Below are 144,179 nucleotides of genomic sequence, written 5' to 3' on the forward strand. Positions count from 1 at the left end.
GCAGCATCACTGAGAGTTAACTGTCTAAATTCTTTCATCTTTAATAAAACGATCAGCATTGCTGCTTTACCAGGTGTAACAATTCAGTTTAACTTCCAGGCATCCATGAAAACAAAATTTATTACATTTAACGGAGTTAGAAGTTAGCAGGAAGCTAGCGGAAGTTAGCTCGCTAGTTTCGCTAGTTACCTAAGCATGATATAGCATGTTCTGACTGAGAGATTTCTGAAAAAATTCAAACGTACAGCTCTGCTATCACTTCCAACATAAATGAAGGCAGGAAACTAAACAGCAGTGACGTTTGTAGGGTTACTGAAGTTGGGCTAGCTGGTATATAATGATGTGCTACGTGATCGCTAGCGACACAGCTATGTTAGCATAACATAAACAGTGAAGCTGGAGGATGAACACTAAGGTTCCTCATGGTTAGAGACAAATGCAATCGCATGGCAGGATGCTGTAAACGGACCAAACGTCAGTCAGGAGAACAACTGAGATAATCCATCCACAATACAAGGCTAGTCATTAATATACTGCAACAACATGGGAATAATCAGAATCAGAATACTTTATTGATCCCTGGGGGAAATTATTTTTTGTTACAGTGCTCCATTTTAAACCAACATTAAGACAAGACAGAATAGAGCAGCTGCCAGAGAATTCAACATCAATGAATCAATGGTACAGAAGTGGAGGAAGCAAGAAGAATGAGTTTAATAAAGTTTGATTTATCTAACTGCTTTGTTTAGCTCAATGTGCCTTATGGTCCAAAAAATACGTACTGCACACTACAGTTTAATGTTGCAAAGCACCTCTTTTTAACTTCAGTGGATATTATATATGGTTATGCTCAGGATATGTCAGCCCATTTCTACTGGAAATGCCTTTTGGTTAAACTTTCAGCAAGGAATTTGCATTTGCACTGTTACATTTTTATAAAGCTTTAATGTACATAAAAACCAGCTTCTTGTTTAAGTGAAAATTAATGGAAGGTTGTCTTTTTGCGCTAGTAATGTTGTGGAGTATTTTGTCTCGCATCAATTATATCGTCAGTTATATCGTTATCGCAAATTTTCAAATGTATATCGTGATAAATATTTTTGGCCATATCGCCCTGCTCTAATTGAGACCATGGTCGGAAAGTGTGAAACATGTAACAAGTTTCAGAGCAGACAGGCAAGAGAACCCGTGATGATTCCTGAACTTCCTACAGCGCCTTGGAGGAAAGTCGGAACAGATTTATTTCATTTTAATGGGAAAGACTATCTGTTGGTGATAGATTATTACTCTAACTTTCCTGAGATTGCTCTGCTTACAACTGCTAATAATGTGATCACACATGTGAAGTCTATCTTTTCCAGGCATGGAATACCTGAAACTGTCATTAGTGACAATGGTCCTTGCTATAATTGCAAAGAATGGCAGAATTTCGCAAGCGAATACGGCTTTAAACATGTCACATCAAGTCCTCAACATCCACAGGCAAATGGCAAGGCTGAAAAAGGAGTGCATATCATCAAGCAGCTTCTGAAGAAGGCTACAGACAGTCGATCAGATCCTTATTTAGCTATGCTGAGCTACAGGACTGCTCCTCTTGACTGTGGTTTATCCCCTGCAGAATTGCTGATGAATCGTAAGCTACACACAACTTTGCCCTGCTATGCAGAAAGCAAGCAGAGTGAAGGAATTATAAAAAAACAAGAGCATCTGAAATGGAAACAAAAACTACAATACGACAAGGGGACAAGAGCACTTGAGTTGCTTGCAAAGGATGATGTAGTGAGAATCCAAGATCAGAATGCATGGAGCAGGAAAGCCGTTGTTCTTCAGGAAGCAGGTCCGAGATCATATGACGTAAGAACTGAAGAAGGTCATGTGTTCAGAAGGAACCGTCGCAACTTGCTGAAGACTAAAGAGACATTTCAGGAGGAAAAATATGGTGATGGAGATGAAAATGTTGATGTGTCACATGCAGAGACAGTGTCTGGTTTAAAACCACTGGATGGACATGGGCATGTGGAGAAGAGTGCAGTTGTTTCAGAACCTGTATTGAGGAGGTCAGAGCGTAAGGTCCAAAGACCAGTTAGGCTTAATCTGTAAAGCTATGACTGGATTTGTTTTTTTATCTTATATTCTGATGGTGTAACAAAAAAAAAAAAAAAAAAAAAAAAAAAAAAAGGAAGACATATTATTGTAATATAAATATGTGTATATGTTGATTCGTGGGACCTATGTTGTAAGAGAAAAGGGGATGTGGTGATGTGTGGGTGTTCATGTGCTAATGGGGTTTTGCCAGTAGGGGGCGCTGTATTTGAGAGGGCTCATGAATGCCTCTATAAAAGAAGACTGACTTGTGAATGAGATAATAAAAATGTTTGGAGCAGATGCTCGCAAAACACAAGTGGATACTGTGTAATTATTCAAAGCTATACGAAGACAACACAGTTCCTGACCAAACCATCATTCCTCCCTGTCCAGGATGTGTACATCCTCTTCATTGTAAGAGTGTCCACTGACCTGTAGGTGTAAATAAGACTGCGGAGTCCTGGTCTGACGGGGTAGCTCTTCTGTGCCGTGCCGTCCGTGAAGCCTCCTGGCATACACCATATTACTGTTGTTGTGAATGGGGACCTGATTCTTGGGGGTAACGCGTTTTGGGATTTGAAAGTCACGGAGACAGTGTTTTTAGAAAATGCATCTCTGCAATAATACTCCTAACACATAAGGTATCACTAAAGGTTTTCGCTTAAGCAACAGTTGCCCTCCGCTCCTGGATCCAGCTGGCATAACCACATTTACTCAAGGCCTTATTGAAATGATATTCTTCTGCTTCCTTCTGCTGTGCCCGTCTGGGATGGTGTTCATTCTGTGTTGTAGTGTCCGGATAACACCCACCTTTGACTCTTTCAAGATTCCAATTCTGTGTCTGATTCCATGAAGCCACATCCATTTAAGAGATCCACTGCCAATGTACTGGTTCTATACGTCATAATGTCCTCAGAAGTCCATGAAGTCCTGTTGGGATCAAAAGTGTTTTAGAGGACCTACATATTATTAAGCTGGTAGTATTTTGTTTTATTTTTTTTTTAGCTCCTACACCCTGGATGCTGTTGTACTTTGTAAACTCTTTCAGTCAATGTGCCATCCCAGTAAGCTACTTGGTAAAGATTAATGACCAAACTGGGTATTTGGTGCTTCCTTTCTGCTCTACTCGATTAGCTAGAACTGCAGATTCACTAACGTCATTATTTTAAGGCTCTAAGTGAACCTTTTAGTATTTACTTTAACCTCTGCCTCTGTACCACAGTGTGTTTTCTGTCCCATGTCCCCCCTCTCACCCCCAACGGGTCGCTGCAGATGGATTCCCGTCCCTGATCCTAGTTCTGCCAGAGGTTTCTTCCTGTCAAAAGAGTTTTTCCTTCCCAGTGCCACCAAGTGCTAGCTAATCTGGGGTTGTCTGATTGTTTGGCTTCTCTGTGTATTACTGTAGAATCTTTAGCTTACAATATAAAGTGCTTTGAGGTGACTGTTGTGATTGGTGCTATGTAAATAAAACTGAACGGAAGTTTTTCCAAATCTCACTCTGATAGATAAGAATACTTAATGTATTTTAAAATTCTTCCACGAGTCTGATTAAACTTGAAAATGTCAGCCAGTGGCTTTAAGGGCCAGTCTTCAGGGTGATTAATAGTTAGCTGTCAAAATGAACAAAAACCAAGTGTTTCTGATATCAGCAAACCCACTAAAGCCTTTTTTTAAATGACTAACTGGCTACAATACTGGCAAATGTTTACACCACTTGAAAAAACTCGTACTGCTGGTCTTGTTGTGAACATTTATCAGAGTGAATGGATTATTGCTGTAAGGCGGTACTTGTTTGACACCACACTACACAATCAGGGTCAATAGACTCTGTGTTTAGACCACCTTAAATTACAGCCTGTGTGTCTGACTACAGCGGAGCGACAAGTGCATGGTGAGAGTGATAAGAAGGTACTCACTCTCATGTTACACAGACAACAGCAAAATGACCAATATAAGCATGAAACCCATCTCAATGCAGTGAGTAACAGCTCAGCTTTTACTTAGTATGACATGTGTTTCTGTTACAGCGTCCTTACATCACGAGGAGGAGCGAGCCGGCTGCTCGCAGTCAGGAGGGCAGAGACAGAGTAGAAGTTTCCTAGCAACTGAGTCAAAGAGTTTACTTGGAAAGGACTCCACCAATGAAGAAGAGACAGATGGGTTGTCCAAACACTGTACTTACGAGTGTGTTTGTACAGAGGGCCTCGAATGGTTAGATTATCAACTGCTTGACCAACTATACAGTCTGAAATACATACAGAATACAGCATGTTGCTTTTACTTTTGTAGTGCACCCCAAGACAGGTTAACAACAGAAAAGTGTTTAACTGTTGGCAGAATCAGTCCTATAATCACATTAATACTAATCGGACACCACGTTTATTTCTTCCAGGAGAGTATGAGTCAACGCACATTTTATTTCAGACAGTGAAATTACAAAGAGAAGGAATACTTTCAGCTTATACCATTTTAAATTAAAAAAAATGTAAGCAGGCCATTTATTTTAACATGTACAGAAACAAAACATGCATGGCACTTGTCCATACCCATAATTTAGTACCCATGGTTGCACTGTTTAATGAATGTAAGGGCATCTGGACCTCTGAATTCGTTAAACAGAGTTTATAAAATTTGGAAAAATTTTACTGAGTTAAAGAATGTTCTAAACAAAAGAGAAGACAGATTGCAACTTTTGCTGGGTCTTTTGTTTTTATGAAAAAAAAAAAAAAGACTGATCTCAATGGGCCTTTTCTGGTAAAAATAAAAAGCAATCAACTAAACTAACCCCCACTGATCACTAATGTAGCTGAAAGCAGAAGCATGAGCTGTGTTTAGAATAAAGGTAAGCAGAGATGACACTGAATTGTGTGCTTCGGTGTATTAGCCATATTCTTACAGTTGTGGACCCACCTCTCAATTTATAATTGATACTTGTGAATTTACAAAACCAAAGATTCTCCTGATAGGCTCCCATTTTCTCCTTTGCCACCCCATTTAAGAAGGAGAAGAAGGAAAAAAAAAAGCTCAGGGGGTGGTGTAGCAACCTTGTCAGCCTCTCTGACCTGACTGCAAGTCTCCAGCTGCTGAGCTCAAGCCTGCCAAGAAAAATAACACCCAGCTCCCTCTGAAAATGCAAACATTTGACATTTCCCTTCGTGTGTGAAAAAGAAGCGCTGTGAGGAAGTCAGAGGTTGTGGCTGCGACTTCAGATCAAATGTCCTGGTGTGATCGGCGTCAATGCAGGACCTGAATTTGAAGCTTCTTTCTTTCCCATCCTGGGAGGTCTCCATCGTCTCTGAAAGAATGAACAGTTTTTGGTGAACCAAGATCCAAATTGGCATGAATAAACAACAGATTTGGATGCAGAAAACAAATTATAAGCCTCCTTCTCTGCAATGACAAACCATTTAGCTTTTGGTGATATTTGGTCAATGTTACCTAAACATTATCATCCTGAAGAGTTGGTTGGTTTAAGAGAGATTTATAAATATGATACTGTAATTTAAGCATTCCTGCTAAGTGACTGTACTTTGTAACTTTAGGCACCCAAATCACTTTGTCACCTAGTCACGTGGCAATAACTCACCATTTAAGCCACTGAACTTTAAGCTGATCATCAGTAGGGGAAGAAAGGTCATTTAACCCTTAAGCCCTCCTCAGACATTTTTTTTTCCAACTTTTTCCATTGATGAAAAAGATTTCCTGCAAAAAGAATCCATGACAGAAGCTTAACACAGCCAAAAATGATCGTCAAATCAAATTTTTTTAAATCAGTGTCTTTTACTCTTACATGTGGTCCATACTCTGGTGCATTTGCACTCTTTTGAAAGATAAAAAAAAAAAAAAAAAAAAAAGAAATATTCAAGGATTTTATGGCAGATTTTGCAATGTGAGGAGACAAGAGCAAAGTGACGTTGAATGTAACATGGTGGTAGTTTTTGGCGGTGCCAGACACTGTAAATCCAAGTAACATCGTGTGGGAAAATTCCAGCAGATCAGCAGTTTCTGAAATGCTATGAACAGAGAATGTGTTGAAAAAGAAAATGTTCAGTTCTCTGGGTGAAAACATCTTGTCGATGCCAGAGGAGACTGGCCAGACTGCTTTGAGCTGCTAGGAAGGCAGCAGGTATAACGGGAAACTGAGGTGACAATAGCTCGCCAAAATTAGCCAGACGATTAAACAAAAAAAAAACAAAAAAAAAAACAAAAAACAAAAACAAAAAAAAACAACCCAGAAACACCACAACATACCCCCCCGAAAAAAACAAGCATTGCCTGGTCTGAAGAGTCCCGATTTCTGCTGCGACCTTTGAAATTTGGGGTCAAAATTTGGCATAAACAGCATGACACCATGAATCCATACTGCCTTGTGTCAGTGATCATCATTTAAAACACCACAGCTTACCTGATTATTGCTGCTGACCACATCCATTCCTTAGCCACCAGAAGATGAGTACATTGTGGTTACAGACTCCAGCAGGATAAAGCTCTGTCATAAAGCTCAGATCATATCAAACCTTAAGACCTCTAATTACCTGATCTCAGTGCAACAGCGCACCTTTGGGATGTGGTGGAACAGGGTCACATCATGATGTGCACCGGATGAATCTGCAGTGGCGCAGATGCCATCATATCAACATGGAACAAAATGTCTGAGGAACAGTTCCAGCACCTTTTTGAATCTGTGCCATTCGGTTGAATCTAAAGGAGTTGCTGTAGCTTAGAAAGCAGAGCAGGTCATCTAATCGGAAAGTTGGTGGTTCGATCCCAAGCTGCTCCAGTCTACATGTCAAATCTTGTCCTTAAGATGCTTACCCTGATGCATCCATTGAAATGTAAATGTTAGAACACACAAAAGTAGTGTTTATACAACATGCCCCATTCATACAAAGCGAGTGGTTTGAGTGCTCAGGTAGAGTAGAAAAGCAAGATATAGGAACCAGTCTATTTACCACGTCATGAACAATTACACAGGTGAGTGTATGCAAGCTGTGACATTAAAAGAAACTCTTTCATGCACATTTAGTGAGACTGTTTCCATCTTGTGTTTACAGCCAAGAAATTCACTTCTACCTCTGCACCGTTTTTGTCAAAACAGCTTGGAGAATTTCTGCATGTTTATCTGCCCTTGCAACACAAATGAAAACATTAAAGTTTCCATTTATTCTCAAACTGTGCAAACATTGTACATTTTAAAGAATAAAGATAAAACTGAGTTCTTGCTCTTTGTTAGAGCAGACAGGAGGGAAGCTGAGACCGTTTACAACTCCGAGGCAATAATTATCCCCAAGTCTAAGGGACAGCAGGTAGATGACTTAACATGTGCATGTGGGATGAAACTGCTGTAGGTGACTCCAACTGGGGAGTGTTTCACATTTAACCCACTTTAGAAAAAGATATTGTTTGAGGAGTAAAAACGTAACAGACACTGTTAAGTAGGATCCAAATTCAGAGAATTTCAGAGCATCTGTGTTGTAAAGGAGCACCACTAACCTTAACCTATAACACTGGGAATATATAACCTAAATTCAGACTTGTTTACCTCAAACCTGCTACTCTAATTATAGTCCAAAAGCACCCTGTAGAGAACAAACATGTACTTCCAAGTCGTCACGAGAGGAGGGTAAACAGCAGTTAACCCAAGCAAAATAAACCTGAAACATGAGAGATGAATTAAGCTACAGACAGATCCAGCTGGAGCGGTGGAGGAGGGAAGGAAATATTCAATGTCAGCTCATATGAGGGTGTGACGTTAACAAAATAAGGTCTGTATGAAAACACAGAGACAGGAGGCTGGGTTGAAGCTCATTACATCCTAAACGACTCCACCCTCTTCTTTTGAATGCTGGGCTCATTTACCTCCTCCCTGCTGGCCCACTCCCCACTGGCCTTGATGCTGTCAGGCAAACAGAGCTCCATGTTTAAGTTCGGCTACAGAAAAACAGACTTAACATAACTGAGCTGCTGGAGAGTGCGTTCATTTCATGTCCGCAAACAGTGATGTTCATTCTCATTCCCGTCAGCTGCTCACGCTCACTGCTGCTGCGACGAATGTGAAGCACCATTTACACGCTTCCTGCCACACAAGCAGTCTCACAGCAAAAATGCCGATCTGCTTTTTTCTCTCTCAGCACAGCCAAATGTTTTTCATGGGCTGAAGGAGGAAGAACAACAAGCCGGAGAATGTATTTGCAATTAACTGACCTTTGGTCACTAAGAATTTCACTGATGCGTTGTGAGGCACAATTTAGAAAGAAAGGAAAAAAAAAAAGCTGTAATGGATTGATTCAGTCAAGGTTATTCAATTATTTACACAGGTACAAGCCATTGGACACCCTGGAATTGTTGTTAAAGTGTGGAAACCCCCCCTTCTGACATCCAGAGAGCTCTTTATTCATTATAAAGAATGGCCTGTCTACTTAATCCATTAGTTTTTTTAAACTGCCCATTATTTGATAATGTACCATTAACCTATCCCTATGATTTGTCTGCTTCTGGATTTATGTCCTGTGAACTAAGCACAACTGTCTCAATAGGCACCAGTTAGAGGGTAAAAATTTGTGTGTGTTTGCATGAGTTTGGGAATGCATTTTTGTTTCTGTGCGTGCCTGTTGCTTCTGTGGGTCGGGTCTTCAACTCAATCTCAGGCCCCCCACAACTGTGGAGGCCTGTCTCACCCCATCACACTTGCTGGTGCATTCGTCTGCTCTGGCAGAGCCTACCGGCTTGTCGCTGCAGCCCCCTGTGGCTTTTGCACGATGGCTGCTGGATGAACCTGGGTGACCGGTTGGGATCTCCTCAGCACTTTTCTTCTCAACTAGAGGAGAATGACCAGGAAGATGGAAATGGCCAAGGGACAATTTCAGCCTCAAACTGCTTCCTGGACAGTGTTACAGGGGAAGGACTCTTGTGGTTGCTGAACTACAGCAGCTTTCAAGATGAGGAAAAATAAACAGAAAGGGGATGTACGTGATGGTTCTCAGTCATCCAGGTCAGTGGTCCCCAACCTTTGTTGCGACACCGACCGGTTTATGTCTGACAATATTTTCACGGACTGGCCTTTAAGGTGTTACGGAAAAATACAACAAAATAAAACCAGTACCAAAAAAAGAATATTATTCATAACACACGAGGAAAAGGCCCTGGGAAACAGAGTTAACGAAAAACAATAAAAAAACAATAAAAAACTTAACATAAATGTCACACCTGAGCCTCAACTCTCGCGGCCTGGTACCAAAAGACTCACGGACCGGGGCTTAGGGACCGCTGATCGAGATCATTGTAGTTTGTCTGCCTGCAGACCGTGACACAAAACTCAGAGTGGAGAAAGAGAGAGGTGGACCCAGGAGCAGACACAGGTGAGGAGGCAGAACTACATTGACATGAGGGACACTGACAAAGAAACCTCAGACCCGATACTGACACAGAACCAAAACCTAGGAACAAACAAAGACATCAAGAAATCAAAGATTAACAATACAAAACAGAAAATGCTGCGTCACCGACCCAGGACTGTGACACTTTGAAAGAAAAGCATCTGTACTACTTTAAGTTTCTATCTCATCAGAGAAGCTTCTTCAGTTCTAAGAGCAATTGGTGGAGAGTCCCAGATTTGAAGAAGCTTCTCAGATAAGAGGAACACTCTCCAGTTGGTTCCTATAATTTGCTAGGTTTTTGATTCCCTTTTATACTCCCTAACCATCTCTTCAACCTAAGACGCAGACAAAGAAGACTTTGTCCCAAGAGTTTGCACCTTGTGTTCACGGTCAGGGAACACCAGAGAGCACAAAATCAACTTCTAAGTGAAAAGATACAGGTCTATTTCACTATACATGCACTCCAAAACAGGATTAATCAGACTCTACAGGAACTCAACACTTCTACCCTCCCCTATTTTCAAGTTTGTGGACAAGGCTTAGAGCCCAACATTCGAAAGGAAAAGACCGACAACACTGGAAATTCCATACTTTGCTAATAAAAACTCCCCAGTCAATACCGGCACAATACTTCACCCATTTTTCCTGACTGTCCTTGGTTGTGAGAACTTTTCAGACAAGAATCTCACTGAACCTGAAAAGAAAGTGCTAGCCAAACGACTCAATTTTGTAATTTCTCTCCCACTCAAGATGGCGGCGCGTGAACAACGCGAGGCTCAGTGTCTCTCCAGAATCTGCTATTTAGCGTTTTTTTTTTTTTTTTTTTTTTTTTATCTACTTTTAACCGGATTATTCATCCAGAATTGCTGTGCGTTGCTGACCTACAGCAGACAAGAGCTTCTGGACATCTGGACTCATAACTCCAACAGTTTTATCGCCGATCTCCGACTCATCCCAGAGATCTCCAGAACACCGGAGGCTGCTCACTCTCCCCGGCCAGGCGGAAGTGCACGCAGACGGCGCCGAGATCGTAAACAAAGGCGAGGTAGGCGCGGAGGGCTACGGGCTAAGCTAAAGCTAACACCACACCGGCTGCCTTTACCCAGTATTTTCCTCGCCAATGTACGTTCTCTGGCAAACAAAATGGATGAGATACGGCTCTCCATCACTAACAACAGACGGATTATGGACTTAAATGTCATGGTTTTCACCGAAACATGGTTGAACAACAGCTGTCCTGCTAACAGAGTGTGTGGCGTGCATGTGTGGCGTCCTGCTAACTCTGTTAGCAGGACCACACACACACACACACACACACACACACACACACACACACACACACACACACACACACACACACACACACACACACACACACACACACACGACTCCGGCAAGACCAGAGGTGGAGGTTTGTGCATTTATATTAACAATGCTTGGTGCATGAACTCCACTACTACTGAGAGTCACTGCTCACCTAATGCGGAGTTTTTAAATGGTCAAATGCAGACCTTATTACCTCCCCAGAGAACTCACTTCTATCATACTCACTGCCGTGTATATACCCCCCGACGCTAATGCTAGGTTGGCCATGAAAGAACTTTCTGCAGCCATTAACAAACACCAGAATAAACACCCCGAGGCTGCTTTTATTATTGCTGGCGACTTCAACCACACCAATTTAAAGACTGTCCTCCCCAGATTCCACCAACATGTCTCCTGCCACACCAGAGACAAGACTTTAGACCATGTGTATTCCAACCTGGTTGGAGCCTACAAAGCAACACCCCTCCCCCACATTGGACAATCGGACCATCTCTCCCTGTTCCTCACACCTCGGTATTCACCACTCATCCAACGTGTGAAACCTGCTGTGAGGACAATTAAAGTGTGGCCAGAGGGGACAGACGCAGTGCTCCAGGACAGATTTAAAAACACAGACTGGAATATGTTCACCCACACAGACCTGGACCAGTACGCCTCATCTGTACTGGATTACATCTCCGAAACCACAGACAGTGTCACCACCCAGAAATGGATCACCATGTACCCCAACCAGAAGCCTTGGATGAACCGGGATATTCGTCTCCTCCTGAAGGCCCGCAACACCGCCTGGAGCTCAGGAGATGCACACGCCTACAGTACAGCCAGGGCTAATCTAAAGAAGGGCATCAAAAAAGCCAAACACCATTACAAAAAGAAGGTAGAAGAACACTTCTCCAACTCCAACCCCCGACGCATGGGGCAAGGACTCCAGACCATTACAGACTACAGGACCACCAAACCCTCCCCCGCATCCTCTGATGTCTCCTTCCTCAACGAGCTCAACAACTTTTATGCTCGTTTTGAGCGAGGGAACCCCACAACCACAACCAAAGCAGACGTGATGCCAGACCACCAACCTCTGACTCTCTCCCCTACCGATGTAGGAGCGGTGCTGAGCAGCATCAATGTCCACAAGGCTGCAGGTCCTGATGGCATCCCCGGGCGTGTTCAAAGAGCGTGTTCTGGGGAGCTTGCAGGAGTGCTCACAGACATATTCAATCTGTCCTTGGCCCACACTGTGGTACCGGCCTGCTTCAAATCCACCTCCATCGTCCCGATACCCAAAAACTCCAACCCATCTTGCCTCAATGACTACCGCCCAGTAGCACTCACCCCCATCATCACTAAGTGCTTAGAGCAGCTGGTCCTAGCACACTTCAAATCCTGTCTCCCCCCCACCCTGGACCCCCACCAATTCGCATACCGCCAGAACAGGAGCACAGAGGATGCAGTCTCCATTGCACTGCACTCTGTCCTCTCACACCTGGACAACAACACCTACGCCAGAATGCTGTTTATAGACTTCAGTTCAGCATTCAATACAATCCACCCCTCACAACTCATCAGGAAACTGACAGACCTGGGCATCAGTTCCCTCATCTGCAAATGGTTACTGGACTTCCTGACCAACCGCCCCCAACATGTCCGGCTGGATAACCACTGTTCATCTACAATCACGATGAACACCGGTGTACCACAAGGCTGTGTGATGAGCCCTTTCCTCTACTCCCTCTTCACCCACGACTGCAGACCTGCTGATGGTTCCAACACCATCAAGTTTGCAGATGACACCACGGTGATTGGCCTCATCAGTGACAACGATGAGGCCGCCTACAGGGAGGAGGTGGATCGTCTGGCTGAGTGGTGCGACAGAAACAACCTGCTGCTTAACACCGAGAAGACCAAGGAGCTCATCGTGGACTACAGGAGGAATGCTGACCCACATCCACCCATCCACATTAAGGGGACGGCTGTGGAGCGTGTGAGCAGCTTCAAGTTCCTGGGAGTCCACATCTCCGAGGATCTCACCTGGACGACCAACTGCTCCAAGCTGGTCAAGAAGGCTCACCAGCGCCTCTTCTTCTTGAGGACTCTGAGGAAGAACCACCTGTCCTCAGACATCCTGGTGAACTTCTATCGTTGCACCATCGAGAGCATGACAGCTGTTCCCACTGTTCCTTCAGTGGGCTGGTTTCAGTCATTATGCAAATGTACTGTTTATAAGATCTGGGAAAACCTGCAGTCAGCTGATACTGAAGAAGTCACTTGGATGAGTGACGAAAAGTTTCTCCCACAAAACGCTGCGTCAGAATCAACTTTTGGAGATAAAATAGGAAATCGAAAAAAAAAAGAAACAAAAAAACCACACAAAAAAACAAAAACAAAAAAACAACCCCTATCAAATTCTTAGAAGCCTACGTGTCTGACCAAGATCAGGAAATACTGAACAAAATACACAAAACCAAACTAGAATTAAATGGAATTATTAATAAAAATAAAAAAAATAAAAAAACCCAAACAAACAAACCCTCAATTCCTACTACAAAAGCGTCGCTTGCCTTCTTCCTTCTTCATCATCATCATGGTTGGAGTTTACATCCCTCCTTAGGCCAATGCGAGCAATGCACTGTGGGAGCTGGCTGACCAGATTGCTAAGCCCTTATTGGACTAGATGCACAAATAAAGGCGGTGAGGTCTACCCCTCCCTAGCTCACATAAAAGACTGTTATAAAGCCTCAGCTGCAACCGGCGAGGACAAGGGGAGGTATGCTTCGCAGCCCGACCCCATCCATGCAGTAAATACCTATCCCGTGGTCGAGGTCGAACCGCCATTATGGCATTGAAGGTGACCAAAGCCGTGTTATTTGTGTTTACAAGTCATGGACTGAGTCTGGATGTGCAGAGGCATGTAAAGGCTTAGGGGACCCATTGACCAATGTTGATGCATTTATCACTCGACACAAACAGCTCTGCTCCTCGTATCACTTAAACGGTCAGGAAACAGAAGCCACCTTTAGGAGGTGTCGGACACCTCGGGTGAGAGGCACCTACACGGGGAGGGATGGCAACACCATCCTGCCCAATGGGCATGAAAACTTAATAGGTCAAGTTGACGGGGTCTATGAACGCCTTAGAAACACTTTTAAAGCCTCTGGGTGATTTTGTTGTTTGGTGCAGAGACAACAACCTCCTGCTAAATGTTAGTAAGACCAAGGAGATTATTGTCAACTTCCAGAGAGGCCACACCTGTCACCCCCCATTGACCATCGACGGCGCTGCGGTGGAGAGGGTGAGCAGCACCAAGTTCCTGGGGGTGCACATCAGTGAGGACCTCTCCTGGACCACCAACACAGCATCACTGGCCAAGAAAGCACAACAGCGCCTCTACTTCCTGCGCAAACTCAAGCAGGCAAGTGCTCCACCACCCATCCTGACCACATTCTACAGAGGAACTATTGAAAGTATCCTCTCCAGCTGCATCACTGTGTGGGGCGGTAGCTGCACTGACTATAACAGGAAAGCTCTACAACGCATTGTGAGAACAGCTGAGAGGATAGTTGGTGTACCACTCTCCTCCCTGCAAGACATTTACACCACTCGCCTCACCCACAAAGCCATCACAATTGTCAACGATGCAACCCACCCCGCGCACTGTCTGTTTAGCCTCCTGCCCTCTGGAAAGAGATACAGAAGTCTCCGCTCCCGCACTACCAGGCTCACCAACAGCTTCATCCACCAGGCTGTGAGACTGCTGAACTCTCTTCCCTCCCGGCTCCCAGCCAGCAGAATCACCAGATTGGCAGAAGTATAGGAAGACAGACTGGACTCTACCCCTCCCACACCCCATCCAGGCACACTCTCCAACAAGGAAACACTCTCTGAACCAAGAACTGGAAAACATTCCTGACTGGAAACAACTACCTCTGCATTGCAATTGCACACACACCTGCTGCTATATATTTTTAGTATTTCTTTTAGCACTATTTATATTATTATATTACTACTGCTATAGTCTTATGCTGCATTAAAACAAAAACCCCTACCAACCACAACCTGGGACTACCTCAAGTAGACTAGTATACTATTTTCCAGGGAACACTGTTGGAACACTTTATTTTATTTATTTTTAGGTCTTGTCTATCCTGTTACCTATTTAATATTACCTTATTGTTAGGGCTGTTTTTGTTGTGCACCTGCACTTTATTGTTGTCAATGTCTACGCATGGGACAGTGTGAAACGTAATTTCAATTCCTTTGTATGGCAAGTACACTTGAAGAAATTGACAAATAAAGTTTTCTATTCTATTCTATTCAACAATGTGTGCAGAAAGAGGGGGATGTCCATGAGTTCAGGGCAAGATTAGAGGAAGTTTTCAAAGAATACAGAGAATATAGCCTATAGCAGCAGCAGCAGTTAAAAACATGCTCTGATGAACAGCTTTCATCCACCCATTGCTGATTTCATTAGGAAATCAATTGTTAATCATAACACTGACAGGTCCATTGAATGCATGAACTGGGCCCGCCCTGCACAGGAAGTAATCAAAAATACAAGTCAAAGCTTTGCCGCCGCCTTGGCAGATATAGGGACAGGTTAGAAAGGGGAAAAAATAGAGGCGGAGGCAAGAGAGGCAGAGGGAATTTGGGTTCTAAAAAGGGGAACGGGACAAGAAATTCGATAGGTGTTATGGGTGTGGAGGAAAGGGCCGCTATATTAAGGATTGCCCCGAGCCCCAGCCTGAAGAATATAGACGTCCCAAACCCAAAAACCCATCAATAACTGACTAGCACCTGTCGCCACTGCCAACACCCACACATGTACAGATGACTGTTTAGGTTGCCAGAATCAACAGCCTGTGCTCCAGACCATACATTTAACTGAAGTATTGTTAAACTTCGCTTGCCTTCTTCCTTCTTCATCATGGTTGGAGTTTACATCCCAAAACCATTCAATTTGTGTGTGAATCAGGGGCAGATAAAACAGTCTTGAAAGATCATGTGTCAGGAGTTGACCCTTCAAGTGGCACAATTTATGTAAAGTCTGCAAGTGGTCAACTAAATCAACATAGAATCTCTAAACCAGTGTGGATTAGAGATCCTACCACGCAAGAGGCAGCCCAGGGTTCAGTTATGTGTCTAACGTGTCCAGTGAACCTTTTAGGAAGATATATGATAAAACTTGGAATTTCAATAATTCCAACAGCCACTGGAATGACAGCTGCAGGAAAAGGAGAAAACTGCTGTAACAATGGTTCATCAGGACAGTGGGGATTTGCATTATTACTGGACACTTGACCTGTCAGCCTCCAGACCAGAGCAAATAAACTGCAAGCTGCAGCTGAGGAACACAGACACCAGAAGATTTGTTACGCTGATATTTTAAGACTACGCCTGGGCCTGATGAGGCCTACACAGACAGAGTGATGAAATTAGGGCCACAGAATCACCATAAAAGCAATATACACTGATGGAGAAATAATGGCTGGATGCAGTATGATCCTTTCTGAAACAGCACAACTCTTTAAAGGAAAAATGCCACGTTTCACTGACAAAGTAAAGCACGGCTGAGTGGACAGATTTAGAGTCTTTAGTGATGCAAGGTGACCACAGAGCGTGGCAGCAAGCTGGAGAGGGGTGGGAGACAGACATGCAACGCAGCATCTTTCGTAAAAAGCTGGGATGGGTGACACAACACCACAAACACATTTAGAAGGGGGTGAGAATGACACATAAGAATGATATCTTGTAGATGTCACAGAACACCCGGAGCTTAAACAGGTCCCAGAGAAGCTCTGGTCTACGGGGAAGACTGATGTAGTGTTAATGACAACAGCAAGTCCGATGGTAATAAAGCCCAAAACCTCATATAGGCCAAGAGTGAAGCAATATCTGTTAAAGCCTGACGCAGAGGAAGGCATTAAACCAGTAATAGAGGACATGATTAAAGCAGGGATATTAGTTGAAGCACCACATGCAGTATCTAACACCTATTTTCCCAGTCAGAAAGGCTGATTCACAGTCGTGGCGCATGATTTAAGACTTAAGAGCTGTAAATCAGGCTGTGGAGAGCATCGCTCCATGCATCAACACCCCAGAGTGAGTGCCTGACTCGTGATTTTAGTGATGTTTTTGAGTACAGCATATCGGATTTCAATTTAGTTCACATACCCACCACACCAGAGTGTATCAGAAATACCCACGAGTCACACAGATTTTGAAGAAAGCTGCATAACAGACTCAAATATCACAGGCATACGACACATACTTAAATGTTGCAGGCTTGCCGCCTGCTGAACAGAGTCACTGCTTCAGTAGTTGATAAATTATGTTTGATTGAAGCTAAACTCAATTATCATCAACAAGCAGCACAGGGACACTTGCAAGAAATAGCCGGTGCTCCAACTAGGATCACAGAGGTAATAAACAAAACCTCCAGCGTATTAGATGTCATCTGCACCAGAATTTTAAATTCCTGACTTAAAATCCACATCATGGACCCTCCTAATAAATTATTTAAACACAATAACGGTACCTCCACTCCTGCTAGATGGTTTGACTTAGAGGCTTTTAACCAGTGGTCTGAACAAATAATAAACAAATGTGATATTCTGCATACAAGACCTCATAGGGCTCGTGCGACAACATCTGATGCACATCCTTGTATGTCTGTTCCTACTGCTGCTGGGGCTGTTGTTAATGGTCATTGTATAGCTGCTGCTGATCTTGCGTCCGATGCACATCCTTGTCTGTCGGCACAGCTACTGGGGCTGTTTTTACTAATGCTTCTGTCACACCTGCTCAGGGGTGTGCACCTGGCACACAAAGGTGTCTGGGTGCTGCTGCTGCTACTGATGCACCACCACAAATGATCAGTATTTCTCCTCCACACAACACCTCAAGAAATTTGCAGTCCTTCACAATGTTTGTGTTAAACAGGTGCTGCAGTAGTCGAGCCCGTTGTTCAGTCTGGGTCTGGTAGACACAGTCAACCCTAGCATTAGAGATACCCAATTTTAATGCCCAAGAATTGCGTGAGCACCTTGATTTTAGGGACATAAGTCTTGATGATCCAGAACAAGGGCCGGCAAGGGTGAGAGACTGCTTAGCCTGCGTGATAGGGCAGTGGTTGGATCTCAGCAGAGTTGTGTTCTAAATGTAGTTCTGCGAGGACCGTCGCTGGCTTCTGATGTTCAAGCTGTTTTAAATGCTGATGATTAGTACGATCCAGATCTTTTTCTCGATCAAATAGATTCATCATTACTCTGCATAACTTGAGCTATCAGTGACGATGAATTAGTTTGTCACAGTTGAGCAGAACAGTAGCAGTGGTGCTCGCCTAAGACTGGTTCACATCCCATATGATGAGATTCTCTCAAAGAAAGGTAAACATCTGCACACACCAAACGCACAACAATTTGTGCTTCTTCCTTTGCATAGCGCATTGATTAAACTCATTATCCCCTGATAATGATAAAATTGCTATGGCTAAACAGATGCATGCTGAAGTAGGCCTATGTGACACACAGCAAGTATCATTCTCTGATGTCAGCAAATTTGAGAACACTTAAAACATCAAGATTGTAATCTATTATCATGCTGCAGGGTGTAAACATCTTAGTTTTTTCACACATGATGAGCCAAACCCAAACACTGTCATGATGTACCTGCACAATTAACACCATCACCTGATTGAAAAGCCAAAAACATAAAAACATAACTCAACCTGACCTGCCCAAATGAGAAACAGCTCCAGTTATATAGCAAATGAATAAACCATTATATACACCAAAGGTAAAACTAAAGAGATAACAGCTAACCATCATTCAAGAAGAACCCCATTCCCCCTGCATGATCACAATAGATGGTCCAGTCCACTTTATTGGCTTCTGCATTTTAACCAGCTCCACCCTCAGCCTCCTCTTTCAGTCAAACCAGGAAGGACTGGAGCGGAGGGCAGGTAACTCAGAAAGAGCAGAAATATAATCAATATAACATACCTATATAAAATAACAATGCAAAGCAAAGTCTATGCCCCCATTTGGGCTATAGCTTAGTGCTGTCATGCATTACAGGTAAACTCAAAATATCAAATTAGTTAACTTATGATCACAGAAGCTTTAGAGCATAACATAAACATAAGACAAAAGACCAAATGAATATTACCCAAGTATCTCAGTTGTGTGGTTGCATGCATCCATCACACCACCTCACAAAACCCCTTTGATTTTCAGGCTGAACTCAGGCACTACTGTGTTCATAATGTTGATGTCTTGTGTAAAGCATGCAGTATATATCGTGACACTCTACTGGGTTGTACACACATTGATCCATTCATGTATACTACCTTAGCTGCATTCAGCATGTGTGTGTATAAAACACTGTTTCTGCCTAGAGACACGCTTGCTCTCACGTATGATGGTGCATTCGTCGAGCAGAATAAGACGTTTTCTAACATCTCTATTGAATGGCTTCAATACGTGGCCCATACTACCAACACAGTGGTAAAACATGCTCTCAGAGGCGGCGAACAGCGGATTGGTCCATATTTTGAGCCCACAAGTAATACGGCATATGAATTTGCTGGATGTTTTCACCACAGTTGTGTTAAATGCTACCCCGGGAGTGAAGTTAACCATGTCAGCAGAGCATCCATTGGACTGCTGCATTGCATATTTTGTGATAAAGTGGATGCATTGAGATAACTCAGTATGAGCATGGTTGTGATGTGGGAGTGTGAATGGGCTGCCTTGAAGCAGACAGACCCCACAGTTGTGGCTTTCATGCACACATACAGAAAGCCAGAACGCCTGAATCCATGAGATGCCCTCTTCGGTGGGCGCACAAACGCTCTAAAGCTGTACCACCAGACTACATGTGATGGAAAAAATATTACTACGACTTCAGTCTATCCCACAGTGCAGTCTTTTTTTAAAAAAAAAAAAACAAAAAACAAAAAACAAAAAACCAAAAAAACAAACATCCTTTAGGACACCTGCAAATCATTTACAACAACCTTGACAGGCTAGAAAATTATTTCGGCTTTGTACACAGCACTGATATATAGAGAAAGTCTGAACGATAGAGAGATCTGTTTATTCAAGAAAAATCCAGTAGAACTATTTCCTTGAACACTAACTACCCTAATATTGTTTAATAATCCATGAGATAAATATCAGGTCATCCTTTCACAGCGAAGAGGTGAAAGGATGTCATCACACATGCGGAGGAATCTGTCTCTGTTTGAGTTGATATACAAAGCTCGCCCTACTGTACAGAGTTATTATTAGTAATGCAAACTTAGATTTCATCAATGCGTTGTGTGAGAGCCTTTAACGTATTGCAAGGCAACATTCCGCTGACCAATCAGCAGTACAAACATCTAAAAATGAAAGGGGGGGTCCAATAACAGTCAATAATCAGACTGATTTGATCTTTTTTCTCAGCAATTTTGAAAAAGAGAGACAATCAAATAATCTGGTGGGTTTTGACTACCGTTATTAGGGGCTGCAATCCCTTTTATAACCAGTCTGATTGCAAACAGGTGAAAATGGAACATGTGTGTTGTGATATTTTGATACCATGGTAGCATTTACAGGATATTGTTTTATTGTGATATTATACAGAAAAGAGTTACTCAATAAGGCCCATTTAATAGTTGTTTTTCTCTTTCTCTCTGACCCAAGAATTGATGTGTAAGACTCACAGGCTGGTACCCCAAGGTCGAAAACACCACAGAGACGAGACCACTTCCTTACTCCCATCCTCCCTTTTTCTTTATCTCTTAGAAAAAGGCTCGTTAAAGGCCAGGTGGTTTGTTTCAGAATTCACTAATGAAAGAACTCTGTATTCTATGTCTAGGAGTGTATTTTGCTGGGATGATCATAAATTGTAGCTGAACTGATAAACTACACACAGGATACTTCTTTGCTCACAAGGCAGGAAGACGTTTCCTTATTTGGTCTGTACCGGAACTTGCTGACACACGAACCTTTTTTTCTCTATATAAGCTGTTGTATACTTAATAAACCTTTGAGTCGATTTGGGAAGGCAACCTGAAGCAGTCTGTGTTTCCTTGTTCTCCCAAGCTGCTCCCGACGTCGTAACTAACCCAGCTGAGCAGTATACCTGAGTGTTACTTTGAATAATTAGGAATCTTATAAGGAAAGGACAAAACTCTGCTTATCGCTCACGCCTTGGAGGAAACCGGGGACGGAAATTTCCTTCAATGTGCAAAAGATGCTTTTGGTGGCCCAACACTAGTTGGACTTATTAAAGCAACAGCAGCACACAGGCAGCATCAGACAACAGGCTAAGAATGAGTTGGACAATGAGATGCTTCAAGTGTTACAACAATCCGGGACAGATGTGTATGAGAAAGCTATTTAAAAAAAAAAAAAAAAAAAAAAAAAAGGAAAAAAAAGTTGATAGAGATAGATATATATCTATATCTCTATATCTCTATATATCTATATATTTTTTTTTTAAGATAAGATATTAAAAAATAATAATAATATTAATAATATATATGGTGATATTCTCCAAAGATACCTCACGCTTGTGAGACAAGGTGCCCATGAAAAGAATGCATTGTCTTTATCCCTACCCGAACAACTTAACAGGGATGCTACACACATCTAAAAGGAGTAGGAGGAATGCAGAGCTTATTTCATCAGCGCTGAACCGTTCGCCAGACTTAATTTCTTACAACGATAAAGGCGAAATTGTTGATAAACACACCATTAAATGTAAAGGTGTGACACTCAACGCTCTAAACTCAAGTTGCCACCTACGACTCCTTGAAAGGATTAGTTTGTGCGTTTGTAGCCAGACATGCACCTAACAGCTGTGCCTGATACTATCAGATGCAATAAAAAGAACTGATATTTGAAGAATGAAACTGTTGTGAAGAAGGTCAAAGCGGCCTACAAGTGCCATGTGTTTCCAGACTATACAACGCAGATTAAATTAGAGCAAGGGTTTAATGGCAGACTGCATCTCCCTTGTAGCATGGTCGTCAGTGGCCCCAGTAACTGCAGAAAGACTTTGTCAAAAATATTGTTGAAAAGGCTTCCAGGATTATTCCACACCGTATTGATAACATTGCACACACCTCAAGCTGATGATACCCTCCTACCTACAGACAAGAACAAATTTGCTAATTATAGATGATTTAGTGAATGATGCCGCTAATAATATAGAAGGGTTAACCCTAACCCTCACAAATAACAGGTAATTGTAAACAATAACAATAACTGTTTGATTTAATTCTTAGACATCTCCGAGTTGGAGGATTACCTATTCCCTCTGAGTCAGATTCCCAGGCTACCTTCACAAGTACAGCTAGATTCCCATGAAAAATATTTGCTTCTCGGACACTGAGAGACAAGACTTGTTAACAGAGCTAGGCCGTCTGGCCGCTCGTTCCCAGAGCTCCATGCTCGCTCAAGCAACCGCTGAGACCCAGGCCCACTCTCGGCAACGCAACACGCCAAAGCCCCGGCGCGTGAGCTGCTTATACTGAGCGAGACAATGTGAGTTTCTGTAGGTTCTTGTAAATTTTGAGCTTACCTCGGGGCAATCAAGACTGAGCACCAGGACCAAGAGGAGGACCAGAGCAAGGCGTAAACAGAAAGCTGCTAGTCTCTCTCGCTCTTCGTGCAGTATGTCTCATCTTCAATGCCCTGTACCAACACCGGTCGATTATCTTGTTAATAATTTCACCTCCTCACTACATACGACTCTGGATACTGTAGCTCCAGTGAAAACGGTCTCTGATTAGAAGTACCTGACTCCGTGGTATAATTCTCAAACATGTAGCCTAAAGCAGATGACTCGTAATCTGGAGAGGAAATGGCGTGTCACAAATTTAGAGGATCATCATTTAGCCTGGAGAAATAGTTTGCTGCTTTATAAGAAAGCCCTCCGCAAAGCCAGAACATCTTACTATTCATCACTGATTGAAGAAAAGAATCCCAGGTTTCTCTTCAGCACTGTAGCCAGGCTGACAAAAAGTCAGAGCTCTGTTGAGCCAACCATCCCTTTAACGTTAACTAGTAATGACTTCATGAACTTCTTCACAAATAAAATTTTTATCATTAGAGAAAAAATTACCAATAATCATCCCACAGATGTAATATTATCTACAGCTACTCTTAGTACCATTGATGTTAAGTTAGACTCTTTTTCTCCAATTGATCTTTCTGAGTTAACTTCAATAATTACTTCCTCCAAACCATCAACGTGTCTTTTAGACCCCATTCCTACAAAACTGCTCAAAGAAGTCCTGCCATTAATTCTTTGATCTTAAATATGATCAACCTCTCTCTAATAATAGGCTATGTACCACAGGCCTTCAAGTTGGCTGTAGTTAAACCTTTACTCAAAAAGCCATCTCTAGACCCAGCAGTCTTAGCTAATTATAGGCCAATCTCCAGCCTTCCTTTCATATCAAAAATCCTTGAAAGAGTAAGTGGCCTGTATTTATATGGCACTTTACTAGTCCCTAACGACCCCAAAGCGCTTCACACACGCACACGCACACGCACACGCACGCACACACACACTTTATGGATGCTCTTAAGTGACAAATTCAGTGGTTCCCTGTTTTGAGGTTGTGTGGTTTTGTTTTATATCAAGCACATTAGAATTTAAGGCTTCGGTTAAGCATTTTAAGAGTATGACCGTGTATCTTGTAGAAAGATACGCATCACTATGCACCTTTCATACTGCTTCCATAAATTGAGGCTCTGAGTGCCACCTCAGTTTTCCACACATTACTGGCTGATGTCATATTTAAGATTAATCAGGCACTGCACCATCTCAGAGACTATGGACAGGTTTCCAAATGTCTAGAACTTTTGGGATTAGCTAAATGGGTGCAGTGTCAGTCACTGCAGGATTAGCATGTGCAGATCACATCAAGCTGTTATTAAAGTGCTGATATTTTGGCTGTTTTCCTGCCCTGAAGGTTTAGAGCCAAGCCCCAAATATTTGTCCAACTGGCATTTTGATTAAAACAGAAGAGCTGAACTTCCTTACAGAAGTAAGTCTCAGTCTGACTTAGCATATGGTTATTTAAGAGTCAATCAGCAGTTGCATTTATGCTTTTCGTCTTGAGAAACCAAAGTAGTTTATGTTTTGGATAAACATGCTGGAAAATGTCCTCTTCCTGTAGACTTGTGCCTGTGAGTGCCACAGCAACTCCAAAACCGTTTCAATGCAGAGCCTCACATTCAGAGAGCCAAGGTCAACAAACACTGCTCCCAGTAGGTTTCTATGGTACCTCACTCATCCATGTATGGATTCAAACACAGTCACATTTCTTCTTTGTTTGCGTGTTTGCAGGTGGGTGAATGACTCCTTGTGCAACCGGCTGGTGCTTGGCGGTGATGCCAACGCACAGTAGGGGAAACTGGGTCAGCACCTGGCAGGCCAAGGACATGAACCCACACATGCAGATCTAGACCTTTGAGAGTGCCTACTTCATTTACCCGAACGTTAACCTTAAACTAAAATGCCGCACCCTCAAAACCTTTTAGATAACAAAGGGGAGAGAGAAAGTCCAAAATGCCATTCTTATCAGTTTAGGGCTTATGTGCTTCATTCAGGAATATATGTGTACTAGTTTCAACACCAAGTACTACAATTATGAAGTTTACTGTAGTGCTAGTCTTCCTGCTGTCAAATAGCATAGCCCTTGATTGTACAATGAAATTGTGGATAAGTGAAACACCATGTGTCAGCACTAGCAACAGCATTGCTGTAGAAAATGGAACTGGGAGTGATGAGGCTGCTATTCCATTTTCCCCCTCCCCCTAGATGGTGACATGTCAGGAACCTCAGACATGGGTGTGTTGATGTTGGGTAGTCAGTGAGAAGCCAGAGGAAACAGTGCATCTTGATAGCGTCAGTGCCTGAAAGACTTCTCCTGCTGTTTCCCATGCCATGGAGGAACACAGCAAAGTTGATCCAGCGTCCAAGATCTAAAATCCAGCAGTTCTTATGACTTATTTGGCTTCAAGTGATTCAAGACTTGTTTATTAATATGAAACAAAACCCCAAACACACGCCCAACTTCAGAAATGTTTTTACCTTGTTCAAGACACTTGGCTTTTATGGAAAGTTTCCCCTCCTTTTATAAAGAGAAATCAAGTCTGGCATTTTTTAAAAGCCCATATTTTCATGACATAGCCAGATTTAAGCTGGGCTGGGTCGGTGCTTTAGTTTTGCTGGGAGGAAGTCTAGCATAGTCAGTTTAGCACCAGCCACCTTCACCTTGTCTAAGTGGCAGTTTCTGGCTCAAAAACCCCAAACAGTGGTAATTTGAGTAGAGCAAGGATCAGGCTTCCAAAAATAATTAAAAAAAACAAACAAAAAACACCACACCACATGGGCAACACTAAGGCTGCCAGGTTCACTTCTCATACATTTGTGAGTTCTGGGGAAAGGTAGGGCTTAGGGAATTTCCGCTAGGCAAGTGGGAGCTAGTTGGCTTAATACCTGGGAGTAACATGTTGATTAAGGAGGAGTTGAGCTGCTACATATTACAGAAAAACAGGATAGGGTTTCTTTTTTTGGGGGGGGGGTTATTAAAAACATTTCACATAAACCACCAGCTGCTCACCCAACCTTACACAACTGAGCAGCAGGGTGGAAGTGAAAGGTCTGCTGTATATATAGAGGTCTTGATTATGGAACTGGCTGCAGCTGGTTGACTAACACACCTGTGGCCACTCCTGCAGATGAGCAGACAACCGCTGCAGAGAGGAAAGAGGAAAAAAAATCTCTCATAAAGTGGCAACAGGTCAACTTGACCCAGAATTGGTCGCTAAGTGAGTCACGACACTTGATAGAAATCACAAAGTCTGCTCCTTTTATGTAACCAGACCCAGACTTTTCATTAATTCTGCACTGTGATGCCTCAGCATGACAAGGGAGCTCGCAAATGTAATGAAATTAACTGTTGCTGTGTGCTTGTCATCTCACAGACTGAAATAAAAGTGAGACGCAGGGGATATAAATTTAGTAAAAACTTCTTCTGCTTCAGGCAAACTTTATGCCCGAGTGTACTGCTTCTGAGAAAATTGATGTTTTAAGTAAATGAAAAATTTATAAGCCATGCTGTGAGAGGAGATTTCTTGCTTCTTTGAAATCCTTTAATTAAGCTGCAAATTGCATCAAATCATAACTTTCAGTTAAGTTGTTCAAGAGTGCTTTATCTATGAATAATATTCTAATGGTTCTAAAATAATTAAATATGGTTTTGAATAATTTTTAAGCAAAAAGGAGTTAAAATACAAATCATACAAACAAAATTACTTTTATTTTAAATTTTTTCTTTTACTTCTACAAAACAAATCAGTTCAGTAGCACAATGAACAGAAAGTCCATATTGTTCAAATAAATGTGACAAATCTTTCTTTTTTTTTAAAAAAAAAATGGAAATGTGAAGAGTAAAAAAAAAAAGAAAAGTAGTTTGACTTCATTTGGTCTCTTGAAGGTTAAATAAATTCACAACATGGTCAAATGTGACATATCACAGTCACAAACAGAAAGGAAGGGCAAAAAGGTTGATCAGCTTAAAATAACCAAAACAACAACAAAGGAATATTTATTTTGCAGACTGTTCTTCCTGACATTATTTATATTTCAGTGACGTGTTGCATCTCTTGCATGCCTCATAGGTAAAATAACACATGTGCGTCTGCAGTTACAGTACTGAAATGGAATCACATGGTGGAAATCTCTCCTTCATGTGATCTCAAACGGACTCACCGGCCTGTTCTCTTTTCTCTGTCAAATGTACCCTGCGTGGCAGCGTACCTCACTTGAAATTAATTAATATAACTGACATTTCCTTTGAAGAGCAGCCTCACTATATGTGCTCAAAACAGTACTTGTAATACTCAACAGCATATCCATGCAGTATGTACCTACATAATCAGATGCAGCGTGCAATGAAATGCGATGAAAACTACTTTTCTGTCCCGGTTCTTTGTTAGCTAAGGTTTAATTATCACTTCTCAAGAGTGATGGTGTAATGAGTAATTCAGCTGGCCGGCGCTCCTTTACCGTCAGCCTCATTCGTAACAGCAGCACCTCTGACGTAATATTTGGCTTTTCTATCTGTGTGTGTGTGTGTGTCGTTGTATCTACAATGGGTAAGTGAAGAATTCCTCATAGGGATGTGTCGGACCTCCGCCAGTGATGCAACTGTATGCTGTCTTGTGTGTTGGTTGAGGTGATGACTCTGCACAGGAATGTAAACTTCTCCTGTTGCCTCTTGCCTGGCTCAGGCCTCAGCTCGACACGGCGACTCATGTTTTTAATTAATTCACGAGTGCTTTCCGGATGTGTTACGCTTTCCTGGAAATACTCAGCTGTCCGTTTTCACTGAAATCAACTCAGTATTACTAAGCAGCAATTTATTGACTGAACCTGTGATTGTGTATATAATCTCAGGTCCAGTCGATTTTTAAAAAGCCTTTTCCCCCAGGGTCAATATTTCATCTCTACAATATTCTTTAACCCTCCTACTTGAGTTTAAAGATGAGAGCTTCTTGTTTATCTCCATCGGCAGTCAATGCTTTTTCCTGTTTCCAAAGTTTTGATTTGGTTTTGGCAATAAAACTGGGTGGAGATGAGAAGGTTATCACAGGCATTTGTTGCCTGTTTCGTTTAAGGTTTGTAGTTAAGTGGCTTCAAACTTACCTTTTTTTTAAAGCAAGTTAGGACTCTGTATAAAATGTAATTAACTTTATGCATTGTATTTCATTTAAAATAGCAGAAAGTTGACATAGAACAATTTTTTTAATTGTTTTTTAATTTTAATGTAATTGCTTATAACGTGTCCTCCATGCGGACATCTTTTTCAGGAAACATCTAATCTCAGCAAGAAAGAAAAATGCGTGCACCTTCTGCAGTTTTAACCCACTGAAATATAAAGTCGAGCAAAGTTGTTAAAGTGGCCTGTCACCCAGTGAAAACAGCTCTAGGATTATAAAACAACAACAACAACAAAAATACTCTTAAGAAAGCCTCAAACTGTTGAGTAGCTAAAATCATATGAGAAGGGATGGTATATTTTTTTTCCCCAAAAAACTATAGCAATATATCCTGAGGGTAATACAATACCCCAGTAAACTTCCTATGTCTTGACATCTTTTAAATGTGTTCAAAATGTGCACTGCAGATGTCCCAGATTCCATGTAATGTTTTATTTATATTAGATTCAGCTAAATTTAGAGTTTAAATGATTTGCAAATCAAACTCTGTCCTTTTTTTTTTTTTACACAACATGCCAGCTTCTATGGAAACTGGGCCTGAAGTTTGGAAAACACTACATTTAATTATTTCTAAGAACAGTGCCCCAGGGACTGGAGCCTCCATTTCTCAGAAGAGGGTGACTCATCAGGCAGTTAGCTCTCAGTGGGAGCACTGTGGCACACATCATCTCTGCACTCATTGCACAAACGTGGACAAAACAACTGTCTACCTAGTAGACTCACTCTTGCATTTCAGCTGACAATCTTTCGTTGAAATGTTACATCCCCAAAATTTTAGTTTATGATCATATTTTTGCAGCTAGCTGTTTTAAAGTCTTGGTCTTACATGTAATGTAAAGAGTGTGGCCTAGGTTAACGCTGCTGTTGGCCAATAGGGTGCCAATGAAAGCTATGGTACTGTTGGCTAAGAACAAAGGAAGATAAGAGGAGGGAAACATGAGAGCACAAGATAATTTATCTGAATTTCAGGAGCAGGACCACACCTCAAACACACCCCATCGATCCATTTCCTACACTGACACTATACTGTTTACACTAGACAGTATAAAGTTGGAATTCAATTAATAAACCCAAGCACCCTCAGCTTAAATTGAAATTCATATCTGCTACCTTGATGTAACCTAAATCTGACCATCAGCAGCACCGCAGTCACTGATGAGTCTAACTTTACTGTGAATTCACCACAGTACTGCAAACTAACCTGTTTATTCTGGAAAACCCAAACCATACTTTCATGCAACATTTGAATAACAAAGCTAGAATAGCTTAGTTTGTTTTGCAAGACGTTTCACAAAATGAAAATACCTAATTTATTAAAACCCAACATATACAAATCCAATATGTGATTAAAATTATTACATGTAAGCTTTAAATTTGCAGTTCATCAAGCGTCACTGAGCAGTCCTTACCTTTAAATATAACTTCTCTTCTTCCTGTAGTGTCCTGTCTTTCGTGTCTTTCTCCATCTCTGAGTGAAGTTAGCTCTTTCTTTTCTCTCCCTGTGAAATACAGCAGCTGGATCTTTAGCTAGCAGCAACTGTGCAACAATATGCACACAGGCTAAACCAAAAGTAACGAGTTCGTTTTGAAAATGTACGAGGTAGAAAGTAATAAAAGAAAAAATTACTGATGACTACAAGGACATTGTTTACAGAGATGTGCAGCATATGAACATGTTATCCTTCAATGTACAGGTAGTTGTCATTTGAGCAGTTCAAGTGATGCATTCAGATGGAACAAGAAAGTCAGAAGTTGCACGAATATGCATACAGGCACAGTTTAATGTAGCAACAGATTAAGTTGGTACGATTAACAATTCCAAGGTACTGAACGAGGACTTAACATGGAAACTTAAAAGTTCACTTGAGATGGCTGATGGCTTCTATTGCACTGTTGTGTCTGCACTGTCTTGTGTCTGTATTGTTCTGTTCTGCCTGGTGTTGCACTGTCTTTGTTTTGTTTGCAATCTTTGCGCATTGCACTTATGTAGTCCTGTGTTGATCGTCTGTTATATGTAGCCTCATGGTCTTGGTGGAGTGCTGTGTCGTTTCACTATGTACTGTACCACTGCACATGGTTGGAATGACAATAAAGCCACTTGACTTGACCAAATTCAAAGAGCTCTGTACAGTTTATTTCATTGATTAGGTTTAATATATCTTGCTCTGAATTTTTTTCTTTCTTTGATGGTTTGCACAAAAGTCATTGTAGTGATATTAAATGCTGTTTTAACATGCCTAAATAAAAAATAGAAAGTGGCACACAGAAGTACAACAATCATTTTAGTGACTCCCGTAACAGTTCACAATAAGCAGCTGTATGGCTGTCAGATACACAACAGGACATTACTGTGTTCTCATAAATAGATGCATGCACTTGGAAAAGTGGGTGTAAAATTCATGATACGTCAGTCTGCTGCCAACCTTTCCATATTGTCCTGTTTATTTTGTGCTCTGTGTAAATGAGCTTTCACCTGTGGGAAGGTTGGCAGCTCCTCCAGTCTGCACGCCAAGGTGTCCTTGAGCAAGGTACTAAATTGCCCCTGTCTGTAAAATGAATCAAAACAATTTAAAGTGCACAGTATGAATGCTTCCAAATGTGACTTTACCGTGGAAAAGTGCATCAGGTACTCAAGAGTAAAGCACTTCATAAATACCAATTTTACCTTTCTGCTTTTATTTGAAGAAAAATACATGCTGTAGTTTACCTGTTTTCCACATTAAAGGTATAGTGAACTTAATTAAACCAGATGTGCAAAAGTTTAAGTTAACTTAGATACAATAAACTAGTGTTAAAGACAAAATAAAATTAACTGAGACCATGTTGTGGACTTAAAAAACTAACAATATGTGTGAGACAGACTAACTGGATTGTTAAATGGAATTATTGTGCTAAATCTCACTCCGACATTATCACGAAAACAAGAAACTAAACAAACTGAAATGCAAAGCACAAATAGCTATTTAAAAACACATGTTCGCTTTTCAAAATGCTGAGCGAGAGTCTAAAAAATGTGTCAACGCTCATGCTGAGTTTATCTTGTGTGAGATATTTAGCTGCTTCAGTTTCTCTTGGCAGACAAAGAGCTATTGTGGCTGCAGACTGTCATGTAGATGACAGTTCTCACAAACACAACTATCCAATATCGCGTGCACACTTGGATGTACACGAGTCCTTGGGGAGTGAAACACAACACCCCGAGTGATCGCTGACTCCAGTAGCAATGAATACATGGCATGGGAACACCTAATTAACACATGGACCAGCTGACAAATGTCCTTTGCAGTGTGGCTCCTTTCTTTAAGCTGCCAGTGCATGAAAGGAGTACTGCAACAGAAACATTTGGACATGCCAAGGTTAATATTGATGAGTGTGCTTTCAAAGAAAAATTTGAAGGTGAACGGCTTGCGTGGCAGTAAAGCAACAAGGAGGCCAACACCATCTAAGAAATTCACCAAAGAGAAACCAGAAAGTTGGTGGGAGGCTGTGTTTATGGATGTGAGATCAAAATAGAAGTTTTTGCCTGAAATTGAGAAACACAGCATTTATAAGGGCTCATAAGGGCTACCATGAACTTCCAACAATCAACAATGGAACGATGAATAAAACATTGTTCCAGGAAATATAACTGGAAATTTATAGCTAACTAAAGCCTATAACTTGAGTGCATGGATGTGGATTTTTCATTACAATCTTCAGTCTCAGTCTTTGTGTTTTATCTTACACTGTGGTTGGTTATTACTGAGATTTAATGGGTTCGGAGCAGACACCTGACACAGTAACAGACATCACAGTCATAGAAATAAGCAACAAAGCCTGCTGAGACTGGTTGGGCTGACAGCTTTGACCACATTCAAAGACTAAAACTGAAGATTTTTCCCACATAATGTTTTTTTCAGTTAGATTTTTTTACAAACGCTAGTTTTTAAATGGTTGTTTTTTTTTTTTTTGCACCTTGAGCACCGGCAACTCTGCCAAAGATTTACTTTTAAACAGTGAAGGTCAGATACTGATACTAAATACTGTGGAAGGACCTCAAGCAGTTCATTTGAGGATGCCCAGCAATACCAGAGCTGGGGTAATTTTGTGAGAAGCAGGGCTGTGAATTTGAAGTTTTTCCTTAGGGCTGTGTTTGCTGTTCAAACTGTGCCTGGAACCAAAGTCAACAAAGGTTTTCCACCCAGATGGAGAAAGTTGCAAGAGGAGTCCTCAAAGCAGAAATCCTTCTATCTATGTGACCAAAACAAGTTCTGTATTTATGTTTATCATTACAACGCTGAAATTTCGTTGACATGTGTCGGTTTAGTAAATCTGACTCTGGCAGAGCTGTGTTATCTTAGTTGGCTGTGACTGACCCTTACATCAAGAAAATATGGAACAACTGCAGCAACTGGCCAGTAATCAAAATCACTGATTTATTTCTTGCCTTAGTAATGTGAACCTAAAGAAAGTATTTCCAAATATTTGGACTCTGAAACATTTGGCCTCATTTGCAAACACAGTGCACAAATGAGTGATTTATGAATATTTTGAGGGTCTGGCTGTCTTACAAACTTTATCTTATTTATTATTTTAAACTTGAGCTACACTGCCTCTATTATCAGCTTTCTTGATTTTTTTTTAAAACTAGTATTTATTAATTTTTTCAAATGGTCATGTCTTCTGTGCATTTTCTGGCTTCCACCTCAGACCTTACTATTTAGGTTTTTCCTGCAAAAATGCATGTCTCCTGCTTTTTTGCAGGCTTCTTTTAAATCACTGCTCTTTCCACATCACCTTGAGCTAAACGTTTGCATATAACAGACATTCTGCAAACAATGAGCTGAACCCTATTATCTGGGATGAGTCGGATCCATTAACACATGCATGTTAGTGAGCTGCAGAACTGACTGGCGCACATGGGTTTTTTGTTTGTTGCAGGTTAATAACGTTTTCACACTTGGTGATAGAGGTCCAGTGTCTTCAAATAAAGGTGACAGTGCCTTCACAGCACCACGGGGATGGTGGATAAATTCAGCAGTTATTATTTCTCCTTTTAGCAGTTTAACAACTGGTTTGTGCTTTGCATTATTGTCAGTTATCTTCCATGCAAAAATTTTTAAGCTACAAGATATTTGGTTTTTCTTGGAACAAACTATACCTACAAGAGGTTAGTAAGTTTTTCAAGTTTTCACTTTTACTGTGCTCTTCTAAGCAAGGTTGTACAAATAAATTTGCCTTTTGGCCTTTTTTTAAATCCACACCAAAGAGGTTATGTTATTGCTAGGGTGTGTGAATGTGTGTATGTGTTATTTTCTTTGTAAACGTGACGGCTCAAAGTTTTGAATAAATTCTGTTAAAAATTTGCAGGGGTGTAGAGCTGCCTGGTTAGAAACATCCATCTGGTCGGTCACTCGGGCTTGAGGAGGCTGGAGCCAATCCCAGCTGCCAGAGGGATATGCGTGAGTTTTGCCAGAGGTGGGAGCGACCCACCTTAGACTTTTAGGTTTGAAGTACCTGTTTACTGTTGCAACAGGGAGAAGAATTGGACATTCTGTGTCTAGCATCTTATCTAGTAATAGAAATATACATGAAAATGAAACAGGCAGAATTGGGAGCCAGCGTCTTGATGATCTCTGGATTCACATCTGGATCCAATTTCTGGAAGCACTATGTTCCACTGAGAGGAAGGGAAACATCTCAACTTTGGTTGTCACTGTCTCAAACACTTTAACCTGGATCTCTATTTCCTCCTGGGCTCTACACACGTGGATGTGGAGGGATTTTTCAGCCTTGGCAGGTGTGTGCATTCTCAGTCTGCACATAAGACTTGGTGTCCTAATTTGCTGTGTGTCTGGGAGTGTGTCTGTACCACAATCAAAAGCAGGTCTGCTGACATAACTTCATCCTGGCCAACAATACACAAAATCAGTGCAATATTTAAGAATGGAAAAAAGGACCAAGAAAATCTGACAAAAAGTTCAGACTCATACTGAAGAGTTTGAAAAACTGGTCAGTATGGTAAACCACATGGTACTTAACAGCACTATTTTACTCTAAAGCCTCATTCACAGTCCCACTTATTCTACTTCAAAATGATGAGCTTTTAATCAAAGAGAGTTGCTGCATTCAAGAAAGAATCTGCACACACTGTATATGGGCATATCTGACCTTGCTGTCAGCTTTAGTGCACAAAATATTCAGGATCAATGCTTTAAAAACACAGATTTACTCAGTACTTTTTTGATACGTGCAAGTTTAGCTTAAAGGAAAAGCTTTGCTTGTCCGCATGTGTGTTTATGGGTGAGTGAATAAATGCTGCTTCTAGCTGTCCTTATGCGCTGAAGGCCAGTCCAGGCCAGTGTGCCGGCTATGCCAGTATTTAGTCACGGCAGGTAACTGGGTCAAGAGCCCATAATCCCTCCTGTGTCCTCCTTCAATGCTCCTTCATTTATTCCCTTTTACTGGATCAGTAGGACAGGACGAGGGACAGAAACAGCACAGGGACAAATTATCCCTTCTCGTGTATCAGATGGCTTTCAGCATCTCTATTTTTTTTCTTTGAAGTCTTTGCTGGTATAATTTGAATTCAGAAACATTTTGCAGCATATTAACCGGAGGAGCAGCTGTGTGGATGTGCATGTCAGACTTTTCCTCTCCTGGCTGTAAAAAACTAAATGCAATCAACCTTTTTCAGTCTGTTAGAAGGTTGTTTATGTGATGAAGCTGCACCATCATCAGAGAGGAGACACAAATAAGCAACAGAGGCTTCAGGAAATCACTGAAAGGAATTTTTATCCTTTAATGTTGACGTTATTTGAACTTATTTGAACTTTTGATTTTCAACATTAAAAGGGGACTTAGGCATTTGCATGATTTCTCATAACAGTAATGAGGAGGTCTTAAGTCAGAGGTCACATAAACACCTAATGTGACTGTCTTGATGCCCTGAGGGTTAAGAGGGTTAACCTGACCAGGCTCTTTCCTAGCTCTTGGCTTGCTCTCTATCCTCACTTTCTTTCATCCTTTGCAGACACAAACACAGCTGAGATGCAGGCACACAATCAAAGTCTGTGTGTGTGTGTGTGTGTGTGTGTGTGTGTGTGTGTGTGTGTGTGTGTGTGTGTGTGTGTGTGTGTGTGTGTGTGTGTGTGTGGAAGCTCTGCCAATCCGAACCGTCTGACCTGCAGTTTTGTCGGGGCCTCAGCTCACCGCTCGCCCTGCAGATGGGCTGCACGTCAGCACTTACAGGAGGAACAATTATGAATGAGACCAGAACTGATCTGAATCAGCTGATCCAAAAAAAGTGTCTCATTTTACATCATCTGGGTCAAGATGAAAAGAATAACGGTCTCTGTCTCCCTCTCTCATGCAGACAAATGCTAGATTTCAAGCACACGATTACTGCATATCTATTAATGTAAACAAACTTCATGTAAAAGCTGTGGGTGATTGTTGATGCTTGATCCTGTTCATTATGACCTGCAGGCATTCGTAAATATTCTTTATTTGTGATGACATTCTGTCTCAGCGATCGTGTTTGCGTGCTGCTTTCAGTGCAGGTACTGAATTCATTCCAGGAAATCTGCTGACACGTGAGTCACACCAGCCCCGGGATCGTCTGCTGACTTAAATTTTGAGGGCAAAGTCGATTTGAAATTTAAGTTAATATGTTTAAGCAAACATAGCAGCCCATTTGGAATACACCACCCTGGAAAACAGTAAATAAATAATTGAATAAATGTGCCATTTCTTTTATGACGGGCACATTAAGACAAAAAATAGCACTTTTTTTTTCATTTATTGTTTATTTTGAGATTAAAGTTGAAATGTGGATCTCTGCCATGGCTCCTATAACCTCTCTGCATAATGCCTTGTGTAGATGGGTAAGTGAAATAACTTGACCAGCTGACTCATTGTGTCTGGCAATACAACATATCCCCTCTTTACTGCACAAGGGTGCAGCCATCAACATCCTGGCCAACTCTTATGAGTTTGTGTGGTTTTAACTTCTGACCAGATACAGCGTCTCTTCAATCGCATTGGAACGTAGACAGTTTAACAGCCGTGGAAGACTTGAAACTGAACATTTAATCTCCACATTTTGAATTTATTTTGAAGATAAACAATAACTACTCGAAAAAAACCTGATCCGGGTGTTACATGTGGATCAATCGTATTTTTGGCCCCCACATGCCTCCTGACAACGGGGGATGCTTTAGGTGAGACGGTAGATGGTGTCCTATGGATCTCCTCCCACACCTAGATCAATGACTTTAAGGTCTGTCGGGCTATTTGGCAGCATCGGATGCACTGATGTATACCGTTCCGGATGTTCTGCCAGTCAGCCGTCCAGTCGTGCTGATGGAGGCTGCAGGAGGCGTAAAGTTCTCTTCCTCATGTGTCACACGTACAGAGAATGGAGCTCACTGGTGGATCTGCTGGTTCCCTTGTTCTCTGGATAATGCCAGTCACGCTGCATGATGCTGGTCTGTGAGCACAGATCTCACTAAATGAAGTCAGGGCGTTATGCAACCCTAATAGTCTGCTAAAAGTTTGGACAGAAACATGCACAAAACTCTCCTGCTGGAGGTCACTTTATCCAGCTCTGGACGCACTCCTCCGGCTCTTCACACAAAGGAGCAGTCCTGCTGCAGGGGCTGATGCCCTTCTAGTGGTCCTGTCCTGCTCACGTTTTGCGGTAACCCATCTCCTGGTATCTCCTCCACAGTCTATGCTGGGAGAATTGGCAAACCTTCTTTCAACAGCACAGTGAAAAGAACACTAGCTGCAGTAAAAACAGAGAAATCAGGGATGAAAGATAAGGAGAGTGGCTCTGGCTTACACTACATTATTTTGCATCCGGTAAAACATACGCACAATCATTTCTGCATTTTAACTAAACACACAATGAGATTTCGGAGGTCTTTTTTTTATGACCAGGTGTTTTGTAATTCTGTAATTCAATTTGTAATCTCAGACTATCGGTTAAAAATTGGGTAACACTTTATAATACAGCCCACATCTGAGACGTTAATTCACTTGTACTTTAATGGAATTTCAGGAAAGGACTGTCTCCGTTCCTATAACATACCCGAAGTTATGCAATACTTTGAATTACTCACGCACTACCTAAAGTTACTTACACATTATTTAAATTTCCCGACAGTGTATTTATTTTTTGTTCTTGCGAAAACCCGATTATTACTCATTTATTCTATTCTTAGTCTAAGTATTTGCAACTCAATATAGTTACATTTTATTTTAAAATAAAATAATTGAAGTTCTATATTTAACACTGGAAATTATTTTATTTTAGGAAATAAAATTGTTTGCTAAGGGTTAATGGATGAATATGGATGGATGGTAGGAATTACAATTCCTGTAATCTTGACTTTAAAGACATGTATGCATCCTCTTGGCTTATGCAGATGAAACCTCTAAACATCCAGGCATCTTGTGTACATATATGTACGTGTGTGTGTGAGAGATCTGCAGAACAGCTCTTAAAGGTCAGGTATATACCTTTATATACCTGACCTTTAAGAGCTTCTTTTCAAGGTCCATTTAGCTCTTTCCAAAACAAAAGCCAGCAGTGTCCGATATTTTTAAAACACTCTGCGGTTCCTGTTTTTCTGACCCCTGGTTACAGGTCAGCGAGGCTGGGAGGAAGGAATATTTTTTATGTCGCTGTTCATCAGCTGTTATCCGACCGCTTTACTGAAAAGTAATGCAGTGAAGTTTCATCAATGGACCAGCCAGCACGTTTCAGCTGGACGATCAAACATTAAAAACAGTCAAAACTAAACAGTTAAAGGAGGCTGGCTGACAGTTTAATAAGACAACTGGCTGCATGAAGATAAAATCACATGTTTTTAATCATGAGCACGTACTTTACAAGAGAGAGCAGCCCAGGGTGACTCACAGTCAGCTGTCTGAATAAAATGTTTTAGCTGGTATAATTAGTTTTTCTTTTCAGACAACAATGAGGATTTTACAGAGTTGGTGTCTAACTCTGTGTTTCCTTTTTTTTAAAAATGTTTTTTGTTTCTTTTTAAAGAAACCAAACTAATGACAAACTCCTGATGTAAAACTTGAAGCCACTGACTGGATTACCTTCAGCAGAGCAGACGAGAATGAGGCACAAATACTTTCTTTTTTTGTTAGAAATCCAGGTGATGTCAGGAAGAAACAATCATCCATCATTAATGAAACGGACACCTGAGCCTGCTCCAACACACAGGTGTTAACCTAAGATCACACTCCACAGGTAGCTGCGACATCAGGTTGAATCGAATGTCAGAGAGTCAACATCTGATCCCTCACGGCCGCTCCTGGGCCTGAATATGAAATGGTCACAACGTGTTAGTGTTTAGGCATGGTTAAAGCTTGTGTACACGCCACAGGCGGCCTAAAAGATGGACACTGCCAATGTGATGTGACCTACTGGTAAGTGAAAACCTCAAGTTTATTAATTTTGTGATTGCAATTATTTGTGGAGAGTGAAGAGCGGACTTGTCAAACTGGGAAAACCTCCTTTATTCTCCTGTAAAATAGTGCTTGAGACAATAAATTCAACAGGAAAGTGTTTGCTGAGGTCCATGAGAAAAAGAGCTGAAAAGAGCTTTTCCCATTGACTCCTATTTGACCAGAACTCACTTTCTAACAACAAGGGTGCCCCCTGGTGGCCATTAAAAAGACCATCTTTTATACCGTTTATAGTTCTGGATCCTTTACATTTAGTGGATTATGTTGATCTGCTCTTTATGATCCTAAAGAGGCTGAATGAATCTATTGTGTTTTTTTGTTTTACTGGTTGTGGAAACCACATCACTGTTTCCTATTGGGTTTTTTTAAATGCAAATACCTGCTTTGTATGGTTTCCTCTTATATCTCTGCATGTGTAAAACAGTTATAATCAGTGTAGACTTCACTCTCACAACATTTTATAAATGTTTGTCCCCAGAATTGAACTACAACTAGGCTAAAAAAAGAAAGGAAAAAAACGAAATATGAGCTACGCTTGTCCTGAAATCTGTCTTTTTCCAGTGCTTACATGTACTGGATATACTGTTTATAATGGGGCCCTTAGATGTATTACAATCCTGAATAGTCCTGGTCAGCTTTCTGCTCTGTACCACTGGTAAACCTTTTTACAGGGCTATTCTCTCAGTCTGCTCCTATGTTAAGAAAAGTGTGAGAGGTTACGGACTTCACTCAGATATTCTTCATATATTCCTTATAATTGTTAAAATGCCTGCTGGCCTCTCAGTCGACCCAGGAAAAAAAGGACTGCTTCGCATCTCTGTAGTTTCTTCATGTGTGTTAAAACTAACAGATATTTTGTATTTCATGACTCATAAAACACTTTACTAGTCAATATTTCTCATATTATCAATAAATCAAATGACTGTAATGTGTGAGTTCCTCCCTTGGAGCCTGCTGAATTATAGACTAAACTCGTGGTGTATATTAATTTTAAACGCCTTTTATTGTCTTCAATGTGTGTGTGTGTGTGTGCGCGTGCGTATGAAGTCTTCTCACTTCCATCAGAGACTGGTACTTATAAACAAACTCTCCGAAAAACCCTCCATCATCCTGCTCAGCTCTACACATCGCTTCCCCCTTATGTCAGCCTCACAAACCTCAAAATCCAGAGTCTAAATCTTTCACCTACATGTGCAAAAGAACTAAATAACCCTCAGACCACACCTATTCCTTCAAATATTTGGAGCTGTTTCCAGGTGTCTGTAGCTCAGAAGTTAGAGCAGGTCATCTACTAACCTGGTTTGCTCCTGGGTTGCATGCCAAATATCTGTGGGCAAGATACTAACCCCAAGTTGCGCTCCGATGGAGTTTGAATGTTAGATAGAAAGCACTTGTATGAATAAGTGTGGGTATAAAGAGCTCTGGGAGAGTAGAAAGGTCCTGTATAAGAATCAGTCCGTTTGCAAACACTCTGTGCTTCGAAGGAGTGCTGATCATTTTTCAAACAGTCGTGATTTTAACAAAACGAGGAGACCTTTCCAGAGTTAAAATAAATTTATTGCCTTTTTTAAAAATAAACATCTGAAATCAGTCTTTACTCGACATTCATCAATCATTTCCCCCCAAATCAACTCTTTCTACAAGGTTACAAAAATATACACCCAGTTAGAAAAAAATAATCACCTCAAAGATGCTTCCTAGTCTGAAACATGTTTTACATGTTAGCTCATCAGTTTTAATTACTTTATTTTCCTCTAATGGTTTCTTCCATCTAGGCAGACACTGGCTTCTCTTTATGAAATGCATGAAGCCGGAGAGCTGCTGTACAGTGCATTACGATTCTCAGAGAAACTTTTCATTTATCTCAAATCAACAAAAGTCAGTCTGAGAGCTGAAGACAGTGTTGATATTTGGCTGAGGCTCTCTCTCCTTGAACCTGATAGGTCCAAAGATTTAACCCTGTAACACAGACTGTATCATATTTGATACATACATGAGATACATGAGATCTGTACATAATCAGTGTGACTGACAATCACACAAATCATTTAGAAACTGCTATTTAATTTTTTTAAAGCAATAGATTCAATAAACACACCAGTTTCAAAAAGGGTCAATTATTTCACGGCTCAGGCTTTACACCATGAACTCTCAGCAACTCTCACTCCATTGCTTGTAGTATTTTTAAAAAACTAAATCAGAACACAGGTTTAAGTGACTCTGCCAAAAATAAAAACATGGTGGAGGTGGCAGTGAATACAGTGCAGCTTTCAGTAACACTGAAATTACAAGTCGTCGTCAGTCTCGATGATACAAAAGCATCACAGTCCTCAGCTCACTCAAATTTAGATGGATCCTGTGCAGGTTTGTGGTAAGTCTTCATAATTTATAATCAATATCATTAATTTAAACTGTATTCCAATCATAAATAAATAAGAAAATCATTTTAAAGTGACAAAACTCCCTCATGTCTTATTTTTTTCCTTGAACACACAAGGACACAACATTAAAAAAAATATTATTCTGAGTCAGCTTCAAGGGATCAAAACAACCTAAAAGTTTCATTAACTAGCTGGACAAATGTGTTTTTAAAAAAATCTGGATCTGCATTAAAACACACACAGTAACAATTATGACGTGAATGAGCGCACCATTTTCTCTGAACTGAGATGTTCATGAACTTTGCTGTCAAACTTTTTGGAAATGTTGCAAAGTTGCTTTTCTTAATAACATAAAACAAAATAAAACACACAAACAGAAACCCAAAAACAAAAGAAAAACCCAGAAATGTTCCTTTCATGCAGCTTGATACAAAAACATGACAGATGACAGATGCAGATTCCTTTTGCAGACTTTCGCCGGCTGAACGTGGAAGTAAACTAAAGCCCAGAAAACTCGGCGTTCCTGGATCTGAAGATGATATTCTTAAACAAGAACACAGAATAAGAGAAGAAGCACTCAGATTAAAAGAATGAAAATTTCCTTTATGCTGAGCTTGTTCATCCTGTTCAGCGAAGGACCAAAATCAGTAATCCTGCTGGTCACTTTATCCTGGTTAAAAATATCAGAGCTGTAGGAGATCAGAGTTATGTTTGTGTGTCAGAGTTACAGTTTTAGTTTGTTAATGTGCATCGGCATCGGCGGGATGCCCAGTTTGATCGAGCTCTGTCTCATTCGGCTGCTCAGTGAAAAGTGAGCGCGTCACTCACACTCAAAATAAAATTGAGCTAAAACGGAGAAAAATCGTTCAGCCTCACAAAGCAGCAGCAGCACCTAATTCTGGTTTAGAGCCACACTTTAACTTTAACTGCAGCTGACACATGCTGCACGTTCAGTAAGTACCTGCACTGTAGCCCACATTAGCCTTCAACAGTGTATTCATCCAAAATCTGCTACCAAGAACACACTCGTCATCTCTCTCCCTGGTTTTCCACTGCATTCAAATTCAGCTAAATAAAAACAACGATCGTAGCATTAACAGCCTTAAAGATCCCTTTTGAAAACTCTTTCACCCTTAGAAAAATATTTACATCGTTATTGCAGTTATTAGCACCGACTTTTCCCTTTAAAACACAGTTATGTTTATCATCTATGATGTAGTTAGCGCTTTTTGCATCCAGTTGATGCAAAGAGCAGATGAAATCGGTATAATATACACTGTATATTCAGCAGTAGGGCTGCCACGATTTGTCGACTAGTCACGATTACGTCGACTATCAAAATCGTCGACGACTGATTTAATAGTCGACGCGTCGTTTGAAGCTTTGTAAGATCACAAAAGACGCAGGAATAAGTGGCAGGATTTAAGAGTGTAATAACGGACTGAAACAGAAGATGGCAGCATTGCATGTACAAGGATGTCAGCTACCGTTAAACCCCGAAGAAGAAGAAAGAAGCAGCTGTGTCCCAGAATTCATAGCGCGGCCCAGCGCAGTTTCCAACAATGGCGGCAGCTAGTTAGTTTTAATGTTACTCTTATTATTCTTTCTGGGTCACAAAATAAACGTTTAACATATTTTCAGGCGAGAATGTAGCTGTGTAAACCTCAAATATCGGCTCAGTTTATCAGGACACCACATATTTTCAAAAGCGCTCCAACGTTTTCGGAGACATCTGTTACCCACTAGCTCGTTAGCGAGCCGGGGGCTAGGCTCACTAGCGCCGTGAGAACACCGGACTCCCCGCAAATCGTTTTCAAACCCACCGCCATCTTTCGCTACTCAGGTTAAATATATATGAGTCACTTAGATAACTTAAAATGTTATTGTTTGGCTTTTTTTTAGTATTTTATTTGTTCCTGAGTAAATCAGTTTGTCTGAGATTAAAGTTATAGCTTTTACACAGCTGAATAAACGTCAAGCAGACAACTGATTATCAGAAGTGTGAGATGCTCCAGAATATACTCCGGTGTCCTGTTATATTTTAGATAGCAAGGAGTTTATTAAACTTCACCGAAACAATCTGCAAATTTCATTAAAATTGAATAAACGATCTTGTCTTTATTTTTAGTTAGCACAGACCTTAAACACTTAAAGCTGTAAGCTAATGATAGTTATATAAGAGCAGATGCTGCTGGTGCAATAAGCTGTAGTTTTACGTCCAATGGATGATGATCTGATTAGTCGACTAATCGCAAAAATAATCGGTGACTAGTCGACTATCAAAATAATCGTTTGTGGCAGCCCTATTCAGCAGTCAGGGAAACACTGTAAAATAAAATTTTCATTAAATAGTTCTGAAACTCAAATGGAAGTTAAACTGACACGTATGTCAAAGTGCATTTGAAAATGAAGGTGCAGTGTCGCAGCCTGTCCAGAAGAGGGCGCTACGCTCCCACTGTTTATAGGCCTGATGAGGTTGTTGGATAGAAAAAAGTGGAGTTAATGAGAGGGGTCAGACCTCCTCCTGCTCAGAGGTTTAGCTCCCACATTCCCTTTGCTGTGCACGTCTGCAGCCTCGATGCAGCTTCGGTTTGGTTATGGCACTTCCTGTCAGCGCGTGGCATCCTCCAGTCTCCTACGTGTTCGTCTCCCGCTGGATCTGGATGTAACAGGCCTGTGGCAGAGACATGGTTTAAAATCCTGCACGCATGATGGACGAAGAATAACTGTGATTGGAGTCACAGCTGAAACAAAAACAGCAATTTGGAGATTTCCTGAAGTTTTACAAAGATTTTTTGTTTCCTTTGAGGAACTATGGAGTCAGGAAAGTGCTTATAGACCTTTCTTATTGTAAACTGACACAAAACTAGGAATTTGTTGAAAAGGTTTTTTTAATTACGCTGCTTCAGATCCAGAAGAAAACACAAAGGGTCCATAAAATTATGTTGAAACAGGTACTTTTACACCTTTTATGTAAATGTGTCTGGGAGTCGGCTGCTCTCACCTTTAGTGTTGTGAACATCAGTCCCAGCTCTCCGTGCTGAATGTTGGGATCCATCATATCTTCTATGAGGCTGATTTCAGCTCCCAGGTTTCGGATCCTGAGCAGCAGAATAATGTGTAATGGATTAATTGGATGTTTATAAAACTACTTTCAAAGAGGTGGGATAGTAAAAATAACAAGACTGCGAACTTGAAAACCATCAGGACTGGTTTGGTCCTCTTTGACTTGCTTAGTTTGGTTTTCACTTCTTGTACAGCTACTTAGACAACCTCCAACAAAACACAGTACTTTATAAAATACTCAAGAAAATAGCTCAGGATGGAAAATGCCCTTCATTCTCTTACAGATATAAATTCTGCCAGCTATCACTTATAAAATGTTCCGTTTTTTTAATCATTATAAATATCACGTGTTTAAAAAACTTTGAGGCTATAGTTCCTACACCTGAATCTCTAAAGAGGGGACACAAATTTAACACTGTGAGGTCTAACTCACCGGCTAGGCTGACATCAACCCTGAATCCTACTCCTTTGTATTTGGAGACAAGCTAAAAGTACTTTTTTGGGAAAAATCTAAGTATTTTTGAAAAATATCAGGTAGACTGATGACTGTTTTTGTTCCCTGATTGTCAAGACTTCAATAAAAGCATAAGGTTAGGGTAACCAACACAGACCTCAAATACCACCAATAAGGCAATACAGACACCTCTTACTACATGCAAATGCATGAATGTGTGATAGGATACCTGGCTCTGAGCACCACATAAAGGAAGAGTGGGAACAGATCATCCATGCACCAGAGGAAGTCACCATGCAGCAGAGGTTTCACCTCCAGGGTCAGCTCCTCAAACGACTTCTGGATCACCATCAGCTTGTCTGACGGAGTGAATCTGGTGCTGTGTAAATATGAAGGGTTGAATTGTAATACTCAACTCGTGAATTTACATTATAAACTCATGACATTGTGACATTTTTATTAGTGCGTGGGTGTGTATCCCTTTACCAAAGTCTCAATAGTTTGTGATCAAGCATCACAACATCTATTAAAAAACCAGCTGAGTGAAGGAGTCCCAGTGTGTGCTTGAATAATCAGCTGCTAACTGAGTGAAATGACCTGAAAGTATCTGTGTGGCAGTCTTCACAAGAACTGGGCAAATTCTCTAAATGCTTAGGAAAGGTGTTTAATGCTTCCTTTAGGAGAGGATATAGCTGAGCATCCTTGATGAAGGAAAAGGAGACAATAGCGACATCCCATTCAAGTGATCACCCATCCGACTATCCTTCTTTTTAACCGCTTACTCAGTTCACACAGAGAGCTGCTGGCGGCTCTGAGGTCAGCAGGAGAGTGCAAAATACTGAGCACCCTCGAGGAGACCCTCCATCGCAGTCAGGAAGCTCCGCCCACCAAAGAGCTGAACATCTGTGCGCTCAGGTTCAGGATGTGAAGGTGGACGTCAGGATCGACAACATCATCCGTCACTCTGAACTGAGCACAGCTCATCATTCAGTGTAGTGACGCTCTTCTTCATGGCCGACAGGTGAACCATGAACTTTATCCCGCTTTAATAAAATCTGCTTCTAAGGAGTTTTTTTACTTGTGTGAAGAAACATTTACATTTTGAAAAGCTTGTGTGTTTGTAACCAGGACATCTGTAAATTCAGTTGCAAATGAATCACTCTTATAGATACACAAAACTCTAAACCATGAATAAGAGCTCCATTTTTCATTTTTAGTGTCTAGTCATCACTAATGACATTGTGCGTGATCACAGGGCAGCTACCTGATCTGCTGGAGTGTTTCTACAGCAGAAACAAAACAGGCGTCTTTGCTGCTGGACACAATCTGTAATGCATGCAAAGAGATCCAGTTACAGACAATGAAACGAGAGCTGCAGCTGTAAATAAAAGCTGCACATTTAGACTGAAAATTACAGAAAGAAAAAAAAAAAAACTGCCTCGCCTGCTTTTTCTCCCCAAGAATTGACATCCACAGCGGCCAGAACTTCCTAAAGTGGAAAAATTCAAATGACACAAAACAAACAAACAAAATGTTTTTTTCTAAAGAAGAAAACCTTTTATATTTTTACTTATTTTGTGTGTTTTGTACTCACTCCTGCACTTCCAGGAAGCTGAGCAGCGATTGGTCAGGCTGTTTGTTGAGTCGGAGGATGCGCTCCCAGTACTCAGTTTCCTCCTGCTCCTCCTGCAGGGAGTACAGAGTAAAGAGAGGAGGATAGAGTCGAGGGAGCAGCAGAGGGAGGAGGAGAGAGGAGGAGCTCACCACCATAACACAGCTGGAGAATAACGTGGTGGAGGAAGAAGAGGAGAAAAACACAGATGAAGAGTCAGGAAAACTTCATGTGTCGTGTGTGTGTGTGTGTGTGTGTGTGTGTGTGTGTCACTCACCCATGCCCTGTTGTGTAAGAGTTGCGTCTGCTCTTAGATGGAGAGGTGAGGGCATCTGGGAGGACGCTGCCATCGTCCGGTAATCCTGGGAATAAAAACCTGCAGACAGAATATTACACCCATATTTAGTCAGGTGACAGACATTATACCACATATACATATATAGTAAAATTTATTGTATACAAGAGTTTTATTTAAGTTGGTTTCACCTTCAGTTTTTAAATCTAATAAGGGCTCAGTCCCTGTAAACCAAATCTTAAACCACAGTCCTGACTCCCTCACAATCAGCTGATTGATTTATTTTTGGTACAATAACTTTAATATGAAGACATGTCATGTTTACTCTCAGAGTTAAAAGCCCTCAGAGTCACAGGGGAGAGGTTGTCTTATTTTTTTCCAAAATTGTGGAACTCTTACAACTTAAGTGCACGAAAAACCCACATGAAATTTTCAGATCCTCGACATAAAGTCGGTTAAATCTGACCTGGAAAATCTCTGCACAGGTCCATGGTGAAATCATATGCACAAGTGCAGGTGGTCAGAACAGGATTTCAAGGTAGTGACTGAAATGTAGCAATGGCACAGAAAGCTGCACTAAGATGACCTTAAACAGGGAAACAGCAAAATGTCCTAATTTTCAGAGCACAGTCCTGGAAGTTTCTCCAGTCTCAGACCCGTGTATAGAAACTCTTTCCTGAGGGCCCAGCAAACAGATGAATCTACCTGATGACGCCGTAGAAATGCGTGAGGTAGGCCAGGACCTCTTGGACCGCCTGCCTGAGCAGCCTGCGGTTTGATCCCACACCGACGTACGTCATTCTGTACGCTGTCACCAACGTCTCCACCAGCCAGCCTAGAGGGTGGTGGGGGGTCTCACATGCCTGATGCACACACATACACAAACATCTATTAACAAAAACAAAACTACAAATAACCAAAACCAGAAGACTTTTTTGACGCAGGAAAACAGCTCATGATAATCAAACCGCACCTAACTTAAACTTGGTAATATCCCCTCAAGATCTTCTTTGAGCCTGGACGGCTTCCAATGCGTTCAAACATCACGTGATGGATCATCGCGGCTGATCGGGGCTGGGTCTCCAGTTGCCACAGCTATTACAGTTTCTATTTTGGTTTATTTTATTTTGTTTTGAATTCAGATTAGTTTCAGCTGTTCAAAGAGTGAATTTCCACATTTCTGTTTAGTTATTAGCTTTAGTCTTAAATTCCTAAAATATGTGTCAGTAGTGAGATTTAGAAGTTCATAATGAGTACTAAATACAAATGCAACGCTTTTTAAAGGCAGCTGATACGTAATCTTGGCAATTAAGTATCGAAGTGTGACCAACGTGACAGATAAAATATAAGGAAACCACCTATATTTTTATTATTTGCGTTTTAGCGTTTCAGGTAGCTTTCCTTTTTTTCTTCTTCAAAACTGTGAGTTCTAATTTATTTATTCTATGTAATCTGAAAAGCTCCTAAAATGTACATTTTAATTTATGTTTTCTATTGTTTATTTATGGGATTTCTGCACTTACTCTGGCTTCTCCCCACAGTCCAAACAGATGCCTGTTCGGTTAACTGGAGATTTTAAAATGGACTTGAACTGTTGTTGGCCATTCTATCACAGGCTAATCTGTCTAGCATGCAACTGTGTGCAGACACACAACCTCCTCTCAAGGCCCGCCTCCCTGCTAATTCATCCACTTTGCACCTTTACCTCTGCCATGCACGCTGGATCTCCACTGATCAAGTTGGGTGGACATCCAAGTTTTTGATCACACCCCGTACACACAGTCCTATCATTAACTCTGTCTTTCCAAAACCATTTGCGTCTGCGCCTTAATGAAGGATAAATCTGTTTATTTAAATGTATGATCACTATACCTTGGTGAGGTATCTTCGTATGTTGTCGTAGTTTGCTGCAGTGGCAGGTTCTTCATACTGAGGAATAAACTCCAGACACTCCAGGACTTTGGTCTGAGACCTGCTGAGGTCTGGGCTACAAACATACAGCACACAGACACATCCACTTATTTAAGTTGACAACTGTATACGTAAGACATGATGAATTATTATCACACTGTGCGGCCCATTAAGTAGTTTGGAAAGTTACATATTTCTTCTGCAGGAGCTTCAGCACATTTAGTTTAAAGTAAAATGATAAATACTGCATTAATGTCTCATCTTTAAAATGTGTAGGTTTACATCATTATAAAAACTGTGCGGCAGAGCTTTCACTTTAACAGATACAGTGTTTTATTAATGCCACTGTGGCAGTTACACTGTCAGCCAAACGTGCCGAAGCATGACAGAACCACCGCCGTGTTGGATGGATGATGTGGTGCTTTAAGTCATCAGCTGTTTCCTGTCAGTTTTATAGAAGTCTAGGGGAAAATGACCCGACTTCTCACAGAATTTATGATGGCAGTAAACACCTTTCTGATGAATTTATGTTCTCAGTTTTAGATTTAAGTCTTAATATGATATTCATTTTCGTAATTATGGTGCTATTTGAGGTAAAATGTACAATAAAGAAGTTTATTATTGAAACCTGATTTAAAAAAAATCAGGCTACTGACTATTAAAATGTTGAAAGTGAGCCTTTAAAACTGGATTTCATCAACCAATGTGTGACCTCAACTTGGCTACATCAATCTTTTATTTGAAATCTGCAGTCTAAACTAACGCAAATTAAATCTGAGGCTTTGATGTTGCGTCCTTTATGTGTCTACCTCTGCCGTCGTGCAGTTGTTATTGTAACAGCGATGTTCTCCCAGGCCGTCGTCCTCTCTCCTTTCCCAGCAGCGTTGCAGCCAAGCCGACTCCAACATTCATCAAACACACAGATCCACCTCTGATCTGCCGGCACGGCGTACTGACCCAGTCTGCTGCACATGTGCAACATTTTCAAAGTTTTAAATGACACGGCATTATACGATTATACCCTCGTAACAGACAAGAAGTTGACAAATAAAAGCCTGCACAAATCAGGAGCACATTTACATGCATTATTATAAAACCAGCTCACTAAAGTGCAATAAATACTCACCTCAGGCCGTTCTTCTCCTTGTTTGGAGGTTCAACAATGCCTGGCTTTGTGTACGTTCCAACCACCTTCAGCCCTGAGCTCCACTCTCCACTGAACTGGCCGTCCAGACTGTCACCATTAGGCATGGTTAAAATCCCCTGAAGGAGAAGAGGAGTGAAGAATGAAACTTGTTTTAGAGTATTATTAGTAACAACCGTGGTAAAAAGGAAAAAAAGGTAGATTAAAGTTTTGAAGACTATCAAAATAAGACCTTTGCAGACACCAAGTCCTAAACAAAGAGCAGAAATCACTTCTACCTTCCCACTGATGGTCCAGTCGTCAGTGAACTCCCCATGAAAAACTGTGTCATCGTCTGACATCAGCAAACCCGGACCCTGTCAGAAAGCACACAGCATCAAATGTGTCACCAATACGATTAAGATTTCATCACCACATTATATTTATTTACATTTCATCATCAGGTCAGATTTAAAGGCAGGCAGGACATTTTACTAGTTCAGAATTCAAAGGCGTGAGGTGCACAGGTGCACCAGTTCTACAACATGCACTACAAACTGCAGTCCAGTCACATGTCATGGATAAGATTAGAAATGTATCGATCCTGAGTGAAACCCTTGTGTCTTTTATGTGCTTTGTGCAATATAAACAGTTGCAAAACAAGAGACATCTATAGTTAAAATTTAAGTAAATATAAAGTTGTTGTTTTTTTTGTTAAAATGTCTGACTCAAGCTAAGAACATCCCAGAAAACATTTTGCAGTTGAAAAACATCATTTTGATGTTTTTTGACAAACCCAACCTAATTAACAAGAGTCTGCTGGACGCTCTTCCTGTACTCTCTGGAAAGGGGATGTTTGTGTTTAGTAATTAATTTACAATATTATCTTATCAACTAGAGCATGATAAACTCATTTTATCAAACTGATTCACACACTGAGGTGTCTGTGTCATCCATCTGTTTCTCTTAAAAGGCAAAAGGCAGGACATGGCCTCAACAGGTTGGCAGACTGCAGGGCTAACACAGAGAAATTCACACCTACGGGAAATTTAGAATCACCAATTAACCCAACATGCACTCCTTTAGACCAGGGGTGGGCAATTCCAGGCCCCGAGGGCCTGTATCCTGCAGGTTTTAGATCTCACCTTGGGTCAACACACCTGAATCACATGATTAGTTCGTTACCAGGCCTCTGGAGAACTGCAGGAGCTAATTTAGCCATTTAAATCAGCTGTGTTGGTTCAAGGACACATCTAAAACCTGCAGGGACACCGGCCCTCGAGGCCTGGAGTTGCCCACCCCTGCTTTAGACTGTGGAGAAAGAATGGAGTGCCCGGAGGAAACCCACAGAAGGAGAACATGCACACAGAGGGCCTCTGACTGGCTGGTGGATTCAAACCCAGGACTCTCTTGCTGTGAGGCAACAGGGCTAACCACTGTAACGCTGATACTGGAGGGCAGAGAAGTGATAGGTGTGATCATCTCGCAACAACTGAGACAGAATTTACATCTACATAACCATAAAAGGATTAAAATGACCATGTATTTTAAAAAAGCATGCTTGGGTAATACTGGGGTTTGTATATGTTGTTTGGCTGAGATGAGCCTGATGTCCTTTGCTGGCATGTTTAGAGTCTACTAATGGGAGCAGCAGTGGGGTTAGCATATTTTAAATTCTGCTGTTTGAAGAAGGAAAAGCATGAGCTCTGAGCGCTCTGCACCCCTCTCCGCCATCCCAGGACCCCTTCTGGTATGTGCTTCAGTGACATCAAAGAGAATCCTTTTTGATGATAAGCAGGATAAGTTATTTAATTATTACCTGCCGCATGTAGGATGCATTGTGTAAAATGCATTTGGTATTTTATCAACACACCACAGGCCTGCAGCTACTACCTGTCAGCACCAACAATTCAAGCCTTGTTACACCGCATGTCTCCCAACTTATCTGTTATTTCAGGTGCAGGGGTTTGTATATGCTTATTATAAACTAAAAGCTTTTTTAGAACTAACACATAGGATGAATAAAGACAAAAATGCATTTGTAAATGTTCAAACTAGTTTTTTTTTTTCTGCACATGTATTTAAATAAACCAGCAAAAAACCACTTATTAAAATGTACTCAAACTCACTCATCAGCTAACAAATTTGTAAGCACATATGTAAGCAGATACATATTTCAGGGTGTACTTACGCTCATTTTGTTCTCTCTGAAAGTTCCTTCAAAGTACACACTGTGCTGCGTGATGACGACCGCACTACCATGCCGCTGGTCATCCAGCCACATGCCCATGTACTTCTCACCTCTGGGGGGAAAATGAGATCAGGGACTGCTGACAGGAGCATGTCTTTGATACAAAATTCATTCAATGATAGGCCATCTCTAGAAACCAGGACCGATATCAACTACTGTGAACCGACCATTAGACGAAACCTTGCTCCGTCCTACCTAAGGAGATGCGTTCCACATTTAACACTTCTGAGTTTCCATATTTCTAAAATAGCAGTTTTCTTGGGGTTATTCAGACCTTGTGATGTCATCGTAGACGCCATATCCTGTCTTCTTGTCGTGGACCCACTGCCCGATGAAAACACTGGAGGAATTTCTCGCCAGTTTCCCAGAGCTCAGCATGCCGTAACCGTGCCGCTGCCCATCGCAGAAACAGCCCTCGTACACCTCGCCACTTGCATACCTGAGTATGACACATATACAGCAGCCTTCTGTGTTAGTGTGCAGAGCCCACAGCTGTGGCCACTTCAAAAAAAAAAAAAAAAAAACACTGTGGAGACATGATGTTTTATTTCAGTTCCACATTTGCTGACCCAAGACATTTGTTAATAAGAGCCGATGTCTTTAAAACTTAAAAAGCTTTTATATCTGTATATGGACGTCCAGCACTGCTACTTAACACCTGACTAAGGCAACACGTACAATTTGTGCTATCTCACACCAGAAAGTTGGTAGAAAATGTGTACTGACTTGTACTTGCCAAAACCATGGATCTTGCCCTCTCTCCACTGTCCTTGGTAGGTGTCGGTTTTATTCAGTAGTTTATTAGGGATCACACAATCTCCATAGCTGGGAAGAAAAAGTAACAGTTAGCAAAGATCAGAATCTGCGACGTGGATATTTAAAACATGCCGGAGGTGAAGTGTAGGGCAATTACATCACTATTTCTGTTTCTTTTTTATCACATGACCAAAGGCAGGAAGAGCAGAGGTTTCTTACTGGAAATGAACAACATATCCAGTAACCACCTCTGTATAAGACCAGGTTACTGTACTGACCCATCCTCCAGTCCATTCTTGAAGTTCCCCTTGTACAGTCGCCCATCCGGCCACTTCATGGTTCCTCTGTGAAGGAAAATATAGCTTCTGCTTAAACCATTTAGCCAGCGTCATCAATTAGGCTCCCCACACAAAGAAGGAATTTACACAAGAAGGCTGGAAACAGTCTTTTCTTCATTCATGCTGACTTCACTTATTGGTTTCTAGTGATTTGATTCCTCATTCATGCACATTGCTCCTCTTTGACCTAAAAACATAATGACTTCAAACCTGCGTATTGAAGAAGTGGCTCTGCTTTTTAAATATATATAAACATATTTTACATTAATCATTGTTTCTAAGAGATTCCAAAGACATAAAGTTAGATTATTTGTTTTGTACAGTGGTCCCTTGCTATAACGCAGTTCGCGGCCTCGCTGTTTCGCTGATTTTTTATGTACAATTTTGCATGTTTTTTTTTTTCTTACAACGCATTGTGTTCTGCACCCTGATTGGCTGTAGACCACTGTCAATCAATCTCGTGCCCAGTCTCCTGTACACTAAAGAATGCGTTCAGCTTGATAAATTTACACAAATCTTCAATCGCTAACAGTGTGACACTGAAGTGCTGTACTGTATGTTTGTAAGTTTTCTCCCCGACAAACACAACAACGTCGACGAGGCGTTTTGCACTGTCAAAGGCAACAGCGGGTGCTTTTGGTTTCATTCTATAATACTGGACTTTTTTTTTTTCTTTGAAGTTTTTAACTTTGAGAGTGTTTAAACAAGAGAGTAGTAAGGGGTTTTACAGCCTTAAAACATCTATAATAATTGTAAAAAATAAAGTTGGATACTTCGCGGATTACACCTATCGTGGGTTATTTTTAGAACATAACTCCCGCGATAAACGAGGGACCACTGTATTGCTAACTGGCTGTTTTTTGGTATTCAAGTTGTATTGGAAACCTATTGAGTTGGGCACATTGTTTTATGCATTTATGCGTGACAAAATAATACAGTTCCATTAAATCCTGTTATTATTGTTTGATTTTACAGGTGTATTAAATGAGGAACATTTTTAATGTTCTCCTAAATGATGCCTTCAGGGGCCCTTAAAGAGAATGCCAAAAACATACAAACATGTTTTCTAACCTGCCATGAACCCGTCCTGCCAACCAGCTCCCGGTGTACTGAGCATCTTTGAACCGTTCGTCTGCCGTGAACGTGTAGGAGGCCGTGCGAGTCATTGCTGGTGACGACCCCTGACCTCCGCCGCCCAGTATCTGATCCACTGTCTGGTTAAGAGATCGTAACCACTTGTTCTGCAGAGAAAGAAGCACAGAACTGAAGGTGACGCTTTAAGACGGAATTCGATCTCAAAAAAAACTTTTTTTACAAACTGATTTTGAAAAACTGAGCAACAGTAATGGTTTAAACCATAAATGTACCTTTTCCTGCGGTGTTGAGGCCACCAGGGTGAAACTCTCCTCTGGACATGTTATTTTGAGGGCATGACTGAAAATATGCAGCACAAGAGCAATAATTAACTTAATTGGTACAAAAAAAACAAGGAGGTGGATCTTTTAAATATTGTATTACAAATGACATCCAACTTCCACTCCCTAAACGCTTTGTAGGCTGGAGGTCCAACTTAAAAATATTTCTAGAATTAGATCACTCTTGTCTCCTGCTGATTTTCATAAGGTCATGCAATGCTCTGCAAGCTGGAATAAGTCAGAGCTCACTCCACTGATCCCAGCTGCTCAGATTTTAAAATCTGACTCATAAATAAAAAGCATAAATGACATCCTTATAAGTACATGAAGTGCTTATTACCATCTTATTAGTCTGGGGGTTGAACGGGACTCTACTGGCTATTCTGGGGTCTCAGCTAGCAAACAAAGGTGACAAATGTACCAGTACTTTTAAAAGTAGATGATTTAAAGAGCAGTAGGTTTCATGGGAAGTTAACCATAACCATGGCTTAATGTTTTGCTGCTTGTTGCCTATCCAATGAATACAAAGTAAATTAAAAGATTAAAAAAAGATCCCCGCATGGATCTCACTGCTCCCATGTTGCTGTTGAGGCTATAGTGTTGCATAAATGTTTTTATCAGAGCGACTAACATTCCTTTACTTCGCATTAGTCAGCATGTAGATTGATTTCTACAACAACAAACTCACAGTCCGCTGCCGTTTTCAGTGACCGGTTTCACCCACAAACAGGTCAGAGGGTAGACGTGATGAGTGGAGAACTGCACACAAAGAGGGAGAGCAGCACTTTTTCTGTAATTCTCACATATTAGGTAACAACGCGCTGTCTGAGATTACAAAACTTTAGAAATGATCAAATCTTACTCTGTGTGTGTGTGTGTATGTGTATGTTAGAGAGGGAGAGAAGAGGATAGATGACCAAAAGATATGCCTTTATAACTGTCTGTGGTTTCCTGACTGTGTGCTGGTAAATTGGGGAAGTCCAACGTCTTTTGAGTTCAGCTACACTACCCTACATTAATAAGGCAGTTTCCTCTATAAACTTATGACCTTTTATGATGTTTCAGTTGTTTTCAACATGACTTGTGTTTTAATATTCAAAGTAATTGACTGTTTTAAATTCCTTTTTATATCAATTACAGTTAAAGGTCCATAAAAGCTTGTTTTTTTAACTACATGAGATGTAACCATTAAGTTGTGTGACTCCTACAATATAATCCTGATTTAAATTTGGATGACTTCTCCTTCAAGGACTTCTGCTGCTTTTAGGTCTATCTGTAGAAGTCTTGTTCTGACCATTTGAACATGTGAGCTGAAAACAGAAGCATAGAAATGACAACCATGCTGGACGTGGACACACAGAAGTGAGTGTTGGACCTGTCAGGGTTTCACCCTTGTCTTTGATCCATGAACAGGATTTTAAGGGATAAGCAGGGGTCCATTTTTTGACCCTCGGAATAGCATTTCTGCTTTTTGCAGATGTAGTTCTGTTGTCTTTAGTGGTGCGTGACCTTCGATTTTGGAGCCAAGTGTGAAATGGCTGCGATGACAATCAGCAGCTCAAAGTCTGAGCACTGTAAAACAGTGGAGTGCTCCCTCTGGATCTGGGAAGAGACGCTGCCCCAAGTGAAGAACTCTCATCATCTTCTTTGCCAGTACTGAGAAGATAGAGGTAGACCAGCAGAGTGGTGCAGCGTGTGACTGGATTGTCATGACAAATTCGTTTTCTCTTGAATGACTGGATAGTAAAGCGAGAGTTCCAACTCTCACCTATGGTAAGGAGATCTAAAAACCAAACAAGTAAAATCACCTGAAGATCTTCTGGGCTAATTCTTAGGGAAACTCAGACATCCAGAAGGAATTTGAAGCCTTTGCGCCTTTGTGTGAAAAAAGAAGCTAGCAGAGATGGTGAAGCATCTGCTCATGGATGACTCATGAATGGAGGGTTTTTGGGCACATCTAACATCTAAGAGTGAAAGATCCAGAACTCACTGAGAGATTATTTTATCTCATTGGGCCTGGGAATTCCTCATGATCACTCAGGAGGAACAGGAAAGAGATGCTGGGGAGAAAGATGTCTACAATATCCTGCATAACCTGATGGCAGATAAGCAGAATTGAGTTGGTGGATGGCCGGATGGGTAGACGGACAGACAGACGGATGGATGGATAAGGTGAAGACCTTGAAGGGGAACTGACCAGCTTTAATTTTTGATTGTCATGGGAAGAATTAACATTTCTTAGTGCACATTGCATACCAACCACATTTTACAATTATAAGACTTATTTATGATGCACAAAATGACTTTTAATACATCAACGGTTGCTCAAAGTTTTAACTCACAACACGTGACATGAGCCCAACACACCACACCACATCAAACAGGAAACAGAGTCTCAGGAAGAAACTGCTCTAAAACCAAAAAAAGTAGCCAGAGAGGACAAGCTGACAGTAAGTGTAAGAATAAAGAAGCCATCATCTGGAAGAAATCAGTGACAGTCTCCTTGTTTAAAGCTAGACCACAGCAGTGAGAGATGCATCCTTTCACCATCACCCTTCCAAGCTCTGAACTACTGCAGCTATGACCTCATCTACTTTCACCACTAACTAATGTTGGAAAATCTTCTAAACACAAATGAATCCACACACAGCAGCCTGCTGAGCAGCAGCTGGACAGAATCAGCCATCAGGACCACATGCACAGAATAAATGTTAACACAGGACATCTGTAATGCTGGAATATTACAAAGGCCAATGATCACTGTTTGTTTTAGCCTCATTCATGTTAACTGAGTGGACAAAATATTAAAAACAGAGTATTAGGGAACATAATGGCCAGCAATTCTGACATCAAAGGAAAAATTAATTTATGAACAACGCAAGCCATCGTTCATCATTATACAAACAGACAACGAATTCTTAGTTTAGTTGTAGATCAGTCGATAGTTTGTTCTGTCTTTTCATTTACTATCAAAGGACTGACCAGTTGCCATAGATGTGATCCCACCAGTGAGACTCTTGTCTCTCAGGTAGACCAACTTCAACTCCACCATCTTATTCTGCTGTGAAGATTTGGTGCAAGCTGGAGGGCTACTCCAACTAGAGGTGAATAGGTTTGTGTGCTGCCAACCCAAGCTCAACAAGGCTGCAAAGCAGAGCATAGACTAGTGTCGCCAAGTGCTACTCAAGAAGATGGAGCTGGAGCATGTCCACAGGATGAGAGACTCACTGGTGAGCCAGTTAATTATTCGGCCTATATGATATTTGCAGAGCTCCTATTTCTGCAGGGGAAAAAAATCACCTCAGATCTTTGAACTAACAGAAGAACTTGCTTCTGAAAGTATATAAAGCCCCAGATCTTTAAGCACCTGTAATACCTGTCCTGTATTAACATTTATATAGCTGCATTCAAATCCTAGTTGATCCTGTCAGAGTGGAAGCACTGAACAGATGCCGGCCCACCTACAGTATGCTGCTGCAGCTCAAGCTCAAGCTCAGTTACAGTTATGTCTGTTATTGGAGGTAAACTGGTGGAAGGGATACTCACGAAGCTCTGAGAGGGAATTGTACCCTGAATAAAAGACACAATGTTCATATGTAAGCTTCATGATCAGATGACCAGAAATCACTGTCAGCAGAGATCCTTTGGGTTTTCTCTGGTGTACAGTGAGTGTTGTTGTTGTTAACAAAAAAATGAAATAACGACAATTTTAAAAGACTTAAAGGCTCCTTTATACACTGCTTCCCCCAACATGAATTTATGCTACTAACATAAAAAAGAAAAGCACTTTAATATATCTGATTTCATACTGACTTATTCTGAGTACCTGTGTGTGCACCAGGGCGTCATTGAACAATATGAACCAGTGATTTGAGAACCGCCCGGCGTTCTGCGGAGTCAGAGATCGGTTGCTGCTTTCACAGACCACACGACGCCTAGGAAGACGCAGGCACTCCTGAAGAACAAAATCACACACATAAATTTCCTTAATAAAACCCGGAGTACTCTGGTAGCTCATAAGCTGCAACACATGTCTCATAACTTAATGTGTTTTCACACAGGATGTGGAAGAGGCTGCACTCTGAAAACCATTACTTTCAACAGACTGTACTGCACAATGATGGGTTTCTGCTTTGCAGAGCAGCGTGCAGTTCAGATGCTCTTGCAGACACCTTGATCAAAGTGCAACAAATTTAAATATACGGTGATTTATATTTGTCTGGGAATTTGATGAATTTACAAGAGGAAACCCTTGGAAACAGGTTTCTGTGCAAGCAGACACCTCAGGTGTGTGTTTTTACACACCAGTTGCTCTACAGATCTATTATAGTTCTTTAACAACTGAAGAAAGGAGGTGCAGAAAAGAGACTGACATCCAACTGAAAGTATTCAAAACTGTACCTATTTGTTTTGTCTTTGAACAGTATGCTACACCCATCAGTGAGAACTACCCTATTACTTTAGCCAATGAAATGCAGGGCAGGGCTGTTCAGGGCAAGTTAATACTCTGGGAATCAGCTCAGTTTGAAAAGGAGCACTTAGAGAGTGCTGCCAGGAAGGCTAGTGGCTCTAGGGAGTGAAATAAAATTTAGAAGCACACTTGTTGTCATGGGTTAAAACCTCAAAGGAAAGCATAGTGACTAATGTGTATAGACTAGAAAAAAATTACAGGATGCAGGCACATAAAACAGAGTTGTGCTCACAGTAGTTTTGCCAGAGTGGGTCTTCCAGAACAGGAAGGTGGTTTCAGCCTCCTTCTTCCTTCTTAGCAGTGATGAAGACAGGGACTCGCAATCTTTATGACCCTGATCAAGGGACTTATACTCCACAGTTAACTGGGGAGAAAAGGAAAGACAGCACGACAGAGAATTTTGTACACCTGAACATATAAAAGACTTGAAGTCAATATAGTGACATTAACAACCACTTGTTCTAATGTTGCTCAGTCATGGGAACGAAACAGAAAGTGAGGGAACGGAGCAAGGGAAAGAGAGAAGAAAAAGAAGGGGGAAGGTCAAAAAAGTGCTTGAGACAAAAAGAGAGAAGAGAGATTTTCTCACCACATCATAGCAGGCCGCCAGTTTGAGCAGGGCTCGGCTGTACTGGTGGAGCTGCTGCAGAGGCCAGTACAACATTGAAACCAGATCAACATCACCACTGGCTGACTGATCTGATACGGACAGCTGAGTGAGCAAAGTCTGCCGAAAGCCTAAACTCTCACTGGGCAGGAACAGAGACAGGCAGAGACAGATACACTCTTAGAATAACACGTCTGTCAAGTGACTGGGATAAGTTTTATGCTTTTAGTTTAGTCACAAAAGAAGAAAACATACAAGAACATGTATTTGCAAATGAAGAGAGCTGCACTCCTACAGTGAGCACTTAAGAAAAATAAAAGTGCTTACAGCGAGAGTTTGTGAAGTGGTTGGAATCCGCCCATTACTTGGAAATCACCAAGTGAAGAAAAAAACCTAGAGTCAGACAGAGTGATTTTAACTTAGATTTTACCCCTCAGTGACACACAAGATACACCTTTACAAAGTCAAGTGAACTTGCAAGAGCTTAAACCCTCCATCTCAAATTAGAGGCATTTGTACTATTAAAGATCATTTGAAATATGTTTGTCTTCCTGGCTTGTTTCTTTTAACTATCTATAAGCTTAAACAAGATGTGATGAAACCTAACCTGATCACAGCGTAAGTATGTGTGATCCCGAATTTCAGGAGGGTTTGCTTGTATGTAAAGTAATTCTAGCCACAGCACTATAACTGCTTTGTAATGCATGAATAAACAAAGCATCATGAATGTGCAGCTGACAAATCAGCAACAACTGTGTGATGCGATCATGACAACATGGATCAAAATCTCTGAGATATTTTTCCAGCATCTTGTTGAATCTATGCCGCAAATAATTAAGGCAGTTCTGAAGGCAACCTGCTACAAGTAAGGTAACTAATACAGTCACCAGTGAGTGTAAAAACTGAAAAAAAAAAATGGAGAAAAGGGGATAAAAAGGCATCACAGGGATTACTGACATAAACATGAGTATGTCTGTTCATGTTTTCTTTGAGGGAATCACATGATGGGACTTTTGTTTGGTGAGACAAAAAAACCCAACTCACCTTTTGTATGTGTCAATGAAATACTCTGTGTGTGTCAGCAGGGGAAGGGTAGTGACATCACAGCCCTGCACGTTATGCAGGAAGTAGGTGAGTGCTGTGGCATGTTGGCCAATCAGGGTGCTCAGCTGAACAAAACTCTCACAGAGAGAGAAGAAGAGATGAGAGCACTGCTCACCCAACACTGGACACAAACTTTCTGCAGATGAGAAAACACACACACACACACAAACACTAATTTTAATAAATGTTTTAATTAGGCAGAACGAGGCAGTAGATGCTCTCTGACCTCTTTTACGCAGAGGGGTGAGGAGGATCTTCCTGACGCTGCTGCACCAACAGTACAAGTGTCTCTCTCTGGAGGCCAGCTCGTGGATAGCCGAAATAAAACCCATGACATTGTGGTCTGCCAGCACCGCACAGCTCTGACCTCCACTGCACACACTGCTAACGTAACCCATCTACACACACACAGCAAAAACAAGAGGGTAACATTTAGGTTACAATTACAGTTAGAGTTAGGCTGGTGTGAGTAAGAACTTCCATCTCATAAATATGTTCGTGCTTTAGCGGAAAAAATGCTCCACCCATCATTTTCCTTACTGTCTGTGTTAAGTTGCGCTTTGGACCTACAAACCTCAATGCAGAAGGGCAGCAGGGTGGGCATGACTGTATAACGCTCCACTCTGTTGGGTGACCTCTTGCTTGAGCTTTCACTCTGGTTTAGCCTCTCAGTTTGCACTGGCTCCTTCTGTTGGCCGCAGTACAACAGGACTGGCTGCACACAGTCTCCATCAGCCAGGAGCAGGGTGTGGCTCTGACCGGCTGACAAGTCCCAAACACGAAGCCCATCAGACAGCTATGGTGGTCCACCCACAACGAAACAGAGTAATATTAGGAAATGGATGGTGTTGCTATGTTTTCCTACATTAGCGAAAATAATAATCTATGTGAATGACTAAATCTTTGGCTAGAAGTGTGAAATGTGTGAATTAAATTTTAAAAAATGGGATGAGATTTCTGTACCTTCGCCTGCTGAGGGACAGTGACGGGGCTGTTCACGTGGCCGAGTTGTCCACACATGTTGCTGCCCCATGAGTACACCTACAGCACAGAAGAGATGAAATAGGGGGTGAGCATGCACTTACATACAAGTAATGCTTGAAACTTGAGACCTTGAAAAATAACATGATTAAAGTATCATAAGACAGTTAATTACATCTTATTTTTAAGATTGAGTCACAAATGTTGATGTTTAATTAGGATGTCTATTAGCATTTTGTTAAAGCATAACTCATCTTTCTGGACTTCTCATTAAAACATACAGAAATGTTAAGCTCATCTCAGCATGCAAGTACAAGTAGCAATATTTAGTAGGGTAAGGTCTCCAGAGCTTGGGAGCATTTAATGTCAAAGGGGGTACTTAGAAATGGCACCTGTTTGTCTAATCATGCTAAGCGTGTGCCGTTTTTGTTACCTGGCACTGAGCAGTGAGAGCCAGTGAATGGTGCGAGCCTGCAGCAACTTTGATCACTTCTTCACCTGTTAAAGACTTGATGCATAGAGGCTGGAGTCTGGACACACAAACACAGTTCACTCGAATCTTGTGGTTATAATTTCTTTCTTTACACATTTCCAACTAATTCAATTGAGCATTTCATCCCAAAAGGTTGTATCTAATTGTCTTTTAATGTAATTCTGTTCAATTCACCTTTAAATAATAATTATGCTTATTACATCATCATAGACATATCGTAAATACAATATAGACATTTTAATTTTAAATATCACTGTTACACTTTATTTTTGGTCCCCACCTGGCGAGCTGATCTCCATGACCAAGTTGTCCCTCAGAGCCACGGCCCCAGCTCCAAATCTCTGTCTCCAGAAATGGCAGGCCATCTTCTGCCTCCTCTGGTGCTCCAGCCGGAGCCCCACCAGCTGAGGACGGCCTGCAAGCACAAGGGTGTCGCCTCCGAGGAGACCCTAACGGAAAAATACACGAGCAGAGTAGAGTAAAACTTTAATGTCCCTGTGGGGGAACCTGCTTTGCAGAGAGTAGTCCATGTATAAAAGATGCTTGGGATTCAATATGATGGTTTGTCGTTACATTAAGACTACCACACCAGCAAATCACAGAATAAGAAAGCATTGACTGAATAAAAGAAAAAATACACTAGGTGAGGACATTCAAATAACTGAATCCTCACATAATTGTCATATTTGAGCATTTATCTATATTGTAAATTGAGTTTTTCATTAAAATTACATAACTCTAGTACAAAATGTTTTTTGTCAATGTTTCAGAATGATCTTGAAATCCTAAAAAAGCCTAGATGGACTTGAGCAATCTTTGAGTAATATGAATGTTATTGCTACAGAATACAATCTGCAGTGTTTCCCACAATCAGCTGAATCAACATAGCTTCAGGATGATCCATTGAAAATGAATTCAGACTGGCCAAGGGGCGACTCAACAGATAAAGACGCCAGTATCTCCCAATATTTTGAGCATAAACTAAGGAAGGGGATCGTTATTGCTTGTGAAAACAAACTTTCGTGGCTCTTCTGAGATTTTAAGAGATGTCATTAATTCAGAAAATTCAGTGTTTATGTCTTCTCTGCAAACAAACTGCATCAGAGTTCAGTGCAGTGTTATTGACCATGCTACATGAGCAAACGCAAACAAACCGCACCCACAAGGGTTTGCATGAACACACCCTAACGACTCACAGAGCTTCACTACTTCACTGGAATCAACATGTGCCACCTTGTACCTACAAAATACTTAAACTAACCGGGAGCTGAGTCAAGCTGTTGAACCAGGATAAGCAGGCACAGAGCAGAAAGTCACAACATCAATAAAAACATTCTGCTATTCAATATATCTAATATATTATATTTTTTTTAAACAAGGCTTTTCAGCAAAAACCTAAAATGTCAACGTGGTTTTCATTTCTGCGTCGGCTGACGAGACACTTTCATTTTTACGCTCCTGAAACTCCTGGAAAACCAGAAACTGAGAGTCTGCCGGCCCTTGTATGGCACAATCAATGTATTTCATACAACCCTTATTAAGTAAAGTTATTTGAAATCATTAGCACAGTCATCAGAAATTACCAGTACTAGTATTGGGATAGAGTTATATAGAGAGAGTATAAGGTGTTTGCTAAAATGGGAAAACTGTGTAAACTTGAATCCTAAAAAAATGAAGAACTCTAGGTCTAATTCCACTGAAAATGCAACATGAAAAAGTGAACTGAAATAAACCCATTGCGGGTTTACTTCTTATTCTATCAGGTAGTGAAATTGGAGAAGCAAAAGTATGTGGCACAATAATCCATTCATCTCGATTGTGTTGTTTTAATAGAGGCTAGAAGGTAACGTTTTAATTAAAATCTGATAAAATGCCTGTTAAAATATTCTTATCATATTCCAAAACAGCTTTCCTAAGATCCTCTGATCCAAACAAAACAAAGGAGGTAATTTATTACAGGACACCAAATGTAAAATTAGATGTCCAGCAAGCTTTACAACATTTCATGACTTATTACAATAAAATTCTCACAAAGTTCTTTCAAGAGTTGAGGGCTAAAGACTTGGTTGAATTAGGTTACGCGAGAGTGTGGCACTTACTAGTGATGATTAAACTTAAAGGTAATATTAAAAGTAAGATGATTAGTAATGCATTATTATATCTTCACAAAGACAGCCAAACAAAATTAGAAATTGTGTGGGTGCTGCTCATCGAATGTATGTGATAAACTGATCATCAGCAGCTGTCACCACCTCTACAAATGCAGAAGTTTTGGCAATTTTCTGGTCTGGAGCATTCAGTTGTGTGTTAACACAATCCCACAATCTTCCCATGAGTGGACGTCCCAAGGAATTCACCCAAAGGTCAGACTATGCAATGCTCAGATAAGTTAGGCCTCAGTTAGCATGTTAAAATATTGCGTTCATGAAGAGCGGTCCAAAATTCCTCCACAATGATGTGAGAGACTGATCCAGTCATACAGAAAATAGTTACTTCAAGTTATTGCTCCTAAAGGAGGTTTTACAAGCTACTGAATCATGAAGTGCCCTTAATTTTTAAGATGGCTGCAAACAGTCCTGTGAAAACTTTCTTTGCCCCTCCTCCCCGTACACAGAGTGGATCAGGCAGAGGGCCACTTGTAAATGAAAGTGACCCAAAGTATGAGAACGGATAACCCAAATAATCTCATACTCTGCAAAGCACTTACACATGTCCCCAGTAATGCAAGGGCCAACACTGACTGGACAGGACAAGCAGTTGTCAAGATAAGCACAAAACAGGTAGATGTACAGAGAGATTTCTCAACTTATTGGTGAGACCAAATGACATTTTCAGGCTACTTGAATGTCATTTTTTATAGAGATTGAGAAATGCTTTAATAATGAAAAAAGATATATTCAGAAAGCAAGAATAACCTTGATTGACTTATCAGTTTATTGAACACATAAGCTCAAGTTTTAAAAGATATGTTGGTCTTAAATGCGTCAAAGTGAAATGCAAACACAGGCAGGAACTGCGCTGTGTGTTCTGTTGCAGGTAATCGACAAAAGTGCCAGATAGCGTATAAACGTGTTCAGTCCATACTGCTATATTTCACTAATTACTAATGTAAAAAGTTAAAATTCATAATCAAACACAATCCTAACAGCAGTTCCTGTAGTTCCAAAGCTAGAACTACAGGAATTACCTCTTGTTTGTTCATTTCAAATACAAGTACAGATGCAAAAAACTAACAGCTGTGGTTTTACACAGAATCAAATGGTGTGTCTGTTTTTTTGTTAATAGCTTCTCAGTGTCTTGATGAAAAGCTATGCTAACAGTCTCCTGGCTCCATATTTTGAGTTTGGGGAATCTTCTCATCTCACTCTTGAAAGTAAAGTAAATAAGCTCATTTCCCAAATGTACAGTTAAGCTGTTCACACCCTATCATTCCTACCGTGGGTGGGTGTTCCAGGAAGCGAGCTTCTCCTGCTCGTTGCCGTTTTCCCCTTCTGGTGTATGTTTGTGAGACTAGAGCTCTTCAGTCCCTGCAGGGACGGCTTTTCCTTCTCCAGACAGAGTCGAACTTCATTCAGACACACTGGGGAAGAGGAGTGTGACCCAGACAGTCCACTGTTACTGTGGAACAGAAGGTCAAATGTTAAGCTGCTAATACCCTGAAGATAACAGACATCCTGGCAGGGCGTGTATCTGCATTAGTCGACGATTATTATTCATGCTTTGCAGTTCTGGGACACGGTTTTGAAACACAGTCTTACTTGTGCATTTGTCTCTTTGTATTTAAGTCATCTTTGTAACTGGAAGTCAGCAGGTCAGAGGAAGGAGTTGAGGAAATGCAGCTGTCGTCTGGATAGAACAGATAAGAGAAGAGAAAACATTACAGAAAGCAGCAAAAAACAGCAATTGAAAACAAAGGAATGAGTGAAGGATGAATCAAGAAGAGAAAAACAGTCAATTATATTAATTGTTACATTAAATGATAAATTTCAAAACATCGAAGAGACGAATATCACAAACCTGAGGTGTGGCTGCTCAGTGAGTCAGTGTCTTGTTTATCTAATGACTGATCAGAGAGTTCCTCAAGGAGATTTTGCAACTCCAGGTCTTCAGAGAAGTTCTTGTTGGTTCTCCAGCCTGACAGCAAGTGCACTTTTGGGCTGCCGTCAGTCTCTGTTACACTGTCAGTTTGACCCTGAGATTCAAGGGTTGGGCTAAAGTTTTCCAGTGGAGGAAAGGCAAGGAAAGACAACTATGAGAGTTAGGAATTATTTTTAAAATTAAGTGAGTTATGTAGTAACGTACTGTTTAGTGTTAGATTTGCTGTCATCAGAACCAGGACTGCTGCTTGCTGATGTTGCTCCAGCCCGGAGCCTTCGTCTGGGTCCTCGAACTTGGAAAGACGTCTGTGAACACAAAATGACAAGGGGTATCACACATTGTTGAGAAAGCTATGGTTCCTGATTATGTAAATTACTTGTTTTTAGTCAATTTTCAACAATTACACACCTGTAAAATGTTGGAACTGGACATTATTCAGATTAACAGGATGTTGAGGCTTTATATACACTCACTAATGCGATAAAACATCATGATTGCACCGCCTAACACACTGTTGGTCATTTACATGTCACCAATAGCGACCAACAGTGTGTTAGGTGGTGACACATTCAGTAGTGACCCATTCAAATAACTCTGCTGCAAGGGAGGGAGGGAGGAAGTGGCCTTTTTATGACCGGTCAGTTTCCTTCACACTTCCTGACTGGTAGCTCTGATTAGCTGTGCCGTACCTTTTTTTTTAAAGCTACATTTTTATTTTTTTATTTTTTTTACATTTTTTTACAAAAAATAAATAAATAAAATTCAAGAAATTACCTACAACCATATCCTTTTTGGCCTCATTACACAAGTAAAACTGAACATCAGTATACTTGTGGAATGTATGCCAGAATAACTCTCACTGTTTAGAGTTTTATTCCATGCTTCCCACTTGACCTGGTCAAAATTAGCGGATTTGGACACAGAAAGAATCACAGATAGAAGATGAGCCTCAAATTAAAATGTAGTTATAAAGAAGAGCTTTCATATGCTAGAACTTGTTTTGACCACCCATGCCACATGATGGTGTGACTCTTTAAAGTTCACCCCGTGTATTATCAGAATTTAAACATACAGGGCACTGATGCTTGTTTCTTTTTCTCTACATTTTTCTACAGAAACTGTGATGTATCCTTTAATATTGATGCTCCAAGACAGTTATAGAAAAAAGCTGAACAAAAATTATATTTTGGCTTGAGATTGTGATAATTGTAAAGTGCTCACATTTGTTTTTAAAGACTTCAAAATGCGTTTCTCCTGTACTTAAAACTCCTATATGGAATTAATAGCTGCATTCATCTTATTCTAGAGTATTCACAATAATTTGCTCTACTGTTGTAAGTACTGGCAGTTATTTTACAATTTGTGTAGTCCCCTTTTCATTATTGTTCTTTTACTTATTCCTGTTTGTATTTTTATTTACCTCTCCTTTCATCACTTCAGTTAACTCCACTCCGAGTGGGCAGTAATGAGAATCCTCAACTGCTGAGAGCTCCTCCCTTTCTGTCACCGAGTAGTGGGGTGACTGGCCTCGCTCCTTCTTCTTAGGGGCATGCTGGGTATTATAGTCCTGAGGAGGTAACCTGCGGACAAGAGCCAGGCTGTGGTATGCACCGCAGGCCACCTGCAGGAAGAAATACAGCCAGTAAAGCTAAAACAGAACATCACAGCTTTGGAGGTTTAACATGGCAATGAAATTAGATTTTACCTGAATCACATGTCTGCCTGCCAAGTGTTCCACCTTTGGACACAGAGGATAAAGAACACAAGAGTAAATGAACCATTTCATAAATTAACTAATACTTTAAAATGTCTAATATTATTAACATGTACTGAGAAAACGGTTTAACCATTTACACTCGAGCACCTATTTTCCTGTTTTGTGATATTTGTATGAGCTGTATAAATAAATTAGTAGTGACACTTGTTTAACTATTGCTACAGCAGTACTTCATGTCATTTAATTCATTAACAACTTACAACTACATTTAACAGGGAAGGTTTTTTAAATCTTCATTCATATCTATAACAGGAAAAGAGTTGTAGTATTACCTTCTGTGGTTTCCCCACAGGGAAGGTGTTGGTGACCAGGCCGAGTTGGCAGCCACTACCCCACGCCCACAGCTCGTTCTGAGCTGACAGAGCCAGGCTGTGTTCCCGTCCACAGGCAAGGTCCACAATTCGAACCACCACTGGAGGAACGACCTCACCGTCCACCACGATGACAGGACAAGGCTCTGGAACTGTGGGGTAATTTTCTGTTTCATTTAAATCATATTAAGCCTGACATAGAAGTAAATAAATGCCTCTTTTTAACTGTTTCATCTAATTTAACAAGTTTTTATTTGTCAACCTCATATCTACTATCACCATTGGTGCTTTAAAAATCAGTTTTAAGGCCTCATAAACACGTAGCTGGTAAATTAATATCAGCATTTATAAAGAACGTAAATAAAAAAATAAACCATGTTGCAAAAAATGGGAGGAAGCACTGACAGAAAATGGAAGTTTCACAACAATGGATAAAAGTAATGAGAAAAGAAAGTGTTGAATCTCTGACAAAGAACAGAAGTAAAAGATAAGCGAGAAAGAAGCTGACGGAGGTAGTGAGGAAGGAGGGAAGTTACAATGGAGAGCAGAGGCTGAACACAAGGGTAAAAGTTAGGAACATTCAGAAGAAAGGTGTTAACTAACCGGTGATGTTTGTGACTGTACCCTTCTCTGTTTGCCCACACTGTCCTGCAGTATTCTCCCCCCACATGTAGACGCTACCCTGCTCGCTCAGTGCACCGCAGTGGAAGCCGCCAGCAGCCACACGGACCACCGTCTTTCCCAGCAGAGAGACCTCTGGCACCGGAGCAGACACGGGGACGCTCAGATCCCTCCATAAAAGCTCTCCAAATGAATACACCTGACCACCTGAAAGACAGTAACATCTGAGAAGAAATGCAGTGATGAAGCATAAATGAAAGTGGGGCCTTCTTTACTACAATCAAACTTACCCTGTGCGAGCAGGAGGCCGTGGTGTTCCCCCAGGGAGACCTGCAGCACGGGCCTGGACAGCAGCACCCTATCTGGACAGAGCTGCCTGCTGTGGCCCGCTGAATGCCAAACATGGAGGAGTCCTCGGTCTGGAGATGTGGGAGCCTGCTCATCTGTGAGGCTGCAATGAAGCGTGAAAGATTAAATAAGCAAGTCTTAATAAGTCTGTGCATTCAGATGTGATCAACCTGAACAGATTCTCCAAATTCTGCACCTGGAAACCACTACTGCAGAGATTAGATGTGGTTTAGTGACACAACTTTGAGTGACAGATGGATTATATTCCATCACATCCATCTGTCAAACAATAATTATTTGCTCAATGTCTGCCGGCCCTGACACGCAATTTAGTTTTGAAGTAGACGAACAAGTCTGTGCAGCTTACACAGCCCTCATACTGAACTAGACACAAATATATGACAGGATTGGGACTAAAAATTAGCTTAGGGTATAGAACTTGTGGCATGTGGCACGTGTTTATGATATATACACATGTTCCTGTACCAATAAACAATAAATAAACAACTGAGTATAGGCACACCTAGTAAGGTTCTGATATTCCTGTTTGTATGTAATCAAAGCTGAAAATGTTACAGATACAGGATTTCTGAGTATGTTACAATAGAATTTATTGTTTCTCTGCACTTTAATGGGGAACATAATTCACAAAATAGACATCATGTAGTATTCAATAACAGTGGAATTTACTGACTGAAACTCTAAATTAATCAAGATTGTATTTACTGAGGGCACGGTCAAGGGAGCACAGACAAAGGTATCTCCCCTGCTCACCATCAGCTTTAAGGCACTTCAGCACTGGCATTACTTTTCAGACCTAGAAGCTCTGTCTATTCTTTTTATACAGTACAAAACCAAACCAAAACTCTCACATTATTAAAAAATGTACTTCTGGTATTGTGTATTTTCTGTGTGATTATGAAATGCACACACCACTGTGGGAAACTTTTGAATAACCCCTCATTTCTTCATATTTTGCTTTCAATAAGTCAGACTTCTACATTTTTTAAAGTAGTCTTAAGCAATAGTTCTTCAAGCTTTCTGGAGATCTCTGAATTCTTTTTCTTTGGTCATTCCAGTCCCTGTATCCGGCCATTTTAAGATTAATGCTTATTTGGTTTGGTTGTTAAACTTACCCTATGAATCACTAAAGTATTAAAAAGGCACCTAACTCAAGAGATGAACCATGGTTAGGGTAAACACATAACAGTGAAACTTGCCAAAGAAGCAATTCTTAAATTTCTATCTTTATATATTCTATTACAAGCAGCCTGGCACAAAACACATCATTTGTTCCAGTTTCTTTATTTGACTCTACAAAAACATTGGAGGAATCACTAGCTACACTCCATGAGACAGGAAGAGGAAATGATGGATGGAAATTACTGGTGTGGTTTGCAGGGTGGAAGAGCAGGGCTTTGAGGAGCTGGTTAAAAACATCCCAGGTAAAAAAATATTGTTTAGTCTGTAACAATAGTGTGCAGCTTCTGAAAAAGTTACAAGGTTAAGTTAATTTATTTTTTCATTTCTACATTTTAATTTAGGTAGTCTGTAATAATAGACAGCATCAGAAAACAAGGATGCCCATCATTTACTTACAGTTATGAATGTTGATGCCTGTAATCATCAGTAAAACCTTGTTCAGAGCTTGTTTTCCTCTATTATCAGAAATATCAGAATCAGATGAGAAAATTGAAGAGCAATTCTCTCAGTTCAAAAGAAGACACAGTCACTCAATAAAATTTTATTTAATTAATATAAAGAAATGAGGAATGACTCAAGACTTTTGCACAGTACTGTAGTTATAACCATTAGCATAAAAGTTTCGCTTGAGCTGTAGTGGAAATGAAATTATAGAAGAACTAATGTTTACTGGAATACTTATTTACTGAACAGAAAAGGTTCAATAAGTAAGGTTTAATTAAACTTTAATTGTTATTGTTTTTGAGTAAATGTCCACCAACAGTGATTTTTTTCTTATGTTCTCTTCTATGACTTTCAATATCCCTATGAGAAGAGCATGCTTGTTTATATTTCTGTATTTGTGAATGTCGATATATGCCCATTTGTGAATATATGGAGCTAATGAGAGCTTAATAAAACACACAAAAAAAACTTGTAAGTTGCAAAGCAGTTTCTCTTAGATTAATGGTATGAACTTTGTGTTTTAATGTACATAAATAAAAGCTTAACACACTGCTTGAGAGATTGTCCAAGATTAAATGAAGGCTAAAGGTATAAAGGATCTTGCTTTTATGTTCAACATGTTTCCACTTAAAACAAGTTTCTCAGAGATTATAAAGCCAAGGTCTGCTGAAAGCGCTCCTATGTGCTTACCTTGCCTCTGGAATCTCCATCACTTCAGGCTCCCCATTCCTCAGTACACTTATGACACTTGTATGTTCATTTCTTCAAAGCTCTTCTTTGTTTTCCCTCTGAATGACTCAGCTGATAGGAACAAAGTGAATCCTCTGTCCTGCTGCAGTGCCTCGTTGGTTTATCAGGCTCCAGGGGCTTATTTGGTACAACAACCACAAAGACACATTCAGTTTATCACTTGATGCAACTCTGGCATGTACCAAAAACACTTAAGTCATTATGTCAGTTGGTTTTCTCTGGTTCAGATGTAATAACATGCAATAACATTTGTCCCAATGTTTGCATATGACTGAAATGTGGTCAAGAGCTGTTTTCCAAGGCATTTATTTACAGTTGTCCACTATTCAGGTGTAAGTTTTTAATTTATTTTTTGTTTATGGCCCTTTATGTGGCTGCACATAAAGGGACAATAACCAAATCTGTAACACAGAACAGGGTAAAATATATTAGAAAACATTAACACTGATTTTCAGCCTCTTGTGCAGCACCCTGTACCCTAATACATCACTTTATTACATGAAAAGTGACATGGTGAAGGAAGCGATATTTACATAGATCATGTATCACATAAATCCTGTTCTTCAGTTTACAGGAGATATACTCTTTGATGTAAACATAGTTTCCATTGATCAGGTTGTTAACAGACTTGATGTTTTTGATGTAATCACAGTTTATCCAGGTTCCTTTACTGTGGTCTCAGAGTACTGACATGCTTAAAGTATCCTGTCCTTGACACTTTGTCTTTAAAAGTTAACTTTTAAATATTAATCATTGTAGCCTCACAGAAAGAAGGTCCTTGGTTTGAATCCACTGAGTGAATCCAGAGTAAAGAGAAAGGCACCTGTTTCATTAGGCCTCATTAGGCCAGCCAAGATTTGCTGACTGAGTCTATGTGGTAGCCATGAGAAGGTTGTTCCCCTATGACAATGGGGACTCCAGCCCCCCCACAGCCACAAACTGGATAAGCATAAAAAGATTGATGGGCAAACAGAACATGCCCTATATCCATCCTATTTATTATGTTCTATCATCATTGCCATTTTCTAGATAATAAAGTCCTAAAGAAAACTACCTGAGCTGGCTGCTTTGCACTTTTATGGGTATATCTGGTATCTGGTAATATGGCTCTATCACTATGGACTCTCGGGAGTGAAGCTCAAGCTAACATACAATGACCCATGCTTTGAGTCCCTAAAATAGTTGGATGTCTGATCTCTGACAGAACTTGTGGAGGTCTGTAAAAAGCACAGTTTGGCAGGTAGAGCAATGATATTATATTTACAGCTTCTGATATCCAGAGGACATAATATTCTTTAAAACAGTCCAGATCAGGTGAATGGTATTACAGTTATTAATGCCTATTATGGACAAACACATTTTCATCCAAATTCTGCGCGAAATCCCCCACTTTTATATTAAAAGAGAGAGCCTCTTAATATTATATTTTAAAAAATGTGACGGTGACTTATGAACATAAGTAACTCTGCTTTTAACATTAACTTTAGCTCGACTTCTTAGTAATTTCTTTCTTAAAATTTGCCAAACATTTCACCTTTGGTTCTTCACGGCGATTAAATCACTTATATACGAAATACAAACACATTACAACGTTGTAATATGATCATCGTTAACTAAAATCGATGCTTTTACATTAAAGGTCAGTTTAATATGACTACGTGTTTGTTTGTTTGTTTTTTAGCTCTATTTACAAAACAGTGGCGGCAACAAAACCCATATCTAATCTGTCTAATAGCTATCTAATCTCGGAAGCTGTTTACTTTCACAGACTGACAGCCATGCTTCTTCTGTCACAGAGTAAAGACAGAAACAACTGTGATCATCTTCATTTTTTTTTTTTATTCCCCTGACAGAATTTCCTACACTATCTAAGAATACGAGAGAAAAGCGAATAAAGAAGTTGGCTAGCTCGATGCTACAGCTGCTAAAGAAGCTAACTAAACTCACCGAGCGCCCGTTTGAAGTCGGCGGAAGGCTGCGGAGATTTGTGCTGCGGTCACTGTGAATAAATCCGGAACTGTGTCCAGGTGTCACAGGAGGGGCACCGAGCTACGGCATTTCTTTTTAGATTGTTATTTATTCAAATCAGTGCAGCGCAGTGAAAGCAGAAGTGGTGTGGTTGTTGTTGGGAGGAAACTCTGCGATGGCATCCGTGCAGGGACAAACTTTACAGCGGCGACTCACCTGTTGCTGCAGCACGCGAAAGAAGCTCTAGTATACAGAAAGAAAAATAGGGTCTACTGTAGCTCTGTTTCCAGAATACAGTCTGAATGGCGTATCATCTTTTTCAAATCCAGTTATCTGTTTTATGTGGAGACTCATGAGTGCCAAAATGAATTATAGAAATACAGATTAAATAATTAATTAAACGTGACATCAATTCATTGAAATGTTAAATAAGTAAACAAGTATTTTATTAAATCTTTTAAATTAAATGAATAGCTATTTAATTAATTATTAAATATATAATTAATTCTTTAATTCATTTTGGCACTCTGGGCCCTCCACTATTGAGTTGCCTAGCCTAGCTACTGGTCCCACCTGATGTATAACCAGTTCTCTTAACTGGAAGCATTTATATTGAATATTCAGGTATTTGCACTTTATTTGAGTATTTGTTTTTTCTGACAAGCTTTTACTTTTACTGCTTACATTTTCAAACAGACTAGGGATGGACGGTAATTCGTTAATGCACTAAATTCAGTAATTACATTAGAATTATGTTATAACTTGTGTTAACAAAAAGGTCTTCAGTCAGTGGCGGCTGGCCCATAGGGGGCGCTCGGGCTCCGCCCCCCCAAATGTGGAGGAGTAAAAATATATATTTTTAAAAAATTCATCAATGATAGTTTTACTATGTGTGTGCCCATATACAGCCAGGCGTATTTTAACATTTTCACCAGCTGACTCATTAAAGTTCAACCAACAAACGGTGTTTTTCTTCTTCTGGGGCGCTCGTCAAAGCGCCCTTGATATGCAGCGAAATAGCCTATCATTAAATGGTTGCCAGGGGAAAATAATAAATATTTGACCTATCAGCGTCGCTGAATTAAAATTGCGCCCCTGCAGAAAACGCGCGAAGATTTGCTGTTCTAGAATTTTACCTCAGTCAGTAGCCTAAGTGAGCTATAAGGTCAGAGAGAGACGATGGCAGCGGTATTGTTAACGGTTGAGGCACAGCCTCCCCCAAATTCGGTTAGATCGCTTCTAACCTACCCTTTTGCCAGAAGGACAATGGCAGAAAAACTGCAAGTTAAAGAGTTGGGACCTGACAAGCCCGAAATTCAACTAACCCAGGCAACGAAGGAGAAGTCAAAAGCATACAACAGGACTTTTTGTCGGAGTTGGTTCCAGCGCAAGTCGTGGCTGACAGGCTGTGGAACAGCTAATGCACTTTTTTGTTTCCCGTGCATACTGTTCAAAAGTGACAAGTGTGATTTGACGTGGACACAATCTGGACAAACCGACTTAAAGCACCTCTCCGAACGAATCAAGAAACATGAAAGCTCACGAGTTCATATGGACAACAGTGTAAAGCTAGCTGTGCTAGGGAAAACTAGCATAGCGGCGCAGCTAGATGATGGACATCGGATTGCTTTAAGAAGGCACAACGAAGAGGTAGATAAAAACCGTCATATTTTATCTAAAATCATCGATTGTATTAAGTTTTGTGGTGCTTTTGAGCTAGCAATGCGGGGACGCATTTAGCCCACCCCCCCAATCAGTTTACAGTTGTTGTTTTCAATAGTTATTTTTCATTCATTCAAAAAAAATGTTCATTTTTACAAATCTATACAAATGGCCAGAATATGGTTGTTCATTTTTACAAATCTATACAAATGGCCAGAATATGGTTGTTCATTTTAAATTTAAATTAAAATTGTGTTGTTTGATGTACTCATTAAATGGGTCATTTTAGTCTATCATAAAAATTGCCCCCCCTGAGATTTTTTTCAGGAGCCGCCACTGTCTTCAGTTATCTGCATGCTGGATGGATAGAAATGAAAAAGCTCCCATCAAACAGCATTTTTTTTCTTCCTGTGTACTTGATTGATAATCAAATGACATGCTAAGTAACTAAAGCTTTAAGATAATAGAATAAGGGCCAGAGTTGCTAAACAGAATAAAATAGCATGTGAGCATGATCCCCAAATAGTTCCAATAGGTGTGGTTAGTTTTACGGGTGTTTCAAAAAGCTGTACTATTTTCTTATCGCATGTCATGGATCGCTGTGTGGCAGGCAGGAGGAGGACCCAAAATGCAAAACTCACAGACACGGGGATGAACTCAAAAATTACAGCTTTAATGCTGGAGAGGCAGAACGTAGGAAATACAAAACTAAACTGGGAAAACTAAATACAAAGCTCGCCAAGAAACACAGGGAAGAACACACACAACATGAGGGAGAACGCGACACAGAACTGAGGGAGACGCAGACATAAATACACGGAGGGTTAACGAGGGAAGTGGGAGCACACGGGGAACACAGGTGACACTGATAATCATAACAAGACACGGCAGGAGTGAACACCACACTGACGGGAGATGGGCAAAGTAAAACAGGAAGAACAGAGGTTCAGACAGGAGGAGAGAGAGCACGGGGAAAACACAGACATAACGGGCTGGGGAAAACAGAATAAACACAAAGAGAGACGAGGGCTCATGAATACACAGAGGGGCACACAGGGGGTAAGAGTCACGAAGGGAACACACTTGGGGAACAACACACCAGGGCAACTCAGGAAACATGGCCTAAATAAGGAACAAAATACAAAAATACATGAAAACTAAGAATACTGGGCCAACATGGCCCAGGACCATGACATCGCAGGTATAATATCAAGTTCAGGTAGGACATGCTTTTTTCAGCATTTATATTAGGACAATTAGCAGTAAGTTGCTTGTTGCTGACATTAGTAAACCAGTTTGTACTCTTGATTTAAATATTTTCCTTCTTATATTTTGCACTTTGAGACAGTGAAACTCAACTTGCAACAGGATCAGATCTTACACGCAATCTCGTCACTTCGCTCTCTTTAAAAATAGTACTTTTTTTGCACTAAAATCCAGTTTGTTCTGGTGCAGTGCATTAGTAAATCTACCTCTAACTCTATTATGTGTATATGATATAATGCTAGGTTACACAGGGAAGTCTGTGTGGAGTCTCCCTGTGTTTGCATGGGTTCTCTCTGCCCACAGTCCAAAGACATGCATGTTAGCTTAGTTGGTGATTTCAAAATTGCCTTTAGATGTAAATGGTTAAATAGATGTCTGTTTCTCATTGTTGTCCCTGTTGGTAGACTGAAAATCTGTCCAGGATGTACTTCTCCTCTTGAGACAACAACTGGATAGGTGCGAGGCTTCCTAAGACCCTGAACTGGGTGAGTGAATAAGAAAAGGATTTGATGTATTATAGATACCAGGAGTGTATAAACAATTATAATCATATCAGGTGCAAAATAATTCATAATAATGAATCAATACTTATAGTCTCATGATATATAATATAGATGACTCTGGATAACGTATGATTTTACTTTAGGAATAGTTTGATGCTAGTTTTTTTTTTCTATTATTAGGCTACTCAAGAGTGTAAATATTTCTTTCACCACTTTGTAAAACAGCTATTCCATATAATTTTTAAACTCTTGTGTTGTGTAGTATTTCTACTCTGCTTTTTAATGTCTGGTTACATTTTTCTGGTTTCCTGTGGATTTCCCCTGCCTTGTTTTTGCCATGCCATCCCAAATTAAAGAATCCTGGAAATGCTCTTGTCCCTTTTAAATAGTTTCCTGGAATAAACACTGGGAAAATATAGAACACGGATATGATGGCAATTAGTGCCATTATAGGTTAAAAACATGAACACCAACCATGAAAGCAGTTTTGCAAGGGGAAGCGGTACTATTGAAAGAATGCAAACACAGGATGTCTAGATTAAAGTGGCATATTTATCAAAGAAAAATACAACATTTGATTATAAAACACATCAGGCACATTTAGGTGCGACACATCACCTAAACATACAACAGAATAAGTTTTAGCCATCTAACTGCATGAAGAGGCTGTTGGAAAACAATTAATGTTCAGGTCTGATGACGCGATTCCAAAAACTGATCAAAAAAGATAACTATAAGTTGTTCCTCGGGTGAATTTAATATAATTAAATAGCAAGACTAATGCATATGGATGTAAGTGCAGGCCTCAATGCTCTGTGTTGCTCCTCATGTGGGCTTTCAAAAAACAGAGGTCTTTGAGCTGCAAATACATCAACCTCTCAACTGGAGGTACAACTTTACTGCAAGCTGCATATTTACAATCACCTGGAATAACCCCATGCTTTAGCTAAATTAAAATTACACATTTGTTTTGGTAAGTGGTCATTTGTTACACAGTATCTGTTTGTATTGTACCTCAATCCTGTTTGATGCAGTGCCCTCCAGAGGAGGCTTTTTTGAGCCTTTCCTTCAGTTCATTTAAAACCCCTCATACAGTATTTATGACAAATATGTTGCTTCACAACTGTGGTTCCTCACGAGTCATTCTGTAACAAATCCTTAACTTAACTGTGGTGTTTTGTGTTTGTATTTTAAAACTTTCAACTTGTAGGCTATGTAACAGCATGCCTCCCTTTCTCACTTACACTCACAGGCAACAGTGTTGCCAGCGTGTTACTTTAAAACACTGTGACGCATACGAGTGACCTAATCGCTTAATTGTGGCTTTTCCCTTCCCTTTCCTTCCTTTCATTTCCTTTGCTTTCCTTTCCTTTCCACGGGGATCTTCACAGCTACGTTTTTTTTTTTAAATCCTAGCATGATGAGTCATAAGAAGTCTGTTACGAATACTCAAAACAGTGCTCAATCATTTTTAGCTGTAGACACTTTTTTTTAATAAACAATTTAAGTAGCATAACACCCTTTCCTTTCCTTCCTTCCTTTCCTTTCCTTTCAGCCATGTTCGTGATCAGCTCTCGTTTGCCTTTTTAGTGTTTTCTATATAAAAGCATCCAGCAGGTTTTGGCTCAGACTTTTACAGCCTCTCATAAAACAGGGGGAAGAAAGGAAGAAAGGGCAGTGAATTCAGAGGGAGAAAATCTAATATTTTGCCTTCTTGGAGCTGAACATGAGACATTAAAGGATCACAGCTGCTGGCAGTAGCTTCTGATGTGCGCTTTTTGTTGGCAGTCTAATTTTCAGTTTCCATCACACAAACGTCTCACTGCTGTGAAATCTAGCTCATCTAAGGAGACACATTGCTCAAGTCGCTGCTGTTCTCATGATTTCATATGCTCGTCAAGTCATCACCATGGGACCGGATTACTTCAAGTTCATGCGTAGCCGAATAATAGTATAGCTCTTTTTCTCATCAATATTTGCCTAAAAATAATTTTTTAAAAGTCTGGATTTCACATAGCTAAGCTAAGTGCTTAATAAATGGCAAAAAAGTGCTTTAAGGACACAATTTGCTAACATTCATCTTTAAAGTTAATGAATGAGCCTCTTACCATTAAGGTAAATCTTGAATCTTGTTAAATTAAAATGGCTTCTGTTTGGAAATCGCTGTTTTTCATGACATCAAACTTTTAAAATCAATGTCTTTTCCAATGTTAATCTAAAACGGTGTGACAAAATTACTGCAATCTTTTCCTGAACAAGTTTACATTGTTGTAATTCTCAAACTCTGAACAAAGTAGAAGAATCTCTGGTTGATCAGAAGAAAAGGGAAACGTGGCAAGCTAACTCGTGAAAGCAAGGATGCAGTACTTTTAGTATAAATGGAGGCTGCACTTATCACACAAGAAAATACTGAGGACGGCAAAGGTGCTTGCAAGTACAGTCACCAGACATAAATATGCAATCAGCCAACCAAATGGTAGCAGCTTAGTAGATTTAGGAACACAGACATGGTGACGAATTGGTAAGAATGAAGATTTAAGTCACTTTGAATGTGGCATGGTCGTTGATGCCAGGCAGGCTGGATCTTATTATTACAGAAACTGCTGATCTGCTGGGTTTCACCCACACAACCATCTCTAGGGTTTCCATAGAATGGTCTGAAAAAGAGAAAGTATCCACTGAGCGGCAGTTCCCTGAGAGAAACCACATAATATGCTGAACCTTGAAGCTAATGGGCTACAGCAGCAGAAGACCACACTGGGTGCCACTCCTGTCAGCTAAGAACAGGAAACTGTGGCTTCAATTTGCACAGGCTCACCAGAATTGGGCAAAAGTTTGTGAAAATGTTACTTGATCTGATGAGCCTCAACTTCTGCTACAACATTCAGATGGTAGGTTCAAAATTTGTTGTAAAAAACATGAAAGCGTGGATTCATCCTGGCTTGTATCACTGGTTTCTTTGCACACAACCACCTTAACAACTTATTTATGCTGCCATGTCAATATGGATCAAAATCTGTGAGGAATGGTTCCAGCACCTTTTTGAACCTGTGCCATCAAGAATAAAGGCAGTTGTGAAGGGAAGAGTGGTTACACCCACATCCTAGCAAGGTGTACCTAATAAAATGTCTGGTTGTAGTTCATGTAAATCTATGTAACCTGTAATTTCAAACACAAAATCTGTTCACATCACTGACAAACAGTCGGTAACCTGATTTCGTGACCCGAGCAGCCTGTAATTCCCTCACCAAACCCTCATAAAATATTACTGCTGCTGGAAACAACACAACCTGGGTTTACAAGACTGCAGAAGCTGTATGTGTGTGTGTTTGTATGTGTTTGTGCACGTGTGTGTGTGTATGTGGGTAGAACCATGCAGGGTTGCAGCCAGGCCACAGAAACACAGCAAGAAAGGCGGGTTTTACTGACCGCAATGTCGTGAGGAGTAAGTAACATACACACACACAAACACACACACACACACACACACACACACACACACACACACACACACACACACACACACACAGCAGTCTTAGGGAAAATCAGGTAACACCGGTCATGTTTAATGTAAATTGTAAACATATTATAAAAAGCGTTCTTTCACATTTATTCTCTGTTTATTCTCTCTTTGATACTTTGATAAATTAATATCATTATCAAATAGCTCTTCTAATATTTTTTCATTTGGAACTCCCGGGTTGAAATGATCTTAACACTGTAGTTTGTTTTTTAGAGGATCTTTTTCTGAAAGTAAAATGTAAATCTAGTTGACATCTAGTATTAAAATGCAGATTTTAGGTTGAAATGATTTGACTGCTGCTCTGGTGTTTCCTCAACAGGTGAATCTCCTAAAGTTAAGTTGTGTAAATGTTTTTTTCAAGGATAAATTGAACTTTGTTTCAGAGACAACATGGGAGGGGTTTCGTTTTAACTATCTGGCACTGGAAGTGCTGTGCGTGTGTGTGTTTGTAGGCAGTATATTTAAAGAACATTGAAAACACATGTCTGGAGCTTGATAAAGAATATTTTAGGCAGTGGGTAATTTGGCATGATCTGTGCACACACACACACACACACACACACACACACACACACACACACACACACACACATACAAACAAGTTTACCGACGGGCTGGCTTGGATGGAAGAAGTTTGACCTCATGAAAAATAACATATAAAATATCTTCATCAGATACGCTGTGAAGATCTTCAGTATAACATGCACTAGATCAATTTAAACATGTTCTCATATAGAAAAATACAGACCTGTTACTGTGACTTCATGTTAACTGTAACTGTGGGAACCTGGTGAACTTTATGATTAAGAAAATAAAAACTAAACAAAGGCCTTCACACATCTAAAAAGAAGATAATATAGCCGTTTCCCTCTCTGTCTTAATTTGGAGTACTAAAAGCATCAAAATGTGAGAATATAGTAACATTAACTGTTTTGATGAGTACTTTGTTTACCTTAGATCAATATCAGTTGATTCCTAGAGTAATCTGAATGCTACACCTTGTGAATGTCCTTTGAAAAACTAAGCACACACCATGATTCAGTAGCTGTAGCTCATAGAGCCGCCTCTATCAGCATTAACTTGGAGTAATCATTTTCTCTACGACTTTAAAAGTCTCTTACATCATTGTGGAAGAATTTTGGCCCACTCTTCTTTGCAGTGTCATTTAGGTTCATTGAGTTTGCAGATCTTCTTATACATACAGCTCTCTTAGGGTCACACCATTGCAGTGTGGTTGATCTGAACTTTGAGTGGGTCAGCACTTTGATTCCTTTCTTTTTCAGCCACATGTTGTAGATATACTGCTTTTGAATCATTGTTCTGTTGCATGACCAAGCTTTATCTGTCAGATGGCTTAACATGTGATTTTAGAACTTCCTGTTAAAAGGGAGTTTTTCCTTCCCGCTTTTGCCACAATGCTTGCTCATAGGAGGTCATATGATTGTTGGGTTTTTTGTCTGTATGGATTATTATAGGGTCTACCTTACAATATAAAGCACCTTGAGTTGACTGTTGTTGTGATTTGATGCTGGATAAATAAAACTGTAAATTTAATTGAAGGAAACTGCCGAAATGTCAGATTTTACAATTTCCATTACAATTGAGAGTTGATTATGCAGTCTCTTAGACTTAAAAATGTAAAGCAATTGTCCAAAATAGTCTGGAGCCTATGCATCCACCATTAATATGCATTTTGCCTACTGTCTGACTGAAAATCCTTGGATAAAGGACACAAAATTATTTATAAAAAATGCAAAATGATGATTGTTTGACTTGATTTGAAAATATGAATGGAAACATTTTTTCTTGCAGCCAGAGCTGTAAGGTCAGTGGGAGGAACGAGGAGACAGCAGAGGGAGACAGCGTCAAACACCATACAGATCTATACAATCTCACCCTGAAGAGATGTCAGATTAAGTGATAATCAGAGCTCATGAGCTAAAATTTTACACAATCATTTTTAGAAACAACATAAAATAAAGTAAATGAACCACTGCAGTGATCACAGGCTTTATACAAAGAATGTTTTGAAAAAGCATTTGAAGAATCAGTTTTTAAAGTTTCACAGTAAAAAATATATTATGTAATTTTAAAGCTGAGCAAATTTAAGTAAATAGATTTAATTATCCCTCAGTGTGTTTGTTGCCAACAAAAATAATAATATGAATTAATTTGAATGCCTTTAATCTGTCATGCACTCTTTCGCCGCTGGATACATCTGCATGGACCGACACAGTGTGAGCCCAGCCAAACAAAAACTGATGCCAAGGCCAAAAACCTGTCATCAGCATGTCACGTTAAAATTGCCAAAGGGTTAATGCATGAAAGTCATAGACACCTGGCAGATAACTTTTCTTTCTATAGAAGAAGAAGTTTTGCTCGTAACATTACGTAGTATCAGTTCTCAAACCTGCTGCTTCTCAAAAGACACCAAACTGGCTCCAACTGGCAGCACAATGGTGGAAAATATTTGAGTGCATGAGTGAAAAAAGCCCCCAAACTGCGATACAATTACTTATAATTATAATTAAATTAAATGGTATAATTATGAAATTTTGAGCAAAATGCTAAAATAAAATATTTTACTTTGTTTCAGAACCCAGACATAATATTGTTACTTGCAGTTAGAGTTTGTATTCTCTGGCTGTTAAATCCCTAGGTTTCACAATGAGCATGTTATTTATAGATCCTTAATTTGGCCTTGTTTAATTGTTTCACACTATAATGCAAGACTAGTGGTATAAAAAGCCTCCACTCTGGAACGTGTATTGACAACACTCCCATTTTTTTTGGTGTGAAAAACGTTGGTTTAGTGTGGACATGACAGAAAAAGAGAGCAATAAAAAGAGAGAGCAGTGACCATCTGGCTCAGGTCAAACTCCCACTGAGTGATGACCGCAGCAGTGTGTGCATGTGTGTGTGTGTTCCTCGCAGAGCAAGGTGATGAACACAGCTGGGTGTCAGGACCTCAAACCCACAGGAGGCCTCCCCCGTCTTAATCCTGTTACTCTACCAAGTACCCGTCTCCCTCTTTCAGCTCCTATAATTTCCCCCTTTTCCTCTCATTTTGGTTTATTTCTCTTCATCAGCCAAAAACACACTTTTAGAGCAGAGAACTTCAGTAATACAAGCCACACAAGCTGGAAAAGAGCTCTGTGTGAAGCTTAGTGGGGCAACCATTGTGATTCACCTCCTCCATTACTTTGCATCAATTAGCACGTCACCTCCAAGACTTTTGTGTGCGCGTGTGTGTGCGCGTGTGTGTGTGTGTTCTGTGGGGGAGGGTAAGTAAAGAGCCAGGACAATTGTGTATACTCACTTAAATAACAGAGATCTAACAGGCTACTTAATTTAATCTCAACCCAGTATAACAACAGCTGTCAGGGAGACATGTACTGTTGCTGTGACGCTTAATTTAATGTTGCTGTCTGTTTCCATGTATGCTTCACTTAAAGCTGTCTGTAGTCTGGGTATATTTTCTCAGTGTTGTTGCATGGCTTTTGTGTGGATTTATTGACCTTTGTGGTATTTTGTCGACAATGCGATCAGTATTAAGTGCACTGACAACAAGTTAGAAAAAGTGAGTGCAGCATTGCATAACCTGGATTTGCTCAACTGGTGTTTTTGCACCTAGACTGCTTCGACAGAACTCTGCTACATGCTTAACTCATGACGTGGTTCTTATCCTAAGTTCTCAAGGCTTTACTTTACTTCACTTGCTTAAAGTGCAGCTCTGTTGTAGTTTACATTCAACCACGAGCAGAAAGAGCTAACATAATGGACTGTGATGGTATCAGTGCTTTGGGAATGCACATGCTGAGGCAGCTTTCAAATTCAACGGGGCCAGTATTTAACATACCTATTCAAGGTGAACACACACTGGACCACTGCTATGCAAGTTTCTCCCACTGTGCCTTTTGAAGGGCTGATTGTGTCTCCATTTTTGCAGTTCAAACTAGTTAAACCAGTTCAAATGTCTGTCGGTGGAGTGATCATACTATCAGATGCCACTGTTTTGACATACAGATTGACAGATTTGTCAGATCTTGTGATGGCAAAATGTAAAAGTGATTCTATTCTAGGGTAGAATCCCCAGCTAACTGCAATGAACTGATTTATGCAGTTTTGGGCTGTGTTCACATCTGATCCCTAGACAATGTGAGGATAGTAAAGTAAGGATAATTTTCCACAGCTGCTCTTTCTCACATCTAGCACACAGTAGGAAATAGCCCACTTCAGACACCACTGAAAATACTATATTTGATTTAGACACGAGTGCTGTCTAAGCGGAGTAAGCGGGAGGCCTCACACTGCACGCATTCTGGCTCAGGGTGAATTCATCGCGCATGCTCCTATCTGCAGGAGTGCAATGTGACATCACACAGACGTTGTAAAGAGACAGCAGGGGAAGAGGAAGCTCACCCCAAATGTAGTGGTTTTGAGTGGTACATTTGAAATACTCTGCAGAATTATCCTTTCCAAAAATGATGACCGCTGGTGAGAGGATTATTTTAGTGACAGCGTGACAGGTTTTAAAACTTAATGGCATACTCTCTCAGCTTAGCTGTAAGGTTGGCTAGCTGAATGCTTATTTTGGTAGGTGGATGTTCAACACCAACAACAATCTAAATACAAACAGAATGCAATGATTTGCAAATCTCATAAATCCATATTTTAATGATTACAACATTCAAAAACTTAACATCTGGTTAAAATGAGAAAATGCACCAATTTAAGAAAAAAAAACACCTGTGTAGCGTCCCTTCTTTTAACAACGCTCCATAAATGTCTGTGAGCTGATGAGATCAGCTGCTGGACTTTTGGCAGAGGAATGTTGTCCCATTCTTGTCTGATAGAGGATTCTCGCTGCTTTTGTACTGCAGATGACGAGATATTTAAAGTCTTCACAATTTAATGTTGAGGAACATTATTCTGAAATAGTTTCAAAATTTGTATTTTGCAGACTGGTGAACCTCTCCCCATTTTTACTTCTCAGGAAATCTGTGTCTCTAGGATGGTCTTTTTTCGCTGGTCAGTCATGTTACTGACCAGCAGCCAGTTAATCTAATTAGTTGCAAAATGTTCCTCCAGCTGTTTTTCTTTAGTACTACTTTCTTTTCCAGGCTTTTGTTGTCTCTGTGTCATCAAATTCAAAATAAGCTAGTTTAAATGTTTTTGGTAAAATCTCTTAGTTTAAACATTTGATATATTTTTGCCATTAATAAAATATGGGGTGAAGATTTGCAAATTATATATATATTTTTAATTTATTCTTCTGTCACCATCTTGCCAGGTTTAATCATTAAAATTATTTTGTTGTCTTCAGGAAAAATATATGACTTTGGGTTTAAACGCGACCCTTTACACTGTTAACTATTTTGACTTTCTTTTATAAGCTAAACGGTGGGTCTTTCTAATCACATAGCTTTGTTAACGAAACCTAACTAAACTGAAACTGAACAATGAAGTAAGGAGTCTATTTTTGTTTTGCTTTTCCTCACAGACATTCATACAGTACTTTATTGTATTCATTTTAAGCTCTTTATCTGTCTGTCCACACCTACATCCAGCTTAAAATCACCAGTTAACCTAACATGCATGGCTTTGTATTGGAAGCTCAGGGCATTAGTGCATTTGTGAAAACAGCTCTGAAGTCACAGGCTTCGGGCTTTGCACCTCGCCGTGCACCTGGATCTTTGACTTCCTGAAGGAAAAAGGGCTTGAGTGCTGAGAAAAAACCCCAACCCCACCTCCTCACCACTGACAGTGAGTGATGTGGACTTAAGACTGTTTTCCAAGGGCCAGTGAGTAGGTGTAATGACAACAAAACCCCCCAACTCAACATCAACAAGACCAAAGAGATGATAGTGGACTACAGGAAGCTGCAGGAGACACCACATCCCTGCTGGGAGGGTTAGAAGTCTGACTATCTTTGGTGTCCTGACGGGACTGTTCACGCAGACATGGTTAAAATGCTTCTTTTAAAGACAAAGTGTTGCATGTACCCAGCTATGCTCCAAAATCTTTTAACTCCTGATTTGGCAACACTGTGCTCACAGCCACAAGACTCTCCAGAACAGTAGAGCAAACCACTGGCAGAGAGCACCCTGTCATTTTTGACACCACATTCGTTGTCAGAGTGGAAGGCCCATATGATGATCTATGCCACCCAATGAACAAACTGTTTACCCCTCTGCCATCTGGCAGATGGTGTCAGTGTCATATCTCAAACCTGCAGGCTCAGTGACATTTTCCTATCTCCAGGCTCCATGAAGACTTGCACTGGGTCACTTAGACTCATCTGGCATTGATTACTGAAGTGCCCCTGTGACTTCATCAGCCAAATCATTCATAATATTGATGATTAAATGTGCTCTTATATGTTTAATCATCAGATTTGTTTTCAACATGTGTTTAGTGTGGTGGTCCATTACTATGGTCCAGTCTAAAATATCCCAACATGCAGTAGAAGGATTACGAGTGAATATTTTACAAACAGTCTTAACTGACAGATGAAGAATCCTGCTGACTGTGGGGAGCTCCACATTTTCCTCTGGCACCATCATGAAGCTGACATTTGTGGCTTTAAGAGCCAAGTCTCAACAACTGTTGGATGGATTACCGTGAATTTTTGTACACACATTTAAGCCCCTGCAACACGAATAAGAATAACTTTGGTGACCCCGCCCTGTAGTTTGTCCAGTATTTAAATGTATCACCAAATACCTACAAAACCAATGACGTCCCCAGCATATTTAAATAAAGACACATATTTACAAGTTGGTAAATGAGAGTGTCATTGTGATTTATAGGACAAAAAAAGGTGACTAATAATGGTTTAAAGTTGAACAATAAACATTTGAAGCCGAACCCCATTGTTTTCATTCAAATCAGAGTTCAGATTTCCAAACCCAAACACTGAAGAAGAAAGCTGTCACTGTCTTAATGCTTTTTAACTGCGCTGTACAGTATGTTTGTGTTCCCAGCCGTTTAGAGTAATGGCAAGAGTGACGCTATATAAACAAGACCTGCCCAGGGTTTATAACTTATAGTACATTTTTACACCGAACCATTCTCGCACTGACTGTATTTCATTTGACCGAATTTCACTCTTATTTCTATACATGTGAATGGCTCCGATTTTTATGGCCACATAATCTGTAGTTTTTGTCCGAGTAGTAGTTGAGATGTCAGCCAGTGAGCTTCCTGCTGCCTACCACGGTCCGAGCACACACTCTGTTGGTCCAAATAAATCGTTCTTTCATCACAGTGTGTGTGTATGTGTGTGTATGTGCGTGTGTGTAGTCCAGTACTGTAGGCCCTCTGTGTTGCATTGACAGACACAAACCAGCTGCCCGCATTCCTCTCTCCCCCCCACCCTCGCTCTCTCTCTCTCTGCTGACTTCTTATGGTTGATCTCCCCTCCCCCCGCTCAGATGAGTCTCCACACATACTTCTGTCATGCTATATATACTCAGCCATAACATAGAAACGAGGCAAGAGACACCTCGGACGATAAAAGTAAAATAAATCGTCTAGAGCAGAACATAATTTGTTCCTTTTTACACCTTAAGAGCTGCTTTCTAAACTCGTCCTCATCTCTCGAGTTTGAGGTACAATAGCTCCACCTTCTCAGCCAATCAGATCTTTTTCCACTATGTCTTTAGAAACTTGCCTTCACTTGTTTGGTTTAATTCTGCTTTGCTCTGTTGTTGTTAACATTGGTATAGACTCTACTTGGGGGTTGTGTGTGTGTGTTTATTTTGAGGTTAAAACCTCACTAACAGATTTTTTCCCCTCTTTAGTGTTGTGGAAACTGCAAGAGCTGTAAACACATTAATACATTATCACCCTTTAAGTTAAGAGGGAAAATTTGTCAACAGATGGATGCCTATTTACACATCCAGCAGTCATGTAGTAGTGTCATTATTCATTTGGAGTTGTGTTTCTGTCCACCAGATGACTGTGAATCCAACATACGCTGTCCTGTTAGCTCTGTCTTGCTCTCTACTAATTCCTAAGGGAAGTATTGGGTTGTGGTTGCTAAATGCTTCACTATGTTCACAAGCTGGATACTCTGAACTTTGACCGACTGTTGTTCAGCGCATGGGTTTCACCGAATAGAGCTAACTACTACAAGTAAAGACAACGTGAATCAAAAAGATGAAGTTAAACTGGTGAAATTAAAACAAGAAGCAAAAGCTGAATTGCCGTCAGATGAGAATTTTCCATTTATAATTGCGAGCAACACGTTTCACATAAAAGTAGTTGCAATCACTTATAATTAAATTTTAATTGCAGTTTTAATGATAATTACTTTAATTTTAATCACATTATCAAGAGGTTAAGAAAAACGGTCAAAGTAAGCAGGCTAAGTCTTAGCAGTTTCATGGTGACATAAACATGGTAGGATCAGCAAACAAAAACTTTTCTGTTCTCTCTCTCTGTATATGTTACTGCATACGAAAACATAGAAATAAAACTGAGCAAATCAAACTTTTTGACCGTGTTCATCCACGTGTGACCTCTTTTATTCTTTCAGTAAATGTTTGAAAGAAAACATGAATGGGAATGAATAATTTCAAGATTTTTGGCAACTATAATGAGTGTACCTACAATTTAAAAAACACTTAAATATACAACTTTTACAACTATTTCACAATGACTCACACGGTAATTGCCCATGGTCTAATATATGGACTCCTCAGAAACACTTAACATGCTGGTTAGACCAATTTGGTCAGCCAACATTTCATTTAAGTTGTCCTCAGATTAGAAAACCTCCTCAAACCAAACCTAACTGTGTTTGTGCACCTCAGCTGAACATCTAAATAGTAGCTCAGTGTTGGGTTTCACGTGGTGGCACAAATACTTTGCATTACAGCCACTAGAACGGAGCAAACACAGCGCAAACCATCCAAATCATTTTTGGATCATTAACTCTCACCTTACTCTACTGTAAATGTACTTTTTGTTTGTCTAGCCCACTTTTCTACCACTGTTTTGCTTTTCTCCCTTCTCTCTTTTTCTTCTTCTTTTTTTCTTCTCCAGGAAATGTCCAGCTGCAGCAGACCACTGTCTAAACAGTGACTGGCTGTCTGGAAACCCGCTGGACTGCCCACATCTGTTTGACCACTGCAGACACTATCCACAAACATACGCACACACACAAACAGCTACAGTTAGACATGATGAAGTGTGTGGTGTGGCTACTAACTGCTGTGTTTTACACCTCAGACAGAGCCACTGTGTGAGGGAGGGGCAGGAAGAACTCATTTAAAATACAACTATCATCTTACTGGGTACAAATTTATATAAAGCTTATGTTTTTACATGTTTATATCTGTCTGCAGACTTGAATGGCATTTTAGACGTTCTATGGCCTGTATAGTCTAAGAGCTGTTATCATTAAATTAAAGCAAGTTATCTGTGTCCTTTAAGCCTGTCTTAAGTCAATCAAAATGATCAGATTCCTGAATAAAGTCAGCTATCCTTTTGATTTTTCTCCCCTTGTGTTTAAAAAAAGAGCTTGGATAGGGCAGTGTAGTAATATCCTATATTATTCCCTTATGCAATACTTGGTAGTATAAATAAATGTAAAGACCAGCAACATTACAAAACAACATTGTAATTATTACATTTAAACTATAAAAATGTTGATACATTTGATAAGAATGCAACACCATAGCTACATTACAAAAAATAAATTTTGAGCTAAATCAAAATAACTAACTAACTAACTAAATAAATAAATAAATAAATAAATAAATAAAATAATGAGAAGAATGAGGAGAATGTACATATTAGTATGTGGAGTGAATCTGCAAAATATTATGGATGGGGATTTGTAAAAAATGTACAAATATAAATCAGTTTAAAAGCATGGTTATGGAAATGGTCAACATTATCTTTTTTGTTTTTTCCAGTGAATATGATGAATATGATGGCCTTCGGTGGTTTGACTTATTTATTTATCATGTAGTTCTATAAATTTTATTTTAAATTTTTTTTGACCACAGAGTTGATGGTTGATGTTCATGGTACAACTTTGTAAAAATTATGACCAATTGCAATGTTGGCGTTAGGTAATGTTCTTGGAGTACCACACTGACATTAATACTCACAGACCTGCCACTAATAACATTTTGTTTTCTGTTTTTTTGTTTTTTTCCACTAATATCGCATATGTGCAACTCTGGGAGCATCCTGTAGAGTCTAGCACTTGGACATTGGGAGAAGATGCTTTGTGTCCTATGGTTTGCTGTGTAGGAGGGCCTACATGGATTAAGTGTCTACTGATGGATCCCACAAGGCCTAGATCAGAGTGGGATCAGTTTAGAGCCTGGGTCAAAACCTTGTATTTTTTTTGTTTTCCTTGAGTACACCTGGATAGTTTTTGTGGTGTGGCACATTGCCAGCTGGGAGGAAGATACTGTTGTCAGGGATTTTTATGTGGGGGTGTTCCAGTTACGTTTGTTTACTTTACTCAAATGCAAAGGAAAAATGTGAAAGAGACACTTTCATAAATAAATTGCATTTTAAGATGCTGCTGCCCATCAATGTCAAATTTAGTCACCGTTATTTAATGTAAGAACTCGACTTTCTTTGTCAAAAAAGGTCATTGTTTAATGTGTCTTTGTTTATCAATTATCTTTTTAACTGGTGTTTCCCATTTGACTCTTTGGAACCAAAGTGATTCAGCTGAATTGGTTTTGCTGTTTTTGTTGACTAAAGTCTGTCTTTCTATCATTTTGCCTCAAGCTGGACTAAACCTCTCACATGTCAGGGAGTGAGGTTGGAGTTTCAGAGAGAGGTGAAAGTGCACTGATGTAAAGGAAAGACAAAACAAGAGCACCGCAGCGAAAAGGAATGCAGCAAATTAATTGTTTTATCTCCATGATCTTTTTTCTTTCATAATTGTAATTGAATTTGAAATTACAATTTTTGCAATGGAAAAGCCTTTTATGTTACTTTTTCACGTGTGTTTTAATTTGAATTATATACATATGCCAGATTAAACTACCGGTAGTTAAATGGTTTTTGTTATATTTCATTAGAGTCCAGATGCCCCGATGACCATTGTGTGATCGTGATGGATTGATTTATTGCTTCAGTCCATTTATTCATTCACTCTAGTGTATAACATCACCGTGTCTGTAACACTAATCAGATGCTGTCTGACAAACTACACTCCTGAGAAATCAAAGTTTACTTTCAAAATCAATAGCTTTAATAGCTGGAGTTTTTGATTATTACACCTCTGCATTAGTGAAACTAGCTTTCCTGCTGGAAACACTGATTGGGCTGTCCTTTAATAACCCTATTAGCCTAAATATCTCACACTTTAATCTAATTGCTTATTTCTAACATTATGCAAACAATGAGTGACCCTTGCCAAATCATATTAATGTCTTTTTTTGAGTATCCTGGTAAATTTTGCAGTTTAGTTTTTCCCCCTCCTCCACTTTGAACCATCAATAAAACGTGCTTTTTCAGTAATCAGTGTATTGCCTGGTAAGATAACATTAGGGTCAGTGTGTATTGATTAGATCAGAAACAAAGGCAGCACATTATCAACAAGGTTTTAAACTGATTTTTATCAACAAAACCATAACATTCCTCTGCCTTTTACAACTTTTTTTTAAAGATGTTACTGAATCCACTTTGGGGAAGGATTGAATAGGTTCTGCTGCTGAATTTTATTGCTTTTTTGTTGTTTTTGTTTGAGCTGTCCTTTATTTGTAACTTAATCAAATACACAAATGGGAACGACATGCAGAAACATAAGGTGGTGACATGTGGGGATGTATCACCAGCCAGATTTAATCTGTAGACAGTGGTGAAAATAAAAATATGGACACTCAAGAGTAAATCATTTTCTCACTTCCCGTTGTAAGGAATGTGTAATCCAGCCAAATATATTCTGTCCCAGAGAGGTGGGCTACACCCTGATCACGGGCCTTTTAGGTAGACAGATAACGATTCAGGCAAAAATAAACTTGCCTTGGCATGCCAGTGGGCAGCTTTGATTGTTAAATGCAGAGTAACGGTTGCAGCACATGCATGCACAGAAGGCAACTGAAAATGCACAACATGTGAAAAATAGAAAGGGTTATAAAAGAACTTTAAAGAAGTAGATAAAACTGAGAATTCAGCACAAACTAAAAACAAAAACACATAAGACTGAACCTGGTCTCATCCACCTGGTTCATTTTTCTTCGTCTTTGTTATGACAATAGCTGTAGCGCTCTGGACGAACTGAGGATGACTGTTTGGGGAGATTACAACTGTCTAGCAAGCAATGAGCTGAGCCTTTGGGAAAGAACTTGGTTGGTAAATGTGAAAAAGTATCTCCTTCCCTTGAGGACTAAAACACTTTTTCAGTCTTTTTTGTAGTATTATGGTCAACTGTATCACATGAAGCACAAGCACGCTTGAGAACTTGGTGCTGAATCTCTGTGTGGTCAGTCAGAAATCTATACTGAGTTTTCTTTGCAGATTACAGCACAGAGCTCTAAACCTTTTCCTTTTGGTTCAGCTTCTCTTCCTTCTCTGTCTCCTTTTCCTTCTCCCCCTGCCCTCTTCGACCTTCTCTCTTCTTCCTGTCCCTTCCCCCACTGCAAGCCTACCCCCACCCTCTTTTATCCCACTCAGGGTAGAAAGACACCAAATGCAGCAAGGCCCCCAGGAACCGCCTGCACCTCCCACACTGCCTTTGAGCAGATCGATCATGCTGCCAGTCCAAATTACTCTTCCTTTGGCTGTTGTTCCTCCATACAATACTGAATATCAGCTCAAGAGCTGCATCTGAGTGCTTGCCATAAAACCCTTAAACAGCAACAGGTACTTTCTGTGGTTGAGTGGTTAAGACTAGTTTTTTTCGTGAATTTTTTCTCTTTTTTTCATGGTTTGCTCACTGTGCTGCAGAGTGTTTACATGTCCTGCACACATTGAGTGGCTGTGTGTAGCGACTGTGTGGGGCGATGGGGAGAACTCAGTTTTAAAGCTGCACACTGAACAGAGAAAACTGCATTAAAAGGTGTGTTTGATAAAACATGAAAAAGAAAAATCAAGTCCTTTAGTACACAATTAGAGCTGAAGAGTTGTCATACACAAAAGTGGGCAACTGGACTTCATTTCTGTTTATTTTGTTTAGATTTTTGCTTATTGTATTATATCTAGATTTTTATTAATACAAATCATTTGTATTTTGCTTCACTTTTGTGCTCCTGCCTTTTTACGGCATTGAGCTAATGCATTTATTTTACTGTGCTGATCTAAATTCTTTAACCTTTTTTATTGATGTGCTTAAAGTTATGGCTGCTGAAACAAAGTAATTTTACAACTTTTTTGGGACAAATAAAAATGCATATCTCATTTTTCTTATTCTGCTTTACAGCCCAGTAAAGAAACAATACGTATGTGTGTGTATCTACAAAAAGAGAATATGAGGTATTTCTTATGTTTAGGATTAACCTACATACTTGTTTTGTTTTTCAGAACTAAACCCAAACTTGGACCATTAATTCCAAGTGTTACAAACACACAATTATTGGCGAAATGGTATGATACAGAAAAAAATGATTAATTGGGTAATATTTGTTAAAATCTCTGGTGTAATGTAATTACTGTAACATATTTTCCTGTGGTGGGGGTCCAACGGCCAATCAGGAACGATTGCTGTAGGAAAACAAACACGGTGATTGGCCGAGACACTGCGGCGGTTTCAAGGCGCCTCGCGCTCGGCCGGAGGGGAGGGGGTCCAGTGAATGGAATGGGCGCCTGGAAACCGGTGGAATCTGCACAGAGTGAGGAGCGCGAGCCTCCGGACTTCCAACCGCCCAGCATGTGAAGCGACTCGCTGCGCGAACTAAAGTCGACAAACAGTGGAAATACTAGGCATTTACGCCTTTATCCTACATTGTTTAGCGCTAAAGTAAGTAGTTGTAAAAGTTCAGTAAGCTGGACTAAGGTGAAATTGCATTGTTTGGAGAAAACGGGACTTTTAAACGGACCGGGAGTCAGAGTGGACTGCTTGGAGTCACTTACAAAGACCACTAAGAAGTCATGACATGACGAGTGTTTCTCTTGGATTTATCTTCATTACACACGGGAGAAAAGTCGATTACAATCATTTTAACTGAAATTACTTGGACTTCTAGTTAAGTATTGGAACATTTATTGAAAAATTCTTTCCATTTTCCACCATTTTTGAGTCGCACTACTTGGATCAAAGTTTTTCCTTCCCTCCCCCCTCCTCCTCAACTATGGCGGCGGCCAGGTTCACCACTGGCTCCGTGTTTCTGCGGATCATGTGGCTGCTGTGCGGGCTCTCCTTTTTCTCACCCGCTTCTGCCCAGCATTACAACAGTGAGAGTGGAATATCCATCCCGGAACACGGCTTCTGTCAGCCCATCTCCATCCCGCTGTGCACCGACATCGCCTACAACCAGACCATCATGCCGAACCTCCTGGGCCACACGAACCAGGAGGACGCCGGACTTGAGGTGCACCAGTTCTACCCACTCGTTAAGGTCCAATGCTCTGCGGATCTGAAGTTTTTCCTCTGCTCAATGTATGCTCCCGTGTGCACCGTGCTGGAGCAGGCCATCCCCCCGTGTCGGTCCCTGTGTGAGCGGGCACGGCAGGGATGTGAAGCCCTGATGAATAAATTCGGCTTCCAGTGGCCAGAACGGCTGCGCTGCGAGGCTTTCCCCGTCCACGGAGCCGGGGAGATCTGCGTCGGCCAGAATACGTCGGAACCGGGCACCCCGCCCTCCTCTTCTTCTCCCTTTGCACCGGACCCAATTACTCCCCCTCCCAAAATGGCAAGACCGAACCAGCACCCTTCACAACCAAACCAGTACCACCAGTTCTCCTGCCCGCTGCAGCTGGAAGTGCCCTCCTACCTGGGCTACAGATTCATGGGGGTCAAAGACTGCGGAGCCCCCTGCGAACCTACCAAACCAACCGGGATCATGTACTTCCGAGAGGATGAGGCAAAGTTCGGCCGGCTTTGGGTCGGGATCTGGTCCATCCTATGCTGTGTGAGTACCTTGTTCACGGTGCTCACCTATCTAGTGGACATGAGACGGTTCCGATACCCCGAGCGGCCCATCATCTTTCTGTCTGGCTGTTATTTTATGGTGGCGGTAGCCTATGCTGCCGGGTTTTTCCTAGAAGACCAAGTAGTCTGCGTGGATAAATTCAAGCCGGACGGCTACAGGACAGTGGCTCAGGGGACCAAAAAGGAGGGCTGCACAATCCTTTTCATGGTGTTATACTTTTTCGGCATGGCCAGCTCCATCTGGTGGGTGATTTTGTCTCTGACTTGGTTCCTTTCTGCCGGGATGAAATGGGGCCACGAAGCGATTGAAGCCAACTCCCAGTACTTCCACCTAGCCGCGTGGGCTGTCCCGGCCATCAAAACCATCACTATCCTCGCCATGGGCCAGGTGGACGGGGACGTCCTTACGGGGGTGTGTTTCGTGGGGATCTTCAACGTGGACGCCCTCCGCGGTTTTGTCCTGGCCCCCCTTTTCGTCTACCTGTTCATCGGCACGTCCTTCCTCCTGGCCGGCTTCGTATCTCTATTCCGGATCCGCACCATCATGAAGCACGACGGCACCAAGACAGAGAAGTTGGAGAAGCTGATGGTGCGGATTGGCGTCTTCAGCGTCCTCTACACGGTACCGGCCACCATCGTGATCGCCTGTTACTTCTATGAGCAAGCCTTCAGGGAGCACTGGGAGCGCACCTGGCACATGCAGACCTGCAAGCGCTTCGCCGTGCCGTGCCCGGTGCACAACTTCGCCCCCATGACCCCGGACTTCACCGTGTTCATGATCAAATACCTGATGACCATGATAGTCGGGATCACCTCCGGTTTCTGGGTCTGGTCCGGGAAAACGCTTCAGTCGTGGCGGCGGTTCTACAAGCGGCTCAGTAACGGCAGCCACGGAGAGACGACGGTGTGAAGTTTGGAGCTCCCGTTACCTGAGAATGAGGTCGAATAGCTTTCATTTTACCACACTTATGGATGTATTTTTTGATCAGTTTTTTTCTGTTACAAGGTTGTGGCGCAAATACAGGCCTTTGAACACAACCAAAACTTTTAACAAGTGCCACAAAAGCTGGCTTAAATTTCATTATACTTCTCTCTTTTTTCTGCCCACAATCTTTGCTTTTGCATTTTTAAAAAAGTTGGATTTTAGCCTAAATGATCATAATGATTACTGGACTGTAATGCCAGACTTGTTATGAAACTTCCCACATATTATCCATTATATCCTTGTATTACTATTTGAATGTACTTCCTCTCAGCTCTTTTAAGAATTTGTCACAAAAAGACTGCAAACTGCAAGAAAAGGTCAAAGTTCAGATCCCTCCAACAGCCACACCCCCTCTGACTGTGAATTCAATACTTGGGGCGTTGTAAGTTACTCTGCTTTTAGCTAAAGACTGAAAAGCTTTAATACACATGTTAGATTTTGCAGAGTACAATCTGTTTGTTTTTGTTTTATACACCAGCTCTGCCATTATGTGCCAAGTGGCTGCCCACAAATCAAAACTTTTGCTTCCTTTTTTTTTTCTTAAATATTTTTTCCTGTATTGAATGTTCACTCCGAAGGTGAATGAAGTTTTTATGTATTTGTTTGCACATTTATGCTAAGTGTTAAAAAAAAAATATGATTTACACCACAGATTGACCTGGATCTAACACTTAGAGAGACCACACACACACACACATACACCTCCACTCTCTGTAATTAAGACACACCAACTCATTGTTTGTCTCTGTGTGTGGTCTCCTATCTAAAAGACTTTTTTCTTCTTTTTTTTTTGTTTGTTTGATCCTTTAAGACATCCAAAGCACCATTTCAACCCATCCAGATTTAATTCGAATGGCTGCTATGGGTTTTTGTTTCATCCTGGATTAAGATGACTGTACACACTCATGCCGGTTTTCTTGTAATTTCACTTGAAGTGTTTAAAGGTTTCTCTTTTTCCCAAGTAGACTGAACATGTTGGAACTTTTGTTAAATTGTTATGATTTTAGTGTCTATGCTGCCTCACGAAACTCCTCAAAACACAGAGAAACTTGAGGTTTTTATCTGGAAGGTAGCAGAGAGTCAAAAGGTCAAAGCCAGGTGGGAGTTCAGCAGTGTTGAATCTAAGGGCAGTAAAACAAGTTAATATATATATTTTAAAATAACTTGCAGTCTTTTCATACAATAGTAGGGAAACTTAATTACTGTTGAAATAAAACATTTTCAGGACAGAGCATTTTATAGTGTTGAAATGTAAAGCCTTTTAGTAAGTGGTGCCAGTAGAACTCAGATCACACCGCACAGGTTTAATAAAAAAAACGTTATTTCTGTGTGACATTAACACCAATTACCAGGTTTCACATCACATAAATGCTGATGCAGCTAAGATGAGAGACAGACACTGCAGTTCTCTGAATTGTATTTGCAAGATAGTGAAAGGATTACAGCTGCTGGCGCCGCTGTAATTGGTGACAATAGCAATAAAGTTATCAGTGATTTGTTCTGCTTCCCAGGCCGCTATTCCTCGCAGAGCATTGGTCAAATGAGAAAATGACCTCTCAGACTTGAGTAAGGAAATCAGTTGGAGTCGTGGGGAAGCAGAAAAACACGTTTTCACCCTGAGTCAGCCGTTAGGCAGCAGACGAGTGCCTGAAGCTTTTGTTTCTTTCCATGCAGTACATTTTCTCTGCATAGGTCACACACATGCATACACATAAGTAATGAACGGGAACGCTCCAGCAATGAGGGATGACTCGTATTACAGAGCTGTTATTGGTACTGTGTCCTGAATCCTTGTGTTATAATAATAATACTAAAACTGCGTACTTTGTACCAGTCTTCATATTATATGTTAAAGCAGTGTGTATATAGGAAATGCCAATGTTCCCATGTGAATTTACCACATACCTCAAAGCCTGGGTACAATTTGTTTGTAGGACTGAGTTAGGAAACGTTTCACTTCACTCATCACCTAACAATACAGAGCAGGTCTGTGTTACCAGGCTGACTGCACTGTTTGTGTTTTCAGAAGGAATACGAGTGTTTTTATCACAACATATGCAAGGTACCAAGTAAACAGACTGATTTTTTTAAAAGCATAATGTATTTATGGGGGGGTACTCATATTTGTGTCTTCTTTTTTTTTTTAACTTGTTTTTTAAAATGAGATAAGCCTTATGTATGTGTACAGTTTGAATAAAAAGCGATAAAGTTTGTAATCTGTTGACCTCTGTGATTTGTTCTTGCCACTCATATTTTTAATGAATCTGTCTTATTGGCAATGCTTCAAGCATTAAATCCAGAGATACGGCAGGTGATCCAAACTTACACCTCAGCTCGAGTCATTGCTGACTTATCATTCTAACGTCAGCATGTCACAAGAATCACAGGCCAAATCTGTATTACCATGCGACCTGCATAAAAACAAACATAACTAACAAAAATCTGTTTTCCACTAGAACCTTTATGAAATTAATGATGGCTTTCAACCTGAAATAAATAGGTAATAAAAGTTATAAATGGAGACATTGTCTGGTATCAAAGATTTCCTATAGCTGCCCTTGTGGCAGGGGAGCCGAATCAGTTTGTTAAAGAAGGCCCAAAAATAAAAGGAAAATGCACAGATGTCTGTAAAGTGTGGTAAAAAAGACTCAATCTTTAATTATTTGTGGAAGTCATGCTTCTGTGTGTATTCAACCATCAAAATCCTGCATACTTGTCCTAAACTACAAATTGTGTCTATAGTGTTAACCTTCAAGTGACTGTGTCGTGTTTTCATGACATCTGCTTTATGTGTCTCTGCTTTGGAGATAAAATTTGTTATTTCTTATTCTGATGTGATGAATCCAAATTGGACCCTTAAAGAAGCTGATTAGCAACTTCTTCCAATATATTTTCTTTTTTTCTTTTTACATGTTACAGCTGTAAACATATTAGATAGATTTTAATCACACATTGTGAGCTTAAATTTTGTAATTTATTTAATGGTTTTTAGTGATAGTTCACCTTTTGTCATCATGTAACAATTTTAGAATCAGAAAAATAGTCTATAAAGAGGTCTTTCATTTAGAGACAGATATCAGTATAGGTGGGATGTTGAGTTTTATCAGTTATTTATCAGAATTTTACCACATTTGCAAAAGTCTTAAGCCATTGCTCATTTCTTCATTTTTCTTCCAAGAAGCCAGACTGTTTTTTTTGTGTCATTTTTTAAAGTGCATTTGGGTGGTTTTAGTTCTCCAGGTTTTGTGAAGTTTTTCTTTGGACATTGTCTGTGTTTTCACTCATTTTTCAGAGCAATGTTCTTTCAGTTTGTTTAGCCATTTAAAACAATGAATCACTCAAAAAAGACGCCTAACTCAAGGGTCGAAGCAGTGATGTGTTTACCCATAACAAGAAAACTTGCCAGAGAATCGACATTTAATTGTATCGTCAGACACTTTGTTACTAGGATCCTGTCATAAAAGCACATCATTTGTTTCCACCTCTTTAGTTGAATATACAAATATAATGCCAAAGCTGGTTCAGCTACTGTTTTCTAAAGGCTCATTAAATGGTCTCTGTGAAAAGATGGTTGTCAAGAAGCCACTCTTTAGAAACAGAAGCAGGGAGAAAGGACTGAAATGTGGTACATTACACAAGAGCTGGACTGAAAATAAGCAGCGATGGTAGTTATGGAGTGATGATTTGAACCCAAAATTTCAAATTTGGGTTTATCACTCTGTATGTGCAGAGGAGTTCAGTAAAGAGGGATGACAGTGAGTGTCTGCGGCCATCTTATTAAAGACGGTGGATGCTCTGTCACAGTTTGGGGCTGCATTTCAGCTTCATGCCAAAACTGATGGAAAAGAACATTTAAAGAGCGCAACTCTCCAGAAGGCAAGGACTATAGTAAAACTGATGTTTCGTGATGTTTTTATTATAACATGCTGACTTCAGCCTGTTTTTATTACAATATGATGACATAAGCTTGTTATGGCTTATGTGATGTCATAGGGCATCGCATTGAAAAAAATAAAAATTGTGTGGTACAGCTATCTCAGTGCCCTTTTGTTTAATATACTACTCAATATGGTTTCTTTAAATCTTTTTACTAAGAACTTTGAGTTCTTCAAGTAGCCTGGAGAACTATTATTAAAGACTACTTAAAGAATTTACATGTAAGAATTCCTAAAAGAGTTCTGGCCACAACCAAACCTGTTAAAATATTTAACACTGTAGGGTACCAGGATCTTTGCATTGCACATTTCTTGCTGCTAAAAGAGTCAAAATGTATTTTATTCATTTCTGGTTTAAATTAAAAACTTGTGGTATTAGAACTGACCTAATAGCATATCATGAAAAATAGAGCCAACTAACAATTTTGTCATTTTCACTTTCAGTGACTCAAACCTAGTGAAGTTTGTTTGCATCAGAAGAATTCCTATCATGACTTTTTCCATAGTTTTTTTTCTTACAGGACTTGGCCACTGTTGTTGGAATAATGAAACCCCTTTTTTATAGCATTTGCAGTCACTGTATTGTGTTTAACTCTTAACTATGGCTACCCCACACTGGAGAAGCAGGATTTACTGCTGCACAGGCCTCGAGGCAAACACTTCCCCAAAATGGTGATGTAAAATATATTCAATATCTCACATCTACAAACAGAAAGTTTATTTAGTGTAAAATAAAAGTACAGCACTACAATCTGTGACTTCAAAGCGATCCATAAGTCAAAGGTCTTTAAGTGAACAAACAAATTACATTTTATTCTGTCTTGTTGTTATTATAATGAGAAAAGAACATATATAATCCGCGAGGTGTCTGTTAAAGTCCCCAGAAATATTTTGATGTACTGAATGAAATGTTTGTTTAATAATTTTGGTGTTTATAAGTCAGCGGCCTTTGTTTCTGAAGCTTGGGAAAGATCTCAGGTTGGATTATTTGTTCAGTATTTGTAAGTTATGGTGCTAGTCTGGCTCTGGTTTTATGTTGCTGTAAGCCTTTTCAGGCTGGACGTATTGTGTATGCATGACACAATAATATACTTAAATCAGTCAATGTTCATAACATGTTATGACAACATATTTTACCAAATAAGGGCATGTAGTAGCTCTTACAGTCTTTGACCCTGGAAATCAGTCAAAGTTGGGCTTGAGTTTGGGTTGTTTTGTCAAACTGTGAGTCACGTGTATTGTTAAACAAATGTCAGCAGCACAAGTAGAAGGTTTTCACACTTTATGTGGATATTTTTAAGTCATTTTTGATCACCCCAGCCAAGGCATGCCTTCACTAACTTAAATACTAAAGTGCCACAATAAAGTTAGCTGTATGGGCAATAGTTTATGTAGATTAGGAAACATATACATGAGGAATCTGGTGAACTAGTGGGCAACAAAAGTTACAAAGATTAATGATAATTAAAAAAAATATCCTAAATACAGCACTGAGGTAGAGTTAGCTGCTTTAATCATACAAGAGAAAGTTATTCTAATTGAGTGTGCTTACACTCAATTTTTGTTGAACTTGGTGCATGAATTGTTTGTATGTGCATGGCAACAGTCCAGACTCTCAAACAGAACAACAGAACTTTCTGACCAAATATAAATATTCTTACATCCTGAATTTCTAAACAATCTGTATTAATTTGTGTTTACTCTTCATGCAGACAAACAGAAGGACACAATGGTTCATTCTCAGGCAAGACGGGGAGAGATATCTGCTGATATCAGTAAGGTTGTAATGGGAATCATGTCTCCCAGTCATCTCGAAACCCTTTCAGGGACAGAAAGCATTATATTAGTCAGTGGTTCTCAAATGAGAAGGCTAAGCGTTGGGTCTTAGGGTTTGTGGAAAGCATATATTATATACTGCATCAGGTCATTCATTCACTGCATCAGTAGTCTCAGCCCAGGAGTGTCATATAATGGGAAAAGCTAACATAACATGGCTGATGCTAACATAATGATCTGCAGACTAAATAAACACTGGGAATGCAAGTATCAACATCGAGAGAAAAATGCCCTTCATATGAAAAAATGCATCTAAACTTGATGCAGCAGAACTGTTTGCTGGTCTGTTTGAAAGTGACTGAAGATGCAATAAAGTAAGGTACAGTTCTCAACATATTTATCAGACCACCTGTTATAAAAGCAAAAAGAGACAAATATTTTTAGAAATCTATTAAAAACTTGTTTATAGCTAAAACTTATATTGTTAGACAAATACCAAACAAAATTCATGCTTGATACTCAGATTTGAGCCGGCACACTGGACTTCACACTGGAGTCAGAAATGAATTAAACATAAAATTCAGCCACTAAAAATTATCTTTTGGAACTATTTTTACTCTTTATATTGCTGCAGAAACACAAAACTTCCCTTGTGTGGTGAAATGGCAAATGGTGATTTTGGTGTTTGTATCCCAGCTACCACAGAATTAAAAACAAAAACAAACAAACAAACAAACAAACAAACAAACAAACAAGAAAAAAAATTAGAAAGAAATTATTAGAATTATGCTGTGTTGTTTTTTTTTTAAAATAAATCATAAAATTCCTGAAAGAGGCCTTTAGTGCATGGTTCTTACTTTCAGAACATTATCAAACATAAACAGTTAATATGTGAAGCTATTAAACAGGACTTTAAAGATCCAGACTTGTAATAGTATACAGGGTGGGCCATTTATATGGATACACCATAATAAAATGGGAATGGTTGGTGATATTAAAGTCCTGTTTAAAGTTAAGTTGAAACCAAGTACACCATTGTTTTTCTTGTGACATTACCAATAAGTTTGATGTGTCACATGGGCCTCTTCCTATTGGAAAAACAAAAGTTGTATCTAAGACGGCCGACTTCTAAATAGCCACCATGGTCACCACCCATCTTGAGGAGTTTGCTCCGTCACATATACTAATGTGGTAGAAACAGGACTTTAATATCAACAAACATTCCCATTTTATTATGGTGTATCCATATAAATGGCCCACCCTGTATATTAAAAATTCAACAAGAACAAACACTGTCCTATGCGATGCAGTGATTTACTCCCTATTTCAGCAATCCTTAAACTGCCCAGCAGCCAGCTCAGCTTTTATTACATTCACTTATCATGTAGACACTTAGGCCTGACAGTGAAAATACTTTTCTTGCATGGGCATAACTTTACAAACACTAACAGAGATGTACAGGCAACACTGTGATGCCATTAAGCAGAAAATAAATGGTCGACTCTTGTATATTAAAAATGCCACAGTACTGCAAATGTTGTGAGTACGGTTTGATTTACCTCCTGAGGAGCCGTTCTCAAACTATCCAGCAGGCATCTCAGAGGAACTACCTCTATCCCAGTACTCAGGTTTCCAATGCCAGGTGTAGTACTGACCTCTGGTGGCCACAGCTGCTGAATGCATCTATGAGTAGTCAGAATTATACATGCAGTTTGTTGACATGTTTTATTTTAAAGGTACAGTCAGTAATTTTTGATTTTTTTTTTTCCAGAGAAAAAGGACACTGTACTCATAAATATAGATGCAGTAATGTCTAAGTACACCTTCCAGCAAACAAATGCATTCTGAAAACTTATAATTCTTAAAAACTACATAAGAGTGAGTTTGCGGTTTGTGGAGGTGGTCACTGGGCCATTTTTTTGTCCCAGTCCAGCCCTGCCAGTGACATATGTAGCATGCCGAAGGAGGAGGAGAAGTTGTTTGCATCATTTAAATTGGTGCCTGCACTTTCAGACTCAAGATATGAAAGATCATATACAGTATAAACTGTGTCCCCATAAGACATATGTCTATATCAAGCTTACAATAAGCAGAAATATTTTTATGTAGTTATTCAACATTCATAACCTTAGAGATTATTTGTAAAGAGGATCAAAAGCTATTCCCAAATGAAAAAACCCTGCAAAAGAAAAATGTTCATTATCTTAATTGTCAAGGGTAACCGTATAGAACAGAGGGTTAAGCTGTGAAATTAGTCTGATGGTTTATTCTAAATAAATTCTTCTTAAGAAAAAAATCACTGTATTCATACCCATATGTTTAATACATTGTTTTGTTTGAGAGCATCACACACATCCCAGGAGCAAAGTGGAAAGTGTCACCCCCCCCCCCCCCCCCCCCCCATCACATGCACCAAATGACACTGGTCTATTGTAAATAAATATCACATCAACAGATTTTCTTTTCTTTATGTTTACAGACTATAAGATGATTGTGGATAGTTACTCTCCCACAGAGCAGCGATTCCCTAGAAAAGTCTCTTGGTGAACAAAGCTATTGTTTTTTCTTAAACAAAAGCTTTTTACATGATTGCCTTATCTTAGGCAAATTAAATCCATAGAGAAATGGAGTCAGCATTGGTTGACAGATGAAAAGATAAATAGATAAAATTATACGGACTGGTAGACGAGCAACTATAACACTGGAATCGATACACTGAAAAATTGAGCCAACAAACAGGTTTGAAACAGAGACGATCTGAGGGACACAAGTAGTCACGGCTTTCTGCTTGTTTTCTGTGGATGTTTTTCGACAAACTGCCAAAATCTTTACATAAGACACTGAGATGAGAGTGAATGGTATGAAAAAGCTTACAAAGAGAAAGAATATATCAGATAAAAAGTTATGGACTGAAACGAAACATGAAAGTCTAAGTATTAATCTGTGGTTACAATACACATTTTCAATAATAGTTCCACAAAACTTCAAACTAAAGATAAATGAGAATGATAGTATTACACTAAGGAATGAATATATCCACACGAAGAGAATCATGAAAAACACTCTCTCTGTGTTCATAATGACATTATAGCGTAATGGATGACAGATTGAGATATATCTGTCATAGGCCATGGCTGCTAAACTGCAAAACTCAGCAGGCCCACTTATGTACATGGAAGACATGTGCAGAAAACACCACGGCAATGTCACTTCATGGCTGTCTGAAAACATCTGTGAGAGCAAAAGAGGATACAGCGATGTGCTGACATTTATCTGGTTCACACATAAGTTACAAAGCAGTATATACATTGGTTCATGCAGCTGTATGTCCACACGTATGACCACAATAAGGACTGTGTTGGCCACACATATAGAGAGGTACCAGAACAATATTATTACAAAGTACAGGTACTTTAACTCCCCAACATTTCCATAAGCAGCCAGCACAAATGACACTATCTCACTGGAGTTTTCCATTTTCTACACAATATCCCACAGTGAAAAAGACAATTCAATAATAATGTTATGGATGATCCTTTTCGATATGAAAAAGAGTATTTGACCAGATTAAAGAAATTTCAGTTCTTTAAATACTGTTTTACAAATACATGTTACCTGATTGTGACATATTCTTTCTCAGCCACCTGTTAATAAATGAGCAGATTAATCAAGGAACAAACAGCAAGCACTTTTATACAATATTCAGACTTTCATTAGATGTTAATAAATTACACATAACATTTTACTCAGCTGCTTTCCTCTCTGCTGAACGAGACGATCTGTAAATATTTATAGCTGCAGCATAAAGGAGGAGACATGAAGTGGAGTGGGGCTGAACTTGAGCTTTAGGTTAGGGACAATGAAATTCTCTCCTTTGACAAACATGTCTGACTTTTTTTTTGTTTATTTATGTATGCTTGATTCAGAAATTACAACATTTCTTAACCGTTTCAGAACTGAATTTGAATTTAATGATAGTCAGTTTTGGAGTGGCAAACTGTTGAACACAGCAGAATTGTTGGCAGAATACATTTCAGCCCTCTTTGGACACTGTAAAATGTAAATAAAAATAGAGTGCAATGATTTGCAGATCTCACAAACTCATATGATGTTCACATTAGACTAGTGTTTCCCAAACTGTGGTACACGTACCACTAGTGGTACTTGGGCTCTCTCTGGTGGTACGCAGGAAATCTCCAATTTTTTTAAAAGATTAAATAATATACCATTGTGGAGGTATGCAAAGACAACATGAGAGATCCTGAGGCTCTTCTGGGAGCCGGAGTAAAAGAGAAAAGCGTGAGTCCTCTATAAAGAGTAGCCTTTCCTTATCGCCAGCGGCCGCGGCCGCTATGGAGCACTGGCGGGCTCGTTTCCCTGCAAAGGCGGCACGGCGCTGTCACGCTGATGGTAAAAACACAGCCCTTTTACATGGTGCCGCCGTGCTGCGATCCCAGCCACCATGGATGAATTGGAGGCCCCCGGGAGAAACGGTGGGGGCGCGGGAGATGCCGTTGATGATCGGGAACTATCGCCTGGATGCTGAAGCTCCTGGTAGCCAGGAGAATGCGATCCGCTTCTTCTGCAAGTGAGTGTTAATTCTTCGCGTTCCAACAGCGGGGAGTTGGCAAGGCCAGCTCGCACCGGCAACTGTCAGGGGAAGAGGAATCTGCCATCATGTGTTCCTAGCAAGGACAGCATGCTCTCAATGACCTCGCGAGCGGTACCATCACCCAGACCCGAGAGAGAGAGGAGTTTCTTGAGAGCGGTGCATTTCCTTTGGGTGGGGGGATCCCGGAGGAGAGTCATCACATGGTGAGTGGACAACGGATCCAACAAGGCCACCACATGATGGTATTTTGTTTCGTCATCTGAAACGCCACGAAGAGCAAACTGAGCTTCGATGTGCACAAAGGAGGGTCGTGATGCCAAAAATCCTGCAGCTTAACTGCCACAGCAAAAATAAAAACGTACAACTCTGCTATCACTTCAGACAAAAATGAAGACAGAAAACTAAACAGCAGTGGCATTTGTTGCTGTGTGGTGGCTAGCTACACAGCTATGGTTAGCATAATATAAACACTGTGACGCTGGAGGATGGACGCTAACTTTTTTCCACTCAATGAGGGTTACCGATGGTTAGGGACAAATGTAATCACATGGCAGGATGCTGTTAACGGGCCAAACTTCAGTCAGGAGAACAACTGCAGTATAAGGTTAGTCATTAATATACTGCTGCATGGGCTGGGCTGTAGTTACATTGTCAGGTTTTAAAAACCGAGCTTTAAAATGAATAGTGATGATAAAAACCGAGAGGCCGACAGCGATCACTGACCTTTTTAGGGGCTTGTTCAGATTAAATAGAACAAAATACAAAGCATTAAAACATGTTAAAAACACAACGGCCTTAATAAATGCCGAGTAGTTTGGACCCGGAAGCAGGTTTCAACAGGTCATCGCTTAAAGATTGGATATCTAACCTGCTGTGAATGTTTTAATGCAGTACAGTAAATAACAATCATATAAGAAATAAAATTGTCTGTGTAAACTGTATGTGGTGTTTAATAGGCCTATACTACTGTACTTTAATGTCGGTCACAAGGGTGGTACTTCAAGAGCCATATCATTTATGAGGTGGTACTTACTGTGAAAAGTTTGAGAACCACTGTACTAAGGTATAGACAGAAAAGAATAATTTGGGACTCTAATTAGTTTTATAATAACAACTTGTCTTTTACAGATACCTTTACTTTTAATCTTCGTTTTAACCTCAGACCTTTTTGACTAATGCTGAAAAATATTAATATTAGCCTCTGATTGAGGTTGCTAAAGGCAAGAGCGCTCGTTAGCTAACAAGCATAGACTAATTTTCTAGTTAACAAACTACAGTGGTAAAGTGACTGAAAGGCCAATTTCACATAAGCACATTTACCATTATGTCCATGTTGTAGCATATAGAAATGTTTAGTTAATACTTGCGGACATACATCTTATGCCTTTGTGTAACTGTGGCTTCGCTTTTGTTGCTGACCAGGTCATTTTAACATCATTTTGACATATTTTTGTGTCACTGTTGAGCTGATGTGATTAGATCCCAAATCCACAACCCACGCCCGACACACAAGCGCAGTGTTCGTGTTAAAGTTGTTGTGTGCCTTATGGGGATACTGCTTACATATTGTTATGTCTATATCAAGCTTTTAACCTTATAAATTTTTTTCAACATTCGTAAACTTAGAGATTATTTGTAAAGAGGATCAAAAGCTATTGTGAAATGAAAACCTCCAAGCTTTGCAATGGAAAAATGCTTCTTACCTTACTTGTCAAGGGCGTAGAGGGTTAAACTGGGAAATTGGTCTAAATAAATTTATTACAAATAAATTGAAATGAGGAAAAAATCATTGTATTAACACCCATGCATTTAATACAGTATTTTGCTTGCAAGCATAACACTCAGCCCAGTAAAGTGTGGAAACATGAGATGCACCAAATGACAAAGGCCTACTGTAAATAGAAATATATGACATCAACAGATTTTCTTTTCTTTATGTTTACAGACTATAAGATGATTGTGGATAGTTACTCTCCCACAGAGCAGCGATTCCCTAGAAAAGTCTCTTGGTGAACAAAGCTATTGTTTTTTCTTAAACAAAAGCTTTTTACATGATTGCCTTATCTTAGGCAAATTAAATCCATAGAGAAATGGAGTCAGCATTGGTTGACAGATGAAAATATATATAGATAAAATTATATGGATTTGTACACGAGCAACTATAACGCTGGAATCAATAGACTGAAAAACTGAGCCAACAAACAGGTTTGACACAGAGACGATCTGAGGGACGCAAGTAGTCACGGCTTTCTGCTTGTTTTCTGTGGATGTTTTTCGACAAACTGCCAAAATCTTCACATAAGACACTGAAATGAGAGTGAATGGTATGAAAAAGCTTACAAAGAGAAAGAATATATCAGATAAAAAGTTATGGACTGAAACGAAACATGAAAGTCTAAGTATTAATCTGTGGTTACAATACACATTTTCAATAATAGTTCCACAAAACTTCAAACTAAAGATAAATGAGAATGATAGTATTACACTAAGGAATGAATATATCCACACGAAGAGAATCATGAAAAACACTCTCTCTGTGTTCATAATGACATTATAGCGTAATGGATGACAGATTGAGATATATCTGTCATAGGCCATGGCTGCTAAACTGCAAAACTCAGCAGGCCCACTTATGTACATGCAAGACATGTGCAGAAAACACCACGGCAATGTCACTTCATGGCTGTCTGAAAACATCTGTGAGAGCAAAAGAGGATATAGCGATGTGCTGACGTTTATCTGGTTCACACATAAGTTACAAAGCAGTATATACATTGGTTCATGCAGCTGTATGTCCACACGTATGACCACAATAAGGACTGTGTTGGCCACACATATAGAGAGGTACCAGAACAATATTATTACAAAGTACAGGTACTTTAACTCCCCAACATTTCCATAAGCAGCCAGCACAAATGACACTATCTCACTGGAGTTTTCCATTTTCTACACAATATCCCACAGTGAAAAAGACAATTCAATAATAATGTTATGGATGATCCTTTTCAATATGAAAAAGAGTATTTGACCAGATTAAAGAAATTTCAGTTCTTTAAATACTGTTTTACAAATACATGTTACCTGATTGTGACATATTCTTTCTCAGCCACCTGTTAATAAATGAGCAGATTAATCGAGGAACAAACAGCAAGCACTTTTATACAATATTCAGACTTTCATTAGATGTTAATAAATTACACATAACATTTTACTCAGCTGCTTTCCTCTCAGCTGAACGAGACGATCTGTAAATATTTATAGCTGCAGCATAAAGGAGGAGACATGAAGTGGAGTGGGGCTGAACTTGAGCTTTAGGTTAGGGACAATGAAATTCTCTCCTTTGACAAACATGTCTGACTCTTTTTTTGTTTATTTATGTATGCTTGATTCAGAAATTACAACATTTCTTAACCGTTTCAGAACTGAATTTGAATTTAATGATAGTCAGTTTTGGAGTGGCAAACTGTTGAACACAGCAGAATTGTTGGCAGAATAAATTTCAGCCCTCTTTGGACACTGTAAAATGTAAATAAAAATAGAGTGCAATGATTTGCAGATCTCACAAACTCATATGATGTTCACATTAGACTAGTGTTTCCCAAACTGTGGTACACGTACCACTAGTGGTACTTGGGCTCTCTCTGGTGGAAATCTCCAATTTTTTTAAAAGATTAAATAATATACCATTGTGGAGGTATGCAAAGACAACATGAGAGATCCTGAGGCTCTTCTGGGAGCCGGAGTAAAAGAGAAAAGCGTGAGTCCTCTATAAAGAGTAGCCTTTCCTTATCGCCAGCGGCCGCGGCCGCTATGGAGCAACTGGCGGGCTCGTTTCCCTGCAAAGGCGGCACGGCGCTGTCACGCTGATGGTAAAAACACAGCCCTTTTACATGGTGCCGCCGTGCTGCGATCCCAGCCACCATGGATGAATTGGAGGCCCCCGGGAGAAACGGTGGGGGCGCGGGAGATGCCGTTGATGATCGGGAACTATCGCCTGGATGCTGAAGCTCCTGGTAGCCAGGAGAATGCGATCCGCTTCTTCTGCAAGTGAGTGTTAATTCTTCGCGTCCAACAGCGGGGAGTTGGCAAGGCCAGCTCGCACCGGCAACTGTCAGGGGAAGAGGAATCTGCCATCATGTGTTCCTAGCAAGGACAGCGTGCTCTCAATGACCTCGCGAGCGGTACCATCACCCAGACCCGAGAGAGAGAGGAGTTTCTTGAGAGCGGTGCATTTCCTTTGGGTGGGGGGATCCCGGAGGAGAGTCATCACATGGTGAGTGGACAACGGATCCAACAAGGCCACCACATGATGGTATTTTGTTTCGTCATCTGAAACGCCACGAAGAGCAAACTGAGCTTCGATGTGCACAAAGGAGGGTCGTGATGCCAAAAATCCTGCAGCTTAACTGCCACAGCAAAAATAAAAACGTACAACTCTGCTATCACTTCAGACAAAAATGAAGACAGAAAACTAAACAGCAGTGGCATTTGTTGCTGTGTGGTGGCTAGCTACACAGCTATGGTTAGCATAATATAAACACTGTGACGCTGGAGGATGGACGCTAACTTTTTTCCACTCAATGAGGGTTACCGATGGTTAGGGACAAATGTAATCACATGGCAGGATGCTGTTAACGGGCCAAACTTCAGTCAGGAGAACAACTGCAGTATAAGGGCAGCTGTGGCATGCGGGACCTGTCGGTGGTCTGGATAGCATTTGGAGCTTCGCTAGCAACCTGGCATTTCATCTCCGACAAAGTTATCCCCGAGAGAAGTAAAGCAAGTGTGTAAGTCCATCTCTGAATGTTTGTAAAGCATTCCCACGTTAAGCTTAACGAGCGACTGCCTCTCGCTCTCCGGCTGCTACTTCAATCGTGAAACTGCTTAAATGATCAGCTGATCGGCTTTTCTGTCGTGAGTCTCTCTTGTTTGTTTTTGGTCCACTTTGCGCCAGAAAGAGCAAACCAGCGGCTGAACAACAGCAGCACGTTTAAGCTTGATAAGCTGTTGTTACAATTTATTTAATATTACTTTCTACACCAGGATCTTTTTCTACGTAGCTGACGGCTGGTAACTGTGCAGGGGCGCATCTAGCAAAGTTTAGCCAGGGGGGCCGATAGGGCATTAACTGGGAAAAGGGGGCACAAAGACATACTTTTCTTTCTTATTCTCATTTAAAATGTCTAGCTTTTAATAAATAATTATCTGACACCCAAAGTTTTAATTTGATGTAAAATGAATAGAAGTCAATTACTGTATATAGTAACTATTAAGTCTAATATATATACCCTAGTAAGCTATAGTACTTTTTCCTTTGGGAAGGTACCATCTGTGCAGTCTGCAATTTTGTTGAAGAAAGATGTTGAATCTATTTAATATTTCTTGAAAAATAATTGATTTCTGTGCATTTTTTTTCACACTGCATCAAATTAAGGTTGATTACGTTGATTAAGCATCATGAGGTGGAGCGTGAGGGGTGGTTCCCTATTTTTTATTTATTTATTTTTGTTGTTGCTGGGAGTTGGAACCCTATTAGTTAGGTTGCTTAATATTTACGCTAAGTACTCTTTAAAATACCAGAATAGGGAGGATGGTGTAGGTCTAAGTTTATTAGATTGATCAGTATTGCTGAACTATGAAATATTTTTTTTTGTATACAGGTATAACAGAATAGCTTTAGTGTAGTTGTTGTTTTAAACTTGAGTATGAACTTGCAGACTTGCAAAATGCAGCAAGATATTTTAAAAAACAGTTTTGTTGATTAAAAAACACTATATCGGATTCATATCGGTATCGGCAGATATCCAAATTTATGATATCGGTATCGGTATCGGACATAAAAAAGTGGTATCGTGCCATCTCTAATAAGGTTAGTCATTAATATACTGCTGCATGGGCTGGGCTGTAGTTACATTGTCAGGTTTTAAAAACCGAGCTTTAAAATGAATAGTGATGATAAAAACCGAGAGGCCGACAGCGATCACTGACCTTTTTAGGGGCTTGTTCAGATTAAATAGAACAAAATACAAAGCATTAAAACATGTTAAAAACACAACGGCCTTAATAAATGCCGAGTAGTTTGGACCCGGAAGCAGGTTTCAACAGGTCATCGCTTAAAGATTGGATATCTAACCTGCTGTGAATGTTTTAATGCAGTACAGTAAATAACAATCATATAAGAAATAAAATTGTCTGTGTAAACTGTATGTGGTGTTTAATAGGCCTACACTACTGTACTTTAATGTCGGTCACAAGGGTGGTACTTCAAGAGCCATATCATTTATGAGGTGGTACTTACTGTGAAAAGTTTGAGAACCACTGTACTAAGGTATAGACAGAAAAGAATAATTTGGGACTCTAATTAGTTTTATAATAACAACTTGTCTTTTACAGATACCTTTACTTTTAATCTTCGTTTTAACCTCAGACCTTTTTGACTAATGCTGAAAAATATTAATATTAGCCTCTGATTGAGGTTGCTAAAGGCAAGAGCGCTCGTTAGCTAACAAGCATAGACTAATTTTCTAGTTAACAAACTACAGTGGTAAAGTGACTGAAAGGCCAATTTCACATAAGCACATTTACCATTATGTCCATGTTGTAGCATATAGAAATGTTTAGTTAATACTTGCGGACATACATCTTATGCCTTTGTGTAACTGTGGCTTCGCTTTTGTTGCTGACCAGGTCATTTTAACATCATTTTGACATATTTTTGTGTCACTGTTGAGCTGATGTGATTAGATCCCAAATCCACAACCCACGCCCGACACACAAGCGCAGTGTTCGTGTTAAAGTTGTTGTGTGCCTTATGGGGATACTGCTTACATATTGTTATGTCTATATCAAGCTTTTAACCTTATAAATTTTTTTCAACATTCGTAAACTTAGAGATTATTTGTAAAGAGGATCAAAAGCTATTGTGAAATGAAAACCTCCAAGCTTTGCAATGGAAAAATGCTTCTTACCTTACTTGTCAAGGGCGTAGAGGGTTAAACTGGGAAATTGGTCTAAATAAATTTATTACAAATAAATTGAAATGAGGAAAAAATCATTGTATTAACACCCATGCATTTAATACAGTATTTTGCTTGCAAGCATAACACTCAGCCCAGTAAAGTGTGGAAACATGAGATGCACCAAATGACAAAGGCCTACTGTAAATAGAAATATATGACATCAACAGATTTTCTTTTCTTTATGTTTACAGACTATAAGATGATTGTGGATAGTTACTCTCCCACAGAGCAGCGATTCCCTAGAAAAGTCTCTTGGTGAACAAAGCTATTGTTTTTTCTTAAACAAAAGCTTTTTACATGATTGCCTTATCTTAGGCAAATTAAATCCATAGAGAAATGGAGTCAGCATTGGTTGACAGATGAAAAGATAAATAGATAAAATTATACGGATTTGTACACGAGCAACTATAACGCTGGAATCAATAGACTGAAAAACTGAGCCAACAAACAGGTTTGACACAGAGACGATCTGAGGGACGCAAGTAGTCACGGCTTTCTGCTTGTTTTCTGTGGATGTTTTTCGGCAAACTGCCAAAATCTTCACATAAGACACTGAGATGAGAGTGAATGGTATGAAAATGCTCACAAAGAGAAAGAATATATCAGATAAAAAGCTATGGACTGAAACGAAACATGAAAGTCTAAGTATTAATCTGTGGTTACAATACACATTTTCAATAATAGTTCCACAAAACTTCAAACTAAAGATAAATGAGAATGATAGTATTACACTAAGGAATGAATATATCCACACGAAGAGAATCATGAAAAACACTCTCTCTGTGTTCATAATGACATTATAGCGTAATGGATGACAGATTGAGATATATCTGTCATAGGCCATGGCTGCTAAACTGCAAAACTCAGCAGGCCCACTTATGTACATGGAAGACATGTGCAGAAAACACCACGGCAATGTCACTTCATGGCTGTCTGAAAACATCTGTAAGAGCAAAAGAGGATACAGCGATGTGCTGACGTTTATCTCGTTCACACATAAGTTACAAAGCAGTATATACATTGGTTCATGGAGCCTTTTGTCTACACGTATGACCACAATAAGGACTGTGTTGGCCACACATATAGAGAGGTACCAGAACAATATTATTACAAAATACAGGTACTTTAACTCCCCAACATTTTCATAAGCAGCCAGCACAAATGACACTATCTCACTGGAGTTTTCCATTTTCTACACAATATCCCACAGTGAACAAGACAATTTAATAATAATGTTATGGATGATCCTTTATTGATAATATTTTTATCAATAGTCTTTTAATATATAAGAACGAAAACCAGCTGAGCAAATTCTCTGTTATACTGTTTAAATACCGTATTACAAATAATTGTTACATCATTATGACACATGTCTTCTTAGAATGTGTGTCACTTCTAATAGAATGTGCACATCAGCAATTAACAAACAATTTTACAATATCCCATGGTAAAAATTATAGTTCAGTAATAATGTTAAGAATGATCCTTGTAGAGTATTTCAGGTTTCCTTTAATTCTATTCTTTAAAAACTGTTTTACAGATGGATGTTACCTCATTATCACATATTTTTGTCTCAGTCACCTGTTAATAAATGAGCACATTAGTGATCAAAGAACAAACAGCAACCAGTTTTATACAACTTTAAAACCTAATTTTTCATCAGATGTAAACACATAACATTATACTCAACTGCTTCCCTCCAAGCTAAATGATACAAAAGCATGTGTTAATACTTATAGCTGCTGCAAAAAGGAGGAGAAATGAAGTGGGGTGGGGCTGAACTTGAGGATTAGGTTAGAGTTAATGAAATTCTTTTCTTTGACAAACATTTCTGACAGTTTTGTTTAAGAATTCTGCATCAGCCCTGGAGCAGGGTGCCGCCGGTGCGTCGAGCCGCCTGGGGGGCTCTTCAACTGGTGGGGGGGATGGTCACATCTTGCAGGAGCTTTCTTCTCTTCAGGAACTCTCTGCAGGAGGGGGAGATACAGGAGAGGTGGAGGAAGATCTCAGCCTGGGCGTTTACCGTCTTATGTAGTCTGGAAGATGTGTGGATGGTGGGGTGGGTGCAGTTTTCTCTGTGGTGGGGTTGGGTGGACTGTCCAGGGCTCTGTGGAGCCGGAGGGCGCTACTGCACTGGGCCCCGGTCTGATGGGCCTGGGCCCCCCTTCCCTGACGGGTCGCGGAGGGTGGGAGTGCCTACTGGGGTCAGCGGGGGAGCTGGTCCCAGGGAGGGGTTACCTGCCCCTCCCTTCCTTCCCTCCCCATCTCCAGCTGCCTCCCTCTTCCCGCTCCTCCACAACCACCCACACATGCATGGCCTTGGAGTGGGGGTATGTCACCAGGGTGCAGAGGAGGCTACCCCCCCCCCCCCCCCCCCCGTCCTCTTCTGGCTGCCTCTGCCTCAATTTTATCCCACAACTTAGACATTCACATTATTCACACTCTCATTACACATACATATAGGATCTTGGGGGTGGGCACAATCACGGAGTCCAAATTACCATCAGGGTGTATACCTCACCCCTGACGTCATTGCCCACCTCTCAATTTTAAATACACTTAGTCATTGAGGGCTAGCAGGAGGGACTATGCGCTTACCTGCTGCTCCTTGGCAGGTAGCTCCATGCCCTCCTGGGTTTTAATTGCACCTTAGAACACATATGCATCAACACTAAAATGAGCGGGTGGAGGGAGGTTTGGAGTCTTCTCCCACCCCCATTCTCTGTGGCCTGCTGGAGCGGGAGGGCTAGTAGGAGGAGTTGGCCGTCCGACTGCGGTCTGGGGTGTGGGGCCTCCCTGCTGCTGCGGAGTCGGGGTGGTCTGCCTCTCCCCACCGCAGGGAAAAGGGTAACACCACCTGGGTCTGGGTGCAATTCCCCCCTCCAGGGGCAAGGGTACCTAGACCCGGTTTGTAGAGTACGCTTGGGGAGTGTGATTGTGTGTACAGCGTCTCTTTATGTCTGTCTCCACGTTGGTTGAGTGTGGAGTGAGTGCATATGAGAGCATGAGGGTGGGAATGGATGTTTGTGTCTGTGTGTGCCTGTATGTCTGTGTCTATATGTCAGGTTGGGTATCAGACGCCACCTCTCTGGGGACACCTCAGGCCCTCCAAGGTTTGGAGGCCTATCTCCACCCACCACCACTTCCCCTGCCGGTGGCGGACTCCCTCAGGTGTTGGTGTGTTGGTGGTTCTTTGTGTCTGGGGGTGGGCGTCCGGGTACACACCGGCTCACTCCTTGGCGGCCGCTTGTCGGGGCCTGGGGCCTGGGGCTCGCTCGGGCCCCTTTGGAGGTGGGGTGCCCCCGGCCTCTCGGCCTGGGGCTCGGTCACTCAGGCACAGCTGGGGGCCGGCGGAGCTCACGGGCGCGTCACTGCAACTCCCCCTGACTTCTGCTCCGCGGCTGCTGGGCGAGCCCTCATCTGGGACTCTCCTCAGCTCTTACTGGAACAGTGGCGCGGCTGCCCCTCTGTTGGTCTTCCATGGTCTCTTGTGTTCTGGGGGCCTCTGGATGTCTGGAGTTTTGATCTCCTCCATACCCGCTTCACACCCTGGAGGACGGGGCTGTGGCCCCCCCACACTCCCTAGCAGATCATTACATGGAGAAACCTTTGGAATGCAAGCATGCTGATCCACACAGGTATGCACACATGGGTATTCACAGACGCGGACTAAAGCTTTCTTGGCTGCTACCTCAAAGCACACTGTGCGCTGTCTATCTTGCGTGCTGCACAATATCGTTTATTATTTAGTAAATATTGATATCTATGACTAGCTAGTTTATTGTGATGGTGCTTTGTTTTCTCTATTATTATGTTGCTCTTTGTTGTTTGCTGTCTCCTCTGTTTGTTTTTTTTGTTTGTTTTTTTTTTTTTTTCCATACAGGTGACCCAGGAGTTCTTTTTTTTTTTCTCTCTCTTCCCCCCCCTTCTCACCGTCTCTTCTCCCCTTTGGTTTTCTTTCTTTCTCTCCCCCTCTCTCTCTCATTCATTCCCCCTGTCCTATTTATTAAAAAAAAAAAAAAAAAAAAAAAAAGACAAAGGATGAACTGAAGCTCTGCCATCACGTAATGTCGCATACTGCTGTTTCTGATGTCATTTAGAAAAAAAAAAAAAAAAAAAAAAGAATTCTGCATCAAAAAATAATAAAAATCAAGATACACATTTCATCAGGTACCACAACTTTTCAGAACTGTAGAGTCAGATAACCTTTGTGAAATTCAAATTTCCCCACAAAACGTTTGTTAAAGGTTTCAGAACTGAATTTAAATCTATTTGGGTAAAATATCAAACATAGTAATAAAACATTAAATGTAGTAATTTGAATTTCAGATTGATTTTATGAAGAATTCATTTTTGGCAGGATCAATTTCAACAGTTTTTTTTAGACCCATTCTTTTTTCTTTTTGTACACCCACTGGTACTCCTATAATTATGAGGTGGGAGTGTATGTTTGATATTGTTTTATGTTCTTCAAAAAGAAAACGGCATATTGTTCAATTTGTCTTATGTAAAAATGGATGCAGAAAAAAAAAATTCAACAGTTTTGTCATTGTTCGTGGGAGCAGCTGAGGGGTATTGTATTTGTCATTAGGATGGCTCCTTGCAAAAAAAACAAAAACAAATTTAGTTTTACTTACTCCCCTGTGATTGGTTTGATTGTTTTCACCCGTGTCTCATTCCTCTGGCTGTCTTCACTTTCTTGAACCCTATGTGTATAAATAGTCAATATAATGAACTATTTACACACATAGTCCATTTAATGGATTAGTTATACACTTCCAATTAAATTATGTCATACTGTCTGTCTACCTTCTCAATGTATTCCTAATTTTGCCTGGATTCCTGTAAAGGATTTGTTTGTTTTTACTTTGGAATTTATATTTGATCTAATTCGTGATTTCTTTCTGGGGGCATTCTGCTTTTGAGTTCTCATGGCTACACATGACCGTTGCAGTCATGGGTAAACTACTGAGAAAAGAATCAGTAAAATCAATAATGATATTGAAAATGTTTGATTAAAAGCAAAAGAAAAAAAACAAACCCAAACTCTTAATGGCCTTAAAAAACAAAAAAGGATTGTTTTACTGGGTATTCTCCTGGGTGGAGCTGCCTGCATGGCACCTGAGCCCCATCTGCTGTCAGTTACAGGAGGACTATATAAGCCAGTGCTGCCTGCTACTCATTGCCAGTTCATTCTTCCACCTACTGTGGTAACTAGGCCTCATCTACGCTCCACTCTTCCCTCGCCCTTTATTTGTGTTTAACTGTACAGGTCTCCACCAGTGTTGGTCAAGTTACTTGAAAAAAGTAATCAGTAACTAATTACTGATTACTTCCCCCAAAAAATAATCCTGTTACTTTACTGATTACTTATTTTCAAAAGTAATTAATTACTTAGTTAGTTTTTAAAAACACAATTTACAACCTGAATAGGTGATAAAGCGATAGATCTTTCAGCCCAATTCTACTTTTTCTGCATAATCCATCATACAAAATGTAATCAAATGGAAAAGTCTCTTTTAAAAACTTGTTTTATTAATTTTAATCTTTTAACTTTGTGCATCAAGCAAATATTTAATTATATGCAACATTCTCTGACTGGAAGAAATTTGTTTAACATTTAAACCTATTTTCTGCACATTCCAGCACATAAAATAAAATATTTTTTTGTGTTTACACTCACTCTTTCAAATAGATGCAAGTAAAACACAGCAGAAAATAAATAAAATCAAAGACTAGCGGTCCTGTTGCTCTATTTTCACCTGTAAAGCAGGAGTGGGGTAGGCAGAGGTTTGCCCTGGTGCAGGTGTGCCGCAGCGGTCAGTTGAAGAATCCGCGAGTTTCTCTGTGAATTTCACATTACGTCGTAGCGCACTCGGAGCCTGCTTGGAAGTTTAGGGATTTTTTTCCGCTGTAAAAAGAAGTTTTCTTCCCACGCTCATACTCTCTCTTCTGCACTCGATATATTAGCCATTGTCAAAGGAGCTTGCAAAGAAAAGCGTCTGGACTTCTTTAAGTTACTTCAAGACGTTTCACCGAGAAGCTTCTCGGTGAAACTTCTCGGATGAGAAGCTTCTCGGATGAGAAGCTTCTCGGACAAAAACAGGCTCCTGCCAGTTTTTGTCTGAGCGTGTTAACACGCTCAGACAAAAACTGGTTCATCCGAAAGACAAAACGCCAAAACACAGACTTAACAATGTGGTGTATGCTGTACAGTGCAGCGAGGAGTGCCCAGACCTCTACATCGGAGAGACCAAACAGCCACTTCACAAGCGCATGGCACAACACAGAAGAGCCATCTCCACAGGACAAGACTCAGCTGTCCATCTGCAGCTTAAGGATAAAGGACACTCTTTCGAGGATGCCAATGTTCACATTTTGGACAGAGAGGACAGATGGTTTGAAAGAGGAGTGAAAGAAGTCATCTATGTCCACTGTGAGCGACCATCTTTGAACAGAGGCGGGGGTTTACGACACCAACTCTCTGCCATCTATAATCCAGTTTTGAGATCCCTTCCCAGACGCCTTAACGCCCACTCACATCCTGGGATATCTGATCTCAGGAATTCGCATGATAAGGTGGGGCCAGGTTTCACAATGAACTCACCCGAAACTCTGGCTGATTGGGACCCACACCTAGTTTCACACCTTGTCTCAGGCGATTAGAGGATCATCAGGGGGTCCTTTTGTCCCTCTGTGGGGGGATACTCCCACTAGGTTTATATCTGGGACTCTCCACCATTTGACCTTAGAACTGAAGAAGCTTCTCGGATGAGAGGTGAAACGTCTTCAAGTAACTTAAAGAAGTCCAGACGCTTTTCTTTGCAAGCTCCTTTGACTACAATGACCTGGATGACTGAGAACCTTCACAGACATATTAGCCATTGTTGATCTGCACACAGCTGTTGTCACGAACGTCGCACTCGCTTACGTCACTGTCATGAGACATTCTCGCAAAAAAAAAATCACGGTTTTAGTATCGCAGTGAGGCAGCGTTCCTACGGGAAAGTAATCTAATTACCATTTTTGCAATAGTAATCCCTTACTTTACTTGGACTCACCACCTGTTGTATGCTCTCCAGCGCTGGCTTCCTTGTTCCACCTCGGTAATCTGCTCACTAGGGAAATCGTCAACCTGTCGCTTTGCCTGCCTGTCCTCCAAGACACTCTTGGCAACTCAGAGAATTGTTTCTCCCACAGAAACCCTCCCTGAAGCTTCCCAGTCTGTCCTGCATGTAAGCCAACAGCACCTACTCACCTGCTCCTTTACCTGTCAGTAATTGCTTCTCCCTTTGTTGCAAAGCTCCCATGGTTCCGATCGCGACCTCTATGGACAGCCGTCCCCGTAAGCTGCCTCTGTTTCCACAGGCTCCTGCCAGACACCCTCTCTTCTTTTATGATTAGGCTTAAATCTGTCCTTTTTGATAAGGCTTAAATAAAGGGCTGAATCAGTTTACCTTGAAACCTCTCACTGCAATAGAGCTAGTCTCCTGGGGGCTTCCCATGACACACTGGGCTTTTTTTTTACTCTCTGTTTATACACCACTTAATCATTAATTATTATTCATCTTTGGTGCTCTTCCATTGTGTGTCTTTTGTTCTGTCTCCCTTTACTCACTTCCAACTGGTCATGGCAGATGGCTACCCTTTCTTGAGCCTGGTTCTGCCAGAGGTTTCTTTCTGTTAAAAGGGAGTTTTTCCACCCTTATCACCATTGTTGTTGGGTTTTCTTTGTATTATTGTCTTTGTCTTACAATATAGTGCCCCTTTGAGGTGGCCGTAGTGGTGATTTTGTGCTATATAAATAAAGATATAAAAATAAGTAAATAGAAAAACTGAACTGAAAATGTGAGTTTGTCAGAGCATAATATGGGCTGTATAGGCCCAGCTCGCTTTCCTCAGGGCTGCGTTTTTTTTTTCCCTCCACTGCCTTTCATTTACTGTGAGCCCCATCTGCTCTGTGCATTTGCATTTGTTTCTAATGATTGTAGAAACAAATACATAAATAAATTTAAATGCTGGACATGATACATTTGTCCTAAGTCTGCTTCCGGATGGTAAACAGAATCATGGACCTGAAAGGCATGATTTTTGAAAGTGGTGTGGCACACATTTGAATATAAACACCAGTGAGATCAAGGTGATGACTGTTAGGTATTTTAGTACCATGGTAGCATTTACTGGATATTGTTTTATAGTGACATCATGCAGGAAAACTCTGTCATTCAATAAGGCCCCTTTGTTTCAGTGTTTTTCTCTTTGACCCAAGAATTGATGTGTGAGAATCACAGGCTGGTACAAGGTTGAAATACCACAGAGATCACTCCCTCAGCTACATTAGTTTCTTAATCTTTTAGACGCCTGTTGAAGGCCAAATGGTTTGTTTCAGATTTCACTAATGTAAGAACTCTTCGTTTTGTGCCTTGAAAATATGTCGCTGAGATAATCACAATTGTAGCTGAACTAATAAACTACACAAAGGATGCTTCTTCACCCAAGGGCAGGAAGACGCTGCCTTATCTTGGTCTGTACTGGTTTAAACTGATAAATCTGCTGTCTCATGAATTTTACCCTCTATATAAACTGTTGTACTTGTGAATAAAGTTGAGTCAATTTGGGAAGACAATCTGAAGCAGTCTCTGTTTTCTTGTTCTCCCAAGCTGCTCCCGAGCTCGTACTAACACGCTGAATGGCATGCTTGAATATTACTTGAGAATATATTTGACTGTGTTACAGACTACGGGACATTCTCTGCTGATAGGTGAAGGTACATTCTCTGCTGATAGACGTCCACGCCTCGGAGGAAGCCGATCCACGGAGTAGGCCCTGGAAACAGTTTCCTTCAATTTTGGTGTCAGAAGTGGGATCCTGACGAAGGTAGGCACTTGTCTTTTTATTTTAATAAGACTGTGTTATGCCTTTCTCAGTGATCCACATAGAAACGGGATACGCTGACGAGGCCTTCTTCAGTGGCCCACATAGTAACAATTGGGATACACTGAGGAGCCTTATTTAGTGGCCCACATAGAAACACAGGAAGTTGCCTGTTGTTTTGTAAAATAAAAGCAGAAAGGACACAGGAAGTTGCCTGCTGTCATAAACTAAGAAGTTGCTCACCAGCAGAAAGGACACAGGAAGTTGCCTGGGGTCATAAAACGAGAAGTTGCTCATTAAAAAGTGAGAAGTTGCTCACTAAAAACATAAAATTGCTAGCAAAAAATCAAGTAACCTCAGGTGTGCCACAGCAAAAATAGAAACTAACTTAAATCCTTCAAAGCGTCTAAACCCCTCTGGAAATCACTGACCATGGGTCAGAATAATTCAAAGACCTTAGACGGGTCCGATAAAAACTCAAAATTAACTGTAAAACCGAAAAAAATAAAATATAAAATCACAAATAGCGGCTCAGTACGACTCCCACTTCCGGTTACGTTTAACCCACGCTCGCGAATCAATGAAGACTTCCATGATTACGTATCCAGAACATGCGGAAGTGCTTACGTGACTGATTTCGTCTCGAACTTAAGAACTATAACTTTAATGCATCCTAATGTATTTCCGGAGCCCTATCCCGAACGATTATCGCCAGAAAACAGGTCAGTAGAAATGTTAAATACTATTTGTGATAAGAAAAGTAGGCTGATTAAAAAGTCCTGTAAAAAATATATGATAGAATGTCGTGATGTGACCAATCGCATGCTACCACTATGGAAAAAAGGACCCGAGCCAGACGTAAATGCTTTAAATCAAGCCAGTGTAGGCTCTAGTAAATCCACTGCAGAAAAAACTAGCCTTATATGCCCATCCGTTCAACCTACGGCTCCGCCGCCTTATGATGAAAAAACAGAATTAATAGCTGCTGCGGCGGCTGCACGTCATCAGCGCGTATATCCTGATTTAACAGCAGAATCCCAAAAGAGTGAGGAAGGCACTGAAATGACACCTAAATCAGAAGAAGATGACTGGTTTAACCTAGATCAAAGACAGGAACGAGAATACACTGAACGAGAAAGAGAGTTACAGGAACATAAAAAGCAAACAAAACAGTTAATGACAGAGTGTGAGGAAATCATGAAAGATCCTTTAACTGAACGTACGGAAGCCGAACTGCAGGAAGCCGTTTCTGTCATAGATAATCATGTTCAGCGCCACACTAGAGTAGCGAATGGTTTAACTGTGCCAAAAGCAATAACTAACACCAGAAATTTAATAAGGAACTACTTAAAGCAGAAAAAAGAGGAAAAACCTCAAGAGGGCCCCCACAAAAACACCCGTTATAAAGAAAAGCAGGGATCACAATTTAATGACGTCAGCACCTCCCTCCCGTTCATGATAATAGGGGACATGTGTTGCATTCAACCCCCTAAAATTTCAGAGTTAGCAGCAACCATTAAAGAACTTCCCGATCCTCTACAAAATCCTACAGCCTTTGTTTCTGCATTACAGAGAAGTACCAGATACCACCACTTGGGTGGGCCTGACTATAGATATATATTATGTCAACGAATCCCAGGTGTGACTGAATCTCAGCTTATTGAAGAAGTAGAGGAACTAGACCCTAAAAACGACCAAGCAGCCAACACCACCTCGTTTTTGTGGATAAATGATGACAAAATCACAGCCTTTTTTCAAAATCTAAAGAGATTTCTGCTCACAATGTCTAGAGATAAAATTGATTTAAATGCAGTAACCATGTGTAAGCAAAAGCCAGATGAATCCATTCTAGTGTTTATGAAACGTTTCACACACTGCTGGACTAATGAGGCATGCATGCCTGAAGGAGGAAATGATCAGATTTTCATAACAACATTCTTAAACAATATTCATCCAGAATGTTCACAACTATTGAAGCTGACTGCCACTGATAATCTCTATGACATGAAAATAAAGAACTTTATCACACTTGTCAAAACAAAAGCTGGTGCAGATCTTTTCCCCAACAGCACGAAGGCTAAAAGTGTTAAGATGTTGTTGAACTTTGATGTTGAAGGCTCAGAGGAAAGTGAAAAAATGATGTATGCAGGGGCCCCGCCCCCTCAACAAGTGCAGCAGGGAGATTTCAGAAGGAGAGATAGGAGTGGAGACGTATGTTTTTATTGTGGAAAAATAGGACACTGGAGGACGGAATGCAAATCAGCAGCAGGTAGATCTCAACCACAGAACACAGGACCAGCTCCTGCCACTAGGCGTAAGCAGAGCTCTTACAGACAAGGTAACTGGCAACGCAGACAGGAATCACATCAAAATAATGGCCCCTTTGCACTTAGGCAGCAACCTTATAATCCACATTTTAATCCCCACCCATATGATAACGAAAGACTGGACCGACAATAGGGAGGCCCAGGTGATGATGAGGGACAGTGTGAAGCACTACACACGATGCTGCATTTGCAATTGTCCCGTAACACAGAAAGCTTGCCCATGTTAGATATAGAGATAGGTGAAAAGACTTATTCCTTTTTAGTTGACAGTGGAGCCACTAAAAGTTCACTGTCTGGAAAATTCTATAGTGGGCCTGTTTCCTCTGTGTGCATCAACACCATGGGAATAAACGGAACTCTAGTGCAATGCCCCAAAACTCATTCTCTAAAAACACGCTGGGGCCCAAAACCAGATGAAATTACATATCATCCATTCATAATTATTCCAAACTCGCCTGTGAATCTATTAGGCAGAGATTTAATGGCAAAAATGAACTTGTGTATTTCATTTAACACAAAGGGTGAAATGTTTGCAGATACTGATAACAGCTATGTTTTCTCTGCCCTATGCACCGACACCATGGAGAAGGAACATCCTCTGTGTCAGCTGGACGCCTCAGCGGAGAATGAACTCAATATCCATCTGACTGGTACCCCACGTCACACACTGTGCCAAAACACGTGTACAGACACCACTACCAGGTAGCCCCATGCCTGGAAGCCACATATTTGTTTCTCTCACACTGTTCAACAACATGATAACTGCTCACACCAGTGAAGGCCAAACAGTTGTTTTGTCACATAACTCAGACATAGGCTATGACATCACTGCACCATGTCAACACATGGATCTAACCTACCCCATACACTGTACTATCTCTGCTGTCACATTGCCAGCTGAATATCAAAACATGACATTATGGTCAAGAGGTGAGAATGATGTAGGATTTATTGACTGTACACCTTATCATGCTCAGCTGAAAAACAACAAGCCGGTATATGTCAAGCAATATCCCATTTCCGCTGAAAAAGCCGCAGCCTTAGACATCATCATAGGAGATTTATTGACAGCTGGAGTAATAAAGCCCACAGTATCTCCATATAACACTCCTGTCAATCCTGTGCCAAAGCCTAACAAACCTGGCGTATGGCGTTTCACACAAGACTTAAGGCAAGTTAATGCAGTCATCATGCCTCTGCCACCTCTGGTTCCAGATGTTCCCAGCATACTGACATCTATTCCAGCAACAGCTACACATTTTACTGTGGTGGATTTGTGCTCCGCCTTTTTCTCAGTGCCTGTGCATAAAGACACACAGCCGATATTTGCTTTTACACATAGAGATAAGCAGTACACATGGACTCGCTTACCCCAAGGCATGGTAGACAGCCCTGCGGCTTTCTCAATGGTGGTACGTGCTACCCTAGACGGCTTCACTCCTCCAGAGGGCTGTACTCTGATCCAGTATGTAGATGATCTCCTCCTCTGTGCTGATAGTGAAAAACTATGTCAAACTGCCACACACATGCTACTCCAGCACCTCCAACAGACTGGCCACAAAGCATCAGCAAAGAAAATGCAGTACTGTCAGACTTCTGTTCAATATTTGGGATTTACACTGTCTCACGGACAACGTTCTATGACTACAGACAGGGTCAAAGCTGTGACCTCTGTCCCTAAGCCCACTACACAGAAAGAAATGCTGTCTTTCCTAGGCATGGTGAACTATTGCAGACAGTGGATACCAGACTGTTCTTTTTATGACCACATTCTGCGTGAATGCTGCAAAAAAGACAAGCCTCCTCGAATACTGTGGTCCACAGAAATGACTGCCTCTTTCAATGCATTAAAGGGAGCGCTAACCTCCGCCACTCAAAGGTGCTGCCTGAATTGTTCAGGGAATGCCGGCCTGCCTGAGAGCAGTAGCAGCTTGCTCTATCATGATAAGGGACTGCGAGAAGCTCACACTCTCACATGACACTATTCTACACACCAATCACCAGGTCACGACCATTCTAGCAAACATAACTACACAACACATGACCGCACAACGTCGCTCAGGTTATGAAGCTACACTGACTTCAACAGCAAATCTCACTATAAAAGCAAGCAGCACACCCAATTCGCCAGCACACTTACTTATTCGTATGCTGTGTTCTTCTGACCGACAGGATGGTTCAGACGACCCTGACGATCATGATTGTATGACACGTATACAGGAATCCACAGCACCACGCCCAGACTTAGAGCAGACACCAATCCCAGACTCAGTCATTGTTTATGTGGACGGGTCCTGTTCAAAACCAAATGACAACTTATTTCTTTGTGGCTATTCGGTGGTGACATTGCCTGACATCATACTAGAGGCTCACTCATTACCATTTCACTCAGCACAAAAAGCAGAACTCATGGCTTTAATACGCGCCTGTGAGTTACATGTGGATAAGCGGGTAACAGTTTACACTGATAGCCGTTATGCATTCGGTGTGGTGCATGACTTTGGCACATTGTGGAGACAAAGAGGATTTAGATCTGCTGATGGAAAATCGATCGCTAATTCTGACCTTGTTCAAAGACTTTTGCAGGCTATACAGCTGCCATCGGCAATTGCAGTTGTTAAAACGAAGGGGCACAGCACGGCTGACACAGACGAAGCAGTGGGAAATGCTCTTGCAGACGTAACCGCGAAAGCAGCTGCTGCCTCACAGCAACCACCCAGAAGGGAAGTATTATCTTTGCCTTTACAGCTGCCACTTGTCACGCTCCCAGACTATTTAGAAACAAATGTTGACCTAAAATTCATACAAGAGCAAGCCTCTGCCTTAGATTACACTTACTGGGAAAGTAATGATTGTACCTTAGATAACAGAGACGGCTTATACAAAAACCTTGAGGGTTTGATTGCCCTCCCATCTTCACTACTGCCAATCCTTGTCCGCCATTTTCACGGTGTGAGTCATGTCGGACAAAGAGCGGTAATAGGAGCAATAAAATCAAGATTTGTAATCAAGAAAACATCACACGCAGTAAAACGCATATTAGCAACCTGTCTAACATGTGCACGAACTAATGTAGGAAAACCAAAAGCAAAACATCAGCATTTACCACAACCAGATTTCCCATTTCATACATTACAAATTGATTTTACACACATGCCAGCACAAGGAAGCATCAAGTACTTACTGGTAATAGTGGACCAATTTAGTAAATGGGTAGAAGCTTACCCAACATCAAAAGAAACTGCAGAAGTAGTCTGTCAAAAGTTGTGCAATGAAATAATACCCAGATTTGGAATACCTCACCAAATTAACAGTGATAGAGGACCTTCATTCACATCAGAAGTAATTCAAAAGTGTGCTAAAACTTTAGCAATAGACTGGAAATATCATGTGCCATACCATCCTCAGAGTTCAGGAGTTGTAGAAAGAATGAATAGGACCATAAAAAATCGCCTGACTAAAGCAATGATAGAAACAGGAATGACCTGGATCAAACTACTTCCTCAAATCCTCTGCGAGATTAGAATGACTCCATCCGCAGCAACCAAATTATCTCCATTTGAAATAATCATGGGAAGACCGTTTCCAACACCATGGTCAGCCTCCAGAGGGGCACCGCTATTGGAAGGGGACATAGACACTGCATTGTCTGACTATGTTCATAACCTGGTAGAAACACTGAATAATAACTATCAGAAAGTTTGTCTCTCTCAGCCTCTCCCTTCCATAGATCCAACCCATCCGTGGAAACCAGGAGATGCGGTGTTGGTACAGTCGCTAAAACCAAGGGCACTCGGGGAGGCCGCGTGTTCCAGCCCCCAGACTGTACTTGCAGTGACGAGAACCAGCATCCTAACAGACGGACAACCTCAGTGGATTCATGCCAGCAGGGTTAAGACCAGCCCCACCAAACCACCTAAGGCGTCGGATCAAGTAGATGACGACTCAGGCGAGCCAGCGCCCGGATTCAATACACCTATAGATGACGACTCAGGCGAGCCAGCGCCCGGATCCAATCCACCTACACACACACAATCACTGATTAACACACAACGCCTGAAAGAGCCAAGACTCAGAAAGCCCTCTGATCCCCCGCCTGAACAACAACAAGGTACTCGAACATCCAGCAGGAACAGAAAGCCTAGAGTACCACACAATGTCTAACCTGATAAAGATAGACTCGTTTCATCCTGATAATGGAGAAAATGAAATGCCCATTGTCATCACACAACGCTTATACGGTGTCTCTCGAACCTGGGACCAGGCCAGGAGACGACTAAAGAACTGTCTTTTTTATATATTTAGGTTATTAATCATATCTACTGCATTAACCTTAGGATTTTTATTTACTATTTCGTATTGTAAAGTGCAACCCTGTTCACATTTCTGCAAGCCACATTTTCAATGATAACCCATATAGCTACTAGTACAGCTACTTCAATGTATTTGCAATTAGCACAAATTGATCCTGAGGATGTGCCAGATGTTACCAATGATGTTCCTAATGTGTATATTGAACATTAGGTTGTGAACTATTACATTTTATGATTTGCTTTTTATATTATATTATTACATTTGTGATTTTTCCTTTCTATTTGAGTTATTATTTTTTTTAAAAATAATAATAAAAAAAGAGTGGAACTGTTAGGTATTTTAGTACCATGGTAGCATTTACTGGATATTGTTTTATAGTGACATCATGCAGGAAAACTCTGTCATTCAATAAGGCCCCTTTGTTTCAGTGTTTTTCTCTTTGACCCAAGAATTGATGTGTGAGAATCACAGGCTGGTACAAGGTTGAAATACCACAGAGATCACTCCCTCAGCTACATTAGTTTCTTAATCTTTTAGACGCCTGTTGAAGGCCAAATGGTTTGTTTCAGATTTCACTAATGTAAGAACTCTTCGTTTTGTGCCTTGAAAATATGTCGCTGAGATAATCACAATTGTAGCTGAACTAATAAACTACACAAAGGATGCTTCTTCACCCAAGGGCAGGAAGACGCTGCCTTATCTTGGTCTGTACTGGTTTAAACTGATAAATCTGCTGTCTCATGAATTTTACCCTCTATATAAACTGTTGTACTTGTGAATAAAGTTGAGTCAATTTGGGAAGACAATCTGAAGCAGTCTCTGTTTTCTTGTTCTCCCAAGCTGCTCCCGAGCTCGTACTAACACGCTGAATGGCATGCTTGAATATTACTTGAGAATATATTTGACTGTGTTACAGACTACGGGACATTCTCTGCTGATAGGTGAAGGTACATTCTCTGCTGATAGACGTCCACGCCTCGGAGGAAGCCGATCCACGGAGTAGGCCCTGGAAACAGTTTCCTTCAATGACTGTTGATTTTAAGAAGGGGGCTGTAACACACGCTTGTGCTTTATTGCCAAGCCGAGTGTTTTAGTGGACAGTTCTTCATTCTCACTGTTGCCTTTACAGGCTGTTACCAATTGGCATACTCAGCGTTTTTGTTTGTGTTTTGTTACACACTACTGTTCTCTCTCAGCTACTCTTCCCCTCTAGATCCCAGCGTGCTGCTCAAATCGCACAGATATGACCTGATAATAATCTCCAGCTCCACTGGCCAGCCTCCCGTGGCACTGCCTCTGAACCCGCTGCACCACCATGAACAAAACCCCAAGACAGGTAAACTCATTCACTTGGGATAGCGTCTCATACATAACGGAGACCAGGTACGTCACCTATTCCCACCTGTGAACCACAGCCTAAGAGGCTCTCATGCATTCCTTCCAGTTTATGCTGGGCAGAGTACCACTAACACTGGAGCTGGAAGTCAACAAAAACAACATCATCATCTGCAATAAGAAGAGATGAAATCCTGAGACCACCAAAGTGGAAGCCTTCTACCATTTGACTGGCACTAGAAATACTGTTTAAAATTCTGAAAAAAAAAAAAAAAATCAGTGACGAGTTCACCCAAGATGAAGTCCAACATCCTACAGAGCCCAGAAGATCCCCAGAGGGAGTTATTCAAATGCCACAAAAATTCAGCAAAAAAATGTTGGCTATGTCAACTCCAAACTACACTGATCAAATATCATTGAGAGGAAAACAGTATTTTATCATTGAGAGGAAAACAGTATTTTAGGACCAGAAAGAAACTGACATTGTTTGTCCTGAATATAAGGTTAAACTAACAGACAGCCTCTTATCACCAGTATTCTGGCAAAGACCTTTTCAGTGATGCCAAGTGTAATTCCTCCTAGAGTTGGACCACACCCTGCGGTCTACCTATATAGTATATCTATATCCACAATGTTTCCAAAAATATTTGCTTGTCTGCCTTCACACATATATGAACTTGAGTGACATCCCATTCTTACTATATTGGGTTCCAACTGTTTCTGCTTTGTTATGATATCATTAACAGCTAATTTTAGAATATTTAGTAGCGACAAAATGTCACAACTGGACCTTTTGCACATCCTATCAAGGTACTATGCTGGAATTCAGCTCCCAAGAGTGACCCATTCTTTCACAAATGTTTCTAGAAGCAGACTGCATGCCTATGTGCTTGATTTTATACACCTGCGGCCATGGAAGTGATTGGACCACATGAATCCAAAGATTTGGAATTGTGTGTGTGTGTGTGTGTGTGTGTGTGTGTGTGTGTGTGTGTGTGTGTGTGTGGAAAGACAGGTAGGTAGATGCATAGATAGCTGTTTTCAAAAATGCATATACATCTTCATAAATTCATTTATGTATCCTCATATTTAAATTATTTCTAATTATTTTCATATAACCATGTATTAAAATCTCTTAAAAAATATATAACTTTAAGGACAGTATGATAACCAGAAATATGGTTTACTGCCTCTTGGTAATGGAATAGAGGGTTAAGCTGTGAAATGAGCGCACTGGGTTGATTTATACAATCCATTAATCCATCAATACCTTTAGTGTCATGCATTGTTTTGTCAGTGCAGAATAATACTCTTAGCATTCTGCTGAAAGCTGATCATCCTACACCCTAAAAACTAAAACTGACATTTACTTAAAATTTTTGAGGCAACACTTTTACACTTAAAAATCTGTTCAATATACTTGATCAATTGAATAACTAAAGCTTAAACATATTAAGTTGAAATGAGTAATTGTAGTTGTTACACAAACATGAAAAAATTGAGTAAAGAACACTGACATTCTTGGTCAATGTAACTGAAATATAGATGGTCGGTTAATTCAAAATTTTGTTCCATTTACTTAATATTGTAAACTGAATGTAATCAAAATTGTACTTAATATTAAATATGGTAAATGGCCTGTATTTGTATAGCCCTTTGCTTAGTCCCTATGGACTGAAAAGCGCTTTACACTACTTTCAGTCATCCTGAATGTGTGTGTGAATCATTCAGTCATTCACACACTGGTGATGGCAAGCTACATTGCAGCCACAGCCACCCTGGGGCGCACTGACAGAGGCTGCCGAACACTGGCGCCACCAGGCCCTCTGACCACCACCAGTAGGCAGTAGGTGACCGAGACTGTTTTGAGCCACTGGTAGTCTAAAAACCAAACAAACTAATATGTAGTTGTGGAATTATGTATGAAAATTACCACATGTTAAACATTTTTCCAAATGAAAGTTTAATTTTCATAAACATGGCAATAACTCGAAATAAACAAGCACTAAAAAGACAAGAGCCTTTCCCCTTTTAGCTCAAAGCCTTACATACTTGAAGGATAAATGGCAAACCAGGACAGCAAACACAAAAGCTCAGAGTATTTAAAAAACAAAATGAACAGAACAATGTAAAAGGCTCATGGTACTCAATTACTCTATATTATTGTGTTTTACTTAAACTTTTCAGTTGTAGTTGCTGACAATAAATAATATTGATTTGAATAATTAATGATTTTAGTATAGGATACTGATGAGTATAGATACCTATTTGTCAAATATTTTGATTCAATTTTAAACAAAAATATTAAGTTCATGCAAAGAAGGTATTCTGTGAACTGCATACTGAATTTTTTTGTCTGAGATAAATGTAAATGAATACCTTAATTTAACACAAACACATACGTTAACATTTTAGACATTTATTTCAACTTATCAAACTCAAATAATTACTAAAAGGATATTCATAGATTTTATCAGGCTCATCTAACTTATATTTATAGTGATATTTACTAAGCCTCTGAATTACTTTTTAGAGTGTAGGAGTAACAAAGAAAATAGATGTTGAAATGCTGCTACTGCAAAACAAATTTTAAAAATGCAATAATTACAATATAAACTGCGTAAATGACATGATATGATGTGAGCAGATTTTATTTTCTTTACATTTTAAATCTTTCAGATGATTGGTGAATATTACTTTCCCACAGAGCAGAGATGCTCTAAAACAGCGGTCTCCAACCTTTTTTGCGCCACGGACCGGCCTTTAAGGTGTCGCGGATAAATACAACAAAATAAAACTAGTACCGGTACCGAAAAAAAGAAGATTTATTCATAACACACGTGAAAAGACGCAGGAAAACCGAGTTAACGATAAAAACGATAACAAAATAACGCTGAAAACCGATAAAAACCCTGAAAACCATACATTTCACACCTGAGCCTCAACTCTCGCGGCCCAGTACCAAATGACTCATGGACCGGTACTGGTCCGTGGCCCGGGGGTTGGGGACCGCTGCTCTAAAAGAGCCTTTTTGGTGAACAAAGTGATTTATTTCTTTTTAAAAACAAACCTTTTACATGATTGCCTTATCTTTGGCAAATTAAATCCATACAAAAACGGGGTCAGCATCGGCTGACAAATGAAAAGATATATAGATAAAATGATATTGACTTCATGTGGTAACTGAGCAACAATAACGCTGGAATCAATAGACTGAAAGATGCATCCGACAAACAGGTTTGACACTGAGACGAGCTGAGGGGTGCAAGTAGTCACGGCTTTCTGCTTGTTTTCTCTGGATGTTTTTCGACAAATTGCCAAAATCTTCACATAAGAGACTGAAATAAGATTGAATGGTATGAAAATACTCACAAAGACAAAGAATATGTCAGATATAAAGCTGTGGAATGAAAGTGAACATGAAAGTCGAATTAGTAATTGGTGGTCACAATACACATTTTCAATATTATTTCCACAAAACTTCAAACTGAAGACGAATGAGAATGATAGTATTACACTCAGGAATGAATATATCCACACAAGCAGAATCATGAAAAACACTCTTTCTGTGTTCATAATGACATTATAGCGTAATGGATGACAGATTGAGATATATCTGTCATAAGACATGGCTGCTAAACTACAAAACTCAGCAGGTGCACTTGTGTACATAAAACACATCTGCAGAAAACACCACGGCACAGTCACTTCATGCCTGTCTGAAAACATCTGTGAGAGCAAAAGAGGATACAGTGATGTGCTGATGTTTATCTCATTCACACATAAATTACAAAGCAGTATATACATTGGCTCATGCAGCTGTATGTCCACACGTATGACCACAATAAGGACTGTGTTGGCCACACATATAGAGAGGTACCAGAACAATATTATTACAAAATACAAGTATTTTAACTCCCCAACATTTCCATAAGCAGACAACACAAATGACACAATCTCACTGGAGTTTTCCATTTTCTGCATATCATATATTAAGCAAGATAGATCTGTAATCTTATGTATGATCCTTTTAGAAATGAAAAAAAGAGTACCTGAGCAAATTTTATGATCTTTGCTTTAGGGTCTGTTTTACAAATACATGTTACCACATCATGACATATTCCTTTTCAGCAGCTGTTCCACCTGTGTTGAAATGTGCACATTAAAAATCAAAAACACCAAACAGTTTAAAACTTAAATGTATAGATTCATCAGCTTTCAATAACACATAACATTATACTGCTGCTTCCCTCCCAGCTAAAAGCCTCTGTTAACATTTATATCTGCGGCACACAGGAGAAGAAATGAAGTGGGTGGGGCTGAATTCGATAGTCATGGTTAGAGAGGTCATTATTTCCTTTGAAAACATCAAGGGCTGCTGCTCTTCTGACGTCACTTTGCTCTGCGCATGATGCAACCTTTGGGCAAACCTTGGACTTTTGGGCGGTGCTGTCAAGTTTGTTGGCTCTCTGTCATAGAGTATCACTTCCTGTTCCTGTTACAATACACAGTGGTGTTTTTTGTGTAGCCAATTTAATTAAAAACTAATAGATAGCCTGTAATTTCATGGTGTAATATTACGTGCTTCATCGAAAGCACATGCTCTGTTATTTTCACAGTATTCATTTACTGTGGCTTTAGGGATTTGCTAGCTTAGCATAGTTTGTAGCCAACTTGCTAGCAGTATGGCCTCCTCACCTGTCCCTCCTGCACCTTTCTGCTCATTTGTCTCAGATGTTTTGTTACTCCTCAGCCTCCTTTAGTATTAACAATATTTGTAATAAACATAGCCTGTTTGCGGCCCCTCAGGCCAGGATCACGGGCTTCACACTCTCGAAAACCCATAGCTAGCCAGACAGTGCAGATGAAGGTAGTGTAGCCAACGTAAAATTATAATTCACTACAGTAGTAATGACACCTGGTTACAGCAGTTGGATATCACCTAAATTAATATTGAATCGATGTGTAACTTTGCAAAACAATGTTGGATTCCAGCATTTTCTGCCCCCCCAATCGGAGCAGGAGCAACATGTTTAGTTGTATGTTCTCCTTAAATTGCTGGCTACCTGAGTGATGGTAAATGGTAAATGGCCTGTATTTATATAGCGCTTTACTAGTCCCTAAGGACCCCAAAGCGCTTTACATATCCAGTCATCCACCCATTCACACACAGGTGATGGCAAGCTACATCGTAGCCACAGCCGCCCTGGGGCGCACTGACAGAGGCGAGGCTGCGACACTGCGCCACCGGGCCTCCGACCACACCAGTAGGCAACGGGTGAAGTGTCTTGCCCAAGGACACAACGACCGAGACTGTCCAAGCCGGGGCTCGAACCGGCAACCTTCCGATTACAAGGCGAACGCCCAACTCTTGAGCCACGATCGCCCCCGTGATGTCCAAACAATGACTGTCAGCAGCTAACCAGAGTTGGGACAAGGAAGCAGAGTTGACATCAAGTGGATGACATCAAGCTGTGTGCCAAAAGCCAAAAGTGAACGAGACATCGATTCACTGATCCACACCACCATGATATACAGCAATGACATCGGAATTCCATAGAGGACAAGATTTTAAAACATCTATTTATACTCATATGTGTTTAATATAATATTTTGTTTGCAAGAATAATAACATTTGCTTTCACTGAAAAAATAGATAATCTCACTAGAAAAGAGGATATTACATGTTAAAAGTTGATTTAAAAAAAAAAAATCTAAATGAAACAATAGATCATGTTAATGCAAATATATGAAGTCAGCAAGCTTTATTTTCTTCATGCCATGTCCACAAACAATAAGATAATTGCTGAATGTTATTCTACCACACAGGAAAGATATTGAACAAGGAGATGTATTTTCTGGTAAACAGAAGTCCTTTACATGATTACCTTTTCTAAATTTTCAAAATAAATTCTCATTTTAACAAACCCATTGTTTGCATACCCATAAATGTTTTGTTTGCAAGAATAGTGCCATTAACATTTCACCAAAGGAGTTAAGAGGAAATTTGAGTCTGTAAAGAGCTTTTGCTGTATGTATCAATAAATGAATAAAATATGTCTATGAGATCATTGCTAAATATCACTCTCCCACAGAGTAGAGGTTCTCTAAAACAGTCTCTTGCTAAAGAAAGTGATTTATTTTCTTTTAAAAAGTAGCCTTTTAAATGAGTGCCTTATCTTTGGCAAATTAAATCCATACAGGAACGGGGTGAGCATTGGTTGACAAATGAGGACATACATAGGTAAAATTATACGGACCTCGTCCGGTACCCGAGCTATTAAAAACCTAAAGTCAATAGAGTGAAAAATGCAGCCAACAAACAGGTTGGACACAGAGACAATCTGAGGAGTGCAAGTAGTCACGGCTTTCTGCTTGTTTTCTATTGATGTTTTTCGACAAACTGCCAAAATCTTAAAGTAAGAGACTGAAATGAGAGTGAATGGGATGAAAATACTCACAATGGCAAAGAATATTTCAGATATATAGCTCTGGGTTGAAACTGAACATGAAAGTCTTATCATTAATTGGTGGTCACAATAAACATTTTCAACAATATTTCTGCAAAACTTCAAACCAAAGATGAAAGAAAATGAGAGTATAAAACTAACAAGTGAAAAAATCCACACAAGCAGAATCAATAAAAACACTCTCTTTGTATTCATAATGACATTATAGCATAATGGATGGCAAATTGAGATATATCTGTCATATGCCATGGCTGCTAAACCCCAAAACTCAGCAGGTGCACTTATGTACATAAAACACATCTGCAGAAAACACCACGGCACGGTCACCTCATGGCTGTCTGAAAACATCTGTGAGAGCAGAAGAGGATACAGTGATGTGCTGCTGTTTATTTCATTCACACATAAACTGCAAAGCAGTATATACATTGGCTCATGTAGCCTTCTGTCCACTTGTATGACCACAATAACAACTGTGTTGGCAACACATATAGAGAGGTACCAGAACAACATTATGACAAAATACATATATTTTAAAGCTCCAATATTTGCATAAGCAGCCAGCACAAATGACACAACTTCAATCTCACTTGAATTTCCCATTTTCTGCTGAACATAAGATAGTGAACAAGATATATATGTAAAAAATGATCAATAGTACTTTTAGATATTAGAGTACGAGATCCCAGTGGCTGAGCAAAGTTTCTATTATATCAATTAAATACTGATTTGAAAATAAATGTTGTGTCAGTATAACATATTCCTTGTCAGCAGATGTGATACCTGTGATAAAATGTGCACTCAAAGCAATCAAAGAACAATTTTATACTTTACAAAGTTCAAGATTCTAGGCTAGAGATTCATTTGAACTGAAGAATACGTGACATTGTACTCATTATACTCCCTCCAGCTGAATGAGGAAAAAGCTAACATTTATAGCTGCAGTGCAGAAAAGACTAAATGGAATGGGTGGGTCTTAACTTCAGGACCAAGGTCAGGGAGAATGGCATTCTTTCATTTGTCCAACATTTATGATGTTCTTTTAGTTTAAAAAAATTCTTATAAAATTCTAACATCAAAACATGGTTTTCATTAGTTACTACAAGTGTTCAAAACTGCAGAGAAGATAACTTAAATAACTTGTGTGAATGTTAAAGGAAATTCAAAATTTTCTCTACAATCCTATCTCATCAGCTGAACAGTCTACCACCACAACTACGTTTGGTTGAATGATTCTCTTTAAACAAGTCTTCTGTTGATTTTTTTTTTAAATCTTAAAACTTTCATTTACATTTAACCTTTTGTATTGTCTATATATACTATTTTGGTGCCTAATGCTTTGTTTATTTTAGCCTTTGTGTATAGTGCTGTGTGACTGCTTGTCTATGAAAAGGGCTTATTAAATAAACCGTACTTAACACTTAGGAGCTGTCTTGCATACTGGAAAGTACACCTCTCTTTCTCCTTTCTCCTGCTTTCGGCATATTCAAATTTGCTCTACACTCTATAGCCTGAACAGACTCTTTTTTTAAAACTCCTTCCATAGAAGTTAAAGGCCTGGCTTCTACTCAAAACATGGGGAAGCAGGGGTTGAGAAGTGTTGTGGTGTGATGAATGTGCAGCTGGCAGCTTGTGAGCTGCAGCCGTGGTAAATAAAATGGCTCAAAATAAGGATCTCTGGACCTGCCGTGTCTCTACCACACCACAGTGGTGTCGAAACCCAGGACGCGGCACAGTGTGTCCATGCCAGAGCCAGGAAAGGGGGAAGCTGGCTGAGATGGTGGCCGAACTGGTGGCCACCCAGCGCGAGCAGGCGGCGGAGGCGCGCCGTCATTGGGAAGAGCTGCGGGACCAGACCGAGCGTCACCTGGAGAGAATGGCGAACCTGACAATGCTGCTCCAAGCCTGATCAACAACGCTGCCGCCACCCCCACCGGTGTATCCTGACTGTGGGGAAGTGACGGAGGAGCCGCGTGGGGCAACACGGTAGCTGGAGGAGGGGGGACAGCTGGGTGAGGTGCTGCTCCAGTCGGGAACGGTGGAGGAGCTGCTCCAGCCAAAGGTAGATGAGGTGTGAGAGGGTCCTTGCCTGCTGGAGGTGGAGGAGCTGCTCCAGCAGGAGATGAAGGAGGTGCACAAGGGTCCGCTCGAGCCAGGAGTGGTGGAGGAACCATGTGGGGAGACGGAGGTCCCCGTCCAAGTGGAGCCTGCTCAATATGGGTCCGAGTTCGAAGCGCGAGCTGTTCTGGAGCGACGGCTGACGGCCCAGCCGCCCTTGAGCAGGGCCTGCAGGGTCGTACCTGCTCGCCAGGTGGCCGGCCTCCGGACCAGCATCACCGCCACCGCTGGAGGCATGGCCGGCCTCCAGACCAGCATTGCCGCCACCACCGGAGGTGTGGTCCTGTCGCTGGGTTGGAAGCTGGTTGGGTGGACGCACCTGCATGGCATCCGCAATCATGGCTGCTGTGTTTAAAAACAAGGGGAAGCAGGGGTTGAGAAGCGTTGTGGTGTGATGAATGTGCGGCTGGCAGTTTGGTAGCTGCAGCCACAGTAAATAAAATGGCTCAAAATAATGATCTCTGAACCCGCCGTGTCTCTATCACACCACAGTGTGTTTACTATGATGCTACCTTCAGAGGCGCAGACTGCCTGCCATCAGCAATACTGGATCCTCTTATCCATCCATCTGTCATGATCCGGAGTTTGTGACTCCGTGTTTATGTTTTAGTAATTATTATTCTGGGTTTTGTTTTCATGTTCCTAGAGCTGGGCGATAGAACGATAACGATATGTATTGCGAAATAACTTTTCCTCGATAGAAAAGTTAAACTATTGCGATAGGCCTCGTCTCTCTTGTCCTCTTAAAAAAAAAAGAAGAACAACAGCCAATCCAAATTAAGTAGCGCAGAGCTGAACCAATCACAGCCGCAGCGTCACGTCACGTGACTTGTTACGTGCCGCACATGTGTATTTGTTTGGGAAGCAACCAGCCGCTGTGCCGCCCGGTAATGGAGGAAATGAGTGCGCCGACTAGAGAAAGATCAACCGAGCGTGACCGAAGGTTACCGAAGAGAAAACAGATGATGGTTCCAACGCCGGAGAGATTGTCAAATGGAAGAGCCACAGAAGTTCCGTAGTGTGAAGGTATTTCAGCTATTTCAAGTCTGACAAAAACAGAGTAGCGCGTGCCGAAAGCAAGTCTGGAAATACAATAAAGCGGTGCATGCTCAATCTCTGACTGGAAGTGCTAATTCGTCATTCGGCTTTTATCAGACTAAAGTAACTGTTTGAAAAGCTAAGCTATACAACAAGGAGAGAGTGAGAATTTCCTTTTAGTTCTCATTTTATTTGATATTGACAAAAGTTAGTCAATTTTGTCTGATCTTCTGTAAAACAAACTAAGATTTATTTTTAGAATTAATATTTTGTTTCTAAGTGGAATTGACAATTTAGTAGTCTGTTTTGTTTGTTCTATTTTGAAACTTAAATGCTTCAGCGGCTGCCTTTTGTGTAGTTTGCCATATTTGCCTTTATTTATCTGAAAAAGTCTCATGTTCCTTAACCCTTTAAGACCTACCATAGAACCAAGTCCGCCAGAGCTTATATCATATTTTTACATGCTGTGGAGCCATTTTTGGGAGCATTTCAAGTTGCTATACATCAATACAACCATTATAGCCCAGATTTTAATAATATGTATTCATTAAGTGCATAGTAATTACATAAATTGCAAAAAAGTGCAATAAACTACAAAAAAATTGAAAATCGTTTTTGATTTTTTAACATATATTTGTAGTTAGAGAAATTTAAGAGGCTTATCCCTCAAAACTGTAAATACAAAAAAGTTGCACAAAATAGTTTCCCACCACAGGAAATTTATTTTGAGTGTCTTCATAGTTTTATTTTTGAAATACACCAATTTCTATACACTGCAGGAAAAACGAAAATAAATATTATACTGCAAATTTGCAAAAAAGCAGCATATGCATCAAAATAAACTATTTCCAGCAGTGCAATATGAGTCCTAAGCATCCCAGAAACGACACAGAAAGTCATAAAGTCAAAGATAACTTTTAAAAAGACGAGTATAGGCCCTGAGGCCCTGATAGTAAAAAAGACTACATTTCCGCGAAAATGACGTCACTTCCGGTTTCGGGCAAGTAATGGCGGAAATGCAAAAGTTTGCGCTGATGTCTATTCCAACGTAGGAAGTGTTATGACCAGCTGATTGGATCGGTAAAGCGTGTTTCTGGAATATTATGTTTTTGTTCCTGCAAGCGCTTTTTATGCAGTTTTTACAAAGCTTTATGTGGAAGGAAACCGTGACCTAGGACAAGCTGATGGCATAAGATGTAAGTACAACTCCTCCGGTTTCATATGCAAAAAAAATTTTTGCGCTAGCTTACGTGGTTGCAGTGCTACCGGGATTTAAAAATAGTTACGCAAAACAGAGCGTGCCCGCTCCGATCAGCTGTAAAGGGTTAAGTACATCTACCCTGTTGAACTTATTATGGGAAATAAATATTTAAATAAAAACAAGCTGCTGATTATTTCACATTTTACTTGTGAGCAACGGCACATTTAAATCTTACAAATATAGTTATTTGGCTTATATCGTGATAGATATCGTTATCGCCTGAAATGAAAAAAACATATCGTGATATGAAAAAATCTTATATCGCCCAGCTCTACATGTTCCTATGTGTTCCCCAGTCTGTGTGAAGTTTGTGTGTTGTGTCATTGCGTGTATGTCTTTCCTGTTTTATTTTGTAGGTCTGCTTCTTATGTGAGTGTTTTCAGTTTGCCTCCCGAGTCTCGTCACGTTTATCACTCCCAGCTGTGTCCCCCACCTGTGTGTGATCTCCCTGTGTTCTCTGAGTGTTTTTAAGTCTTGTCTTCTGTCTTAGTCGTTGCTGGTTCGTCTGTGTTGTTTCCCCTTGGTCTCCCTGCATCTCTCCATATGTATTTCCCCGGACCTCCCTGCAACTTCGTTTCTGGTTTGTTTTGTTAGTTTTACCCAGTTTAGGTTTTCCAGTTTCATGTTCACCCACCATTGCTGTTTGTACCCACTCCTGTAAATAAATACTCACCTGCACCAGAGCTGCCGCCTTTTGGGTCCTTTCTACAACTCCACACGTCTGCCACACCGGACGTGACACCATCCATCCATCTTCTTCCGCTTATCCGGGTCCGGGTAGGGCAGCAGCCCAAGCAGAGATGCCCAGACCTCCCTCTCCCCAGCCTCCTCCTCCAGCTTATCCGGGGGGAACACCAAGGCGTTCCCAGGCCAGCTGAGAGATATCTCTACAGCGTGTCCTGGGTCTGTCCCGGGGCCTCCTCCCGGTGGGACATGCCCGGAAAACCTCGCCTGTGAGGCGCCCAGGAGGCATCATTGTCAGATGCCTGAACCACCTCAACTGGCTCCTTTTGATGTGGCGGAGCAGCGACTCTACGCTGAACCCCTCCCAAATGGCCGAACTTCTCACCCTATCTCTAAGGGAGAGGCCAGCCACCCTTTGGTGGAAGCCCATTTCTGCCGTTTGTATTCGCGATCTTGTTCTTTCGGTCACTACCCACAGCTTGTGACCATAGGTGAGGGTAGGGGCATAGATCGACCGGTAAATTGAGAGCTTCGCTTTTACACTCAGCTCTCTCTTCACCACAACAGACCGGTACAGCGTCTGCATCGCTGCAGCTGCCGCACCAATCATCTGTTGATCTCTCGCTCCCTTCTCCCATCACTCGTGAACAAGACCCTGAGATACTTTACCTCCTTCACTTGGGTCAGGGTCTCGTCCCTGACCCAGAGTGGGCACTCCACCCTTTTCCGGCTGAGGACCATGGCCTCAGATTTGGAGGTGCTGATTCTCATTCCCGCCGCTTCACACTCGGCTGCGAACCGTTCCAAGGCGAGCTGGAGGCCAACATTTGATGAAGCCAACTGGACCACATCATCTGCAAAAAGCAGAGATGAGATCCTAAGACCACTGAAGCGAAAGCCTTCTGCCACTTGGCTACGCCTAGAAATTCTGTCCATAAAAATTATGAACAGAATCGGTAATAAAGGGCAGCATTGGCAGGCCTGTCACCCACCAGGAACAAGTCCGACTTAATTCCGGCTATGCGGACCAAGCTCTTGCAACAGTCATGTAAGGACTGAATGGCCCGTAGCAATGGGCCAGACACCCCATACTCCCGGAAAACCCCCCACAGGACCCACCAAGGGAAACGGTCGAATGCCTTCTCCAAGTCCACAAAACAAATGTAGACTGGTTGGGCAAACTCCCATGCACCCTCAAGTATCCTCGAGAGAATAAAGAGCTGGTCCAGTGTTCCACGATCAGGACGAAAACCACATTATTCCTCCTGTATCCAAGGTTTGACTAACAGACGGACTCTCCTCCCCAGCACCCTGGCATAGACTTTCCCAGGGAGGCTAGGGAGTGTGATTCCCCTGTATTTGGGACACACCCTCCGGTCCCCTTTTTTAAAGATGGGGACCACCACCCCGGTCACCACCCACGCTGCATTCCGCTTGGCCTATCAGTAATGATAATAATAATGGATTGGATTTATATAGCGCTTTTCAAGGCACCCAAAGCGCTTTACAATGCCACTATTCATTCACTCACACATTCACACACTGGTGGAGGCAAGCTACAGTTGTAGCCACAGCTGCCCTGGGGCAGACTGACAGAAGCGAGGCTGCCATATCGCGCCATCGGCCCCTCTGGCCAACACCAGTAGGCGGTAGGGTAAAGTGTCTTGCCCAAGGACACAACGACCAGGACAGAGAGCTTGGGGATTGACCCGGTGACCGTGGCAGTAGCTGCCTCCGGAGTCCCACAGGCTAACCAAGCCCGGTAGGACTCCTTCTTCAGCTTGGTGGCTCCCCTCACCTCTGGTGTCCACTATTTGGTTCGGGGATTACCACCACAACAGGCACCTACTACTACTCAATGTCCCCAGTCTCCCTCGGAATGCTGTTGAAGCTCTGCTGGAGGTGTGAGTTGACGATCTCGAGGTCCGAGGCCTCTGCTAGACGTTCCCAGCACACCCTCACTGTACCTTTGGGCGTGCCAGGTCTGTCCAACGTCCTCCCTTACCACCTGATTCAACTCACCACCAGGTGGTGATCAGTTGACAGCTCAGCCCCTCTCTTTACCCGAGTGTCCAAAACATATGGCCTCAGGTCTGGTGATACGATTACAAAATCGATCATCGACCTGTGACCTCGAGTGTCCTGGTGCCACGTGCACTTATGGACACTCTTATGTTCGAACATGATGTTTGTTATGGCCAAACTGTGGTTTGCACAGAAGTCCAATAGCAAAACACCGCCCGGGTTCAGATTCGTGATTGGGATTCTCCCAATCACGCCCTTCCAGGTCTCACTGTTGTTGCTCACATGAGCATTGAAGTCCCCCAGTAGGACAACAGAGTCCCCAGGAGGACCACCCTCCAGTGCCCCACCCAGCGACTCCAAGAAGGCTGGGTACTCTGAACTGCAGCTCGGTGCATAAGCACAGATGACGGTCAGGACCCGTTCCCTGACCTGAAGGTGAAGGGAACAAACCCTCTCATCCACTGGGAGAAACCCCAACATACCAGCAGCAAGCAGAGGGGATACCCAGATACCCACCCCAGCCCAACGCCTCTCACCAGGTGCAACTCCGGACTGAGACAGAGTCCAGCCCC

General features: G+C 40.7%; 7 protein-coding genes across 10 annotated transcripts; 1 reads left to right on the forward strand and 6 right to left on the reverse strand.

Annotated features, from left to right (window-relative positions):
• Positions 1-42,711: 42,711 nt before the first annotated feature.
• LOC113007759 (alsin-like) lies at positions 42,712-73,043 on the reverse strand. 4 transcript variants are annotated; one of them, XM_026144661.1, is made up of 41 exons: positions 72,796-73,043; positions 70,789-70,965; positions 68,394-68,554; positions 68,086-68,310; positions 67,444-67,634; positions 67,100-67,132; positions 66,815-67,015; positions 65,599-65,699; positions 65,314-65,507; positions 65,055-65,142; positions 64,733-64,914; positions 61,577-61,745; positions 61,237-61,333; positions 60,786-60,863; positions 60,397-60,618; positions 60,049-60,220; positions 59,763-59,958; positions 59,046-59,111; positions 58,701-58,860; positions 58,344-58,475; positions 57,467-57,595; positions 57,187-57,210; positions 54,329-54,399; positions 53,593-53,659; positions 53,297-53,466; positions 52,166-52,231; positions 51,858-51,956; positions 51,406-51,570; positions 51,072-51,183; positions 49,180-49,257; positions 48,884-49,020; positions 48,567-48,719; positions 47,719-47,833; positions 46,552-46,709; positions 45,829-45,927; positions 45,534-45,716; positions 45,383-45,428; positions 45,204-45,265; positions 44,169-44,318; positions 43,424-43,520; positions 42,712-43,093 (listed from the first exon to the last, which is right to left on the reverse strand). In XM_026144661.1, exons 2-41 carry the CDS (start codon positions 70,806-70,808, stop codon positions 43,055-43,057), a joined length of 4,908 nt encoding a protein of 1,635 aa, XP_026000446.1. In that variant the 5' UTR covers positions 70,809-70,965; positions 72,796-73,043; the 3' UTR covers positions 42,712-43,054. The 4 variants fall into 4 exon arrangements, with proteins under 4 accessions (XP_026000446.1, XP_026000445.1, XP_026000448.1 ...); XM_026144660.1 differs by having other exon boundaries at positions 48,567-48,722; positions 72,796-73,042; XM_026144663.1 differs by lacking the exon at positions 57,187-57,210.
• A 20,464-nt stretch (positions 73,044-93,507) lies between these two features.
• LOC113008162 (frizzled-7-A-like) lies at positions 93,508-98,038 on the forward strand. Its single transcript, XM_026145379.1, has one exon. The coding sequence runs from the start codon at positions 94,038-94,040 to the stop codon at positions 95,745-95,747; it is 1,710 nt and encodes a 569-aa protein (XP_026001164.1). The 5' UTR covers positions 93,508-94,037; the 3' UTR covers positions 95,748-98,038.
• Positions 98,039-104,086: 6,048 nt separating this feature from the next.
• On the reverse strand, positions 104,087-105,013 carry LOC113008519 (olfactory receptor 10A6-like). The gene has a single exon (XM_026145989.1). The coding sequence runs from the start codon at positions 105,008-105,010 to the stop codon at positions 104,087-104,089; it is 924 nt and encodes a 307-aa protein (XP_026001774.1). The 5' UTR covers positions 105,011-105,013.
• A 3,151-nt stretch (positions 105,014-108,164) lies between these two features.
• On the reverse strand, positions 108,165-109,091 carry LOC113008520 (olfactory receptor 10A6-like). Its single transcript, XM_026145990.1, has one exon. The coding sequence runs from the start codon at positions 109,086-109,088 to the stop codon at positions 108,165-108,167; it is 924 nt and encodes a 307-aa protein (XP_026001775.1). The 5' UTR covers positions 109,089-109,091.
• A 4,338-nt stretch (positions 109,092-113,429) lies between these two features.
• LOC113007282 (olfactory receptor 10A6-like) lies at positions 113,430-114,356 on the reverse strand. Its single transcript, XM_026143678.1, has one exon. It carries the CDS (start codon positions 114,351-114,353, stop codon positions 113,430-113,432), a length of 924 nt encoding a protein of 307 aa, XP_025999463.1. The 5' UTR covers positions 114,354-114,356.
• An 18,706-nt stretch (positions 114,357-133,062) lies between these two features.
• LOC113008382 (olfactory receptor 8I2-like) lies at positions 133,063-133,998 on the reverse strand. Its single transcript, XM_026145748.1, has one exon. It carries the CDS (start codon positions 133,996-133,998, stop codon positions 133,063-133,065), a length of 936 nt encoding a protein of 311 aa, XP_026001533.1.
• Positions 133,999-136,151: 2,153 nt separating this feature from the next.
• On the reverse strand, positions 136,152-137,084 carry LOC113007310 (putative gustatory receptor clone PTE01). Its single transcript, XM_026143741.1, has one exon. It carries the CDS (start codon positions 137,082-137,084, stop codon positions 136,152-136,154), a length of 933 nt encoding a protein of 310 aa, XP_025999526.1.
• Positions 137,085-144,179: the final 7,095 nt, after the last annotated feature.

This window comes from Astatotilapia calliptera, chromosome 16 (assembly GCF_900246225.1).
Source record: "Astatotilapia calliptera chromosome 16, fAstCal1.2, whole genome shotgun sequence".
In the NCBI taxonomy this organism is placed as follows: Eukaryota; Metazoa; Chordata; class Actinopteri; order Cichliformes; family Cichlidae; genus Astatotilapia; species Astatotilapia calliptera.

What these genes read in the sequence shown, in the direction of transcription:
- LOC113007759 (XM_026144660.1), bottom strand. Translation starts at nt 70,808, where the DNA reads ATGGAGATTCCAGAGGCAAG. An exon ending in CGGCCTCCTGCTCGCACAGG is followed by an intron (nt 68,311 to 68,393) that starts GTAAGTTTGATT and finishes ACTGTCTTTCAG; the next exon opens with GTGGTCAGGTGTATTCATTT. An exon ending in TACAGTCACAAACATCACCG is followed by an intron (nt 67,635 to 68,085) that starts GTTAGTTAACAC and finishes ATTACCCCACAG; the next exon opens with TTCCAGAGCCTTGTCCTGTC.
- LOC113008162 (XM_026145379.1), top strand. Translation starts at nt 94,038, where the DNA reads ATGGCGGCGGCCAGGTTCACCACTGGCTCCGTGTTTCTGCGGATCATG.
- LOC113008519 (XM_026145989.1), bottom strand. Translation starts at nt 105,010, where the DNA reads ATGGAAAACTCCAGTGAGATAGTGTCATTTGTGCTGGCTGCTTATGGA.
- LOC113008520 (XM_026145990.1), bottom strand. Translation starts at nt 109,088, where the DNA reads ATGGAAAACTCCAGTGAGATAGTGTCATTTGTGCTGGCTGCTTATGGA.
- LOC113007282 (XM_026143678.1), bottom strand. Translation starts at nt 114,353, where the DNA reads ATGGAAAACTCCAGTGAGATAGTGTCATTTGTGCTGGCTGCTTATGAA.
- LOC113008382 (XM_026145748.1), bottom strand. Translation starts at nt 133,998, where the DNA reads ATGCAGAAAATGGAAAACTCCAGTGAGATTGTGTCATTTGTGTTGTCT.
- LOC113007310 (XM_026143741.1), bottom strand. Translation starts at nt 137,084, where the DNA reads ATGGGAAATTCAAGTGAGATTGAAGTTGTGTCATTTGTGCTGGCTGCT.